Source organism: Nicotiana tomentosiformis, chromosome 9, assembly GCF_000390325.3.
Source record: "Nicotiana tomentosiformis chromosome 9, ASM39032v3, whole genome shotgun sequence".
NCBI classification, from domain to species: domain Eukaryota; kingdom Viridiplantae; phylum Streptophyta; class Magnoliopsida; order Solanales; family Solanaceae; genus Nicotiana; species Nicotiana tomentosiformis.
This window is the reverse complement of record NC_090820.1, coordinates 39,599,144-39,731,305: the sequence shown is the minus strand read 5'-3', so window position 1 is coordinate 39,731,305 and position 132,162 is coordinate 39,599,144. Positions and strand designations below refer to the sequence as shown.

General features: G+C 38.2%; 7 protein-coding genes and 1 non-coding gene across 8 annotated transcripts; 3 read left to right on the top strand and 5 right to left on the bottom strand.

Annotated features, from left to right (window-relative positions):
• Window positions 1-6,004: 6,004 nt before the first annotated feature.
• Window positions 6,005-11,423, top strand: LOC104098271 (E3 ubiquitin-protein ligase RHF1A). Its single transcript, XM_009604962.4, has 9 exons — window positions 6,005-6,167; window positions 6,248-6,383; window positions 7,884-7,930; window positions 8,021-8,083; window positions 8,403-8,493; window positions 8,588-8,895; window positions 9,128-9,223; window positions 9,301-9,661; window positions 11,035-11,423. The coding sequence occupies exons 2-9, from the start codon at window positions 6,264-6,266 to the stop codon at window positions 11,044-11,046; spliced, it is 1,098 nt and encodes a 365-aa protein (XP_009603257.1). The 5' UTR covers window positions 6,005-6,167; window positions 6,248-6,263; the 3' UTR covers window positions 11,047-11,423.
• Window positions 11,424-13,059: 1,636 nt separating this feature from the next.
• Window positions 13,060-13,132, top strand: TRNAE-CUC (transfer RNA glutamic acid (anticodon CUC)). Its single transcript has one exon. It is a non-coding gene; the product is annotated as a tRNA-Glu (tRNA).
• Window positions 13,133-31,017: 17,885 nt separating this feature from the next.
• On the bottom strand, window positions 31,018-34,794 carry LOC104098272 (peroxiredoxin-2F, mitochondrial). The gene is made up of 5 exons (XM_009604963.3): window positions 34,471-34,794; window positions 34,305-34,334; window positions 33,276-33,434; window positions 31,645-31,739; window positions 31,018-31,263 (listed from the first exon to the last, which is right to left on the bottom strand). The coding sequence occupies exons 1-5, from the start codon at window positions 34,660-34,662 to the stop codon at window positions 31,158-31,160; spliced, it is 582 nt and encodes a 193-aa protein (XP_009603258.1). The 5' UTR covers window positions 34,663-34,794; the 3' UTR covers window positions 31,018-31,157.
• Window positions 34,795-57,867: 23,073 nt separating this feature from the next.
• On the bottom strand, window positions 57,868-58,467 carry LOC138898637 (uncharacterized). The gene has a single exon (XM_070184717.1). The coding sequence runs from the start codon at window positions 58,465-58,467 to the stop codon at window positions 57,868-57,870; it is 600 nt and encodes a 199-aa protein (XP_070040818.1).
• Window positions 58,468-68,235: 9,768 nt separating this feature from the next.
• LOC138898636 (uncharacterized) lies at window positions 68,236-69,111 on the bottom strand. Its single transcript, XM_070184716.1, has one exon. It carries the CDS (start codon window positions 69,109-69,111, stop codon window positions 68,236-68,238), a length of 876 nt encoding a protein of 291 aa, XP_070040817.1.
• Window positions 69,112-93,912: 24,801 nt separating this feature from the next.
• Window positions 93,913-94,962, bottom strand: LOC104116766 (putative F-box/kelch-repeat protein At1g15680). Its single transcript, XM_009627703.1, has one exon. It carries the CDS (start codon window positions 94,960-94,962, stop codon window positions 93,913-93,915), a length of 1,050 nt encoding a protein of 349 aa, XP_009625998.1.
• Window positions 94,963-99,790: 4,828 nt separating this feature from the next.
• On the bottom strand, window positions 99,791-102,258 carry LOC104116765 (uncharacterized). Its single transcript, XM_009627702.3, has 2 exons — window positions 102,024-102,258; window positions 99,791-100,279 (listed from the first exon to the last, which is right to left on the bottom strand). The coding sequence occupies exons 1-2, from the start codon at window positions 102,141-102,143 to the stop codon at window positions 100,031-100,033; spliced, it is 369 nt and encodes a 122-aa protein (XP_009625997.1). The 5' UTR covers window positions 102,144-102,258; the 3' UTR covers window positions 99,791-100,030.
• Window positions 102,259-119,826: 17,568 nt separating this feature from the next.
• LOC104116767 (uncharacterized) lies at window positions 119,827-121,059 on the top strand. Its single transcript, XM_009627704.1, has 2 exons — window positions 119,827-120,260; window positions 120,381-121,059. The coding sequence occupies exons 1-2, from the start codon at window positions 119,827-119,829 to the stop codon at window positions 121,057-121,059; spliced, it is 1,113 nt and encodes a 370-aa protein (XP_009625999.1).
• The last annotated feature ends 11,103 nt before the right edge of the window (window positions 121,060-132,162 follow it).

The window sequence follows — 132,162 nt, the reverse complement described above, 5'->3', positions numbered from 1 at the left end:
AAGCATATAACAACACTCCATTTGGATCTTGAATGTTGCTAGAACTTTGAGCAAGACATATCTGACATGTCTTTGATCTCTAATGAATATTCCATGAATTTTTATGGAATTTTGAGATCGTATATGTGATCTCTTTGTGCACTATGAGATTGATGAGATTATCTTTGAAGGACATATGCATCCTTATTTAAAGGCATGGATTAAGGTTTGGGTGGAGTAGCCACCAAGTAACCCTAATCGACTCCTAATATTTCAAGAGTCGCCTTGAATTTAGGATTTATCTTGATCTGTTAAAATTTCAGTGTCTACAAATGCCCCTACTTCAAGGTTTACCGAGGTGTAGGCTTGCTGAAATATGAAGACGAGACTTGAAGTACCCGGCCATCATAACATATAATCTTGAAACTTGTAGTTTTCGATTTGCAGGAGGAAGGGATGAATGGCAAAACTGGTCCCACTGGGAGTTCCAGAATTTGTAGACAATAAATTGCGTCGAGAGAATAAAATCAGGACCGAAAAATATTGCAAAAATATTAGTATTTTATTTCAAATAATATGAGTGTACAATCTCTATGAATCCCCTGATTCTTCTTTCCAATAGTAAATAAATTCAAGGGCCTTTGATCTTGATCTTGAATATGTAGTTGTTGCCACGAACGATGATCTTGTTCTTGAGCTTGAGCTTGATTGCTTGAACTTGACCTTGATTTGTTCTTCGTTCTTGAGCTTGAACTTGATTTGTTCTTCGTTCTTGAACTTGATTGCTTGAAGCTTGAAACTTGTGGAGGAATTTATAGCGTTTGATCCACGAGCTCTTTCTTGCTTCTTGTTATAACTTCTGGTGTGTTTTCTGTGTTATGAGGACTCATATTTATAGTTGTGGGAGGGAAGAGTTATGATAAGAAGAAACTCTTTCTGACTAATCAAAAAGAGTGTGACATGACCGCATTTGATTGGTCAGAACATGTTACTTGCACACGTGGTGCAGTTTCATTAACCTTCTAATGTGACTTGGCATGCCTTATCATTTTGATAAATGGCATGATCCTATTGGATTTTCCGTTTGACTTGGCGTGCCACGTCATTTCACGTGTGACACCAAACTGGGCAAGTAGGAAGATAATATCTTGGGCCTAATGAAATTGACTCATTACTTTTGTAGCCCAATTAAGTGGGTTAGCCTAACGGATCCGGACTTCATTATTTAATTCATATATATTGGACTAATATATTTAATCTAATTATATTGGCCCATAATATTTATTTGGACTAATATATTTAAAATAGTCCAAATTATTTTATTGAATTTAAATTCAATAAATTTTGCATGCCTACAAACTCAACAACAGAAATGACCTCAACGGGTCCCAACAAAATAGGCATATAGCATAAATATGAAGTCTAACATGGATCACAACTCAATTACTCTAACACGTAGAAATTTCATGGATAGAAACAAGATTAGATAACTACACATTACCACAGAATCAACCGAGCCATAGTTACCATGATGCACGCCTATACGCCTGTCACCTAGCATGTGCGTCACCTCAACACCAAGCATATAACACGTAACACAGGGATTCATACCCTCAGTACCAAGTTTAGAAGTGTTACTTACCTTAAAATGCGCAAACCAATACTCCAACAAACCCTTGCCTTGTGAATCGGCCTCCGAACGACTCGAATCTAGTCACAAATAACTTAATATAGTCAATACAAGCTATAGGAATCGATTCCATACGGTAAATCTATGTTCTTTAACCAAATTTAAAAAGTCAATCCAAAATATCAACCCCAGGCCCACGCCTTGGAACCCGTCAAAATTTACAAAATCCAAATACACATTCAATAACAAGTCCAACCATACCAAAATCATCCAACTCTAACCACAAATTGATCCTCAATTTCCCAAATCTTACTCTCTAATACACGGGTCAAAATCCCCAAATTCTAACTTAGATTCATAATAATTAGGTGAAATAATCAATGGGTATTCAATATACATGGACAAAAGCGATCAAAAATTACTTACCTCTTCAATCTAGGTGAAATCCCTCCAAATATCGCCTTAGTCCGCACTCCAAAATTCCCAAAATGATAGAAGAACTCAAACCCTCGATTTTTAAAACACTGCCAGCAAAACTGCACCTGCGGCCCTCAATGCGCACCTACGGGACCGCTTCTGCGGTCCAGGCTTCGCTCCAGCGCATCCGCACTTGCGGAGACAATCCGCTGCTGTGACCCCAGCCTCTCCTACCAAAATTCGCTTCTACGGCCAACAACCTCGCACTTGCGGGCTCGCAGATGTGGAAAGTACCTCACATTTGCGGCCTCTTCCAACCCGGACAAACTCCGCACTTGTAACGAGCCTGTCGCTTTTGCGACTTCTCACCTGTGACCTCAATCTCGCATGTGCGATTACACCAGGCATCAGAAAAACACAGCCAAGATCCTAAGTCCAAAACAAATCCAAAATCACTCTGAATCTCACCCGAGGCCCCCCGGACCCAATCCAAAAATACCAACACATCCTAAAATATGATACGAACTTAGTTGAGGCTTCAAATCACATCCAACAACATCAAAAATACGAATCGCATCCCAATTCAAGCCTAATGAACTTTTGAACTTCCAACTTCTACAATCGATGCCGAAACCTATCAAACCAACTCCGATTGACCTCAAATTTTGCACACAAGTCATAAATGACACAACAGACCGATTCCAACTTCCGGAACCAAAAAATGAGCCTGGTATCAATAAAGTCAACTCTCGGTCAAACTTCTCAACTCTCCAAACCTTCAACTTTCCAACTTTCACCAATTCAAGCCTAAACGACCTCCAAATCAATATCCGGACATACTCCTAAATCCAAAATCACCATACGAAGCTATCGAACCATCAAAACTTCATTCCGGAGTAGTTTACACATAAGTCAATCAAGTCAACTCTTTCAACTTAGGCTTCTAATCTTGGGACTAAGTTTTCCAATTTATTCCGAAACATCTTCCGAACCAAACTAACCACCCTGGCAAGTCAGATAACAACAAACTAACATAGAATAAGCAATAAACGGGGAAACGAGACTACGATACTCAAAATGACCGGTTGGGTCGTTACAGGACGGAACTACCATTTTCAAGCCGAAACAGGAAAATACTCTAAAGCAAATTCATATGTGCGACGCAGGGCACGACGCCCAATGCGCCATGCCGGTGGAGAAGTTCATAAGCCATATTTTCTTGTCAGGCAGCCCACACAACACTGCCGTGCCGCGCCTCGCGGTGCTCCCGTCTGCGTGGCAGTGTAAAATTCTAAGAGTAGGCTTTTTTGTTCACTTTTTGATATCCAGACTTGGTCCTCGACCCCTGAACACGATCCTAGTTTATTTCCTTGGGCTTTTACTCAGACTTCAAAGCTCCACATTGTTCGATTTAGCTCCAATTTATCTTTTTAACTCGGAATCAGTTCGTGCAAGGCATAAATACATAATAAGTGCAAATCACTATCATTTAAGCTCAAACGCAAGTAAAGTGTTGTAATTAGAGTGCAAGATACGACTAAAATACGGGTTTCTAGCCTACCATCACACTACCACACCATGTTAATTATTGATCTTAATTTGTATGATGATTCAATATGAATGATAACAAAATAAGAACAAAAGAAGAGAAAAAACTTGCTGGTGGGTACGGGGGATTGGAGAGGACGGCGGACAGGTGCAATTGCTCTAAGGGTGAGAAGAACAAAGGGTGGGTGGGGGTGTATGGGTGTGGGGTGTAGAAAATAGGTTTTCCTTTTTCTTTTTTACTCATTATTCATTTTTTAATGATTATTTTGGACCCAAATACCTCATGTCCTTATTAAATTCGTTAATTTTCCACATCATTAAACTCTCTTTGTTTTTTTGTTGGTTGTAAAAAAAATGTATAATTGCTACAAATTTGGGCTGGTATTCAATTGGAATATGGCTTAGGTAAGGTGTCCAAGAGAAAAATCCAAACAAGTTTAGTGCGCCGCATATGATTTTTATTATACTATTTTAATTATAAATAGTATGAGTGTTTGCATCTCTTATGCTCACTATGAATGCTTGATTTATTAAGACTTGTTTATCCTATGTTAAGACGAAATTGAAATAGGACAAATGTAGATTTCTTATGGCTTTAATTTTTTCAACATGCTCGCGTTCGATTATTTTCACCTTTGTCATATCCAGATTCTAGAAGTTAGCTACACGTAGTTGATAAAAAGATCAAACCTGAAATTTTTAAAATTAATATAGGTGACTATAACCATTATATTAACCTTGAAAATGTAGATATGCATCCGAAATAACCTCATTTGAAAATTATTTGATAAAGGAGCTAAACGAATAGTGCTAGTTTTGGGTCTTATGTTCTAAAATCTAAAGTCTCTCTTCATATACTAGTGAGACAATAAAATCATTATCAATAAAATATATATATATATATATATATATATATATATATATATATATCCACTTAATAAATCTGTTATTATCTCATTTCCAGAGATAACTTTCCCCAACCACCTCATATAATTTTAGCTATTTTAATAAAGTGAAACATGAATATTATTTTCTTAGCTACACAAATATTAGATTTTAACAAAAAAATGTACTTCAACAATCATAAATAGTTGTGTCAACTTCTCTTGCTACCATATCAACAAATAATTGTAAATACATCAATGCAATAATACTTTAAGGGTAAGTATTTCATCATCAAAAAATTAATTATCGTATTCCATCTGGTGTACTCTTAAGCAACTAAAAGTTGTAACTCAATATTGCATACCACTTACAATATTAAAAACTAAACATGATAAGTAAGGTCGGCACGACCCACTAATAGGAAGACTAGGATTTGCTCTACCCCTCTAACTATTTTTCCTTTAAAGGATTGGTTCAAGTGAAAATTCCAAAACTATAGTATTTTATATTAGTAATAATAATGACAACAATAAGGTGAAATGAAGCCATTCCAAATAATAATAATAATAATAATAATTTCATCAAATAATTAAATAGTTAGAGCACCATACTTACAATCTTTCTGATTCAATTTCATGCATTTTTTAAAATTTAGGACTCCTTTGGCCATAGATTTTGCAAAATATTTTCCAAATTGTTTTTGACAAATACATGTTTGTTTATAAATTTTATCCATCGTTTGGCAAATTCCCAAAACTCAAAACCCAAATCCCAAAAATCAGATCAATAGCTGGTTTTGGCCCAAAATATTACTATTATATTTTTTAAAAATTGTCCCAAACTTTTGTATTTTATAAAAGAGCTCACAATTATTATTTTGTAACAATGGTCATCTGATATGATATTGTATTATGTAGTTTATTATAAAAATAATAATTTTGTACCAAATTTATTTATGTTCAGGATTATAGTTTGTGATAATGATAATGAATGTTATTGATGAAAGTTTTGTTGGGTATTTGTAATAGTTTTTACAACTTGTGGATGTGAGTCATATTTCATGTTATTTCAAAAAAATAAGTGAAATATATTTTGAAAATTGATGTCCAAACACATTTTCATCTTAAAAATCAAATTTTATCCGAATCAAATTTTTTTAAACAAATTTAGTAATCCATAGCAGTACCTTTACGCAAGTCGTGAGCATGAAATAATATTAAAAAATTAGAAAATTAAAGTCCAAAGTAGACTTGACTCTCGTTCTTTAGTAGTACGTCATTGTTGATTTTGAGATGGAGAAAATAATTCAATCAAGTTGTATGGGACAAGAAGAGTCAACAGAGACCCCCTCACCCGCATAGTAAATAATTACTACATTAATTAGTACTAATATTTAGTTATTTTTCAATAAGCAGACAATAAAACCAAGACTGAAAATTTAACTCTTTTTTTTTGGGGGGTAAAAAAAGGTAGAAGAGTTGATTTATTCCAACAACCGTCTGAATAGAGATCGGATTGTTTTCCAGCAATCTCTCATCCATAATTCTTTTCTTTTGACCTTTTTACACGCTTTCTCTCTCTACAGCCTACACTTTTCTAGGATTTCGTTTTTAGTAACTACTATTTCTATTTCTTTCATCTTCCTTCCTTCTTCATCTTTACTTTATTCTCCACATTTTCCCCTTACCTTTCTGCTTTCCCTCTCTCCGTACTCTCTCTCTCTATATATATATATATTATATACATTTGTCTCTATATATCCATATACTTACATTTTGATTGTTACAGTGTTAAGCTGAATTTCATGGCCAACGATTCGTTTAACTCGCCGCCGATGATCGTGTCGCCGGCCGTCGTTGATGATAGCTTTGAGGATGCCTGTAGTATCTGCCTTGAGCCATTTAACTCCGATGATCCTCCTGATGTATGCTTCGCTCCTGTTTTTTTATGCATTTTTGTTTTTATTTGATTTTTGTTGCTAAAAATAGATTATATATATTGCGTAGAAGTTAGGTTTTTTCTGTTTTAGCATTTTCCTTGAGCTGTTTAACTCCGTTGATCCTTCCTGCTGTATGCTATCTCCATTCTTCGCCTCCTGTTTTTGATGCATTTTTTTCTGGCTAAAACTAGATTATATATATTGCGTGGAAGTTAGGGATTTTCTGCCCGTAGCATTTTCATCTTCTCCTGTTTTTTTTTTTTAAATGTATTTTCTGTTATATCCAAAAAGTGCTATATATTGCGTAAAGTTGAGGCTTTTCTGTTTATTAAGGAGATGTTAGATGATTCTAATGTGCGGTGATTTGAATGGCGGAGTACTATTGTGTAATTTTCACGCCTTGGAAGTTCCGACAACTTTTTAATGGAAAGAAAAAAATAGGAAAAAGTTTGGATTTTGTGGTTTAATTATTGAAATTTAGTGTGACATGTTGTTACTCATGTATGTCTTTATTGATCGCGGTTTGATCAGTAGGTTGTCATTGTTACATTGAAGATCTAATACTATGTGGGTTTTTTTCTTTATCAAAATTTTCTTTTGATGGAACATAATTTCGAGAACTTTTTTCCCCCTGTTTTCAGGAGTTGTTATGTGCACCAAAATGTCTATCTTATTCTTCTAATAAGACTGAACCTTTTTCTAATTTCTGGACTCTTTTATTAGCCCCCTGTTATGTTAGGATTTGCATAATGATAATGTAATCTACTGGAGAAGGATATGTAAATGAGTATGCATGAATTCGTGGTATGATTTAGATCTTAGTTATGCATTAGAATTGCTTGTTCTTATAGTAAGCTTGGAGTATGGTGGCCTGGTAATTTTTTTGCTTAGCTTCTCAACAAAAAAAAAGAGTATGGTGCGCGTAGTTTCTCTGCTGATCTTGCTGATATACCCATCTAACATTTGTTTTGTGATTTAGTATGGTCCAATGTTTGGTCAGACCCCAATGGAAAATAATGCTATTAATTGATTTCTTAGGATTTTTCTTATGACCGGAAATTAGTCTGGGATCAACCCTTAGGACCTAGTGACCAACTGATGCCTTTGAAACTCGGGGATAATGGGCCCATCCCTCGGTCCTTCTCCACTTAAATATTAGGCTTAGATCGCATGGCGCAACGCTCAAACCTATGACTTAAGTCACATGTCCCTCAACCTTTGCCACTTGAACTAATTCCTAGGGGCTATAGGATTTTTTTAATTTTTCCGACTATTTGTACTTTGTGAACTAGTTTGAATATCCTTTTTCCAAAAGATTATTAGTCAGTTTTCTTCAGTTTGACGTAAAGGAAGTATGTATCAAAGTGATGTTACAAAGTTTTTGCTGTCTCATGGTGATGTCTTCTTTTGATTCTTGTGGCAATTCTTTCTTATGCTTGATTATGTGCATTCCTCCAAGTTTCTTAATTTCTTGTTTCGTTTCAGGTAACAGATTGTAAGCATGAATATCATTTGCAGTGTATTCTTGAATGGTACATTCGAAATTTGTTATTATGTTGCACATTTTAACCACCATTGTCTTGGTCGATGTGCTCAATGAACATCTTGTAAATTCTGTTCAGGTCTCAGAGAAGCAAGGAGTGCCCAATTTGTTGGAGGGTTCTTGCGCTAAAGGACCCTGCGAGGTATTCAAACTTCTATGGCTAAGAATGCTACTGTATAAGAATCAACCATTGACTTTCTCGTGGAATTGGTGTATTGTTTATGTGGTTTCCTCGTTCTAGTATCCGACATTAAACTTTAGTCTGCGGCCAAGAGCTGCTAGCTGCAGTACGCAATGCAGCCAGAGTTACATACCTTATTCTATTTTTTCTGCAAGGAACTTCATATTGTTTAATTCAGAATTCATATTGTTTAAGAGCCAAGCATTCTGATTGATACCTCATTGCTGCATATTTATTTCCCTCTTTTGTGATGATCTCCATCAAATAAATTTGCCTCCAGCCAAGAGCTACTGGCTGCAGTGGAGATTGAAAGGAACATGAGGTCAAGGATTAATGTGCGTCATACCAACGAGGACGTTGAAGCCAACCATGTGGGTGACATTTCCAAACTTGGAATTGGCTTCTGCATTTCTTTCCATTACATTTAGCTTCATTTATACTGAGTTAGAGCCTTAGTGTCTTCAGGATGCCCCTCAGCAGAATGATTCTGATTTTGAGGAGCGAATTATGCGACATTTTGCTGCTGCGACAAGTAGAGTGCGTCTTGTCAACAGAAGAAGAAGACAGGCGTCTTCAGGAATTGGTCCTACACAGGTTGTCCCTTCTGTGCCGGTAGGAGTTAGGTCAAACCAGACACAGAATAATGAATCCACCGTACAGCCCCAAGGCTTTGGGTTTACTGGGGATGGATCTGTTGCTTCTGCAACTTCATCTAGTATTGGGCCTGCATCATCATCAGTTCCTGCCCATGGAAATATTCCTTTTAAGCTTAGGTATGATTGAAAACTATAAAGCCTGATAAATAAATCGAGAGCTTAATGAAGCTAAGTCACCTAAAGATTAAAATCCATAATATGCGTTATCTCTTAATCCTCGATGTGGTTACTAAGTGCAATGTAATTGTGGCAGCACTACTCCATTTTTACCTTTATTTTCTTTGAGTTTTTCCACAATCGATTCAAATTGTAAGCCTCACTATTTGGTTACTTGTTGGAATTCCTTCAGCCAACCACCGGCTTATGGCCCGCAGGGGTCAAGCTCATCCGAGTTTCTTGCATTTTCTGAATCTATAAAATCGAAATGGTCTGCTGCTTCCGCGAGGTAAGGAACTCTAATTTGTGTTTCCCTTGAAAGCTATTTTTATTTTGCCCCTGAAGCTATTGTTTTTGTTTCAACAGGTATAAAGAATCAATCTCAAAAGGTACTCGTGGTTTTAAGGAAAAATTATTATCACGCAACACCTCTGTCAAGGAACTTGGCAAAGAAGTTCAGCGTGAGATGAGTGCTGGAATAGCTGGCGTTACAAGAATGATTGAACGACTTGATCTTACTTCAAAACGTACTGGAGCTTCTGAACCATTATCTGCATGTACCATGGGTACCTCAAATTTTCCTAGTAGAGGAGTGTGTGAGCAAGGAAATGTGACATTTCAATCGCATGATGGTTGCAGAAAGAATTCTACAATTGAAGTAACTCCTACCACTCCTTCATTGATCTCCAACACCAACACTGGCCAAATGGAAATTTCTCTTAGACAGGTTTGTAGTTGGTTCAACTATATCTCAAATAATTATGAAGCTTTACTTGTTTCCGTGTTCGTCATCCCTGATGTTGCCAATTTGCTCTTCCATTTGTTATCTATAGTTTCTGCTAGATTTTTTATTTCCGTTAAACAGAAAACCAAACTTGGAAGCCTAATCTGCTTGAATTTTTTCTTATTGAACATAAATTACTGGGGTACAACTATGGAATTGGAAATTTGACTCAGAATCTAAAACAATATTTCCTAAACAGAATACATTACAGACGACCTTTTTTTATTATTTTGTTTTTTATAGGCCACGTTATATATTTCCTTTTTGTCTCTCTCGAAAATTAGAAAATGAAGATTACAGTCAGGCAAGTGGAGATATACTTATTATATGCCTTACAAAATATTTCCGTTGCTCCGCCAGGCCATATTTATATGGAAAGGAAGAAGCAATTAAATAAAAGATTTGCGTCAATGCAGTAGGAATGTGGTTTGATTTAGGCAGGGGTGGATCTGCGTATAACTTATGGGTTCATCTGAACCCAGTAGCTTTGGCTCGAACCTTGTGTATGTGTTTAAAAATCCACTAAATAAGTACAAATAATAGATTTTGAATCCAGTAAATCAAATGGGTGGTGATAGATTCTTGAACTTGAACCCATAATATTCAAATCCTAGATCCGCCTCTGGGTTTGTGAAATGATTAAAAGCTACGAAAGGAAGATGAATCTGAGTGTGTTAAGGATGTTCAGTATCTGACACAGTTGTGCATTGATAGGATTTTAGGTGCTCGTGCTTCCTATCAGGGGCGATGTGTTAGAAAGAGTTTCCCATGACATTTCTTATTTCATATGTTCCTATGTGCTCAATAGAAAAAAGAATAATGGATCTGGTCGGATTGTACCACCTCAGTCAGAAACTTGAACTGTTAGAAAAAACATATTTATTTTACTAAAAATGTGTCTGCATTCACGTGCGTGCTGATTCTTATTTCATGATCAAGTTTGTGTAAATACTTTTTGACGAAGGATTGCAATAAGATTTGACCTAAGGCCACCTTTTACTTTGATACCACGTTGAATTGCGTTAATACCTTATATAAAAATTTAAGCTATTGCAGAAACCTTTATTTATTTAATTATGTCATCGACAAGCCTCATTAAAAATTACAAACAAATCAAATTGATTATTTGGAAGTTACAGTTCAGCTTCTTTTCCTTATCTCATCAAACTAGTAAGGATTATCAAGCAACTATAACATGAGGTTAGGATTGGAGATTACCAAAAATTTATTTTAACAATCCATCTCGATGGTTCTCTTTGTTTTTGAAATGAGCTCTTTCCATTGTTTAATCGTTTCTTTCCCTTCTTTTTATTCAGAATGGAAACTGATGCTGCAACCCTGTCGAAATCAGAATAAATGGTGCCTGATTATGGTCCTCTTTGTCTCTGCTATCTACTTATTAGCATAATCTAAAATCTGCAAGTGACGTATGTTCTAAAGGTCAGTTATCGCAGTAGGAGATTGACTTGCGTCCTGCAGTTACTGTGTGAAACATGGAGATTGATATGCTGTTGAAGAAATTACAGTTTGTGCTTAAGCCTTAAGGTCTCATGACCTCTGTTCTCTTTCCTGTAAACCTGTAGGACAGGAAGACTGCGAAGTAGAAGATAAGCTTGTGTAAATTTATAACCGTGTCCATTACCTTAATGGATATTGAAGAGTGGATGTCTTATGGACTATCCTTCATTCTTCTTTTTGGTGGCAATATTTTCTTCTCAATTCTGCTTTTCACTGTTGTAGCTGATATTTACTACCATAATCCAGAAGCTTGATCCGCGTGATTGCAAGTGACTGCTTGAAAATGTAGCAGACGCATTATAGTGAGTGTTAGTTTTTGGTCATCACATTGCTGCCGTGCACCTAACCTTCTAAGTCTCGCCTGTAGGTGTTGTCATGTATGTGAAATATGGAGTACGATAGTTACTTTACAGCAACATGGTCCTCTGATTAATTGATGTCACGGTCATAGCAAAGACATAGATGACTAATAAGGATGTCAACCATAAACAGAATCATTATAAGAAAAATTGAGTTTAGTGTAGGTAAAGGACACCAAAATTCTTATTGATTAGTAGCAAGACCAAATGGGTGGAGAACTTGGCTTGTGAAGTAGGAATGAATCGTGGGCATGCATACATGGTGCAATCGCACTCTTCCATAGTCCATTAACCTTCAATCCGAGAACATGATATCTTTTCTTCTTATGATCATTCAATGTTTTTTTTCATCCCTTCCCATACTAAACCGAGATTAAGGAAACCGGCTCCTCCTGTAATCTCCATTTCCTACACCTCACCTATTTGACAATTTCACAGTTAAGACACTTCACTTTTAGGAGTTTTTATTGCCTTTGCTCATAGCAGACAGACTGCTATACAATATAACTCGTTATTCTGTTCCTCACTCATTTCAAAACTTTAAAGTAATGATTTGAATGGAAAATTTTCATTACCCCATCACTTAAAGAGAGAGAAATTGAAGAAATAAAGAAAAAGAAAAGAATAAACATGAAGAGAAGGTTGAGGGATGGGATTCCACCTTTCACTACTCAACCCACGTTTTCTTTTCTTCTTTTAAATTATACGGAGAAAGGAACAGTAAAAGTAATTTCAAATAGCCGAATGTTGAGTGATAGAAATCTTACACGAAGCTTGTCAGCAGGCCTGTAATGAGGATTGAATGCTTGATGGATTGGGTTCATAAAATGAGGGAACTTGTGATCAGCCTTAGGCTCCACAACTTGTTGTCATTTACAGGTTGAGTTTTTCTTGCGACAGACCAAAGACCTCCACTTGTAATGAAATAGATGCTAGACGTCTTTGAAACTCTAGGTTTAATAGTCCACTCTGCTTCAAATACTCGTATCCATGTGCGAATTGACGTCTAAACGTGTCATAACAGGCAAGCAGCAAATTAAACTTCTCTAACGTAGGACATGTAACACTCATTTCTCTCTTCTTATTGGCAAATGAACTGAAAATCAGCTGAATGCAGTACTTGGTTTCTGTGGTCTTTTTTGCATACAATTCATTATTCATCTCAACGGGATGGAAGTAGTGAGAAGGCTATTGAAACTTGAACTCTTGGACTGCAATTCAAATTTCAATTGTAACCTTCACTATTGGATTGGACTAATTCTTTTACGGGGTTTACGATATAATTGGCATAAGCAAAAAGTAATCTACGGAATGCAACGAATAATTGGGGAAGTTACTGATTAACATTGAATTGAACCTCCTTTCATGTAGTTTTTCGGCAATAAACAAAGATAGTAGTAGTATTATACTAATAGTCAGTACACTAAGGCTTGTTAAAGTGTACTGCGTGGTTATCTCAACAAATCCGTTGTAGTCTAGTTGGTCAGGATACTCGGCTCTCACCCGAGAGACCCGGGTTCAAGTCTCGGCAACGGAAATCTCATTTTTCCTCCCCATAAAGGCTTTTGTACTCCGGGTTACAATTGCATCCTTTTTGTCTTGAGAAATTTTCAGAAAACACTAGTGTTTAGTGTTTTTGTCTTGAGAAATTTTCAGAAAACACTAGTGTTTAGTGACTATTAACATTCTACGCATAGAAGAATCTACAATAGAGAGCAGCAACTGGCATGTAGCCAAAAGAAAACGAAAATTGTACTTCAAAAAGCTATGACTTGATTGCCTACCAACTCAGATTGTAATCTAATGGAAATAGATTAAGTCTTATTTGTATGATAGAAGCAAATACAAAATTCAGCGTGTTTGTGAAGGCAATTGCCTAAGGATCTGATCAAAGAGAATACGCAATTCCAGAAGTACAAATTAAGGGTGCATTTGCATCATTATAACAAGTGTCACTATTGACGTTGTTTCAATGTTTTCGGAAACGAGGGAAAATATTCCCGAAACAGTGTGTTTGCCTCAGAGGTGAATTAAAATGAACAGTGGCATCAATATCGGGTTATATCTTCTTTTATTCATTCTTTAATTTCCTACCCTCAGTGATTTATGATATCTTACTTCTATAAATTTAGGGTAGTTATTTATTATGTGTTGATCTCAGGAATAACATGTATTTGCGGTTAATTTGTTATTCCTTTGACCATATGAAAACTATTAGTAGTTGATATAGAATTTGATAACATGCATAAATTATGTGGAAGATTATTTTCAATGTTGTAAGATATGAATTAGGCTTACATTGATACTTGAAAGTATTTTGAGATCATGAATGTAACATATCTAAAGATGAACATATATATATGTTTGATTAAAGAAAGAGATTAAACTATTTAAAGTGTTGTAATGGTTTAGCTGGAAAACTATGTGGAAAGGGAATTAAAATTCTCGTGATTTTCTATACCCGTTATGGAGAATAAAATCTTCGTGATTTTCTACTCCTGCTTCGAGATCAAAATCTGCGTGATTTTTCACTCGTTCATTGAGATTAAAGTCTTCGTGACTTTCTACTCATTTGTCGGAATAAAGTTTAAGTGACTTTATACTCGTTTTGGAGATTAAAATCTTAGTGATTTTCTACCCCAATTTATTATTCGATTTGAAGATTAAAAACCTCACAGTTTATTAAATTTGATTGTGTCACATATTACTCGGTTTGAAGATTAAAAACTTTATCATTTATTAATTTTGGGTCTATCGTGATACAAACAACAATTCATGTGGTTGGCTCTACAAAGTAATAGTGACGGTAAATGTGAATCTCCTTTTGAAAAATTATGTTTGGAATATAGTATTATTCATCAAACGACAGCCCCTTAGTCACCGCAATCTAATGGAATTGCAGAAACAAAGAATAGAACCTTAAAGGAGATAATAAGTGCATTGTTGATAAGTTCAGTTTACCCCATAACTTGTGGAGGGGAGCTAATTTTACAGCTAACCGAATACTCAATCAAGTTCTCCTTAGCAAAACACAACCCATTCAATATGAAAAATGGAAAGGAAGGAAGCCCAACGTAAAATATTTTAAAGTATGGGGGGTGCTTGGCTAAAGTGCAAGTTCCTAAACCCAAAAGGTTAAAGATTGGACCGGAAAATATTGATTGCTTTTTCATAGGATATGCAACAAATAGTAAGGCATATCATTTTCTAGTTCATAAATCAGAAAATTCCGATATTAATATTAATACGGTAATCGATTCAGATAATGCTTAATTCTGTGAGAGTATTTATCCGTATAAAAAGGAATGTGAGTCGTCTAGTAAAATATCTAAGCGACCTCGGGAAGAAGCAAAGGAAAGTACACCTAATGAGGTGAATCCAAGACGTAGTAAACGTCAAAGGACAACTACTTCCATTGGATCAGATTTTCTGACATTTTTGTTAGAAAATGAGCTTCAAACTTTGAAAGAAGTATATCTTCCTTGAAAAGAAGCGATCAAGAGTGAGATAGAATCCATATTAAATAACCATACTTGGGAGTTAGTTGATCTTACTCTAGGAAACGAACCATTTGGTTCCAAATGGATGGCATTATTGACATGTATAAGGCAAGACTTATTGTCAAAGGATATAGACAACGAGAATACCTCAACTATTTTAACACATACTTATCGGTTATGACGTACATATAGATGTTAGTAGCATTGACTACGGTGTATGGTCTTGGAATCCATAAAATGGATGTGAAGACAACCTTTCTAAATTGAGATTTAGAGGAAGAAATTTACATGGAACAACCTGAAGGGTTCGTGGTTCCTGAAGGGAAAAAAGGTGTACCGACTTGCTAAGTCACTTTACAGACTAAAATAAGCACCCAAACAGTGACATGCGATATTTGATCAAATAATATTGTCAAATCATATAGTCATTATTTGATTATATGTGGATGAAATATTTAAAATATGGGGGCTTTTAGCTTATGCATGACAAAAGCCAATGTTAGACGTAATATCTAAATGATATAATTTTTGAACCCCACAAATTCTTAGTGGATATTGATATGATAGTCGGTGAATTCATTACTTGTTTAGTCTTAATGATGAATAGTGGTGAAACTACAAATTTGAAAGTTGTTTACGTACCTTTCCAGAAATGATTTGTTCTTTATTGAACATTTATAATATTTAGCTCTCTTATGAAAAGGTGTCACTTGGAAGGCTGTGATTTTTTCATGAAAGGTGTGTTAGTATGTTTTGTATAAATATGACCGTTCATGAACGAATGTATTAATACGTTGGTCTAAAATGAGGTGAACCAACCGATGAACATGACCAAAATCCATTGCAAGTTGGATTTGTTTCATGAATGAAGATGTTATAATTTGCATATCATATAGACGTATGAATAAATAACATACAAATGCTTGAAAATGGCGGAGTGATTGCGAAATGTGTTATATATTAAAAGGTTGTGGCCACAACTGATGCTAATCATTCCAGCTATTGTTATAATATATTATTGCTACATTAAGGGTAGTCAATAATCTAATATGCGATATAAAGTCGGGACATATTACTCTATGGCATAAGGAAGTTCGCATTGAACTGTCATGACAATAAAATGATTTGGGATATTTGAAATATATCCATGACTATGCATTGCACTATAATAAGTATCGTGCGGTTATTAAAACGTATAATGATGCAAATTGGATCACCAGATCAACCTAAACTAAATCCACAAGTGGATATACTTTTACATCAGTGGAGAGGCAGTGTCTTGGAAATCGTCCAAACAAACGTGCATTTTTACTCTACAATGGAGGCTGAGGTTATAGCCTTAGACAAGGCCAGCGAAGAAGTGGAATCTTAGCTCAAAATATTATCACCTCTATGCATACATTGCGATGGTCAAACGGTAATAGGAAGGGTTCAGAGCATTATGTATAGCAAAAAAAAACTTATAATATACGACAAGACATAAAACCGTTAGGCAACTACTCTTTAGGAGAATTATCATAATTGACTATGTGAAGTCAAGTGATAATATGTCGGATCCATTTACAAAAGTCCTAACTAGAGAGGTAGTTGAAAGATCATCGATAGGAATGCGATTATGGCCGAGGACAAGTCATTGTGGCGGTAACTCTACCTAGAAGACTGAAGATCCTAAGATCTAGGTTCAAGGAACTCAAACAAAGTCATTAATGACGGTTCAACATTGTCAAATAAAAATTATTTTTGGTCCATTCTCGTGATGAGATAATGTTCAGTACCAAGGATAAAGCATTAAGGCTTTTTAATAGTTTCTAAGTTTGATACGGGGTATATCAAATAGTGTATCTATGGGATAACACATTTAGGAATCACCTATGTAAGTGTGAAGTGCTAGCCGCTTCAAGGAGAGTTTTGTACGGCTAATTATCTATGCACTTATGAAACCATGTGGTGTTCATGGTTGAAACGAACACAACAATGAAAATCAAAGATGGTTAAGGGTTGATTGTGTGACTTATGGCTGTCTAGGTATACACCAAAGCTCGACGGTTCAAAGATATCAAATCTACTAATTGACCGAGTATATCCGACATATGTTCACTACGGAAAGTTCAAAGGGAAACCTACTTATCGAGATGCGATTAATCCTTACTTGCGAATCACATAAGTATTTTGCATGTTTTTTTAAACATATTGCCATTCCCCATTTATGTGGGGGATTGTTAGGTTTCGTGAATGGGCGTGAATGGGAAATGAAAGAGGCACCTTTTGAATTGCACATTTTCATCTCACCCTTTTCATTGTCTATATATTTAGAGGCTAAGCCTCATTTTTCAAAGATGGAAAATATGAGTAGGTTTGGAGTAGGTTTTTGGAGTAATCGAGGTCCGTTTGGAATTTCGATCATGAGAATAGTTCCGTATGGTGATTTAAGATTTTCACGCAAAATTTGGTGTCATTCCGAGTAATTTAAGTATGTTTCGGCACGTTCGAAGTAAGCTTGAAGAACTTGAAGTTTCTAAGTTGAATCAATTTGGTTTGGGGTATGATTCTTGGTTTTGATGTTGTTTTATGCGTTCCGAGGGTTCGAGCGAGTCCGTTTTATGATTTCAAACTTATTGGTATGTTAGGGCGGGGCCTCAGGGTCCTCGGGTGATAATCGAACGAGGCTCGGACCAAGTTTGGACTTAGGAGCAATAGCTGAAGCTTCCAGCTTCTGGTGCAATCGCACCTGCGCTTGGCCAGCCGCAGGTACGAGCTCACAGAAGCGAGCCACAAGCCGCAGAAGCGGACCAGCATAGGGCAGCCTAGTGACCGCACCTGCAAAGGCGCATGAGCGAAGAATGCCATCGCAGAAGCTGCTCAAGCCGCTGGAGCGGCACACTTGCCGCAGAAGCGAAAACCCCGTCCCTAGAAGCGGCCCTCGCTGGGGTTGAGGAACTCTGCAGAAGTGGACATTGCACTGCAGGTGTCGTACCGCAAATGCGGATCTTCCTTTGTAAGTGCGGAAAAACTACTGGGCAGAATGTTTTAAAACGGGGCTCAGCCATTTTTAGCCCATTTTCTTCATTCTTGGGCGACTTTGGAGCTTCTAGAGAGGGGTATTCATCTAGAAACTTGGAGGTAAGTTAATTCTACCTATTGTGAGTTAAATACATAGATTATGGATAGATTTTAATATGTAAATTAGTAAAAATTGTGGGTTTAGATGATAATCTAGGTTTTGATAAAAATGAGATTTTAACCACGAAAATGGTTATTGAATGAGATAAAAATTGTATATTTGAGTTCTTAAGATTATGGGTGACGATTTTCCTCCAAATATTTGCAGAATCCGTTCATGTGGGTCTAGGGGTGAATTTTAGGAATTCTATCAATTTGGGTTAGGTAATTAATCTAATAATTTAATTTTGAATTGTTGAGCATGTATTAATTAAATTATATAATATTTGACTAGTTTTGGATTTTTCGGCACTAAATTGAGGCTTTAGCGCAAAATAGCGATCGAGAAGTGAGCTTTGAGACGATGTAAGTCTTTTGTCTAACCTTATAAGAGGAAATTTACCCCATAGGTATTGTAAATAAATATTTGTTTCCAATTGTGGGGGTTATGTACGTACGAGGTGACGAGAGTCCGTGCGTAGCTACTAGTTATGCTTATGTCCGGGGAGTTTTAGGACCCAATGCATGAACTATTTGGAATTTTTACACCATACTTGTTAAATTAAAATGCCTAAATTATATTAGAACTTGTTAGAGAAATTGTGAAAGGTAGTTGATGAAATTTGTATTACTTTGTGTGTATATATATATATCCTTAATCACGTTAAGTCAAATGCTTATAAAGTATCCTTCTCTTCTTGTGGAGCGAGCCGAATGCCTCGGCAATAGATAGATGCATCTATGGATATTGTCGCACGTCTTTCGGCAGTGTACACATCACTTTGGATCGGGTCGTACGACTTCAGCATAAATCGTGCTTAATAATAATATATTTTGGTATGGCTTGTACGATTACAACCTTTAAAAGGAATGACTTATTTGTAAATTCTATAATCGTGAAAGAATTATTTTCTCCTGCTTGTTGAGAAGATTTAAATTTATTTACACATCTAGTGTTTATTCAAGATTTTATTTGAATAATTATTGAACCATAGTGAGTGTCGAAGTCGACATCTCGTCACTACTTCTTCGAGATTAGACTTGATACTTACTAGGTACACATTGTTTACATACGCATGCTACACTTGCTGTAGTTTTTATGCAGGATCTAAGATAGATGCATCAGGCGGTCCTACCAGCGCACATCCCCGATATCCCGAGGTCTAGTGGTGAGTTGCTTTTCCTGAGCCGTTTCGCAGTACCTAGTGTCTCTCTTCATATTCATATTATGTCTATTTTATGTTCAGACAATATTTAGAATTTTGCATAATCTACTAGATGCTCATACACTTGTGACACCAGGTCTTGGCACACAGACTAGTAGAATTGTTATATTGAATTATTACTTTGGTTTTATTTATTTAAACTTTTTATATTCTTGAGTCTTACAAATAAGAAAAGTTTAATTGCTCGAAAACTTATTAAAAGAGGAATAATATGTCTAATTCACTAGTTAGCTTGTCTAGCGGTGATGTTGGGCGCCATCACGACCTATATGTAAAATTGGGTCGTGACATGGTATTTCTTTGCTAACTCATTTTGGTGCTCCTTTAGCTATTGATACGATTATCATATTACTAATTCATCGAAAGACAACTGCAAAAAATAAAACTTTGGGTATGTTTGGAAAGCCATCAGGTAATTAGAATTAGTGTAATTATTAGGGTAGTAATTACACATCCTAGTAATTACATAGTATTGCAATTACGATGACATGTTTGTTTGTCATAGAGTAATTATAATATAGTTATAAGTGTATTGTTTGGTTTCACAAGTGTAATTATACCGTTAGATTAAATTTTAAATATAACGTTAATTATCAAAAAATAAAAGTTAAGATTTAATAAATATATGCCTTTATAAATAATATTAAATTTGACATTTAAGATAGATATTGTTTCTTAAAAATATATTAATGACTAATCATACATTTGTAACTAATATTGTAAAAATAATTGATATATTTTTAAAATTAATAATATTTTACTTAATCAATTATAAAAATTAAAAGTACATATAAGAACATCATGGACTGGATGCTTGATAAAATGATTAATATTTTGTAAATTAATTCCGTAACATTACTCAAATATTTTACGAAAAATAATCTATCAATTCTAACTGAACAATGAATGGCATGCAATCTGAATTATTAAGTGGATACTACTAAAGTAAATAAAATGGAAGTGAAAATATAACATATATTCAAAATTCAAAAAAATAAAAATTTACAATATATCATAAAATAAATTTCAACATAATTTAAGTAAATATAATTCAAAAGAAAAAGAAAACATAAGTCTATAATCTCATTCAACAATGAGATTCTACTTTAATGACACCACTCATTTTATGCTAAGTTTATTAATGATTTTATTATTTCTAATATTTGGAGTAATAGTTTCAAAACTAGAATAATATCACAATGATGCTAAATGAAGAACATAAAAAATTAAAAATATGAACAACAATACAACAATAACAACAACAACCTAGTGTAATCCCACAAGTGGGGTGTGGGAGGGTAGAATGTATGTAACCTTACCCCTACCCTGCAAGGGCAGAGAGACAATTTCCGATAGACCATCGGCTAAAGAAGATGGAAGAAGCCCTGATGGAAAGCAATAGAAAGACAATATATTTAGAAAACTAAATTGAATATAGCAATAGAGAATATAAAAGAGGTACCGATAGCAAGTAATAGCAAGGCTATATTTTTAAAAAAACTAAATCCAAGATAGCAATAAAGAATATGAAAGAAGTACTGCTAGCAAACTAAGGAAGTACTAATGGCAAGTAGTAACAAAACAAGAAATGTGATAATAGCAAATTAAGGATACATGGGGTACCATACTATCACTAATACTATCGAACTAGTGAAGACAAAGGGAAACGCACGACTACCTACTAACATTGTACCTTAATCTTCAACCTCCAAACACTTCTATCCAGGGTCATGTCCTCAGTTAGCTCAAGATGTGCCATGTCTCGCCTGATCATATCCCCCCAAGACTTCTTTGGCCTACCTCTACCCCTTCTCCTACCCCCCAAAGCCACCCTCTCACACCTCCTGACTGGGGGCATCTGTGCTTCTCCTTTTAATATGCCCGAACCATCTCAACCTTGCCTCACACATCTTTTCCTTCACATGAGCCAATCTTACCTTGTCCCGAATAACTTCATTCCTGATTCTATCCAACCTAGTATGCCTACACATCCATCTCAACATCCTCATTTCAGCTACTTTCATCTCCTGGACATGGGAGTTCTTGACTTGCCAACACTCTGCCCCATACAACATAGTCGGTCTAACCACTACCTTGTAGAACTTACCCTTAAGTCTCAACGGCACATTATTATCGCACAAGACACCGGAAGAGAGCCTCCACTTCATCTACCCTGTTCTGATACGATGTGTCACATCCTCATCAATCTCTCCGTTCTTCTGAATTATAGATCCCAGATACTTGAAACCCTCTCTCCTGGGAATGACTTGCGTATCAAGCCTCACATCTATGTCTTCTTCCTGGGTAACACCGCTGAACTTACACTCCAAGTATTCTGTATTGGTCCTACTCAACTTGAAATCCTTTGACTCAAGAGTATGTCTCTAGACCTCCAGCCTCTCGTTAACACCACCTCGCATCTCATCAATCAGGACTATGCCATCCACAAATAACAGGCACCAAGGCACCTCTTCTTGAATGTGTCGCGTCAATGCATCCATTGCCAATAAAAATAAAAACGGGCTAAGTGATTATCTGTAATGCAACCCCATTTCAATCGACAAGTATTCAGAGTCTCCTCCTGCTATCCTAACCCGTGTCTTAGCTCCATCATATATATCCTGGATCATTCTAATATACGCTACATGCACTCCATTAGCCTCAAAACAACTCTATAGAACCTCTCTCGGAACTTTGTCAGAGGCTTTTTCTAGGTCAATGAACACCATATGTAAGTCCTTCTTCATTGCCTTATGCTGCCCCACCAATCTCCTCACAATGTGAATGGACTCAGTAGTCGATCATCCGGGCATGAAACCAAACTGGTTCTCGTAAATGGACACACTCCTCCTTATCCTCCCTTCGATCACTCTCTCCCATACTTTCATCGTACGGCTTAGCAACTTGATGCACCTATAGTTGTTACAGTTTTGGATATCCCCCTTGTTCTTGTACAACGGAATCATCGTACACCACCTCCACTCTTCAAGCATCTTCTTCGTCCTAAAAATGACGTTAAACAACCTAGAAAGCCATTCTAAGACCGTCTTACCATCTCTCTACCCCTACTCATCCTACGCATAGCCCGTACAACCTTCCCTACTCGTATGCGTCTATAGTACCCAAAATCTTAATGACGCTCCGAGTACTCCATCTCACCCAGCACAATGCTCCCATCACCCTCTTCATTCAAGAGTTTACGGAAGTAAGACTACCATCTCTGCCTAATCTGTGCCCCCTCCAATAAAGCTATACCCTCCTCGTCTTTTATGTACCTCACTTGGTCCAAATCCCGGGCCTTCTGCTCTCTCACCTTCGCCGGCCTATACAATTATTGATCCCTACTTTTATCCCAAATTTCTTTGTATAAATGACCAAATGTCGCGGTTTTAGCCGCAGGAACCGCTAACTTCGCCTCCTTCATAGCCTTCTTGTACTCCTCTTAGTTAGCACTCTTCTGCCCCTCGTCTATGCTCTCTACTAGCTTCAAAAATGCTTCTTTCTTAACTTTCATTTTCCCTTGAACCTCTTAGTTCCACCACCAGTCCCATTTATGGCCACCAAACACGCCCTTCGAGACCCTTAACACCTCTCTCGCTGATTCTCTAAGAATTTGGTATCGTAGACCACATACAATTCGCGTCCCCGCTACTCCTCCAGGCCTCCATAGCCAGCAACTTCTCCTTCAACTCTTGGGCTTTGTCTTTAGTCAATGTACCCCACCTGACCCTAGATAGCCCATACATAGCTCTCTTCCTCCTCGTCCACCTGATCTCTAAGTCTATAACCAAAAGCATATGTTGGGTCGTAAGATTATCACTCGGGATGCCCTTACAATCCGTGCATAGACCTCTATCACATTTTGTTACACCCCATGTGTCACGACCCAAAATTCCACCACATGCATCGTGATTTAACTTGGTCTCTAAGACTAAGTAAGCCGATTATAATTACAATTTAAGCCATTTTTTAAAAAACATATAATTTAATACAACCTCCCAAGACTGGTAATACTGAATCATGAACTCTAATTGAGTTCATGAAATGATCTCAAGTATCAAATACTGAATATTGTTTGATTAATAATTAATAGTACCATAAAATGGAAAGACTCCAAGAGACTACGACGACCAAGAAGCTCTACCTTGAATCCTTGCGATCACACTCTAACTTTGTCCGAGTCTGATATCTCCAATACATGGCTCTGCACAAAAATATGCAAAACTGTAGTATGAGTACACCACAGTTGGTGCCCAGTAAGTATCAAGGCTAACCTCAGTGGAGTAGTGACGTGGTACAGTCAAGACACTCACTAGTCTAATAACTTGTGCAATATAGTATACAAAAATAATAGGAAACAAATAATAATGATGGCAACACTAAACAACAAGTGATGTACACAGTAGGACAACAAGAACACCATTAATATTTCTCAAACAATAATGAGTACAAGTACAACAAATTAATCTAGTCCTTCAAATATAAATCTTTCGCCTATATGCTTTTCAAATAATAATCTTCAGGATATAATACTTTCCAATAAATATACTTCAAATATACTCCCTTCAATAAATATCTTTCAAATATAATTCTTTCAAATACATCTCTTTCAAATATAATTCTTTCAAATAAATATCTTCAAATATAATTCTTTCAAATAAATCTCTATCAAATATAATTTCTTCAAATAAATATCTTTCAAATATAATTTTTTCAAATAAATATCTTTCGAATATAATTCTTTCAAGTAAAAGTCCCCATGTGACACCTTATTTAACTTTTCTGGTGTGAGAAATATATTCAATATATTACATCAAATGGCACGGCAATACCTTCGTGCACTTGTCTCATTCTCACCCAATGTATATATGTAGATCAAATCAATTGGCACGGCAACACCCTTCGTGCATTTATCTCTTTCTCTCTATGCTTACATATAACAGTATTAACTAGGTGGGGGAAAATGTCAATAACAATAAAAAAAATAAAGTGGGAAGCACACAGGAAGCAACCACGACTACAAGTCACACAGAAAACATAAGTGCACAATAACAGCTCAAGATAAAGACATAAATGTATACACAGCAAAAAGATATCACAATATATTGTATGTCTCTCGTCCTCGCCTGCACGGAAATACCCTTCGTGACATGAACATATGATAATATAAAAATAATGGCACGGCATCACCCTTCGTGCTTTTACTCTCATCCTCACATGATAATATAAATAAAATGGCACGGCATCACCCTTCGTGCTTTACACTCTCAATGGCACGGCATCACCCTTCGCGATTTACACTCTCAAATGGCATGACATCACCTTTCGCGATTTACACTCTTCCTTACCAAGCACATGTATATCATTAACAAGCAAGGTAGGAAGCATAAATAACATCAAGGAGAGTGTTTAAACGACAATACAATACAACAATTCATATCACAATTTTTCCACTAACCACAACCATATTTCAAAGATGTAGCAAAATCAATAAATTTCTTAACAAATAGACCAAGGCTCCACATAACGTATATAAGTCTCAAAATGATCAACAGAGATGGAAAATACTCAGTATATGGCAACGCCTTCATTAATCCAAATTCTTAATAATTATATAAACACCTCTTCTTAAGCTTATTTAATTAATTATTTACAGATAAAAAATTCATAATGAAATTAATTTCCAAGAAATATCAAATCATCAATTCACGGAATCCACATAAATATACAAGTAATAATCACATCAAATTATCATATAGAAATAAATTCAACAAACGCGAATTGAGGCATGGCAAATTAGATGATTTAATAAATGCCAACAATTATCCAATTTACTACACAATATGCCTAAAACCTTAACCCAGTATATTTTGCACATATAAGCCCGAGTACGTACTCGTAACCTCACATACACGGCATTTCATATTTCACAAATGGCACATAAGACTCGATGCCTAAGGGGTAATCCCCCCACTCAAAGTAAGGTAAGATACTTACCCTTTTGAAGTTATGCCAATATTCCAAAATCCCCTTCTTGCTTTAATTGACCTCCGGACAGCTCAAATCTATCCAAATTAATTGTACAACTTCATTAAAGTTCATCGAAAATAATTTCGGATAATAAAACGTCGACTTAAAATTTTATTCTAAAAAGTCAACCAAGGTCAATGCGGGGCTTGCCTCTCGGAACCCGACATAATTTTCACAAAATCCGAACACCCATTCCGATACGAGTTCAACCATACCAATTTTATCCAATTCCGATAACAACTCGACCTCCAAATCTTAAATTTCTATTTTTGAAAAGTTTTTACAAAAATATCAATTTCCTCCATTAAACTCGAATTAAGCGATGAATATAACCATAGATTCATGAAATATAATCACTTTAGGATATAGAACACTTACCCCAACCAAGCTTGTGAAAACTCCCTCCAGAATCGCCTAAATTCGAGCTCCAAAAATCCAAAACGATAATGGAAAAAATGACCAAGTTCAATCCTTATGTTTCTGCCCAGTTTCGCACATGCGAACAAATTTGTCGCACCTACGAGCTCACTTTTGCGAGAAAATTTTCGCTTCTGCGACGTCTAGTGGCCACTGCCCTCTCGTACTTGCGGAAGAGCTTCCGCTTTTGCGGTCACGCAGGTGCGAAAAATGCATCGCACCTGAGACCTCTGCCCATTCCAGTCCAGGCCGCATCTGCGACCATGTTGTCACTTTTGCGATCGCGCACCTGCGACCATTTCCATCGCAGGTGCGATTGCACCAGAACTGGAAAAATTTCAGAATTCCTTCAAGCACAATTTTGGTCTGTTTAACTATCTGAAACTCATCGGAGGCCCCCGGGACCTCAACCAAATACACCAACATGTCCCAAAATACAATACGAACTTAGTCGAGGCTTCAAACCACGCCAAAAATGTCGAAATTGCGAATCGCGCCTTGAATCAAATTATGAGTTTTCAAATCTTCCAACTTCTATATTTTGCGCCGAAACGTATCAAATCAATTCGGAATGGCTTCAAATTTTTCACACAAATTTTTCACATAAGTCGTAAATGATATAACGAAGCTAATCCAATTCCCAGAATCGAATTCCAACCTCGTTATCAAAATTTCAACCTTCGGTCGAACTTTCCAAAAACTTTCCATTTCCAACTTTCGCCAAAATGTGTTGAATTGTCCTACAGACTTCCAAATCCAAATCCGGACACACGCCTAAGTCCGAAATCACCACAAAAAGCTATTGACATCATCAAAATTCCATTCCAGGGTCGTTTGCTCAAAGTCAACTCTCCGATCAACTCTTTCCATTTAAGCTTCTAAATAAGAATTGTTCTATCAATTTATTTTTGAATATTCCGAAAATCAAACTTGACCACACCCACGGGTCATAATACATATTATAAAGTTACTCGAGACCTTAAGTCACTGAACATGGCATTAATTCTTAAAATGACAAGTTAGGTCGTTACACCATATTTTCGTACGTAAGAGTACGTCGTAAGTCAATTGATGTAAGCTCAGAAATGAGATCATTTTTGAAAGTATATATGGTAAGTTAATCATGTTACATTGGACTTTACAAATCTTTAAGATCATAGATAACAAGTACCAAGAGGGTTGAAAGACTTAGAAGCTAAGCAAACTGAAGAAAATAAGTTCGTCGAAAGTCGACAAGTTGGGAATATTATAACATACAATCTTGGGATAAGAATAGGGTTATTAACATGATAAGAATATTATTTTATGAGTTTTTTTAGTATTATTATATTCGTGTGTTATGTTTTTAAGTCAAGCGAGTTGTGGAACAAAAGTTAACAAAGGTCATCACAAGTTACATTCATAAATGTGCTGAAAATTAGGTCAAATGTAGCAGAGCTTTTATCCCAATATACTTGGAATTACAGGATGATCCACATATAAAATTGAAGATCTACGAGTTTAGTTTCTAACTCAATAAGCCGTTTTGTTGATTCGACATTAGATTAGATAGATATTTTCGATTTTGTGAGACTGCACAGACTGCATAGGTAACAAATAGGTGTGTCACTGAAGCTTTTTGAGCAAAACATTCCATGTGTTATATGACATGTTTTTGGGACATATTATAAACATTGAAGGTCTTGGAATGTAGTTTCCAATGCTTTTAACCGTTCATTTATACGACGTCCATATAAAAAGATATAAGCATCGGAAGAAGGGTCAATGATAGGGTGCCAAGCTAGCACCTCTTTGACTTTTCAAAAGTTGATATATTAAGGTCTTAGGTCATCTTTATCTTCATTTTTTCATAGCACACGACCAGATAACGCCCATAAACATATCCTTAATCTCTCTTCTAGGGTTTCAAAGAAGATTAACATCCCAGGTACGAAATCAAGAAGCGATAACATTAGAACGATCCCTACGACGTAAGTATCGCTATATCACCTCTTCTTCTTTTTTTGTAGTTTGAGATTTGGAAGGTAATTCATAATTAAGAAAATATCTACTTTCTGTATTTAAGCTTTTATATATCAAGGTTGATAAATTTGTTTTCTAATAATTAGAACTCACGGGACGGTGATCGGAAGCCGTGAGTTCAATTTATTTCACTTTTAGTGGATTATTTTGTCGTCCACTCGTGTTGGACTATTGTGCTGCGGATTTATGAAGTTTGAAAGGATGAAGGGCGTGGATAAACTCCACATGTGGTAGGGTAGTAGGCTGGTCGATCGTCGTTGCAAGTTCAGGCTAATTGATAACTTGTTGATTGGGTGTGTTATGGTAGATTTGAGGTTTTTATTGTATTGAAGGTACTGAGTTGTAGTTGGGTTGTTTTTGAGTTTCTGATTGTATTGTATCTGTATCGTGCCTATAGTAGGCTTGAGGGAGCAGTAAAATCAGGAGAAATGCTATTCGTTTTATTTTAGAATCGAGTTATCGTTTGAGATACGTGATATACTAGCGCCATCTAAGTTGTACATGTATTTCTTTGTTATAGGTTTGGCGCGCTAGTTGTCGTAAGCTTGGTGTTGAGTTGCATTGACGACTTGAGGTATGTTAAGGCTATCCCTTTTTTTTTTTGACATGATCTATATGATACAACGAAATGAGCAAGCACGCAACTTTCATAAATGATTTTATTCTTAGAAGTACTTGGGTTGCCTATGTTCTTGATTCCAAATGTGTTCTACCATCATATTGTTTGTTCATGTGTCTCATGACATTGCGAGAGATCTTATTGACTTACTTCATTATGCATTGCATTCATTTATATATGTATATTGACTCATGACCAGATGGCGTTATATATGCGTATAATATATGTATATGGGGTATGAAAAAAGGTTATAACGTTATATACGCACCACCACCTGATCAGCTGGTATACATTGATGATTTTACCCATAGTGACTGAGATGATATGATGGGATGCCCTTAGAGGCTTGATGATGTTATGTACGCATATACCTATGCATGGTATGATATTTATACGCACATGCATGATATTATAAATTTTTCATGATTCACAGAGCTATTCAGAATTACAGGTTGAGTTCTTTACTCCATGTTCTTTTATGTCTTTTATATACTACTTTCATGCCTTATATACTCGGTACTTTATTTGTACTAACATCCCTTTTGCCTGGGGACGCTGCGTTTCATGCTCGCAGGTCCCGATAGACAGGTTGAGAGTTCTCCTAGTAGGCTATCAGCTCATCGGAATGTGTGTGTGCACTTCACTTGCTCCGAAGTTGCATATTTGGTCAGTAAGATTTGGACATGTATTGATTGGTATGGCGGGGCCTTGTCCCGACCTTTATGATATTTATGTACTCTTAGAGACTTGTAGACAGATGTCATGTATATGGATACTTGTATGGCCTTATCGGCCTATATTTTGAGTATACAAATGATCATGTCGGCCTTATAGGCTCGTATGTCACATGTATTAGTTTCTATATCATGTTGGGTCGTCATATGTCTAGTATTCCGTTATCTTTTATTCCCGTTATCTCATGACATCCCTTTTGGCCCACTTACCCATGACGGTATGATAAGAAAGATATGTTACATTGGTACTCGGTTGTGTAAGGCACCGGGTGCCCGTCACGGCCCTGCGGTTTGGGTCGTGACACATTTTCTGAGAAGTAGATAATCAATTTGGGTCTTGGCCACCATACTCCGAAAGGTTAAATATGAACAATTATATGAATCACAAAAAATAAAAGTTGAAAAATGAGAATATTATTTAAATATTAAAAAATAATCTATCATTTTAACATAGTTAAGTTTGCATATAACCTCATCCAATAACAAAATTTCACTTTAATGACAACACTCATTATAAGTCAAGTTTGTGGATGACTTATTCTTTCTAAGATTACGAGGTATAATTTTTTAGAAAAATTAAAATTATAACTTAGCTAAGTGTAATTAAAAAAATATTAAGAAAGAAATAAAATATAAAAATATTTGTGTAGAAACACGTGGTGTACTTGGGAAATAAGAAATAAGGAAATAAAAAATAATTAATGTAAAAAATAATATTTGAAAAATATAATTTTAAAAGTTTAAAAAATAAATTAAAAAGAAAAAAGAATAAAATTAAAAAGAAAAGAAAAGAGAATAAAAAATAACTTGATAATTACACCATGTAAATTACCAGCAATTCTCAGCTCCCCCTTGAGAATTGCATAGTATAATTATACCCCCTCAATTACACTCAATTACATGCTAACCAAACAATTACTTGATCACACAAACATGTCAAAACTGTGTAATTACACCCAATTACACTCAAATTCAATCACATAGTGGCTTTCCAAAGAGGTTCTTAGTGTGATCAAGATACTGTGAGTTACTTTATGTAATTGCAGTGCTAAAGAAAAAAGGGCAACCCGGTGCACTAAGCTCCTGCTATGTGCGGGGTTCGAGGAAAGGCCGGAACCACAAGGGTCTATTGTACGCAGTCTTACCCTACATTTCTACAAGAGACTGTTTCCACGGCTTGAACCCGTGACCTCCAAGTCCGCTAAAGAAAGTTTATCAATTTTCTTTTTAGTCAAAGTTGTGTTCTCGATAATAAAAAATATGTTTTAAAATATTTTTCAGTAATCTAATAGCATTAAAAAATTATCATTTCATAAATTTAATATGTTTTCCTTGACTACGCTTACAAATTAACTAGTATATTAAATATTCGAAAAAGTTGGCATGCTCTTATTCTGCCTAATCAGTATAAGAGGCTAACGGCTGAAAATTCAAACACGCATTTCTTTTAATGGCTAAAAACTATTAAAGCAGGACAATAAATCCTCTCTTTTGCGTAACCGCCAAATGTTCATGCCTAATCAGTAACCACCTAATCACTTGTGCACATAGCTCAATTCGCCTATTTATTCGTCTACAATAAAACTCAATCCAAAATTCTTGCCATCTTTGAACAGTGAGTTTTATTTTCAAAGTCTTAAGACTGTTCTTTGGTATTGTGGCATCTTATCCCGACATCTGGGACGAATTGAACCCAAGAAAACAAAGCAAAAGAATAGAGAAATAGATATTTTCATGGACTAACAGTGTAGCAGAGGTGGAAACTGAATATAATTAACTTGTTAGGTTAATACATTTTATTAACTGACATGGTTACAACGTGCAAAACTTATTGGCAATGGGCAGAAGCAAGTCTCTAGATCTGTCCCAAGATAACATCTCCGCCAGAAACCTTGAAGTCAGAAGGAGCTTCTTCAACATTCAGAACCTTCACATTTCCATCATCCACATACGCTGACCACCTGTTCGTGCACAAACAACAATGTTAGGATTTAGGATACAATATTTACTTCATATTAAATGACACAGAAATGTCTGGTATTTAATTAACACAGATATATTACACACACACACACATATGTGCTTAATATAAACTTGTGTTAAACCTCAGCACATTTCACACATGCATAAATAAATATTTTTGCGTTTGTACACAGACATGTCCTAATAAAAAGGGCAACGGGTGCAACCACACCTAATTCTGCATGTCACTTCCGGGCTTAAAGTTAAACTTCTGCATATTTGTCTTACATTGGCAAGTCTTGGATGTAGAGTCTTTAGTTATTTAGCCACGGGGAAGTAGTGAAATGACACATGATGATCTTAAAACATTGATTTCTTACCTATGAGATCGAGGTCCAAGCAAAGCAGCAGAGAGATCAATTGTTAAGTCCAAACTCTTGTGGAAGCTTCCATCAAAATCACCATAAAACTCAATCTACATCATAACAATAGTATTCTGTCAACAAGACTCGTCCTCATTGTTAAAGCTAGTATAAGAAGTTAAGAACTATACAAGGTATTATCAACTTTAAGGAACAGCTAAGAGCAGGGGCGGAGGCACCTTAAGCGAACTTCGCCGGAAAGTGTCATTAAAAATATAACTAAATCACGTTTATAAAAATTAAAATGACATCACTTGACAGTCAGTGACTCACAGTCCAACTGGTTCTATAAGTCATTTTACAATCAGCGACTCGCGGGATCGAGTCTCCCTAAACATTACTAAGTAAAGATATTACGAATTTATCTCAAAAAAATAAAAAGTTTGTTGAAGAAAGTTGTATTAATGTACTTAAATTGTTTTCCATTGATATGATTCAGATGTGTTTTCTTAATATGATGTTGTTTCTAATAATTTGTTATGTGACACCGCTTACCAAGAATCCTGCATATGCTACTGGCTAAGAGAACATGAAACCTTCTGACATCTATAGTGTTATCAAATTACTCATAAATTTCAAGCAGTTCAATAAATGCAACATCAACTAATAATCAGAATGGCATTTGAGAAGTAAAAGTCATTAAACAAGGTGACATGTCTAGTAACAGGATCACGAGAATCTTAATCATTCATCTCTCTCACTATCTGCCATATCTTTGTTACTAATTATCACTACCCAAGCTCAGTCAATCTTAGTTAACAATAAAGTCCATAACAATCTACAACATTGGGCTTTGTCTTTTTGATGCTTCATACACTTTATGAATAATGTCATCCTCGATCTGCCCACCTACATAGATTTCCAGCTCCATGGAGCAAATTTAAGTTTCAGTTGGGATATATTAGAATATGGTCAGAGACAAACTTTGAGTTGTTGAAATATATTAGCATATCGTCAGAGTCAATATCATTGAACATGTAGAGGAATGCTAGAATTATTTCCTTCCTTTAGCTGAGGCCGCACTGCTCCTGTCAATCAGATATGCTTAATTTTTTTTATGAGTCAACTGCCCATATTTATGTTGCTTAAAAGCAAGATCTGCTCCACATCCCTCTTTGACCAAACCCCCGCCCTACAAGCCCAAACCCACCCCCTCATAATCGATAAATCCCCGAGGAGCCGGTTGGCACACAATTTGAAAGTCATTGAATATAGGGTCCGTCCTCTACCTTTCTCTACTTAAATACCACACTGTTATAAGTCTAGAGTAGGGGGTCGAACTCATAACAAGCGCCTAACCTATACATCACTCTCTTCTCTCTTACAGCTAAACCAAAGCCCTGAAAAAAAAAAAAAGTCTTTCCATTCCAATTCTTGCCAAAAGGGATAAATTAAACTCCTTCAGCTCCCTACACGAGATACATGATCAATAAGGTTGATTTATCAAAAATTGTTTACTTATGCTGACAACTTAGACATAAGTACTTCAAGTCTTCCAAGGACGGCAGAAAGTTTAAAGTAGTAATTAGTGAAGGTTACATTTGCCTAAAGGAAATGAAAGGATGACAAGGGATAAGGGAGTAACTTACAGCTTCTTTGGCTTGTAGCTTTTCTGCCCAACCATTCATAACATACGGATCATTCACAGCAACACAAATCACAGAGTCGATTCCTTTGGCCTTGAACTTATCAATGTTATTCTTGTAGCTAGGTACATGTTGCATTGAACAAACTCCAGTGTATGCACCCTGGAAATTGTAATATCTTTAGGAAGATATAAAACTAAGAAAACCAGATATTAAACAAATGGCTCGATACAAATGCTTATGCAAGAAGACCTCTTATGAGGCAATGTCCCTACCACAACCATCAAAGAAAACATGAAGCCTTTCTTCCTTTCATCATTTCTTAGAGTCATTTTATTCAACCTTTGATTCATTTCATAGTGTCATTTTATTCAATCTTCTATTGCAGAAACCCTTTTGTACTATAATTCACATCACATAATTGTATTAAATTTGCGTCACGTTTTATCATTCCTCGAGAAGAAAATATGTGCACCAACCAGGTGGCAATATTAATCTAGTTGTATGCAACAATTGGGGTTAACAGGACTAAACTATTTTGAATATGACTTGTATAAGTAGTAGCAGTATTCTCTGCAGTTTAGTCATCGAATACCATCTCGATTTAGGACTTTGTATAGAAAGTACAAAACAACAATCTATTATTTGTACTGAAAGAAAAAAAGAAAAGAAAAATTACCAATTTGATTACTCATTAAGATTAAATGGAGCTACATGGTCAGTGAGGATTCATATACTCTATCCAATTTGTTAGGGATTGAAGCGTAATAGTAATTGTTAATTTCTTATTTGGACCTTTTTACCTATTAAATCCCAATGAATAGGAAGGATTTTTCCCCTTTTGCGTGAATTCTTACATTAGACAAACAAAATTCTCATAATTTGAAAACCCCAAATTCGCTATTCCAATTTGTTAAAAAGAAACAATTTTTTTTTATGTAAGAAAAACTACTAAGCCAAGAAATGAGAATTACTAATTACCATACAACTAATTCAAAATCAATTGCAATATATAAGGGAAATTAAACTTACAGGAAGGCCAAAGATTACAACTTTTTTACCCTGAACACCAAAAATAAATACAACATAGTCAGAAATCAAGAACCCTAAATAAAGTTGAAGAAATAAGAAAAGGGTAATATAAATTAAACAAAAAGATGAAATTTTTAAAAGGGGGTTTGAGTATATTTATCATTACCTTGAAAATATCTTTGACAGGAGTAGTAGAGAATTTAGAGGAGACACCTTCATCCCAAGATCGAGCCTTTTGTAATGAAACATTTGGTGCAGCTACTGTAAGATCAGTACCTACAGAAACAGAAGCATAGGATCTCAGGCTTTGAACCATTGACTTTATCATTGTTGTTCTCTTCAACATTGCTGAGGCCATAGCTGGGAATTCTTCTAGTTTTGGTGAACAGTGTTTTTGGCTTTGATGCACATTTCTTTGTGTTTATATGAGTTTTATGGACAGGGAAAAGTTGGGCCTCATTAGAAGTAATGATACAAATCAATCAAAGGTGGAGAAATGGCGTGCGATAGCCACTTTTTAACATTGATATTTCGTTTTTATCCAGTATTTTTAATGTTGAGCAAAAATAGCCACTACTCTATTAAAATTAATACGAAAGGATATTTTTACCCTTTTTTTATGAGTGTTGTGTAAATATTAAGGATATGGTGTCCTTAACATTTACATTGCACGCATGAAGTTAAGGACGTCATGTCCTTAATATTTGCACTGCACATATGAAGTTAAGGGCATGATGTCGTAAAGTTTAGCAACGGAAGGTACAAATACAACATACTTTGTTCTTAATATTTACACAACATTCATGAAGTTAAGGACACCATGTCCTTAATATTTATACAACACCCATATCTAGCACAAGGGTATTTTCGTCCGGACGGGTAAAAATTTATTAAGCACTGGCTAAAGAGTAAATACATTTTAAATAGTGACTAAACAATAAAGACATCTTTAATTAATGGCTAACTATGCACTTCTTCCATCAAAAGGTAGCCCAATTTTGGTGTCTAACTTTATTTGATCCAAAGGTTCTTGAAAAGAACAGGTAGAAATGACATCTAAATGGTGTATTTAAAAATTAGCCAGTGCGTCCTGAATTTTAGTTTTTCAATTCATTTTTTTAGGACAAAAATGTCATGAGTTGTCCTGAATTTAAGATTTTTAGTTTAAAATTTCAGACAAAAATAAGTATTGACTAATCCATAAATGGTATCCCTGGGAATGACTATTTGTGCACTTGTCCGAGAAAAGTTGGTGGACTAATATAAATTGGCTAAGTTGGAATCGTACCCCAATTTATACAACAAAAGACCAACCAAATTGTGGCAATGAGTTTAAGTTGTATATACTATCTGTATAATATTATATCATTATGTTATATTTATTTATTATAGCAAGTAACATATTTTGTTTTTAATATTACAAATTTCACATTTTAAGAAGGCTTACCTATAGATATTTTTTAGATGACCGGATGGTATAAACAATTCCTAATGGTGTTTATAACTTAAACTAGGAAATTTTTTCACGCTTCGCGCGGTTATAAATAAAATACCAATAAACTTATATATTTAGTTAATATAGAAAAAAACAAAAAAACAATTACATGAATAAACAATTAACTATATATACTGATAAAATGAAATTATAAATATTTTTAGTGAAAATTAGAGCTTAGTAAACTATATTTTATTGTCAAAAATTTTTGAAATGAAAAAAAGAATTTGTAAGAAAAACATTAATGTATTCTATTCGTCAGGGAAGGTTAAAAGGGAAAAAAATAAGTTTTTATATCCGATCCCTTTCCTTTTTTCCTTTATCCCTCTTATTTTATAATCATCTAAACAACCCTTGTTACTACTTCCTCACTGTGTTATTTTTTTTCCTTTTCTCCTTCTTTCCTATTGCTATCTGCTAGTTCCTTTATTACTTCCTCTTCCTTTTTTTCTTCCCTCTATCCTACGGTTACTCCAAAAAAACAAAACAAAAAAATTGCTCTCATCTTTATGCTTACAAATGTCTAATTTCTCTTAATTCCTTAAAAACATACAATACATTTTTCATATATGTCAACATTTCAGTCACTCGTCTTACAAATAGAGAAAGTAACTCTCCAAAAAAAAAAATTTATTTTTGCGCAATAGTTTATCATAATTTTTTTGGTAAATATATTTGAGACCTATTCATTTTTACTTAATAATTTGTTCCAAAAAAGGATGAATAATAATCTCATGGGAGCTTTTGCACGAGAAATAGATTCACGTTGCTTTACTGGATGGGTGCAATGCCATCTGGCAACAAAGAAACTAAGTTTTCATGTTTTTATTTCTATTTGGTGGTTAATTATTCATATTATAATGGTCGCAAGATCTTTCTAGGATATAAATAACCTATGATCAAAGTTTAGAAAAACAAGAAAGTATATGATTAAACCAACAGAAGTCAAGAAAATGGAGTCAGAAAAACTTGTCTGAAGAGATAAAACTAATTTGTAAATAGGAAGGAGATAATTATTCATATACTACAGCCCTTTATTATCCGCGTCCACCACAAATTTTTATTTTATTCACAACTTTACATTTCCTTTTATGTTACAATTATAACAATAGAAAGACAATAGAAAGGAAAAAAGAACCAAGCAAATGGATAAAAAAGCAAAAAAAGTAAATGAAAAAATAACTACTTGGTCTTAGAGGAGTGTCAAATTTATGAACTTAACTCTCATTATAATATAGTATCAAGTTCCGAAGATTGGTACAAGTTTTTCATAATTTGACTCTTTTGAAGAGAGATAGGTTAAAAATCTAGTAAGAGAATGTATAGCTACAAAAATAGAATGATCATTTTCATGTTATCAGCCAAATGCATGTGCAATTGTCCTCATTTCTCAAGGCCAACATACAAGCTAATATAAAAATAAGCATGTTGAGAAATAACTACTTCCGTCATATAATAAATTCATTCTTCAACAAACAAAATAAAAGTCAAGAAATAAAAAAACGCAACACAATACTGCAAAATTGTAATTAGCATCCTTAGCTGATAACATGTGATGTACCAAGAGAGAAGAAATTAAGAAAGACATTTGACAGAAAAGAAGTGAAAATGCAAAATTGAAAAGGAAAAAAATAATAGTCCTGGCATGTTAGTTAAGAGTTGAGAGTGAGAGTTTTCATGTTTTTCACATTATATGAACTATGATCAAGATTCGTAAGGTTTACATAAAACAATGAAAGTGTGAGATTATATATAGAAAGCTACAAGAATTTAGTCACAAGGGAGGTAAAGAGCATGTTATTTAACAGAGAAAACAAACAGATATGGAGGGATATGGAAGGTTTTTTGTAACTCTTCAAACATAATGGGATGTAATTATAATAAATAGAATAATTAATATATATTATTAAACAAATTGAATGAAAATAACGAAAGGACTCGTTGGTGACATATATTTGTTTTCACTAAAATGATGATTATATTTTTAAAAGTTATAATAATGATAGGTTATAAAGAGAGTTATACATTGGATAATTGCTCAAATAGAGTAACGTACATTAACAATTATAATAGGATAAATATTAAGTGTATTAATTAATTATATTAATAGAAAAAGTCCCTTGAAAGGAATATAGATTTTTGGACAAGAAAAATAAAAAAAATAAGAAAAAAGATAAATGACAATCCTAGTTGAAAAGAGGTGCCAAGTTATCTTTTGCCTGCGCTTTCTGCAAACTAATATTAAAAATAAAGAATTAGTTCAAACATTGACATTAAAAAAGTTATTGTTAATCTAAAAACTCAACAAAAAGAAACAAACATGTATGACAAGACATATACATATATAAGATACATAAAAAAAACGGTGAAAAACAAATCCAAATATATTTTATTTTGTTGTCATTTTTGTCAACAATAAAAATAATAATTGTAGACTTACCAATAATTACTTTGCTGGCAAATCAAACTATTTAAGCATCAAATTCTGCATATAATAATGCAAATATTAAAGACTGTAAAACTAAAAGTGTTAGACTGAATTCATCAGGAGATATATACTTGTTCATCAACATCTTCCTTTGATTCTCCTTTCACGTATTAATCGGCGGCATCAAAGAATTCGAAAACATATTTTCGAGTATCACTTCCTCCAATGCCTTTCATGTATGGTTTGAAATTACAGAAGTCAACCCAGATCAATTCGAAATCAAATTGTAAAAGTAAATCTACACTCTTTACTTGATTTATCCAACAAAGAACATTAAAGATAATTAATTCATGATTAGAATACCTGGCCTTCTCTATCGGGCCTTCTTTCTTCCTCTTGAGAGTTAACATGAGCAAGGAAAAGTATATAAAAAACAAATTTAAATAAGAAATTAAGAATTAGAAGGCTCAGATACAATCCTTTAGCAACGTTACGTTTCTTAGCACCCATAAATTTGCAGTGTAGTTGATAACGTCTCATCTGCAACGTTTCGGGTTAAGTAATAAATGCTATTATGCTAATAATTATGAACAACATGAACAAAATATTTTAAATTTTCTACAGGTTTTTTTAGACATCAAGTATGGAAAAATTTGAGAAAATAGATAAATACATTTCCTTGATAAAGAGAGGTGTTACATCAAATTTTTCATTCATATATATATATATATATATATATATATATATATATTCTTTGGCGATTAGTATGGCCTATAGATATATATTGTTTTGGTTCTAGGAATTGCTTATAGATAGAGAATGTCATATTGTGACAACATCCATTTATGTGGTAATTGGTAATATATCCATTTATGTGATTTGCACGAACTATGACAAGCTCAAATGTCGTGCGCGTCGTGTAAACTCGAGATATAAGATATTTTTGTTTGTCTCCTAGATTAATCTTGTTACTGATTAGGTTTATCATAATCAAAGCATTTGCATTTTAATTCTTAAATTTGGAGTTGGAGCTTAGCTTGACCTTGTGCTTTGGTAACTAATCTATATATCTATATATATTGTTAATATTTAATATATAAAAGAGGGACACAAAAAGCTTACGTGACACCTCTTATCTATTAGAATATATATTTTTCTTTTTTCTCAAATTTTTGGCTTTTATCCATATTATTGCTATTTAAATACAAAAGCGCTAAATATCCTTCTTTCTCTTGGATCTTTCCGTCGCCGAAAGTATCTCCTATGACAAATTAAGGTTTTCTCCTATGTCTCTGTTTTTGGAAAATTTTAGGTTTTTTTTCATGTTTCTGATTTTGATGATTTTTAGGTTTTCTTTCATGATTTGTTGCTCTTTTCGTGTATCTATGCATTCGATTTCTGCTTGCTTAACATTAATTGTAGCAATCAAGTTGCCTGTTTTGCTATTCACTTTATGAGATTCAATTAATCTTCAATAGGATATACCTAAACTGCTTTCTTAAACTTGGAGTATTTTACATTTAATTTTCAATTCGAGATTTTTATGCCGTGCGGTTCCGAGAGGATAAAAAATTCAGGTCCATCCATTTGTTCTCTCTGGTTTCGGAATGTTTGGTATTTTTCCATGAATTACATTTTTACTAGAAAGGAAAAATTGAATCAATTTTAGCCGGGAAATGAAAATCGAAAAAGTCTGGTGCTTGTCAATGAATTTCTTTTCAAAACTAAACCTCTATAATCCATCTACTAATAATCCATGCGTGAAAATCGAAAAAATCCCATTCTTTTCGAAGAACCGCTTTTATGATTAGTTTTTGTCACTTCTATTACCGAATTGTGATCGAAATTCCAGTCGACAATGTCGGTTGTTCAAACGCGACAAGCAATATGGTACGCCACCTCTACCATAATCTTTGAATTCTTTTATTTAGTCAATTAATTATGTCTCTGTAAGCTCGTAATTTTTGACCCGTCACGTTTTTGAGCTATTTTTAATGTTTAAAATATTTATTTAACTTAACTTTAATTTTTATGGAGTTTTAGCCAATTCTTACTTCAAATTACAATTTAAAAACACAAAAATATTTTCATCTTTAGTTTAAGGTCAATTAGTATATTTATGTTTATAGTATTTTAATTTTATCATGACTTTGCATATTTTCTCTATTTTTTTACTTTATTATAACACTTGAAAATACAAAAAATATATAGAGTTTCATTTTTAATTTTTAGTTTTATTTCAACCAATTAGGAGTGATTTTAGGTTTTACAAACATTTTATATTAATTTGGAACAAAGTGGGCTTTGTTAATGAATTTTAAGCTTTTCTTGTCCATAATTGAGCCCACGTTCGAATCTTCCACTTGAGCCCAATTCCTTGACCCAACAGCCCTTTTGGAGGAATTAATCCAAGTCATACACTCCATCCCCATCTGATGGCCAAGGTCATTTTTCACAGCCATATAAAAACATCATCTTCTTATTTTCAAGAACCTAGATGAGCCGCAACCCCTCACTCTGAAAGACTCCTAACAACGCCTCCCCCTTCCGATTTTATCTTCTTCTTGTTCTCAACTTAAAAAGAGGCACACATATACGGATATAGGGGGTCACGAAACAGAGGGAGGGAAAACGAGCGAGGAACAGAATAGAAAAAATAGAGTGAGAGGGGAATTGGGGGGAATTAGAGAAACAGACGAAGGGATGGTGAGGAGAACGGATAGAGTTCAAGAGGAGAGAGCGGAAAAACCGAGTATTGGAAATTCCCTAGAGCCGTAGACTCTTATCCTCACCGTAACTAATTACGTTTTCCCTTCTCAATCCAGCTTCTCCATAAAAGCTCATCATTAAATAAACACCATCCAACCACAACTAGTAAAACTCATAAAAACCCAGTAACACCACCTTGAACAAAGATTAGTAACCATTATTTCTCCCACCGCCATGTGAATCACCTACAACACCAGCATCTTTCCCCTTCATTGTTAGCTAGCCAAATCCTTTGAGTTGAAGCTTGGGATATTCAGATCTAAGCAAAAGAAGTCGAGTCAGTTGAAGTCTTTCGTTAGAGGTTCTGGCCGCCGGTTCTACTTGTTTGCCACAAGGCTCAATACATTTGGTTGATTTTCTAAAGAGATTTTCAGCAGCTTCAAAAGGTCTGCTCTCATCTTACTTCTGTTGATTGATATTTTAATAATTTAGTGTTGAAATTGCTTGTTATTAATTCTCTGTTGAGTTTCGTGCTAGATTAAAATGTGAAAATACTTCTGCTTGTTTGTTTTAGTTTTAATATAAGATGAAGAGGGTTAAATTACAGCAACTCATTTGAATTTAAGTGTTTGGATGCTATTCTAAAATAAAGAATATTAGTTAGAGTATATTGGAAATAAAATGACGTAAAGCATTGACGCAAAATTTTGGAGTAACAAGGTGTGTCGTGGGATTCAGGAATTAAAAAGTAAAAATTGATTTAGTAATTTGATCGCTAGGAGCATATTTAGGCCGTAACTCGACTAGGCAAATCTTAGGTTTTCTTTATTTTATTTGTAATCGAGGTGAGAGGTCGTTCCCTTTAGTTCATATTCAGGGGAATGCCCCGTAGACTTTGTATATATTTTTATCCAAGGTATGCTCGTGGTATCATGTATTTGGAGGTTGTGACGAACCTCGTGGAAAAGTATAGTATATATTAGTATTTAGGATTTACTTTTCTTTTTCAATTTTCTTTTATTAGGCAGGGACCACCTCGATCCTTTCTTGTGTTTACTTTCCTTTTTATGTGTTTTAACCTCAATTTGAATATTTTAAAAGCCAACTGGATCATGTATGCAATCGTGATTTTCACGGGACTCGGGGAATGCCTAACACCTTCTCCCCAAGTCAAATGAACCCCATTATCTAGAATCTCTGATGCATATAGTTTTAGAGTCAAACGAGTCTTGAAAGAAAAAATTATTTTTAAACGGTGACCTGACACACTTAAACTAAATGTCAGGTGGCGACTCCGAAAAATCTTTAGAAATACAATCTTTTGTCACTCTTCAAATTGAAACCCTTTTGAGCTTTAAAAATCCTTTTATCTATTTTTAAAGGGTAGTGAAGTAAAAAAGTGGTGTGACAGCTTTGGTGTCTCTGCTGGGGAGTGAGGGAGGAGGATGCCCCCTGATACATTTTTGCCATATGTTGTTTCAACCTTTGCACCACCTCTTTCAATTCAGATTCCGACTCCGAAATCTCCCTCGATGGGTCAACATCTCCTGTGTCCAATTCTTTGCTAGCCATGACTGCCTTACGCTTTGATCTGGTGTTGTATGTATGACTCGCCAGAATGCCAACAAACTAACCACCTTCTTGAAAAATGAAATTTCGATTATCCTTTGATGTTCGAATGTGATACAAACAGCTAGGGGTGTTCATAAAAATCTGAAAAACCGAACCAAACCGAAAACCAAACCAAACCGACCAAAAAATCGATATTTTTAGGTTTGGTTTGGTTTTGGTTTTAAATTTTAAAAACCGATCAAATTTGGTTTGGTTTTGGTTTTAATTAAAAAAATCCGAACCAAACCGACTATAAAAGTAGCTATTTAAATTTATTATTACACTTAAAGTTTCTAAAATTTTATGGAACATATTAGTCATTTGTATTTTTAGTCTAGTTCTTTGCTATTATAATAATCTAATTCTTTGCTTTCTAATTTGATTGGTAGTTTCTTTTACTAAATACACGAATTTATTTCATGTTAAAAAAAATCAATTTTTAATTGACTACTTAAGTTATTCATCACTATTTGAGTCAATTATCATCAATATATCTTGGTGAACGATAGATTTCTCAAAGAGTAAATGTTTTGATAGCGTTACGTTGAAAATGTAGTCGCCGGAATATGCGTTTGGTAGTGTATGTCTCATATTTAAGAAAAAACCGACAAATAACTGAAAAAACCAAAAAACCGAATCGAAAAAAACTGACTTAATTGGTTTGGTTCCAATATTTGAAAAACCGACTTACTTGGTTTTTTTTTTAGGGAAAAACCGACCCAAACCGAAACATGAACACCCCTACAAATAGCAGAAAACTCGGCAACGAGATTCAAAGGAAAATCAGCTAGTGAAATCTGTGGCTTAACAGGAACCGTGTGTGGAAGTCGACACCTCGAACGTCAAATCCGAACCGCAACAGACTCGAACCAACCTCGACTCACTCAAACTCCATCTTCGACACCAAATAAAATTTGAAAAACAGAGACCGAAAAGAAAAGCATTTTTTTTATAGTATATTTGATTTTCTGAAATCTCAACTAAACTAAAAATACGAAATTGAAACCCTAAAAGAAGAACCCTAATTTCCTCTCGTTTTCTTTCTCTTCTAAAGACTGTCCGAAAAATCCCCAAAAACCCTAGCCTTCTTCTTCCTCTTTTTCTATTCGAAAACTTGGATTATATACCCACTCTAGAAGCTTCTCCTTGCCCTCCAAGTCACGCCCAACCCCCACCCCCCCTTCCAAAAATCTAGGAAAATTTCTCACATAGAACAAAAACCGGACAAATGGAAGGCGTGGATGTGATTTCTCGTATCTAACCGCTCCCATTTACCCGAGATTCGTCCACAAAAATCAAACGCGCGTGAGATGAGGTGAAGACGAGAATATTCTATCAGAGGTCGTTATGCCTCGTGGAGAGATGAGGGGAGGGGACCAGTGACTCGTATGGGTGAACTCACCCGATTCCGGCGAGTTGGAGAGGCGACAATGTCGTTGAAAGGAATTGGGGGTGCGCGACTGCCTTTAGGGTTAGGGTTTGGGTGTAAAATATTATAAATGGGTTTTTATATGGCTTGGAGAATTAGTTATGGCCATTGGATTAAGTTGGGATGGAAGGCTAAGATTTAGTAGGGAGATGAGGCGGGTCATGGGATTGGGCTACCCGAATTTGGGTCAAATTCTAACCCAAAATCTTAATCCTTCTTCTACAAATAATGTAAAATCTATACTATAAAAATACAAAACTAATTCTAATTAATTAAAATAAATAATATTATATTGTGAAACTATTTTTGATATTTTCAAATATTACTCTTAAGATAATAGTAGAGGAAAATAGGCTAAAAGCACAACAAATATTAAAATAATATTCCTAAAAAAATACTAATACAAATATGTAATAAGATGAAAAACATCATAAAAGTAAAATTATTTTTTGTATTTTCAAAACTTAATTTAAAAGGAGATAAAAATATAACAATCATGGTAAAATCAAGATAACACTACTATATATGAAAATACTAATGACCTTAATGAAAATGAAAATGTATGATAAGATAAAATAAAAATATTTTTGTGTGTTTTAAATTATAATTTGAAGTAAAAGTTTACTAAAACTCCATAAAAATTAAAGCTAAGTTTAAATAAGTATTTTAAACACTAAAATAACTCAAAAACATGACGGGTTAGAAGTGAGTCGAGGTTTGTTCGAGTTTGTTGCGATTCAGATTTGCCGTTCGAGGTGTTGACTTCCACACGCGGTTCCTGTTAAGCCACGTATTTCAGTAGCTTATTTTCCTTTCAATCTCGTTGCCGAGTTTTTTGCTGTTTGTATCACATTCAAACATCAAAGGATAGTCGGTATCACATTCAATAAGTGTTTACAACTGCCCCTCTTTGCTTGGAAATACAGTATTTTCGAGCAAAGAAATAAGTAAGCAACGTAATTGAGTTCCGACCCGACACTTATTCAAAAGAATGTAGAGATGGATAAAAAGATTGTGACCGAGCCCTGGTATTTGTGGTACTTACATATCCTTGGCTATAAAGGAATCATGCCACGTGTAGTTCAGAAGTGAGAAGAGTGATGAAGTATACCGAGGTGGAGAGCTGATTGAGGTGCCGTCGAGGTTCCAGTTCGCGGTTCCTGCCATTACCTCAAGAATAAAAGGGAAAATTACAGCAAAAAATAAAAGAAAAATACAAGATCCTATCTACTTCTTGTCTCGAATTTTCCTTGAATCTCCATTTGATCCTTCAACATGAAACTGGAAGTTGACCCTGATCTTCAGGCGGGCATCTTGCTGCTTGCACTTGAAATAAACTTGAATTTGGAGTAGATTTGAGCTTTCAAACCTTATCCTTCAGGCGGTTCGTGCTACTTCTAATTTTACTTAAAGAGCGTAGATCGACCCTATTCTTCAGGTGGGTTCCTGTTGCTTCTGACTTAAATGTGAAACTGAAAATTGACCATGTTCTTCAGGCGGGCTCCTGATGCTTCTCTAACTTGAACTTGGAAAGTTGACCCTGTTCTTCAGGCGCGCTCCTGATGCCTCTCTAACTTGAACTTGAAAACTGAAAGTTGACTCTGTTCTTCAGGCGGGCTCCTGATGCCTCTTGATCTTGAAAGTAAAATTGAATGTTGGCCATGTTCTTCATGCGGCCTCTTGATGCTTTTTGAACTTGAAAATTGAAAGTTGACTCTGTTCTTCAGGCGGGCTCCTGATGCCTCTCTAACTTGAACTTAAAAAGTGAAAGTTGACCTTGTTTTTCAGGCGGGCCCCTGATGCTTTTTGAACTTGAAAATTGAAAGTTGACCCTATTCTTCAGGCGGGCTCCTGATGCTTCTTTAACTTAAAAATTAAAAGTTGACCATGTTGTTCAGGCTGGGCTCCGAGATTATATGCCGAGTGGCGACTCGGAAAAAATCCCTTTTAAACAAACGTTCTGTCACTTTCATGATTGAAAACCCTTTCGAGCTTTAAAATCACTTTTTATCGTTATAAAGAGGGTTAAGTGAGGTGAAAAAAGGGGTGTGACACTATCTCGAAATAGTTGAGGTCAATTATAGTTCTTTTGTAGAACGGGTTATACAATAGAAATTACTTAAATTCATTGAATTTATAACTCAGAATATCTGTAAAATTAAACTTAAAACTATTTTGATTAGCACCAATCTCTTTGGTTTTTTTTATGTTGTGATATTGTTCAGATCGATGGTGAAAGAGAACACAAAATGCTTCTGGAAAAGAGTTCAAATTCTCATAGATCTGAAGCTTTCACACATGGAAGCTTACATCTCCTGTGATGGTTGGTGGTTTACGGACGGTGAGCTCAATTCATTGAAAGTTTTGGAGAAATTGTTGCGGAAGCCGAATATATAGAGAATGATTAAATCACAACTATTATATCTAAAGGTAGCTAATAAATAGTAAATGAGACAATAATACAAAGAATACCAGAAATTAACGAGGTTCGGCAAAATTTGATTTTTGCATAGTCCTCGGACACAATCAATTCAAACTTTATTTCACTCCAAAAAATAAAAGTGAAATACTAGAAGAGAGAAAGAAGATTCAAATGCCTTAAGAGATAAGAAGGCAAGCGAGAGATGTTTTCAAATGAACAAAACCCTTGCTATTTATAGAAGGGAAATGACCTTAATAATATCACGCAGGACATCATATTAAGTGTGAACATGCAATGTAAATGCATGAAAAATACATATACCAATTTCTTCCTAAAAGGAGGCTTCAAATGTTCATAGTTCACATTAATCTTGTCAAATTCAACAGAAATTACATTTCTGGAAATGCCATCAGTTACACTGAACATGTATTTATATAGCCATCATTAATTGTGTGTAATGTAGGTTAACTCACTCTATATTGGAAGTTAATGTGTGTGGGAAGGGTGACCTCCATTTCTCATTTTCTAGAAAATTCAAGAACATATATAGCAGTTCGCTTTTCGTGAGTGAATCATCATAATATAAAACTGGTGACATATCTATTTCCTTCATCAGTAGAAAGTATATGTACAAGTCTGCTAGAAAAGTAATTTACTTTATAATCCTTATAAATAGTGGACGATATTTTGCTTTTAGCACTCAATTATTTGGCTCTTTTCCCTTCTCTATAACTTTTTATTTACTATTGTAATTGAGGAAAGCAATGAAGGGTTGTGAGTGCAATGAAGGTTTGCAAAATGAGGAATGAGGATGGCAAAGAGTTGTAGTATAGGAGTCAATAACAATACCGTTCACTTCTGCAAATTGATTGTATTTCCTTAATATTCCTTAAACATCGTGTAGCTCAGGATGATGGTCTAGAAATACAATAGTGCATCTGGATCCATCTGGTGTCAGTGGGATTTGCTTTTCCATTTTATGTCTAGAAAATTTATGTGATGCATTTTTCTTAGAAGTTTCCTGAAAAATTACTAATGGCTAAGCTTACAGATTTATTTATTTTCACAACGATATGATTTTATCACGTATCTATTCTTGTATATTTGATGCACACATCTTTTATACATGGTGTTTAGATTATGAATATATTTGAATGAGTCCTTGGACTAAATTTAAACTCCCTTGCTATTAACAGTCAGTTGGAGCAATTCATTATTCAAGTTCAAAAAACGATAAGGGCTTGACTGCTCTGGAGATAACTGATTGAATTTGGCCTTTTATCTGAGGCTTTTGTCGTGCTACAGAATTATGGTGCAACATTGGATGTGTATTCCCGGAGTTTCAAGACTACATGCTTCCAATGGCTTTTGATCTTTGTGATGACATTAGTCTTTGTCATGGTTGTATTACTTAGTCGACTGACTTAGCAGCCTACCCCTTTGTTAGTGGAGATATGACAAAATGCTTGGTTTATGTTACCTTGTATAGTACCAGAAGATACCTCGTCAGTAAAAATTTATCTGTAATTTTAGTGCATGTTCTAAGGCTAAAAAATTCTTTAAATGCTGAAGGCGAAGTGTGTAAAACACCTGCATTACTCTACTTTTCTAAAAGAGTTATTTTTATTTAAGCTAAACTCAATATGCTTTGTTTGATATAATACTGATTGTTAAGGAGTAAAAAAAAAACCCTGAGTTAACCCACATTTGGAAAGCTACTAGGTACGTGACAAAGAATATACGACTTGAAGCGCATGGCAAAGAATACATGACTTAGAACAGATGACAAAGGATATACCGCATAACAAAGAATAGACTGCTTGAAGCATGCGACGAAGAATATACGATTTGAAGCAAAGAATATATAACTTAAAGAAGAATATACGCCTTGAAGCAAAGAATATATAGTTTGACGCAGAGAATATACGACTTGAAGCAAAGAATATACAGCTTGAAGCAGAGAATATGCGACTTGAAGTATGTGACATAAAGAATAGAAATTGGAGTATTAGAGAACCTGTTGTCCCTCAAGTAATTGATCAAGTCCTCTGTGGCAAAAACCTGAAGTAATCCCCACCAGAATCGCCATGTTGTTACACTTTATTTTGCACAAGTCAAAAATAATGTAGTACTCTACAAGGAATTCATTTCATATGTGAACTCCAAAAAGATCTTAAAATGACATAAATACTGTCTTCTAATAAATTCTAAGAAGTTGATCATGACTAATCAAGCAAGTCCCGAGAGAAGTCCCCCACAGACAACTTATTTAACCTCGCTAGAATATGTAACACTGAAGCCAATACCTTTAACTGATATCATAAAATGCTTCAAAAGTCGGTTGATGCACCAAAACAGAAACTTGTAATGGATATAACGAAGACTCGACCTTACTTTAAGATCGCGACGAATGCGTCCATAATGTTGAAGATATTCTAAACCTAGTCAGAGGGGGATCCAGGATTTAAATTCTATGGGTTCAACTATAAAGTTTTTAGCATTGAACCCATTATATTTTGAAAGTTATGAGTTTATATTTATTATTTGTACAATTTTAAGTAATTTTTACACAGAGTTTTATTCCGCGTCAAAAGTTATGGGTAAATTGAACTTGTTGCTAACCCTAACCCTGTGCATCCGCCCCTGCCTTTAGCACTTCAAAGAAAATTATTGCAATAACTGTTAATTTCTTCAAATCAATCAGGAAGAGCATCCTTCAGAATATAGATACAGGGACCTCCATCCATGTAAGGCACTACAACCCATATATTATGATCACTAACGAAAGATACAAGACCAATAATATCATATAGAAGAACTAAATAAAATACCTGCAAGTTATACAAATATAATGTTGACACAACTTAATCAGGTTGAATACCGAAAATACAAAAAGAAGATCTCATCTGAAGAACTAAAATTTACTAACCGCTTAAGTTTTTTCTTACAGGGATTAAAAGATATAGGAAATACATCACATGCAATCTTAATTTGCTAGAAGATTGAAAGAAAAGCTCCATAGCTTCTCCATTTGGGAAAGCTATATAAAACGCAAGCTACTCTCAAGTTTCAGCTAATGAACCAGAAGAAAATGGGTGAAAGGTTGGTTTTGAGGGGGGAAAATGGCGTATTAATTAGCACCAATTCACTTCACTCTTCTTGGAAGAACACGATTCCTGATTTTTTGTTTATAATAATAGTGAACATAAATGAAAATTTTTGAAAAAGGGAAAAAATACAGGAAAAAAGATAAACGCAATCCTCATCAATGGAGGTGCCATATCAACACTATTATTCCTAGAATATATATATATATATATATATATATATATATATATATATATATATATATATATATATATTATTTCTAATATTAGGAGGAGTTTCAAAACTAGAATAATAGTACAATTATACAAAATGAAGAAAATAAAAAATATGAGCAACTATATGGAATCACAAAAAATAAAGTTTGGAAAATGATAATATTATTTAAATATTAAAAAGTAATCTATTATTTTAACATAGTTAAGTTTGTATATAACTTTATCCAACAACAAAATTTCAACTTTAATGACATCATTCATTATAAGTCAAGTTTGTGGATGATTTATTCTTTCTAAGATTAAGAAGTATAATTTTTGTAGAAAAATTAGAATTATAACATAACTAAGTGTAATATAAAAAATTAAGAAAGAAACAAAATATGAAATTATGTAGAAACACGTGACGTAAAGGTTGGAAAATGAGAAATAAGGAAATAAAAAGTAAATAATGTAAAAAAAATATTTGAAAAAAAAGAATTTTAAAAGTTAAAAAAATAGATTAAAAAGAAAAAAAGAATAGAAATAAAAAGTAAATTAAAAAGAAAAGAAAATAGATTAAAAAAAATAACCTCACAATTCTTTTTGAGAATTGCAGAGGGTAATTACACCGAATTAAATGTTGATCAAATATTACGTGGTACAATAATTACATTCCAAACAGGCCCTAAAATTTGTTTAAATACATATGGGGAATTGGCAAAAGGGAATTGCGTGGGGAGATTTTAAGGCAGAGAATCGAATATTATCTATATTTTAGATACAAATGAATTGAGTGATTTAAATACAATTTTATTATGTATTGGTAGGGCAGTAAAGCAAAATTGGATTAAAGTTGTCACCGCTAATCTACTATATAGTATATACAAGAGAAGGAGAAGCATACCGTTTCTTCTTCTTCTTCTTAGCAAAATTTTTGACAGCAGCTAACTAATACGAGCACAGAGTACAAAGGACCTTTTGTTTACTTCCATTCATCTGCGTCTACTAGTCAACTTTATTTTAATCTTCATGCAATGGGGAGAGGAACTGTAGTTATAAAGCACAAGAAAATATGTTTTTAAAATTGAACGTCTCTTCCTGAAATCCAAGAAAAAATTCAGTTTAAAATAAAAATGAATGCAATTTGAGTTTTTTCAATTTTCATGTCCCGACAATTAAACTAAAAAAACTGAAATTTAAGACAGTGTTTTGATGTTTGAACAAAAAAAAATCTTGAATTTTAGGATACAATGTCTTAAAGTTTGAATCCCCAGTTCAAACTTCAGAACATAATGCTTTGAACTATAGAGTTGGACATTCAAGCTTCAGGATAATGGAGAAGAAGCGCAGAAAAAGCGACTCTGCTGCTTTTTTCGAGTTGTGGCCAAGTTTTCTAGTCATTATAAACACTAGCAATGTTTTGAATGGCAGCCCCAAAAGTAACTTTCTCCCCAATTAATTTGTTAATTGTTCATCCAATCTGCTAGATGAAGTTGGGATTGGGCTGAAGTGTTTCTATTATTATAGAAAAAAATTAATGGCATGGTCAGTTTTCACCATGTTATTTAAGCTATATCCAATTTTTCCAAAATATTTAATTGGTAGCTAATGTTAGGAAAGTTTCAGACAAATGCCACTGTCACGACCCGAAACATAACATGTCGTGATAACGCCTATCATGATATTAGGCAAGCCGACAACTCAAATATACCAACACTTTCAAATTTAAAATATATTAAAACATGGGTAAATAAGCAAAAATAAATCATAAAATCTGGATAAAACCATCACAACTCGATACAGGAGTTTCCCAAAACTAGGGTGTCACTGAGTACATGAGCATCTATACAATACTAAGTCTAATACACTGTCTAAGAAAGTAGAACTGAATAAATAAAACTGAAAGATAGGGGACGGAGAGTCAAGGTCTGCGGACGCCAAAGCAGCTACCACGATGATCTCCGAACAGGTAAGGCTGCACGATCAACAATCACCGTGCCCGAAAATGCCTGGATCTGTACACGAGGTGCAAGGTGTAGTGTGAGTACAACCAACTCAATAAGTATCACAAATAAACAAGGCAAGGCCAGAGAAGCTTAAATTATTGAGGATACAAGTTAATTCAGTGTAATTCTGCCCTTTTTTACCAACACAACACAATATTTAAAGCTAACTCATAATGCTTCGCATCACGACCCAAAAATCGACTGTCGTGATGGAGCCTATCGTGGAACTATGCAAGCTACTACCCAACTATCTTAACACAGTAAGAGCTTTGAAAATATAGACGGACGCAATTAATATTTAAGAAAACCTTTTTGGAACAGAAATAAACCCGCAACATGATACAATCTATCCCACACCGGGGTGTCACCGAGTACATGAGCATCTATGCCAGAATACAGTCTACTACAATGTCTAAGGAGTAAAAACTGAAATACAAATAAAGAGAATAAAGGAGAGTCAAGCCCTGCGACGCCATGCAGCTACCTCGATAGTCTCCGAGATCCTGTCTCCTCAATCAGCAGCCGTTGTCACCGAAAGCATCTGGATCTGCACACGAGGTGCAGGGTGTAGCGTGAGTACAACCAACTCAGTAAGTAACAAATCCAAACTGTGGGCTGAAAGTAGTGACGTACTCAACCGGCACAATATATTATAGAAATAACAGTGCAGAAACATAGGCATGCTTTCAAGTTAATTAGATAACTCAAAACAATAAAATAGATCAAATCTGAATGATATGAAGCATAAAATTTCTCTACTTCTACATGTCAATGCACATGTTGTATGTGATGCACCATGCCGACATCCTTATGTATTCACGCTCTCAAATTCTCAATCACTCGGTACTGTATATGGCCCAAACGGCCTAGGGAAGATCCATCCCGGAATATATACATCACTGACCATCAGTCACCCGGTACCGAGTAGGGCAATTCCAGCCCATGGAGAAGATCTATCTCCAGGTATATATGGTCCTTCGCACAAGATCCATGTCCAGGGAAAATACATCCCTTAATAATATCAACCGCACTCACTGGAGGTGTGTGCAGACTCCAGAGGGGCTCCTTCAGCCCAAGCGCTATCATAAATCAGTATAACCGATGCGTCGTGCAGCTCGATCCCACAACTGACACTCATAATCAGGCTCTCGACCTCACTGAGTCATAAATCTCTCCAGTCTCACTCACGGGCTCACAATATCATGAAAACTAGCCCGAAACAATGATATGATGTATCAATAAATAACAACTGAGAATGATATATGATATGAAATGAATGAAAATGACTGAGTACAAAATATCAATAAAATCAGTAAGATGACAGCAAGATACGACCATTATGGGTCCCAACAGTACCGGCATAAAGCCTAAACATTATATCTAGCATGATAGACAACTCAATTACTTTATCACATGATAAAAATGCGGATATCAACAATATAGAACCACTATACAGTGTCATGGAGTCAATAAGATCACAATTCTCATGGTGCACGCCCGCATGCCTGTCACTTGGCATATGCGTCACCTCAATACCAATCACATAACACAAAATTCGGGGTTTCGAACCCTTAGAACCAAGTTTGAAAATGTTACTTACCTCAATTCGGGCTAAACTCTACTCCAAAATGCCTTTGCCTCTAAAATCGGTCTCCAAACATCCCGAATCTCGCCGCAAACAGTACAATATAATCAATATAGGCTAAAGGAATCAATTCCACAAGAAGAATACGAAATTATAGCCAAAATTCGAAATCGGCCCGAACCCAGCCCGGGGCCCACGTCTCAAAATTCAACAAATGTCACAAAATCCGAAAGCCCGTTCACTCACGAGTCTAACCATACCAAATTTATCAAAATCCGATCTCAAATGGCCTTCCAAAACCCAAAGATTAACTCTCCAAATCCCTAGCCTCAAACCCCCCAATTTCACCTCAAACACTCACCAACTAGGTGTAAAATTAGTGGGGAAACATAATCATTGAAGAAAATGGACACAAGGATCTTACCTCAAGAATTTCCCTTGAAAAGCCCACTCAAAATCTCTAGAATCCGAGCTCAAAAATGTTATAAATGGAGAAAAATCTCGAAGTCTCGCATTAATAGGTTCTGCCGAGGTCTTCCGCATCTGCGACAACTTGGCCGCTTCTGCGGTCTCGCGGGTGCGCCCCAGAGCCCGCTTCTACTTCTAACTCCGCACCTGCATCCCTTTTTCTGCTCCAGCGGACTCGCTTCTACGGAGTTAAGCTTCAAGGCCAAATCCGCTTCTGCGGCCCTTTTACCGCATCTATGGTCACGCAAATGCGGGAAAACCATCGCACCTCTGACCTTCTGCTACTTCACTCCCTTGACCGCTTCTGCGGCTTACCTCCCGCTTTCGCGGGCACAAACCTGCGGTTCCCACTCCGCAGGTGCGATTATACCAGTAGTGAAAAACCTTCAGCAAGCTTACAACTTCAAAACTTGATCCGTTAATCACCTGAATTCAACCAGAGGCCCCCGGGACCTCAACCAAACATACCAACAAGTCTTATATCCCAATACGAACTTTGTAGAACCCTCAAATCACCTTAAACAACATCAAAAATAGGAATTACATACGGATTCAAGCCTAATGAACTTCGAAATTTCCAAATTCTACAAACAACGCCGAAACCTACCAAATAACGCCCGATTGGCCTCAAATTTTGCGCACAAGTCACAAATGACCCCACAAACCTACTGCAACTTCTAGAATCGGAATCCGACCCCGATATCAAAAAGTCCACTACCGGTCAAACTTTTCAAAATTAACAACTTTCGCCATTTCAAGCTTAATTCTACTCCCGATATACTTCTGGAGCATAAAAACATGAAATACTGGATGCACACTCGACAAGATAGGTGGCAAGGCAAGCTTGTAAGCCACCTCCCCAATCCTCTGAAGTACCTCAAAAGGCTCAATGAACTAAGGGCTCAACTTGCCCTTCTTCCCGAACCTCATAACAACCTTCATGGGCGAAACCTTTAGCAGAACCTTCTCCCCAACCATGTAAGCAACATCATAGACCTTCCTATTGGCATAACTCTTCTGTCTTGACGGCGCCGTGCGAAGCCGTTCCTGAATCAATTTAACCTTGTCCAATGCATCCTGAACCAAGTCTGTACCCAAAAACCTAGCCTCACTGGGCTCAAACCAACCCACCGAAGATCTACACCTTCTCCCATACAAAGCCTCATACGGGACCATCTGGATACTCGACTGATAACTGTTGTTGTAAGAAAACGTCGCGAGTGGAAGAAACTGGTCCCATGAACCCCCAAAATCAATGACACACACACGTAGTATATCCTCCAATATCTGAATAGTGCTCTCAGATTACCCGTCCGTCTGAGGGTGAAATGTTGTACTCAACTCCACCCGAGTGCCCAACTCTCGCTGCACGGCTCTCCAGAGCTGCGATGTAAACTACGTGCCTCTATCTGAAATGATGAAAACCGACACACCGTGAAGGCGGACAATCTCTTGGATGTATATCTCAGCCAGATGATCTGAAGAATAAGTAGTACCCACTGTAATGAAGTGCACAGACTTGGTCATCCAATCCACAATCATCCAAATAGCATCGAACTTCCTCGAAGTCCATGGGAGCCTAACTACGAAATCCATGGTGATCCGCTCCTACTTCCACTCTGGAATATCTAACCTCTGAAGCAAGCCACCCAGTCTCTGATGCTCATATTTTACTTGCTGATAGTTAAGGCACCGAGCTACAAACCCCACTATGTCCTTCTTCATTCTCCTCCACCAATAGTGCTGCCTCAAGTCCTGGTACATCTTCACGGCACTCGAATGAATAGAATACCGTGAACTATGGGCCTGCTCAAGAATCAATTCACGTAGCCCATCCACATTGGGCGCACAAATCCGACCATGCATCCTCAACACCCCATCATCTCCAATAGTCACATCTCTGGCATCACCGTGCTGAACCATGTCCTTGAGGACAAGTAAATGAGGATCATCATACTGGCGGTCTCTGATACGATCAAATAAGGAAGACTGATATATCACACAGGCTAGAACCCGACTGGGCTCTAAAACATCCAGTCTCACGAACTAGTTGGCCAAGGCCTGAACATCATCTGCAAGAGGCCTCTCGCCAATGGGAAGAAAAGCAAGACTACCCATATCACTGCCTTCCTACTCAAGGCATCGACCACCACATTGGCCTTCCCTGGATGATACAAAATAGTGATGTCATAGTCCTTTAGCAGCAACAACCATCTCTGCTACCTCAAATTGAGATCCTTCTGTTCTAACAAGTGTTGGAGGCTACGATGATCACTAAATACCTCATAAGACACACCATATAGATAGTGCCTCCAAATCTTCAACGCATGAACAATGGCAGCCAACCCAAATCATGAACATGGTAGTTCTTCTCATGGGGCTTCAACTGGCGCGAAACATAAGCAATCACTCTACCCTCCTGCATCAAAACACACCCAATACCGATCCGAGAGGCATCACAATATACTGTATAAGAGCCTGAAACTGAAGGTAAAACTAGAACTGGAGCTGTGGTTAAGGTAGTCTTGAGCTTTTGAAAGCTCTCCTCACACTCATCCGACCACCTGAAAGGAGCACCCTTTTGGGTCAATTTGGTCAAGGGCTACACAATAGACGAGAAGCCCTCTACGAAGCGACGATAATAACCTGCCAAGCCAAGAAAGCTCCGAATCTCTATAGCTGAGGATGGCCTGGGCCAACTATGAATCGCCTCTATCTTCTTCGGATCCACCTGAATACCCTCACGGGACACCACGTTCCCCAAGAATGCCACTGAACTGAGCCAAACCTCATACTTGGGGAACTTGGAATAAAGCTTCCCCTCCCTCAACCACTGTAACACAATCCACAAATGCCGGGCATGCTCTTCCTGGCTATAAGAGTACACCGGGATATCATCAATGAATACAATAACAAGCGAGTCGAGATAAGGCTGAAACACATTGTTCATCATATGCATGAATGTTGCTGGGCATTGGTCAGCCCAAAAGATATCACAAGAAACTCATAACGACCATAATGGGTCCTGAAAGCTATCTTAAGAATATCTCAGTCCCAAATTTTCAATAGGTGATACCCATACCTCAAATCAATCTTGGAGAACACCCTCGATCCCTGAAGCTGGTCAAATAGGTCATCAATGCGTGGAAAAGGATACTTGTTCTTGATTGTGACCTTGTTCAACTGCCTATAATCAATACACATTCTCATAGTACCATCCTTCTTCTTCACAAACAGAACTGGTGCACCCCAAGGTGACACACTAGACCTAATAAACCCCTTATCAAGGAGTTTTTGAAGCTGCTCCTTCAGCTCCTTCAACTCAGCTGGTGCCATACGGTACAGAGGAATATAAATGGGCTGAGTGCCTGGCACCAAGTCAATGCTAAAGTCAATGTCCCTGTCAGGCGGCATGCCCGACAGGTCTGCAGGAAACATATCCGGGAAGTATCGCACCACCGGAACAGAATCAATAGTAGGGTCTCTGCACTAACATCCCTTACAAAGGCCAAATAAGATAGACAACCCTTCTCAACCATTTGCTGAGCCTTCAAGTATGAAATCACTTTACTAGGAACATAATCTAGAGAACCTCGCCACTCAATCTGTGGAAACCCTAGCATCGCCAATGTCACGATCTTAGCGTGTCAATCCAGAACAGCATGACATGGAGACAACCAATCCATACCCAAGATCACATCAAAATCAACCATGCTAAGCAACAAGAGATCAACTCTAGTATCCAGACTCCCAATGGTCACTACACATGATCGATATACACGGTCTACAATAATAGTATCGCCCACCGGCATAGAGACATGAACGGATGAAACTAAGGACTCACGGGGCATATCCAAAAAATGAGCAAAATATGATGAGACATACGAATAAGTTGAACCAGGGTCACAGAGGCCTCCCTGTGGCAAACTGAGATAATACCTCTGATCACTGCGTCTGAAGCAATAACATCTAGTCTGGCAGGAATAGCATAGAATTGGTCCTGACCACCATCTGATCGACCTCCCCCTCTAGGGCGACCCCTAACTGACTGAGCTCCACCCCGAGCTGGCTGGGCAGGTGGTGAAGTAACGGGTGTTGAAGTCGTAGGCTAACTCCTCTGCTGAGTTGAACCTCCCGTAAGGCGGGGACAATACCTATTGATGTGACCCATATCTCCACACTCAAAATAACCCCTCCCAGTGAATGGCGGTGGGGACTTGAGGGTGTCCCGAGCACCAGAATACCCTCTAGAAGAACTCGGTGCCGATGAGCCCTGAACTGAAGGTGCATGGGGTGAACTCTGAGCTGGAAGGGCACTGAGAGATGACTGGCCCTGATGTGTACTGTATGAACCATGGCCGGATGATGCACTATGGACGGATGATGCACCATGGTGAACTGTATGAGCCATCTGAGCATGCCTATAAGGATGGCCCCTGCCGTAGTAGAACTGACCTCCAGGAGGAACACCGCCAAAACCTCCTGACCCATGAGGCCTTTTGGCCTCCCTCTCAACCTGCTCCTGACTGCGGGCCATCTCTATCTGTCGAGCAATGGAAACAACCTCATCAAAAGTGGCACCAGATACCCTCTCCCTAGTCATAAGCAATCGCAACTGATATGTGAGGCCATCGATGAACCTCTGAATCCTCTCCCTATCAGTGGGAACCGGCCAAACTGCGTGACGTGCCAACTCAGAAAACCTCATCTCGTACTACGTCACAGACACGCCATCCTGACGAAGCTGTTCAAACTGTATGCGCAGCTCCTCTCTGCGAAACTACCACACGAACTTCTCCAAGAAGAGAACGGAGAACTCCTGCCACGTAAGTGGTGTTGCACCGACTGAAAAGTAGTGAACGAGACCCCACTGGTCTCCAGAATATCCGTTGTCCGAAGCATTTTCTTGCACCTATCTATAAAGCCATGAGCATCCTCTAACTCAGCACCACTAAATGATGGAGCTCGAAGCCTCCCAAATCTCTCAAGTCTCCTCTGCTCATCGTCTACCATAATGGGGACTACCGGGGCCTGAGCAGCTGCAGCCGGCTGGGCTGGTAATACCCTCGGTATCTAAAGTCCCTGCACTACCTGATCTGGAGTACTGGCAACAGGGGTATGAGTACCTCCCTCGGCCTGAGAAGTGGCAGGTGTGGTCTCATCCGAAACCACTTGAGCAAGGCCACTGCAGTGGGCACAGTTGGTTCCTGAGCTGGCCCCACAGGCTCAACTGTATCGGGTACCTGCTCCTAAGCTGGAGCGACTAGTGGATCTGCAGGTGCTGTCCTAGCTACTGTACAAGCTGCACCTATACCCCTACCGCGACCTTGGCCTCTCGCAGCCCTAGCTGGTGGTACTGGTGGCTGTCCATCCTGCCCAGTAATATGTGTTCTCATCATCTGTGAGAGAGTAGAATAACATAAGTTTAGTTACCAGAATCAACAATCTGCACGACAAGAATACAAGAATGTGTAATTTCCTAAGGGTTCGGCTGCCTCTCGAAGATAAGTACAGACGTCTCCGTACCGATCCGCAAGACTCTACTAAACCTGCTCATGACTCGTGAAGCCTATGTAACCTAGGCTTTGATACCAACTTATCACGATCCAAAAATCGACCGTCGTGATGGCGCTTATCGTGAAACTAGGCAATCCACTACCTAACTATCTTAACACAGTAAGAGCTTTGAAAATATAGACGGAAGAAATTACTATTTAAGAAATCCCTTTTGGAAATAAAATAAACCCGCAACACGATACAATCTATCCCAAAACCGGGGTGTTACCGAGTACATGAGCATCTATGCCAGAATACAGTTTACTACAATGTCTAAGGAGTAAAAATTGAAATACAGAAAAAGAGAATGAATGAGAGTCAAGGCCTACGAACACCATGCAGCTACCTCGATAGTCTCCGAGATCCTGTCTCCTCAATCAGCAGCCGCCGTCACCGAAAGCACCTGGAACTGCACACGAGGTGCAGGGTGTAGCGTGAGTACAACTAACCAACTCAATAAGTAACAAATCCAAACTGTGGGCTGAAAGTAGTGACGTAGTCAACCGACACAGTATAATATAGAAATAATAGTGCAGAAACATAGGCATGCTTTCAAGTTAATTAGATAACTCAAAACAGTAAAATAGATCAAATCTGAATGATATGAAGCATAAAGTTCCTCCACTTCTACATGTCAATGCACATGCTGTATGTGATGCACCATGCCGACAACCTCATGTACTCATGCTCTTAAATGCTCAATCAGTCTATACTGTATGTGGCCCAAACAACCCAGGAAAGATCCATCCCGGAATATATAAATCACTGATCATCAGTCACCGAGTACCGAGTAGGGCAATTCCAGCCCGTGGAGAAGATCCATCTCTAGGTATATATGGTACTTCGGACAAGATCCATGTCCAGAGAAGATACATCCCTCAATAATATCAACCGCGCTCACTGGGGTGTGTGTAGACTCCGGAGGGGCTCCTTCAGCCCAAGCGCTATCATAAACCAGTATAACTGCTGCGGCGTGCAAACCGATCCCACAACTGACACTCATAATTAGGCTCTCGGCCTCACTCAGTCATAAATCTCTCCAGTCTCACTCACAGGCTCACAATATCATGAAAACTAGCCCGAAACAATGATATGATGTATCAATAAATAACAACTGAGAATGAGATATGATATGAAATGAATGAATATGATTGAGTACGAAATATCAATGAAATCAGTAAGATGACAGCAAGAAACGACCACAATGGGTCCCAACAGTATCGGCATAAAGCGTAAATATTATATCTAGCATGATCGACAACTCAATTACTTTATCACATGATGAAAATGCGGATATCAACAATATAGAACCACTATACAGTGTCATGGAGTCAACCAGGTCATAATTCTCATAGTGCACGCCCGCACGCCCGTCACTTGGCATGTGTGTCACCTTATTACCAAACATTTAACACAAAATTCGAGGTTTCGAACCCTCATAACCAAGTTTGAAAATGTTACTTACCTCAATCCGGGTTAAACTCTACTCCAAAATGCCCTTGCCTCTCAAATCGGTCTCCAAACATCCCGTATGTAGCCACAAGTAGTACAATACAATCAATATAGTCTAAAGAAATCAATTCTACAAGAAAAATATGAAATTATAGCCAAAATCCGAAATCGGCCCAAATTCGGCCCCCGGGCCCGCGTCTCAAAATCTAACAAAAGTCACAAAATCCGAAAGCCCATTCCCTCATGAGTCTAACTATACCAAATTTATCAAACTCCGGCCTCTAATGGCCATTCAAAACCCAAAAATTAACTCTCCAAATCCCCAGCCTCAAACCCCCAAATTTCACCTCAAAAAAACTCACCAACTAGGTGTAAAATCAGTGGGAAAATATAATCATTGAGGAAAATGGACACAAGGATCTTACCACAAGAATTCCCCTTGAAAAGCCCTCTCAAAATCTCTAGAATCAGAGCTCAAAATCTTATAAATGGTGAAAAATCTCGAAGTCTCGCATTTATAGGTTCTGCCCAGGTCTCCGCACCTGCAACAACTTGCCCGTTTCAGCATCTAACTCCGCACCTGCATCCCTTTTTCCGCTCCAGCGGACTCGTTTCTGCGAGAAAAATCTCTGCTTCTGTAGAGTCAAGCTTCAAAGCCAAATTCGCTTCTGCGGCTTACCTCCCGCTTCCGCGGGCATGCACCTGCGGTTCCCACTCCGCAGGTGCGATTACACCAGCAGTGAAAACCCTTCAGCAAGCTAACAACTTCAAAACTTGATCCGTTAATCACAAGAAATCAACCCGAGGCCCCCGGGACTTTAACCAAACATACCAACAAGTCTTATATCCCAGTACGAAGTTAGTTGAACCCTCAAATCACTCAAACAACGTCAAAACACGAATTACACACGGATTCAAGCTTAATGAACTTCGAAATTTCCAAATTCTACAAACGACGCCGAAACCTATCAAATCACGTCCGATTGGCCTCAAATTTTGCACACAAGTCAAAAATGACCCCACGACCCTACTACAACTTTTGGAATCAGAATCCGACTTGATATCAAAAAGTTCACTTCCGGTCAAACTTTTCAAAATTCTAACTTTCGCCATTTCAACCCTAATTCTACTCCCGACCTCCAAATCATAATTCGGACACGCTCGTAAGTCCAGAATCATCCAACGGTGCAAACAGAACCATCAAAATTTCAATCCGAGGTCGTTTACATATTAGTCGACATCTGGTCGACTTTTCCAACTTAAGCTTTCAATTAAAAGACTAAGTGTCTCAATTCACTCTGAATTCTCTCCGGACCCGAACCAAATAACCCGATAAGTCATAAAGCAACAGTGAAGTACAAAAATGAGCAGGATAGGGGGAACATGGCTACAACTCTCGAAACGACCGGCCGAGTTATTACACTTCGCGAAAAGAATATCCGTGTGTGCATATGCACTATTTCTCAAATACCTTGCTCAAATAGTATTATGGCATGTAGAGGAAGGAAACAAGGAAATCAGATAAATGATGAAGGAAATACAAGTTCCACATGCTGCACAGACAATTCACGTGTTGCACGGATGACTCACGTGCTAACAATAGATCCTGCACGGACAACTCACGTGCGACACAGACAACGCATGTGTCAATAATATCAATATATGGATCCGCACGGACAACTCACATGCTGCACGGATAACTTATGTGCCGATAATATCAATATATGGATCCACATAGACAAATTCGTGTTGTACGGACAACTCATGTGCCAAATAATATAATCCGTCTGGCATAGCCGCAGGCCCCGGTCCAAAAATATCATACAGAAGAAATAAAGCAAGTATGCATCTATATGATGAATGAAATATGATTTCTCATGTCCCTGCACTGTTGTAAATAACATGCTATAGTGTAGGCATATGCAAAGTGTGTTATTGTAGCTTAAACCGGAAATTTCATCAATGAAAAGTATTTATTAAGTTCGTTTAGGAGTTTAACCTCTAAGTAGCCTCATCATGGCCCAATTAGATCACATAAACTGTTACAACATATGAGATATCAAAGCTTAAAGCATAACAGTCATTTCTAGGCTTATAATGGCCCGAGCACAACCCAAACATGAATATATATAATCTCGGTGCTCGCACATGGGCTCATCCCCATGCCCGTGTGCACACAATAGTACATGGCTATCACAACAATTCAGGCAACCGGTACCTTAACCGAGTTTAAATACGATACTTACTTCAAGAAAATTGAATCACTCCGCTAGCAAGCCCTTGCCTCGCGAATCGGCTTCCGAACGCCTCAAAGCTAGCCACAAACAATTCGATACAATCAACTCAAGCTATAGGAATCAATTCCATGTACAAATGCTAAGTTCTTAATCAAAAGTCAAAAGTCAACCCTCAGGCCCACGTCTCGGAATTCGATAAAAATTATAAAATCTGAACACACATTCAACCACGAGTTCAACCATCCTAAATTACTCAAATCCAATACCAAAACCTCGCTCAAATCCCCAAAATACGGCCTAAGAAGTTTCCTTCATTTTCCCCCAATTTTCAACCCAAATCACTAATTAAATGATAAAATAAAAGATATAATCATGGAATAAAACCAAAAATAAGTAAGAATCACTTACCCCAATCACCCCCTTGAAAATCTCTCCAAGAATCGCCTCAATCCGAGCTCCCAAAATCATTTTTTGTAAAATGACTCAAACCCTCGTTTTTGAAATATTTAAGTTCTGCCCAGATGTCCTTAATCGCGATCGCGGAAAATGTTTCGCGATCGTGAAGCACAACTATGCTGCCCCACGGACTAACCATACGCGAACGCGAAAACATCCTCACAAACGTGATGCACTAGCGCTCAAACTTACATGATCGCGAACGACTTCACGCGTTCACGATGAACAAATGCGCGTGACCCAGCTTCTGCCTCTTTTATTCTACTTGATCATGACCTTAGCCACACGTTCGCGATTCACTGATTCACTTAACTACGCGATCACAACCCTCAACTCGCGAATGCGTAGAACAAAAACATCAGCTTCCTAATTAAGCCTACGCGATCGTGGACCTGTCCACGTGATCGCGTATAAGGAAACCAAACTTGCGCACCAGAAAAACTTAAGCAATCTCCCAAGTCCAAAATTTGATCCGTTAACCATCCGAAATCCACCCCTCAACTAAATATACCAATAAGTCCTAAAATACGATATGAACTGAGTCGAGGCCTCAAATCACATCAAACAACATCAAATATATGAATCGTACCTCAATTCAAGCCTAATGAAAACTAGGAAATTCCAACTTCTACAATTGATGTCGAAACCTACCAAATCACGTCCGGTTGACCTCAAACTTTGCACACAAGTCATAATTGACACCACGAACCTACTCTAACTCCCAGAACAAAGATCCAAGTCCGATAACTACAAAGTCAACTCTTAGTCAAACTTCTTAATTTCCAAAACTTCTAATTTTCCAACTTTCGCTATTTCAAGCCAAATTCCAATACGGACCTCCAAATCAGTATCCGGACACACTCCTAATCCCAAAATCACCCTACAGAGCTATCGGAACCATCAAAACTCCATTCCTGAGCCATTTACACATAGGTCAACATCCGGTCAACCTTTTCAACTTAAACTTCCAACCTTAAGACTAAGTGTCTCAACTCATTCTGAAATATCCTCGGAACCGAACCAACTACCCCGGCAAGTTACATATCAACCATTAAGCATGAAATGAGCCGTAAATGGGGGAACGAGGCTACAACACTCAAAATGACCGGCCGGGTCGTTACATCCTCTCCCTCTTAAACAAACGTTCGTCCTCGAACGAGTCTATAAACATACCCGGAGTCTCAAATACGCATTGATATCTGCTCCACATCTCCCACTCGGTCTTTCAAATATCCTCCTGAACTGGCTGATCTCTCTACTACACTTTCACTGAAGCTATGTCTTTTGACCTTAACTTTCGAACCTACCGATCCAAAATGGCCACCCCTTCACATCATAAGTCAAATCACCATCCAACTGAACTATACTAAAATCCAAAATATAAAACGGATCGCTAACATACTTCTGGAGCATAGAAACATGAAATACTGGATGAACACCCGATGGACTAGGCGGCAAGGCAAGCTTGTAATCCACCTCTCCAATCCTCTGAAGCACCTCAAATGGCCCAATATTCTGAAGGCGCAACTTGACCTTCTTCCCGAACCTCATAACACCCTTCATGGGTGAAACCTTGATCATTACCTTCTCCCTCAAAATGTACCATGTAAGAAACATCACGAACCTTCCGATCGGCGTAACTCTTCTGTCTAAACTGTTCCGTGCGAAGTCGATCCTGAATCAATTTAACCTTGTCCAAAGCATCCTGAACCAAGTCAGTACCCAGTAGCCTAGCCTCACCCGGCTCAAACCATCCCATCAAAGACCGACGTCATCTCTCATACAACGCCACATACAGGGCCATCTGATTGCTCGATTGGTAGCTGTTGTTGAAGGAAAACTCTGCGAGCAGCAAAAATTGATCCCATAAACCCCCAAAATCTATGACACAGGCGCGTAGTATATCCTCCAATATATGAATAATGGGCTCGAGCTGTTTGTCCGTCTGAGGGTGAAATGTTGTACTCAACTCAACTTGTGTTCCCAACTCTCGTTGCACTACTCTCCAAAATTGTGATGTAAACTGCATGCCCCGATCTGAAATTATGAACACCGACACACAGTGAAGGCGAACAATCTCGCTGATGTAAAATTCAGCCAACCGCTCCGAAGAATAAGTAGTCCCAACTGGAATGAAATGCGTGGACTTGGTCAACCGATCCACAATCACCCAAATAGCATCAAACTTTCTCGATGTCCGTGGGAGCCTAACTACCAAATCTATGGTGATACACTCCTATTTCCACTCAGGAATCTTAAGCCTCTAAAGCAATCTGCCCGATCTTTGATGCTCATACTTCACCTGCTGACAGTTTAGACACCGAGATACAAACCCTACTATATCCTTCTTCATCTCCCTCCACCAATAGTACTGCCTCAAGTTCTGGTACATCTTCGCAACACCCGGATGAATGGAAAACCGCAAACTGTGGGCCTCCTTAAGAATCAACTCACATAATCCATCTACATTAGGCATACAAATACGACCCTACATCATCAACACCCCATCATCCCTAATAGTAACATCCTTGGCATCACCTTGTTGAACCGTTTCCTTAAGGATAAGCAAATATGGATCATCATATTGGCGCTCTCTGATGCGATCATATAAGGAAGACCGAGAAACTACACAAGCTAGAACCCGACTGGGCTACGAAACATCTAATCTCATGAACTGGTTGGCCAAGGCCTAAATATCGACTGCAATTGGTCTATCACCAACAGGAATAAATGCAAGGCTACCTATACTCACCGCCTTTCTAATCAAGGCATCGGCCACCACATTGGCCTTCCTGGGATGATACAGAATGGTAATATCATAGTCTTGTAGAAACTCCAACCATCTTCGTTGTCTCAGATTTAGATCCTTTAGTTTGAACAAGTGATGGAGACTCCGATAATCCTAAATACCTTGCAAGACACACCATAGAGATAATGCCTCCAAATCTTCAATGCATGAACGATGGTTGCCAACTCCAAATCATGAAAAGGGTAGTTCTTCTCATAGGGCTTCTACTGGCGCGAAGCATAAGCAATCACTCTACCCTCCTGCATCAAGACACGCCCAATAACAATATGAGAAGCATCACAATACACTGTATAAGAGCTAGAAACTGATGGCAAAGCTAGAACTGGAGGTGTGGTCAAGGCATTCTTGAGCTTCTGAAAGTTCTCCTCACTCTCATCCGACCACCTGAATGGAGCACCCTTCTGGGTCAATTTGATCAAAGGCTCTGCAATCGAAAAGAAACCCTCCATGAAACGACTATAATAACCGACCAAGATGAGAAAGCTCTGACTATCAGTAGTTGAGGACGGTCTGGGCCAACTCTGAACCACCTATATATTCTTTAGATCCACCTTAATCCCATGACTGGACACCACGTATTGCAAGAACGCCACCGAACTAAGCTAAAACTCACACTTGGCGAACTTGGCATAAAGCTTCTCTTCCCTCAGCCACTCTAGTACAATCCTCAAATGCTGGGCTTGCACCTCCTGGCTATGTGAGTACACAGGATATCATCAATGAATACTATGACAAACAAGTCGAGATATGGCTGAAATACATGTTCATCATATGCATAAATGTTGCTGCAGCGTTGGTCAGCCCAAAAGAGATCGCAAGGAACTCATAATGACCATAACGGGTCCTGAATGTCGTCTTTAGAATATCCGAGTCCCGAATCTTCAACTGGTGATACCCAGGCCTCAAATCGATCTTAGATAACACCCTCACTCCCTGAAGTTAGTCAAATAGATCATCAATGCACGGCAAAGGATACTTGTTCTTGCTTGTAACTTTGTTCAACTGCCTATAGTCGATGCACATCCGCATAGTACCATCATTCTTCTTCACAAACAGAACCGGTGCACCCCAAGGAGACACCCTAGGCTTAATAAACCCTTTATTAAGAAGTTCCTAAACCTGCTCTTTCAATTCCTTCAATTCAACTAGTGACATACGATACGGAGGAATAAAAATGGGATGAGTGCCCGGCACCAAGTCAATACCAAATTCAATATTCCTGTCGAGCGGCATGCCCGACAAGTCTGCAGAAACATATCCAAAAAGTCTCACACCACCATAACAGAATCAATAGTAGGGGTATCAGCACCAACATCCCTCACAAAGGCCAAATATAACAAACACCTCTTCCCAACCATCCGTTTGGCTTTCAAATATGAAATCACCCTTCTGGGAACATAATCTAGAGAACATCTCCACTCGATCCTTGGCAACCCTGGCATCGCCAACGTCACGTTCTTGGCGTGACAATCAAGAATAGCATGACCTGAAGACAACCAATCCATACCCAATATCACATCGAAATCGACCATACTAAGCAATAAGTGATCAACTCTAGTCTCTAATCCCTAATAGTCACCACACACGACCGATATACACGATCTACAATAATAGGATCGCCCACCTGCGTAGATACATGAATAGGTGAAACTAAAGACTCACGGGGCGGATCCAAATAACGAGTAAAATAGGATGACACATAGGAATAAGTGGAACTGAGTCAAATAATGTGGAAGCATCTCTGTGACATACTAAAACAATACTTGTGATCACTGCATCTGAAGCAACGGCCTCTGGCCTGGCAGGGAATAGCATAAAATCGAGCATGACCACCACCTGATCGACCTCCCCTCTAGGGCGACATCTAGCTGCCTAGGCCCCATCCCGAGCTAGATGAGCGGGTGGTATAACTGCTGGTGCTGGTATTATCGACTGAGAACTCTACTGTGAAACCCCACTCAACAATCTAGGGCAATCCCTCTTGAGGTGACACAAGTCTCCGCACTCGAAATAACCCCTCCTCTGACGGAGCTGCTACTCCTAATAATCCGAGGAACTGCGGGTAGAAACTTGAGTAGACGAGGCATGGTGAGAATTTGCACTGGTAATGCACTGAATGAAGACTGGCCCGAGCAAGCACTATAAGATTGTGGCTAACTGATGCACCACGATGAGCTGGACGAGCCGTCTGAGCGGGCCTATAAGGACTACCCCTGTTGTGGTGGGACTGACCCCCCAAAGATATACCGCTGAAACCACCCAAACCACGAGGCCTCTTGTACTCCCTCTCCTCACACTCCTGACTACGGACCATCTCTAGCTGCCGAGCAATATCAACCACCTCATCGAACGTAGCACCTGGTACAGTCTCTCGAGTCATAACAAAATGCAACTGATAGGTAAGGCCATCGATGAAACTCCTAATCATCTCCTTCTCAGTGGGAACCAACCAAACTGCATGATGAGCCAACTCTAAAAAATTTGTCTCACACTGGGTCACATACATGCCCTCCTGAAGCAGCTGCTCGAACTGCATGTGCAGCTTCTCTCTGTGGTTCTGTGGCACAAACTTCTCCAAGACGATAACGGAGAACTCATGCCATGAAAGTGGAGCTTCACCGATTGGCATGCGCCTCTCATAGGCCTCCCACCATCTGAAGGCAACCCCTGATAGCTGAAAAGTAGTAAAGGAGACTCCACTAGTCTCCAGAATACCCGCCGTGCGAAGAATCTGGTGGCACCTATCCAAAAAGTCTTGGGCATCTTCTGACTCAGCCCCACTGAATGATGGAGGCTGGAGTCTCCCAAATCTCTCTAGTCTCTTCTGCTCATCATCACTCATAACGAGAACCACCTGGACCTGAGCTGTGGCGACCGGCTGGGCTGGTAGTAGGGGTGGGTATCAGTCGGTTCAGTTCGGTTGTGAATGTTATCGGTCCGGCATATCGGTTATCGGTTTATAAATATGCTAAACCGATAACCGAACTGATAAGATATCAGTTATCGGGTATCAGTTAGTCGGGTATAGATCCTTATCGGTTCAGTTATCGGTTTACCCGATAAGAATAAAACATATCCAAAAATTTCATGTTTTTATTATAGAAATAGTGTCATGCTGTTAAAAGAAAGGAACTGTATTTTTGTTCTTAAGAAAAGAGGGATTAAACTTCAACTTTAGAAAAGAAAATTTTCTTTGCATTTGAAAATCTCAATGAATGATCTCAATTTTCAAAGTTATAATTTAGTAGGAGTAAGGAATAAAACATTCAACAATCTAATCTTACTAACTATCTCACTAAGGGCAGGCATAATTCACAGAAAAATAATAAAATTCTAATTTTGTGAAAACTAAAGAATCAGTACAACAAAATAAACAAATAGAAAAACTAAATATCTGGTCAATTAGTTCTTTAAAATTTAAAACTAAATATCTTAACAACATAACTGAAGAATTAAGATGAAAAATCTAAAAAAGTTTAAAACTTACTCTAAAGATTAAGGTCTGAAGATGAAGAGTAATTGCCGAGAGAATTGAGAGAATGAAGCCATAAAGTGGCTTTATATACTTACTGGGTATAATTATAATTTTGTAAAAGCTTATTGGTCTATCGGTTAAACCGTTAATAAAATTGGACAAGCCGAGACCCGAACTGATAACCCAATAGTCAAATAGCATTAAACCGTTATCGAACTATTTACCCAATAACCCGATATCGATAATCCAATAGTATTTTATCGGTTCGGGCTATCAGTTACACCCGATATATGCCCAGCCCTAGCTGGTAGTACCCCCGGTGTCAGAAGTCCCGAAACCACCTGCTTTGGAGTATGGGTGACGAGAGTCTGAGTACTTCCCCCGGCCTGAGAAGTGGCTGGCGCGGTCTGAACAGAAACCGCCTGAGCAAGGCTAGTGCAAACATTTAAGAGACAAAGCTCTTGAAGGCCTAGAATCACAATGGGCACAGCTGGTGCCTGAGCTGGCCCCATTGGCTCAACCACATCTAGAACCTGCTCCTGAGCTGGAGCAACTGATGGATCTGCAGGTGCTACTCTAGCTGCTGTACGAGCTGCACATCGGCCCCTACTACGGCCCCGACCTTTCGTGGCCCTAACTAGTGGTACTGGCGACTGTCCGTCCGGTCCGGTAGCACGTGTCCTCACCATCTGTTAGAGAATAGAATAATAGAAGTTTAGTTCTCGGAACAAACAAGTTCGCATGACAAGAATATAAGAATGTGAAGTTTTCCTAAGGATTCAGCAGCCTCTCGAAGATAGGTACGGACATCTCCGTACCGATCTACAAGACTCTACTAAACCTGCTTATGACTAGTGAGACCTATGTAACCTAGGCTCTGATACCAACTTGTCACGATCCAAAATGCAACATGTCGTGATGGCGCCTATCATGATACTAGGCAAGCTGACAACTCATACATCCCAGCACTTTCAAATTTAAAATATACTAAAACAGGGGAAAATAAGCAAAAACAACACATAAAAACTGGATAAAACCATCACAACTCGATACAGGAGTTTCCCAAAACCAGGGTGTCAATGAGTACATGAGCATCTATACAATATTAAGTCCGATACACTGTCCAAGAAAGAAGAACTGAATAAATAAAACTGAAAGATAGGGGAAGGAGAGTCAAGGTCTGCGAATGCCAAAGCAGCTTACCTCGATGATCTTCGAACAGGTAAGGATGCACGATCAACAATCACCGTATCCGAAAATGCCTGGATCTGAACACGAGGTGCAAGGTGTAGTGTGAGTACAACCAACTCAATAAGTATCGCAAATAAATAAGGCAAGGTAAGAGAAGCTTAAATTATTGAGGATACTAGTTAATTTAGTGTAATTCTGCCCTTTTTGACCAACACAACACAATATTTAAAGCTAACTCATAAGACTTCGTAAAAAGAATATCCGTATATGCATGTGCACTGTTTCTCAAATACCCTACTCAAACAGTATTATGTCATGTAGAGGAAGTAAACAAGTAAATCAGATAAATGATCAAGGAAATACAAGTTTCACACACGGCACAGAGGCTTATAAGGGCCCGAGCACAACCCAAACATGAATATATATAATCCCGGTGCTCGCACATGGGCTCATCACCATGCCCGTGCGCACATAATAGTATGTGGTTATCATAACAATTCAGGCAATTGGTGCCTTAACTGAGTTTAAATACGATACTTACCTCAAGCAAATCGAATCACTCTGCTAGCAAGCCATTTCCTCGCGAATCGGCCTCCGAACACCTCGAATTTATCCACAAATAATTCGATACAATCGACTCAAGCTATAGGAATCAATTCCATATAAAAGTTCTTAACCAATAGTCAAAAGGTTATCTCAAAACTCAACCCACGGGCCAACGTCTCAGAATCTGATAAAAGTTACAAAATTTGAACACCCATTCAGCCACAAGTCCAACATACCAAAATTACTCAAATCAGATAAGTTTCCTCCATTTTTTTTCCAATTGTTGAACCCAAATCACTAATTAAATGATGAAATCAAAAATTTAATCATGGAATTTAATCAAAACTAAGTAAGAATCACTTACCCCAATCACTCCCTTGAAAATCTCTCCAAGAATCGCCTCAATCCAAGCTCCCAAAATCAAATTTTGTAAAATGACTCAAACCCTCGTTTTTAAAATATTTACGTTCTGCCCAGGTGTCCTTACTCGCGATCGCGGAAAATGCTTCGCGATCGCGAAGCACAACTATGCTTCCCTACAAATGTACCTTACGCGAACGCAAAAATCTCTACGCGAACGCGATGCACTGTCCCTCAAACATACGCAGTCGCGAACGACTTCACGCGTTCGCGATGAACAAATGCGTGTGATCGAGCTTCCACCACATTAACTCTACGCGATCGCGACCTTAACCACGTGTTCGTGATTCATTGTTTCACTCAACTACACGATCACAGTCCTCAACTCGTGAACACGTAGAACAAAAACCCAGCTACCACGCGATCGCGTATAAGGAAACCAGACATGTGCACTAGAAAAATTTCAGCAATCTCCTAAGTCTAAAATTTGATCCGTTAACCATCTGAAATCCACCCGAGACCCCCGGGACCTCAACCAAATATACCAACAAATCCTAAAATACGATACGAATTTAGTCGAGGCCTCAAATCACATCAAACAATATCAAAAATACGAATCGCACCTTAATTCAAGTCTAATGAAAAGTAAGAAATTCCAACTTCTACAATCAATGCCGAAACCTATCAAATCACGTTCGGTTGACCTCAAATTTTGCACACAAGTCATAATTGACACAACGGACCTACTCCAACTCCCGGAACCAAAATCCGAGCCTGACAACCACAAAGTCAACTTTCGGTTAAACTTCTCAATTTCCAAAACTTTTAATTTTTTAACTTTCGTCATTTCAAGCCAATTTCCACTACGGACCTCCAAACCACTATCCGGACATATTCCTAAGTCCAAAATCACTCTATGGAGCTATCGGACCCATCAAAACTCAATTTCGGAACTATTTATACATAGGTCAACATCCGGTCAACCTTTTCAATTTAAGCTTCCAACCTTAAGACTAAGTGTCTCAACTCATTCCGAAACATCCCCTGAACCGAACCAACTACCCCGACAAGTCACATAACAACCATTAAGCATGAAATAAATGGTAAATAAGAGAACGGGGCTACAACACTCAAAATGACCGACCGGATCATTACAACCTCTCATATTTTGCTGCTTGTTCTGTTGCTCGCCAAACTTATTTGCTGCCACTATTCGTTCACTATGCTTATCTTTCATAACTAATCTATCTAGAATTGAGGCTCATTAAAATTCAGTCATCAAATGTTTTAGAGTTAAAAAGAGAGAGAAAAATTGCGGGCCTGAACTGATTTTGAAGCAACTAAACTTGAAAAAATCTATGGAATTTGACTATGTCTTAAATAGGGGTAAAAAAGTCGACTATATATGCACTTCCCCTCTATTATATGGCTTGTAAAATATATTACAACAAAGCATATTTATGCTTATGATTTTAAAGTAATTAATCATACGTGACAAATTAAACATAAATGTCAATGTCTTATACATCTCACTAACTTTACGATTCAACTTGTTATATTAAGACGATTCTAGCTATCCAACTATTTTAATATTAAAAACAATTTGTGAAACTCACCAGCACTACAACTTGGATAGAAACCATGATATGTGATGCGGATATTTTAAGAAAAAGGGATTGGACTAAGTCTAATCCAATGTAGTTAATCTAGTTATGGAAAATTTTGTTTCACTTTGTTTTGTAAAAATCTTTTCGTTCTTACTCATGATTTTGTTCATTTAAGAAAATTAAAGTCATATGATTCCATTTTATCTTGAGCATACTAGCCATACTACTGAAAGGGGAGAAAACAAAGAAATTCAACAAAATTATTGACATTGAAGTACATGGCTCTTGCTAAGCATGTCGTTGGAAATCCAACAGGAGTTGAAGTGGGAGGGAAAGACAATGGAAAAGTGGGATTGGGGAATGCGTTAGATGGATGGGAGGGCGTTGGGCTTCCACAAGTACCTGTGAATCAAGATATAATTATCGCTACAATTAATCTTGTTGGATGCGTTAGATTCACCTCATCCACAACACGAGTTAAGATGAGTCATCCTTCGGGGAAGATGCACTTGATGATTGGGTGACATATATCTTATGGCCATGGAGGGGATATAGAATGAAATATCTGGCATAGAACGATCAAGTTTTTAATTTACTGAAAACCATATGAATTCAATTCTTGCACCGAATCAACATGATAATGGTAACCAAAGAAGATAACAAGATATAATTTGACCTCATACTGCTTAGGAGATACAAAGTTGATTCTCGGTCATTTGCCCTATCCCTTCAATACGCATAGATGGCATGGACGACAAGACTAAAGAATCATTCTCTTTCTATCAACTTGAGGAGGCATGTATTGCTTGTCACCACCACATCCGCTATTTTGACATGACATCAACCTAGCCTAGCATATGTCGTGTAACTACTATTGGTTTTACGAAATTTGAGTACTTTTTTTTTGTTATCTAGGTGTGTGCTCATTGCTAATATTGCAAGAAGAGGCTGTCATGTCTTGTTATCAATGTAGTCTTAATTCAAATTGGTGCAATAGTTTTTTGCAGTAAGAATTTCAATAGCTTACCTATCAGTTGCATTTGCTATTAACAATACCCCTAAAATATGATGTGTCAGGAAGCATTTAATTAGTGTACATGCATAATTCTTGTTTCAGATTTTTTATGATTTTCTTATATGATGCATCTCAACTAAGGTCCTTAACCGAAGGCTAGGCCACTAATCTATATCAAGTATAAAGTAGGAACTGAAAAAGGCGATTTGGCATTTCTCAGAGACTAAGAAAGTCTTTTATCTTTCTTTCTTTTTTTCATTTTTTATTTGATTTTACCCCCCCCCCCCCCACACACCCCACACCAAATTGTTTGATGCCCGGAAGATATGCAGAAAATTACATACATCCTACTTATGTCAAACCTTATTATTATTATTATTATTATTATTATTATTATTATTTATTTATTTATTTCTTTTGCACCCACTTCCCTTCTTTATCAAGGTTATTTTTCTATTCATCCAACTTTTATAATTCTTAATTTCGGTTTTCAATTGTGCACTGAGTATTACATACAGTAAAGAAGAATAGTAATATGATGACCCAAAATATCATTTTTAAATCTAATAATTAATTATGCGTTCTAAGACCTCGAAAAGTACTATTTGTCACTCCCCGACTTGCGTGTGAAGTTTTTCCATAATGTTTTTATATGAAAAATGGATTAAAATGTGAACTAGTGTCTTAAAACTCAACTGAGTTGACTTTGTTCAATATTTTGAGCAAACGGACCAAGATCAGTATTTTGACAGTTCCGGTAGCTCCGTATTGTGATTTGGGACTTGGGCGTATGCCAGAAATTTAATTTGGAGGTCCCTAGCTCAAGTTATGACCATTTAACGGAAACTAGTAATTTAAAGGCTAAAGATTTTCAAGTTTTACCACGGGGTTGACTTTTTGATATCAGAGTCGGAATCCAGTTCCGAAATTTTTTATAGCTCAGTTATGTCATTTATGACTTGTGTGAAAAATTTGAGGTCAATCGGACTTGATTCACTATATTTCGGCATCGAATGTAGAAATTAAAATTTTCATAAGACTAAGATTTCAAGTGAGTTCGCACAAGATCTAATTTAAAACGAGAATACATCTCTTGATATGAAGAGTTATATGGTGTATTACCTATCAAAAGAAATTTCTATGTGTCTAATTTCCAACACTTCAAACCGTTCGTCATTTGGACATTCGTACAAGAAGTTATGACTAAATTACCAAAGGCTGTCAGAATGTGATTCTGCGAGCAATTATGCGATCACTATGCGACCATTATGCGATCGCGAAATGGTTATGCGACCGCAAACTGGTCGCAAAATGGTCCAGAACAGCCCAGTTCTTGGCACCGATTTGTGCGATCATTGTGCGACCCGCACACCAATTGTGCGATCCATTGTGCGACCGCATAACTGAGTTCAGAGGGTTAATTTTTCTATTTTCATAACTCGACCCCATTTTGATAAATAGGTTTTGGGGTTTATTTTGGAGCAATTATCTGAGCTTTTTTAGAGAGAAGTGAGAGTATTCTAGAGAGAGGAAGTAGATGAAGTGTTTTGTTCATCAAATTCTTGTTCAAGCCTTCAAATCCAACAAGAAATCACTTAAGTTCTTCATCAAAGAGGTAAGGTTCTAACCCCTAATCTTCAATTTCGAGTTTGGGTAATGATGGGTGATTAAGAGTATGATTCTTGGGGTAAGTATTCCTTATCCTATATTGATTATATTTCATACTCATTTACATCATGAATCCGTGAATTTAGGGAAGAAAAATCAGTTTTTTATAAAATCTTCCAAAAACGAAAATTTAAGATTTGAAGGTCCATTTGATATCGGAATTTGATAAATTTTGTATGGTTGGACTCATATCAGAACGGGTGTTCAGATTTCGTAAGTTTTTCCTAGATTTGAGACGTGGGTTCCACTGTCAAATATTTTAATAAATTTCGGATTTTTATCCGAAAAATTAGTAAATTCATATGGAATTACTTCCTATAATTTGTATTGAGTATATCAAATTGTTTGTGAATAGATTTGAAGCTTTTGGAGACAAATGTAAAAGGAAAAGTTGTGGTCGATTAATTGATTGGAATTTACAAAGTGAGATAAGTGTCGTGGTTAACCTTGACTTGAGGGAATAGAACCCTTAAACTATTTGTTATGTGAAATGCATGTGAACGACGTATAGGCGAGGTGACGAGTGTCTATACGTCGTCAAATTAATTATTTGCATAATTACTTGAAAAATCATAAATCGTTTTGAATTATAAATTAATTATTATAATAATTGTTTCTCTCCTATTCTTTGTCAAATATTAATTCTTGAATTCCTGCATTAATTGTTACATGTTATTTGAATTATGTGTCTTAATTGTTATTTGACATATAGCATATTAAATATTAAACTGACTATTTTCACCCTGATTTCCATAATAATTTGTTATTTATCATTGTTTGTTTCATAATTAAATCATAATTATTGTATGCTTGTTGTCTTATAATTTTATATTAATTGTTGTATTTATTGGAAAAATTTCTTCTATAAGAATTGGTAAATGGATATATTGGAGGATCGGGTTGCACGCCGCAACAAACTTATTAAAAAGTCCATATTGGAGGATCGGGTTTCACGCCGCAACAGACTTATTAAAAGTCAATATTTGGGGGATCGGATTGCACGCCGCAATAGACTTATTTAAAAGTCAATATATATACTTGATTAAATAATTATATGAGAGGATTGAAAATGAATATATTTTGAGAGCGGGTTTTTGAATGTGAATATATTGTGAGAGCGGGTTGCACGCTGCAACAGAAAATGATGGAAATAATAATTGGTTATGATTGTTGAGTTGACTTCAATTATTATAAATGAGTTACCTGATTTATTTCTATAATTTGTTGTTGTTACTAATATAGTGTACAGGTTAATGTAAGTGACCCGCCTTAGCCTCGTCACTACTTCGTCGAGGTTAGATTCAGCACTTACCAGTACATGGGATCGGTTGTACTGATACTACACTCTGCACTTCTTGTGCAGATTTCGGAGTCGGTCCCAACGGCGTACTATAGACTTGCTCGTATTTCAGTTACTCGGAGGAGACTTGAGGTATAACTGCACATCGTCCGCAGTTCTGAAGTCACCGTATATTTTACTTTAGCTGTGTGTTTGTTTCCAGATAGCTTTATTTTATTCAGACCTTTATTTGTATTTATACTAGAAGCTCGTGCACTTGTGACATCAATTCTGGGGTGGTATTTAGACACCGTTATTTTTATGGATTATTCACTATATTTCAGAATTTACTTCCGCAATTGTTCTTTGTTATTAATAAATTTAAAAATCATTTTAAAAATGGATAATATTATTCTAACGTTGGCTTGCCTAGCAAGTGAAATGTTAGGCACTATCGCGGTCCGAAGGTGGGAATTTTGGATCGTGACAGTTGGTATCAGAGCACTAGGTTGCATAGGTCTCACGAGTCATGAACAAGCTTAGTAGAGTCTGAAGGATCGGTACGGAGACGTCTGTACTTATCTCTCAGAGGTTATGAAGTTTAGGAACAACATCACTTCTTTCTTATTCTATAGTAGGATTTTATTCTATCATCGATTATTGAATCATTCTACTCTTATTCTCTCGCAGATGGTGAGAACACGTAATACCTATACCGATGGACAAGGACCAGAACCCCCAGTGGCAACTATGGCCAGGGGTAGAGGTCAAGGCCGAGGTCGTGCTAGAGGCCGAGGCAGAGGCCGAGGTAGAGCTCAGTTCAGAGCTCGAGCACCTGCACCTGTTGTAGGACCTCAGGTGGACCTTCAAGAGGAAGTTCTAGTTCAAAATGTACCAGTTGGACCAGTTCAGGTCCCAGAAGGATTCATAGCCACTCTAGTACTTCAAAACACTCTAGTCCGTTTGGTAAGTCTTATGGAGGGCGTAGCCCATAATGGTACATTTCCAGTGGCACCAGCCGTCTCACAGGCTGGGGGAGGAGCACAAACTCCCACTACTCCCGCTCGGGAGCAGATGGCTCCCCAGAATCAGGCTCCAGCAGCCCCGCTAGTTGGGCTAGTTCAGCCAGTTGTTGCAGCACAGACCGGTGATAGGCTCGCCATGTCTTTTGAGGCCTTATTGAGAATGGATAAGTTTACTAAGCTCTTTCCAGTTCACTTCAGTGGCACACATTCTGAGGACCCACAGGATTATCTTGAACACTGCCACGAGGTGCTGCGGAACATGGGTATAGTTGAGACCAATGGGGTTGATTTTGCTGTATTTTAGATGACGGGTCCGCCAAGAGATGGTGGAGAGATTATACATTGACCAGACAAGTTGGATCACCTGCACTTACCTGGGAACAGTTCTCTCAGCTATTTCTTGAGAAGTTCCTTCCTATCATACTGAGAGAGGAATTCCGCAAGCAATTTGAGCGTCTACAGCATGGCAGTATGACTGTTACTCAGTATGAGTCCCGTTTTGTGGATTTGGCCCATCATGCTCTCCTTTTACTACCTATTGAGGGAGAGAGAGTGAGGAGGTTTATTGAGGGACTCACTCACCCTATCAGGCTTCAGATGGCCAAGGAGACCGGAAGTGAGATTTCTTTTCAGGCGGCTGCTAATGTCGTGAGAAGGATCGAGATGGTTCTTACACAAGAGAGAGGGCATAGGTTTGATAAGAGGCCTCATCAGTTCGGTGGTTTCAGTGGTGCCTCGTCTGGAGGCAGGGGTAATTTTAGTAGGGGTTATCCTCCCAGACCATTTCATTCAGCACTTCATGCATCTCCCGGTGCTTCAGAGAGTAACGGTCCTATTATGCCTTACTCTGGGCAGCCAACATTCAGTGCACATTCAGCTCTTATCAGTGCATCACCACTCCAGAGTCACTACAGCGGTTATCCGGCCCATTTGGGTCAGCTTCAGCTTCAGCAGCCACATCATCAGGATGGGTGTTATGAATGTGGAAACATTGGTCACATCAGGAGGTATTGCCCTTGATTGGCGAGTAACAGATTTCGGAAAGATTCTCGTGCCATCATACCGACACCGGTTGCTTCACCGCCTAATCAGCCAGCTAGAGGTATGGGTCAAGCAGCTAGAGGTGGAGGTCAGGCCATTAGAGGTGGAGGTCAGACCGTTAGAGGTGGAGGCCAGCTAGTTAGAGGCTGTCCCAGGGACGCAGTTCAGAGTAGTGGGACCCAGCCCCGATTTTATGTTTTTCCAGCTAGGCCTGAGGCCGAGTCATCTGATGCCGTGACCACAGGTATTATTCCAGTTTTCCATAGAGATGCTTCAGTTCTATTTGATCCAGGATCTACTTATTCCTATGTGTCCTCATATTTTGCTTCGTATTTGGTTGTGCCTTGTGATTCTCTGAGTGCTTCTGTGTGTGTATCTACACCGGTGGGAGACTCTGTTATAGTAGATCATGTCTACCATTCATGTGTGGTTACTATTGGTAATCTTGAGACTAGTGTGGATCTTCTACTTCTTGATATGGTAGATTTTGATGTCATCTTGGGTATGGATTGGATGTCCCCTTATCATGCTATATTGGATTGTCATGCCAAGACAGTGACCCTAGCTATGTCGGGGTTACCTCGGTTAGAGTGGAAAGAAACTCCTGGTCATTCTGCCAGCAGGGTTATTTCTTATATGAAAGCTCGGCGTATGATAGAGAAAGAGTGTCTAGCCTATTTGGCTTATATTCGTGATCCCAGTGCGGATGTTCCTTCTATGGACTCAGTACCAGTTGTTCGTAAATTTTCAGAAGTATTTCTTGTAGATTTGTCGGGGATGCCACCCGACAGAGATATTGACTTCTGTATTGATTTGGCTTCGGGCACTTAGCCCATTTCTTTTCCACCATACCGTATGGCCCTGCCAGAGTTGAAGGAATTGAAAGAGCAGTTACAAGACTTGCTTGATCAGGGATTCATTAGACCCAGTGTCTCACCCTGGGGTGTAACAGTATTATTTGTAAAGAAGAAAGATGGCTCTATGCAGATGTGTATAGATTATCGGTAGCTGAACAAGGCCACTATCAAAAATAAATATCCGCTGCCAAGAATTGATGACTTATTTGATCAGCTTCAGGGTTCCAAGGTATTTTTGAAGATTGATTTGAGGTCTGGTTACCATCAGTTGAAGATTAGAGCATCTGATGTCCCTAAAATAGCTTTTCGGACTCGGTATGGGCATTACGAATTCCTAGTGATGTCATTTGGGTTGACAAATGCCCTAGTAACATTTATGGATTTGATGAATCGGGTGTTCAAGCCTTATTTGGATTCTTTTGTGGTTGTATTCATTGATGATACCTTGATTTACTCCAGCAGTCGAGAGGAGAATGAGCAGCATCTTCGAAGTGTGCTTCACACTTTGAAGAAAAATCAGTTATATGCCAAGTTTTCAAAATGTGAGTTTTGGTTAGACTTAGTTGCCTTTTTGGGGCATGTATCGGCAGAAGGCATAAAGGTGGATCCTAAGAAGATTGAGGCTGTTCAGAATTGGCCTAGACCTACTTCAGTTACAGAGATCCGGAGTTTCCTGGGTTTAGCAGGTTATTATCGTCGGTTCGTGGAAGGGGTTTCATCTATAGCAAGCCCATTGACCAGACTGACCCAGAAAGGTGTCCCATTCAGATGGTCAGACAAGTGTGAGTTAAGTTTTCAGAAACTCAAGACTGCTTTGACTACGGTGCCAGTGTTGGTATTACCCACAGGTTTAGGATCGTATACAGTATATTGTGATGCATCTCACATTGGGCTTGGTACAGTATTAATGCAAAATGGCAGGGTGATTGCATATGCGTCGCGGTAGTTTAAGGTTCACGAGAAGAATTATCCTTTTCATGACTTAGAACTGGCAGCCATTGTTCTTGCGCTGAAGATTTGGAGGCATTACCTCTACGGTGTCTCGTGTGAGGTATTTACTGATCATCGTAGCCTTCAGTACCTGTTCAAACAAAAAGATCTTAATTCGAAGCAGAGAAGATGGTTGGAGTTGTTGAAAGACTATGACATCACCATTTTGTATCACCCCGGAAAGGCCAATATGGTGGCCGATGCTTTGAGTAGAAAGGCTGTGAGTATGGGATGTCTTGTGTATATTCTGATTGGTGAGAGGCCATTAGCTGCAGATGTTCAGACTTTGGCTAATTAGTTCGTGAGGTTAGATGTTTTAGAACCCAGCCAGGTTCTAGCTTGCACAGTCGCTCAGTCTTCTTTATATAAGTGCATCAGAGAGAAGCAGTATGATGATACTCATTTACTTATCCTTAAGGACACGGTGCGGCACGGTGATGCCAAACATGTTGTTGTGGGGGAAGATGGAGTTCTGCGAATGCAGGGTCGTATTTGTGTGCCTAATGTAGATGGGCTTCGTGAATTAATTCTTGAAGAGGCACATAGTTCTAGGTATTCTATTCATCCAGATACCGCCAAAATGTATCAAGATTTGCGGCAACATTATTGGTGGAGGAGAATGAAAAAGGATATAATTACATATGTAGCTCGGTGTTTGAATTGTCAGCAAGTTAAGTACAAGCATCAGAGACCTGGTGGTTTGCTTCAGAAGTTAGAAATTCCTGAATAGAAATGGGAGTGTATCACTATGGATTTTGTTGTTGGACTCCAACCAGAGAAAATTTGTCGCAGTTTGGGTCATTGTGGACAGGTTAACCAAATTAGCATATTTCATTCAAGTGGCAGTTACCTATTCTTCAGAAAGGTTGGCTGCAATTTACATTCGTGAGATTGTCCGCCTTCACGGTGTGCCCGTGTCTAGTATTTCAGATCGAGGTACGCAGTTTACCTCACATTTATGGAGGGATGTACAGCGTGAGTTAGGCACGCGGGTGGAGTTGAGTATAACATTTCATCCACAGACAGACGGACAGTCAGAGCGCACTATTCAAATATTGGAAGATATGCTTCGCGCTTGTGTTATAGACTTTAGAGGTTCTTGGGATCATTTCTTGCCACTTGTGGAGTTTGCTTATAATAATAGCTACCAGTCGAGCATTCAAATGGCTCCATATGAGGCATTATACAAAAGGCGATGTCGTTCGCCAGTTGGCTAGTTTGAACCGGGAGAGGCTCGGTTATTGGGTACCGATTTGGTACAAGTTGCCTTGGATAAGGTCAAGATTATTCAAGATCGACTTCGCATAGCTCAGTCTAGGCAAAAGAGTTATGCCGACCGCAAAATTCGTGATATTGCATTCATGGTTGGAGAAAGAATATTACTCCGGGTTTCACCTATGAAAGGTGTAATGAGGCTTGGAAAGAAGGGCAAGTTGAGCCCTGGGTATATTGGACCCTTTGAAATTCTTAAAAGGGTGGGTGAAGTAGCCTACAGGCTTGCATTACCACCTAGTTTATCAGCGGTTCATCCGGTGTTCCATGTGTCTATGCTCCGAAAATATCATGGTGATCCGTCCCATGTGTTAGATTTCAGCTCAGTCTAATTGAACAAAGATTTGACTTACGGGGAGGAGCCGGCGGCTATTCTAACCTGGCAGGTCCGACAGTTGAGATCTAAGAGTTATCCTTCAGTTCGAGTGCACTGGAGAGGTCAGCCGGTAGAGGCATCTACCTAGGAGTCCGAGTCGGACATGCTGAGTAAATATCCATACCTTTTTTCCAACATAGGTACTTTTTCTAACTCCGTTCGAGGACGAATGTTTGTTTTAGAGGTGGAGAATGTAATGACCCAAAATGTCATCTTTAAATCTAATAATTAATTTTGTGTTCTAATACCTCAAAAAAATTATTTGTCACTCCCCGACTTACGTGAGAAGTCCGTAAAATTTTTCGGAATGTGTTTATGTGAAAAATGGATTAAAATTTAAACTACAGGCTTAACACTCAATTGATATGACTTTGGTCAACATTTTGAGCAAACAGACCCGGATCGATGTTTTGACAGTTTCGGTAGCTCCATATTGTGATTTGGGACTTGGGCGTATGCCCGAAATTTAATTTGGAGGTCCCTAGCTCAAGTTATGACCAATTAACGGAAACTAATAATTTAAATGCTAAAGATTTTTAAGTTTGACCACGGGGTTGACTTTTTGATATCGGAGTCAGAATCCAGTTCTGAAAATTTTTATAGCTCCGTTATGTCATTTATGACTTGTGTGCAAAATTTGAGGTCAATCAGACTTGATTCGGTAGGTTTCGGTATCGAATGTAGAAGTTGAAAATTTCATAAGATTAAGGTTTCAAGCGAGTTCGCACAAGACCTAAATTCAAACAAGTATACCTATCTTGATATGAAGAGTTATATGGTGTATTACCTATCAAAAGAAATGTCTATGTGTCTAGTTTCCAACAATTCAAACCGTTAGTAATTTGGACATTCCTACAAGAAGGTATGACCAAATTACCAAAGGCTTTCAGAATGCGATTCTGCGACCAATTATGCGACCATTTTGCGATCGCTAAATGGTTATGCGACCGCAAAATGGTCGCACAATGGTCCAGAACAGCCCAGTTCTGGGCACCGATTTGTGCGATCATTGTGCGACCCGCACACCAATTGTGCCGTCCATTGTGTGACCGCATAACTGAGTTCGGAGGGTTAATTTTTTTTATTTTCATAACCCGACCCCATTTTGATAAATAGGCTTTGGGGTTTATTTTGGAACAATTATTTGAGGTTTGTTAGAGAGAAGTGAGAGTGTTCTAGAGAGAGGAAGTAGATGAAGTGTTTTGTTCATCAAATTCTTGTTCAAGCCTTGAAATCCAACAAGAAATCCCTCAAGTTCTTCATCAAAGAGGTAAGGTTCTAACCACTAATCTTCAATTTTGAGTTTGGGTAATGATGGGCGATTAAGAGTATGATTCTTGGGGTAAGTGTTCCTTATCCTATATTGATTATATTTCATGATTCCATACTCATTTACATCATGAATCCGTGAATTTAGGGAAGAAAAATCAGATTTTTATAAAATCTTCTAAAAACGAAAATTTAAGATTTGAAGGTCCATTTGATATCGGAATTTGATAAATTTTGTATGGTTGGACTCGTATCGGAGCGGGTGTTCGGATTTCGTAAGTTTTTTCGAGATTTGAAATGTGGGTCCCACTTTCAAATATTTTAATGAATTTCAAAATTTTAACCGGAAAATTAGTAAATTCATATGGAATTAATTCCTATGATTCGTATTAAGTATATCAAATTGTTTGTGAATAGATTTGAAGCTTTTGGAGACAAATTTAAAAGGAAAAACTGTGGTCAAGTAATTGATTGGAATTTGCAAATCGAGGTAAGTGTCGTGGTTAACCTTGACTTGAGGGAATAGAATCCTTAAACTATTTGTTATGTGAAATGCATGTGAACGACGTATAGGCGAGGTGGCGAATGTCTATACGTCGTCAAATTAATTGTTTGCATAATTACTTGAAAAAATATAAATCGTTTTAAATCGTGAATTAATTATTATAATAATTATTTCTCTCACATTCTTGTCACGACCCAAAATCTCACCACAGGCGTCGTGATGGCACCTAGTCTCTAAGACTAGGTAAGCCGATTTAGATTACCTTTTGAAGCCAATTATTTTTTGAAACTAACAGCGGAAATAATTACAATACACAACCTCCCAAGACTGGTAGTACTGAGTCACGAACTCTAACTGAATACCTGGAATGATCACGAGGACCGAATATACAATACTGTTTGATTACAAATTAACAGTACAATGAAATGAAAAGACTCCAAGGGACTGTGACGGCCAAGCAACTCTACCTTGAATCCTTACGATCGCGCTTTAACTCCGCTCAAGTCCGTTATCTTCAATACCTGGCTCTGCACCCAAAATGTGCAGAAGTGTAGTATGAGTACGCCACGGTCGGTACCCAGTAAGTATCAAGACTAACCTCAATGGAGTAGAAACGAGGTACAGTCAAGACACTCACTAGCCTAATAATCTGTGCAATATAATATACAAAGTAATAGGAAACAAATAATAATAAAGACAGGATAAAGCAACCAGTTATATGCACAACCGATAACAAGAATACCATTAATATCACTCAACAATTAATAAACACAATTACACCCAATTAAATCTCCTTCAAATAAATGTCTTTCACATATAATTCTTCCAGATAACTCTTTTCAAATATAATTTTCTCAAATAATTATTTTTCAAATATAATTCTTTTAATAAATCTTTTCAAATATAATTTCCTCAAATAAATATCTTTCAAATATAATTCTTTCATATAATACTTTCTAAGTAAAAATCCTTCCAAATAAATATTTTGAATATAATTCTTTCAATTAAAAAGTCACCATGTGACACCTCATTTCAATATCATAAAAATACAGGTCTCAGTCCATCTTCATATTTTTTGTAAACACGGGTCTCAACCCATTTTCATGCTTTCACGGCACCTCGTGCCCATAATTAAATCATCATATTTTCCCGGCACCCCGTGCCCTCATTTCATATCACAACTGCATAGACAATTCATGTGCCAATTATCATTATCATTTCATCACAGCACCTCGTGCCCACATTTCATATCACAACTGCACGGACAATTCATGTGCCAAATATCATCATTATTTACTCACGACATCTCGTGCCCACATTTTAATTTATAATCCACCTGGCAATAGCCACAGGTTCTCAATTTCAACATAAAACGGATCGTTATCAATGTACTTATCAACAAGACCAATTGCACAAGGCATAAAAATAAATACAAGAAAAATCACAGAGCATCACATAAAAATCATCAACACCACAATCCCACATCATCACATATCGTCCCTGACAATAGCCACCCTTATCGCTCCTATTGCCACCCTTATCACTCCTATAGCCTCCCTTATCGCTCTGCCCATACAATATCAATAGCCACCCTTATTGCTCTTATTGCTACCATTATCGCTCCTATAGCCACCCTTATCGCTCTGCCCAGACAATATTCCAACAAACACAACAACAGTGAAATGCTACCCTTATCTCCCCAAAATAACAACTCACACAATACAACAATTTACACGGGAAATTATCACAGCAACATAACAAAAATCAATTCATATCACAATTTGTCCAATGGCCATAACCAAATTTCAAAGTTACAACCAAGTCAATTAATTTCACAACAAATAGCCAAAAGCTCCACACAATGTGTACAATACCCAAAAACAATCAATAGAGATAGAAATTACTCAACATAAAGCAAAGTCTTCATAAAAATCAAATTTTCAATAATTATATAAACACCTCTTCTTAAGCTCATTTCAATAATTATCAAACCAGCAAATTCACGAAATTTCATAAATAATCAAATAACAATCACATCACATTGTCATATAACAACAAAGTCAACAACAAGGATTTAGGCACGACAAGTAGATGGTTAAATATATGCCAATAATTATCCAATTTACTACACAATATGCTCAAGACTTTAACTCAATAAAATTTGCACATATAAACTAAGTACGTACTTGTCACCTCGCGTACATGGTTTTCAATTACACAAATTGCACATAAGACTCAATGCCTATGGAAAAATCCCCCCACTCGAGGTTAAGCAAGACACTTACCTTTTTGAAGTTAGGCCGATATTCCAAAATAGCCTTATTGATTGAACTGACCTCCGGACAGCTCAAATCTATCCAAATTAATTGTATAACTTCATTAAAATTTATCGAAAACAATTCCGGATAATAATACGCCGATTTGAAAATTAATTCCTAAAAGTCAAAAAACGTCAACGCGGAACCCGCCTCTCGGAATCCAACAAAATTTTAATGAAATCTGAACACCTATTCCGATACGAGTTCAACCATATCAATTTTATCGAATTCCAATAACAACTCGATTTCCAAATCTTAAATTTTTGTTTTTGGAAGATTTTACAAAAAAACTTGATTTTTCCTCCATTAAATCCGAATTAAATGATGGATTCAAAGACATAATCATAAAAATTAATCAAAATTGGATAAGAATCGCTTACACCAAACACCCACGCAAGAATCTCTCCAAAAATCGACTTCTACCGAGCTCCGAATTAGATTTTGAGTTATGAACTCAAACCCCCGTTTTTGGGACTTTTAATCCTGCCTAGATAGGCCTTCTTCGCGTTCGCGACCTCTGTCTCGCGTTCGCGAAGGCCAAAAACTCACTGCCTCAAATTCTTCTTCGCGTTAGCATTACCAGCGTCGCGTTCGCGAAGGCTGATAACTCCAGGCCCAGTCCCCTCCTTCCTTCTATGCGACCGCGACTGGCCCCTCGCGTTCGCGTAGGTTCTTCATGCATACCTTCGCGTTCACGAGCCCTCCTTCGCGTTCGCGAAGGCCAAATCCCAGCAGCCTCAAAACTCCTTTTCACGTTTGCGTGACACTCTTCGCGTTCGCGAAGAAGGAAGTCAGATACCAGATACAAAAGATTCTGAAACAGCCCGAAATGATCCGAAACCACCCCGAAACACACCTGAGGCCCCCGGGACCTCAACGAAATACACCAACAAGTCCTAAAACATCATACGAACTTAGTCGAATTCTCAAATCACCTCAAACAACATCAAAATGACGAATCACACTCCAAATCAAAATCTATGAACTTTGAACTTTCAATTTCTATAACTTGTGCCAAAACACATCAAATCAATCCGGAATGACTTCAAATTTTGCACACAAGTCATAATTGACACTATGGACCTACTCCAACTTCCGAAATCAGATTCCGACCCCGATATCAAAAAGTTCACTTCCGGTCCAATTCTCCAAAAATTCGACTTTCGCTATTTCAAACCTAAATTGGCTACAGACCTCAGATTCACAGTCCAGACACGCTTCTGAGTCCAAAATCACCCAACGGAGCTAACAGAACTGACGGAACTCCATTCTGGAGTCGTCTTCATACAGTTCCGACTACGGTCAAAATCCTAAGACTTAAGCTTCCGTCTTAGGGACTAAGTATCCCAAATCACTCTGAATCATCCGTAAATCAAGCTCGACCACACACGCGGGTCATAATACATATTGCGAGGCTGCTCAAGACCTTAAGTCACTGAACGGGGCGTAAATTCTTAAAATAACAAGTCGGGTCGTTACATTCTCCACCTCTTAAACAAACGTTCGTCCTCGAACGTACTAAGAATTATTATGCGGTTACCAAATTGATGATTTTACTTTTACACATATACTCACGGTTGATTCCACGCTACCGCATTTGAGATAAGCGTGACAACATCATCTCATTTGAGATTATTTCTTTTATCCATACTTGAAAATTTTAAGTCTATTTTCTTACGCTACAATATTTTCAAAAGACCTAATTTCTCACAACAACGCACAGTATTAGTCTCAACTGGCTATAGCAACTCGTGCATATGCACACATCATTTTTTCTTGATAGTGTTGAAGTAATTCAAAACTTTCTCTGGGGTGCTACATTATTCCCCGCTTAGGATCATTCGCCCTCAAACACATAACATATTTATCTCTTCTTTTGCAATTCTCAATCCTTCAAATTTTACTAACTCCCAAATTGTTCAGGAATTTCGGCAGAGTCTCCCCTGTAATTGGGCCTATCCACCTGCCAGAGTAACACCAAAACAACTCCTAAAAACAGATCCACAACCCAACACAATACCACAAGGTATATATCAATAACATCAATCTCAGCATTACAAGCACTGCATTATCATAATGATATCAGAACATGAAGCACATCATATGTATGCTCATCACCACATCTCTGGTCTTAAAAGTTGTTCATAATTAATTCCAGCATCATCAATTAATCGCATATTAACCACCACCTCATTTTGAATTTTCAAAACACTTATAACAGAATGTAAGGCATGATGACCTCATGATTGCTTACTCGGATTAATGAGTCACATTTAACGCCACCTGGGCACTCATCTCATAGGTTAAAACTCAATGTTTACAACACTAAAAATGGCTGAATATGCATAGAAAAATATACAAGAATTATCAAATAAGCCTAAAAGGCATGACTCCCTATTAATACTATTGTACAATTAAATTTCACAAAGGGAAAATTTTTAAACTCATAAATATTTCACCACAAGGAACTCGTCCTTACATAACTTCCATCGCGGCTTGTAGCCCGGTTTAAATATTTCACATCATATATAAAAATACGAGGATCTCATCCTCAACTCCGAATCACAAGTATGTTGCACATTGTGCCACCTGAAATTTTTAATTTCCTTTTTTTCTTCTTTTCAATATATTTCATAACAATTTTCACAACATATAATGAACCCTCCTACCGGTAGGGCATATAATTCATAAAAATTGGAATCAATTATTCCGAAATACATTAAACCCACTGTAACAAATAATAAAAATTACTTTTGGGCTTATAGCCCTCAATGACTCCAGGCCCAGTCCCCTCCTTCCTTCTACGCGTTCGCGACTGGCCCCTCGCGTTCGCGTATGTTCTTCAAGCATACCTTCGCATTCGCGAGCCCTCCTTCGCGTTCGCGAAGGCCAAATCCCAGCAGACTCAAAACTTCTCTTCGCGTTCGCGAAGAAGGAAGTCAGATACCAAATACAGCAGTAGCCCGAAATGATCCGAAACCACCCCGAAACACAGTTGAGGCCCCCGGGACCTCAACCAAATACACCAACAAGTCCTAAAACATCATACGAACTTAATTGAATTCTCAAATCACCTCAAACAACATCAAAACGACGAATCGCACCCCAAATCAAAATCTATGAACTTTGAACTTTTAATTTATATAACTTGTGCCGAAACACATCAAATCAATCCGGAATGACTTCAAATTTTGCACACAAGTCATAATTGACATTATGGACCTACTCCAACTTTCGAAATCAGATTCCGACCCCGATATCAAAAAGTTCACTTCCGGTCCAATTCTCCAAAAATTCGACTTTCGCCATTTCAAACCTAAATTGGCTACAGACCTCAGATTCACAGTCCGGACACGCTTCTGAGTCCAAAATCACCCAACGGAGCTAACAGAACCGACGGAACTCCATTCCGGAGTCGTCTTCATATAGTTCCGACTACGGTCAAAATCCTAAGACTTAAGCTTCCGTCTTAGGGACTAAGTATCCCAAATCACTCTGAATCATCCGTAAATCAAGCTCGACCACACACGCGGGTCATAATACATATTGCGAGGCTGCTCAAGACCTTAAGTCACTGAACGAGGCGTAAATTCTTAAAACGACAAGTCGGGTCGTTACAATTCTTTGTCAAATATTAGTTCTTTAATTCCTGCATTAATTGTTACATGTTATTTGAATTTGAATTATGTGTCTTAATTGTTATTTGAAATTTAACATATTAAATATTAAACTGCCTATTTTCTTCGTGATTTCTATAATAATTTGTTATTTGTCATTTTTTATTTCATAATTAAATCATAATTATTGTATGCTTGTTGTCTTATAATTTTATATTAATTATTGCATTTATTGGGGAAATTTCTTCTATAGGAATTGGTAAATGGATATATTAGAGGATCGGGTTGTACGCCGCAACAGAATTGATTGAAATGGATATATTGGAGGATTGAGTTGCATGCCACAACAAACTTATTAAAAAGTCCATATTGGAAGATCGGGTTGCACGCCGTAACACACTTATTAAAAGTCAATATTTGGGAGATCAGATTGCACGCCGCAATAGACTTATTTAAAAGTCAATATATATACTTGATTAAATAATTATATGAGAGGATTGAAAATGAATATATTGTGAGAGCGGGTTGCACGCTGCAATATAATTGAATGTGAATATATTGTGAGAGCGGGCTACACGCTGCAACGGAAATTGATGGAAATGATAATTGGTTATGACTGCTGAGTTGACTTCAATTATTATAAATGAGTTACCTGATTTATTTCTATTATTTGTTGTTGTTACTAGTATTGCGTACAGGTTAATGTAAGTGACTCGCCTTAGCCTCGTCACTACTTCGTCGAGGTTAGACTCAGCACTTACCGGTACATGGGGTCGGTTGTACTGATACTACACTCTGCACTTCTTGTGCAGATTTCGGAGTTGGTCCCAGCGGCGTACTATAGACTTGCTCGGATTTCAGCTACTCGGAGGAGACTTGAGGTATAACTGCACAGTGCCCGTAGTTCTGAAGTCCCCGTCTATTTTACTTTAGCTGTGTGTTTGTTTTCAGACAGCTTTATTTTATTCAGACCTTTATTTGTATTTATTCTAGAAGTTCGTACACTTGTGACACCAATTCTGGGATGGTATTTAGACACCGTTGTTTTTATGGATTGTTCACTATATTTCAGAATTTACTTCCGTAATTGTTCTTTGTTATTAATAAATTTAAAAATTATTTTAAAAATAAATAATATTATTCTAACGTTGGTTTGCCTAGCAAGTGAAATGTTAGGTGTCATCACGGTCCGAAGGTGGAAATTTCGGATCGTGACAAGCAATAAAAGTACTAGAAAAATAGAAATGGGGAGAGCCCCTTGCTGTGATAGACTAATGTGCAAAAATGGTTGCGTATGAATTGTGTGGGGTATTTGTGTTCTATATAGTATTGCCAAATGTTGCCAAGAATGAAGATTCACGATACGTGCATACACGGCAGCAGATAACACTGTTTTTGAAATTGCATTTTACTTTCTTAATTTGGGCAGATTTTAACAAGTTGTGTCCGGCAAATGTATCAGCCTTAAGCGGTTTTAGATCTCTCTTTGTCTGTGCATAGAAATAGTATGAGAAAACTTGAGAATGCCAGTACATAGTAGATTTAATTCTAAGAATAAAATACTTGAGTAAATCTGGCTGAATTAGCAAAGTAAGTTCTAATACTTTCTTTTTTATTATTATTTAGATTTTGATGGATGTTTTATTGAAGTTAAACTTGTAACTCAAAGTGAAAGAACAAATAAAAGAGTAATTCAAGTTAATAAAAGACTGGCCGAGGTTACATATAGAAGATGGAGGGAGTTGTGACTAAACCATATGCATTACCAATGAGTGAAAACCTTCTTTTCAGGAATAGTTTCTAGACTAATACTTTAGGCCTTTTATTGTTAGGCTGTCGTGGCTAATTAAGTTTTAGTCTACTTATTTGTTTAAAACAAACTAAACTGTTGTTTTTCTTTTTTCTTAATTTTGTTTTACTTTTTGAAAATCTAATTGTTGAAAAATACATTTGGATTGAAGTTAGAAATTGGTATTTTCAGATTACTTGGCGAGAAAAAAAATAAAAATTATCTTTAGGTTTTGCAAGGATCTACCTTTTGGTTATGTATGAAAATTTATGTTTCTTCTATTTCAATTCAAATTTCTAAATTTCATTAGTTATTTTAATCACTTTGCTAACGGTAGGGTAAATTTAGACGGAAAGTATAACAAAGGGTAAATATAGATTATGGACTATTTCCAATAGTACATTGGTAAATTTGGCCTTTTTCCCTAATGAATATATTAGTTCCTTTTAAGAACAGACAAGTTCAATGTGACCAGAGGGTCAACACAAGCAATCAGTTCCTAAATTATCAAACGGCAGAGAAGTATTCATAACTCAATGGTTTGATAGGTAAGGCAAATTGAGCAGGGTGGAAGCAGAGAACCATATTCAAGGCTCATATTAGTCATTGGGAGTTGGAATCAGCTCTTGCCATTGAAGGGTAGTGATCTTAATTTTAGAGCAAATACTTGCTATATTTGTGTCTTAGGCTACTCTAGCCGAGGTGGTGATTGTGGTTCTATTTGTTAATTGTTGGCATCGTTTTTATGCATTAGTACATGTGTTATAGACTTCAACCTCAATAAGTCTAGTACATTGCCTTTTCTTGAATCATTGGAGCAACAAAATGAAGCTAACAAGCAATAAAATAGTGCAGACGAGGCATATATATATAAAAGCGCATCATGAGAAACTGCAATGCAACAAAAGAATCAAAACATAAATACTTTGATCATAATTAATCTAACCAGTAAGACTAACTTAGGAGTTAAGTCAGTACTGCAAAACATCCATGAAGATAAATGCACAGCTAAATTAGAAAGAGATATTTCAGAGTATGAAATCTATGAAAAAAGAATGCATTTACTATGATTACTGTTTCAAGTCATACATCAAAAGGATGATGCCAAACAAAAAAGAAGAAAAACCATAACAACAACAAACCCAGTGTAATCCCACAAGTGTAATATGGGGAGGATAGTGTATACGACCTTACCACGATAAATAGCCATATCTGATACCAAGATGCCACTTTAAATAAATGAAGAGGACAATTTACTTTCGCATGTCGGGCTCTGACCGTAGAGGTGTTGGTCTGGATCGATTGACAACAAGTTGAAAAGAAGGCAGCACAGTGAAAATAGAGACAGTGGAGTCTTTTTCCTTAGTGCAATCCAAGATTACTTCCTTTTTCATGTCGCAACGGACAGTATAACACCCAATTGTTAAATAAAGAATATTCCCATCAGCTGGATGGAAAGCTAATATTCTGATATGGCAATTTAGGGATCGAATTTGGCAATAAAAGATCTCTAGTGGAGTCCCTATAAAGGAAAGCTGTCTGAGATATATCTTGTGACTGACGCAAACACCAACGACCCATGTTGTACTTCTCAAGTTCCCATACACTTACTGAAGCGTTTTTTCTTCTGTCAGGATCACGTTTACCTGTTAATCGTGCTACGCAAAGGTGGCCTTGGGATGCTCTATAACAATCTGTGCCACTTAATTTAGCCGGGAGATCAATTACACGAGAGAATCTTAGGGGATCACAGAACGGATCATACACGAATATATGTCTAAATCCACAATGTTTCAACATCAAGGGTAATGAAACATTGAACCACTTCCATTCACCTTTCTCGGAAGAAAACACCTGAATCTTGATCTCAGAGCTGGGTATTTTGCTATAATCGTCAGGAATCCGTACTATCCTGAACCTAAAATTTGTATTAGTATTTTGATAATGGGGTTTACATATAAAGCCAGTGACTGTCGAATCCACTAACAGGCCAGGAGGGGCAGGGGGAAGATCAATCCACTGCTCTGTTAGTAGATTGACAACATAGAAATTAATGGAACAAGAGAGGTCTTTATTGTCTTGACAACACAGCATTAAATCAGCAGACGTTGCGAGCAGGCGCACGTCTGGTTTGGGAAACGGCAAAAAGCTTAAGCCACGGGATTGTTGGCGTGGGAAACAATATTCAATGTTGATGCACCAATGACGACGTTTGAAAACAAGATGGTGATGGTTCAAAATACTGACTGAGATTAGAGAACACCAGCGCTTACAAACAGTTTTACATCGAATAGCAGCTTTACTTGATAGCCTTACAACAATTTCAATCAACAATTCCTCAACCAGATTGTCCAAATTATTGAGTGATAATACATGGGGAGTCAATAATACATTTGTTTCAGTTTGCTCGTTGCTGTGGCAAGGGATTAGAAATTCTGAAGCTTTGCGTTTCAGATCGAGGCCATGACAGGGCAGTGTCAAATTTGACAACATCATACTAGGGCTTTTCTCTTTCCTCGTATCACTGCTTCAAAGGGGGAAGTGAGTTGCGTCAACTACATATCTAGATACTGGACTTGGACCCGTTTGGTCATAATAAACAAAATCAATTTTCACTTTTTCTGAAATTAGTATTTTGCCAATTGAATTTCGGATTTTTTCAGAAATTTGAAAAATTCCAAAAAACTTATTTTTAAAATATTCACTTCAAATTACGCACAAAAATTCAAAAACAATACTATTTTCACTTGATTTTTTTTTTTACTTTTCCGAAATTTTACAATTCTTATGTTCAAACCCCCACTTAAAATCACAAAACCTTTTTTGGTCACACTAAAATAACTGAAGTTTATCTTATATAATAGTTAAGTCACGAAAGTTTACATTATAACAGCAAAATAAATTAAAAAATTTAGTGATTCTACTATTATACGAGTAAAATTAAGTTATTTCAATGCGATAGAAAGAACCAATATTCACACAACTGGTTCCTTCTACGCTCCATGACTATTTTTCTTATTTTCCATTTCTGTCCCCTTTATCTAAATTGCGTGAAAAATCTAAAGTGCAATTAAGTACATCATTACCAACTTCACTCTACAACAGTCAAGATCGCCTTATCTAATTATTATTGTCACGGCTCAATTTCACCTATAAATCGTGATGGCGCCCAACACTACGGCTAGGCAAGCCAACTAACAAATTAAGCATACATTGATAAAATTTAAAATCAAGAAAATATAATAAAACCCAAACTCTACCAATGTGTGTGCCAAGACCTGGTGTCACAAGTGTATGAGCATCTAATAGATTACACAAAACCTCAAATGTTGTCCGAAATTAAAATAGACAGTATTAAAATACAAAGAGAGACACTCGTAGCTGCAGAACGGATCAGAGAAACAGCTCACCACTAAGTCCTTGGATAACGTGGGTGTAAGACGATAGGTCCCCCAACTAGTACTTGCCTCAGTTCCTGCACAAAAAGTGCAACAAGTGTAGTATGAGTACATAAACAACATGTACCCAATAAGTATCAAGCCTAATCTTGAAGTGGTAGAGACGAGATGACCGACTTTGACACTCACTATGGGGCAATAATAATAATTTAAATACAACTAGGATATTTAAATCAGCATGATTTGCAGAATTTACAACAATTTATTTAATCAACGAAAATAATCAAAATTCTTCAAATGCAACAATTCTTAATATATTAATTAAATTTCTTCAATTCGAATAATTTCCAATTTATCAATTAAATATCATTTTCAGGAATAACAATTAATTCTTTAACAAGCAAATATAATAATTCATTATATTCCAAGGATTTTTCAATTTATCAATTAGCTTTGCAAGCTGAAATAAGGTATTAAAGTATCGTGTAATTATTATTATTATTAAGTACGATTTCTGCCGAGTACGTGCGGTCCGATCCAGAGTGTCGTGTACACCGCCGAGGGACGTGCGGCGCGATCCATAAATGTATCTATCCTGCCGAGGCATTCGGCCCGCTCCACAAGAAATGAGGACATTTTCTTATGTACCTCCGGAAGGAGAGTATATTTATTATGAGATAAATTCGGGAGGAAGAATAATTTCTTTTAACAATTAATTAATTTAAACAGATAATCAAACATATAAATTTTTCCATCCTTTAATATTTTGATCTAAGCATTCACAATATATATATAAATTAAATAATATTAATTAAGCAAGGAATACAATTTACACAAGTAATTCATGCTTTGAGTCTTAAACTACCCGGACTTTAGCATTAATAGTAGCTACACACGGACTCTCGCCACCTCGTGCGTACTTAGCCCCCGCAATTATCAATAATTATTCAATTTAATCCTTATGGGGTAATTTCCCCCTTACAAGATTAGACAGGAGACTTACCTCATCTCAAAGTCCACTTTTCGATTATCGCATCGCGTAAAAATTCTCGATTCAATGCCGAAATATCCGAAACTATCCAAAAGATATAAAATAATTAATATATGTTCAATAATTTGAAATTCAACTATTAATAAATTACCCTATCCAAAATGATAAAATTTCTAAAATTTACCCCGGGCCCACGTGCCTGGATTCTGGAAATTTTCGGATGGAAACGTTACCCATAATCTCAAGAACTCATATATATAATTTCTACCCAATTCCATAACTATTTTCGTGGTTAAAATCTCATTTTTATAAAAATCTAGGTTTTTCACCTAAACCTTTGATTTCTAAGATTTACTAGTTATAATCTACTTATAATCTATGTATTTAACTCAAAGGGTGTAGAATTAACTTACCTCCAAATTGTTAGTTGAAAACTCCTCACAAAGAGCTCCAAAATCGCCCAAGTATGGAAGAAAATGGGCAAAAATGGTGAGTTCCCGTTCTTTTAAGCTTTCTGTCAAACAGGTCTTTCGCACCTGCGGAAGTTGGAACGCACCTGCGGAAAAATCCTCGCAGGTGTGAGTTTCACTTGCCTGGCCAATTATCGCATTTGCGCACAAAGCTTCGCACATGCGCGTTCGCAGGTGCGCAAATCGTCCGCATATGCGGTGGATTGCCCCTTCCCTTTTCCGCTTCTGCGCTCTAAATATCACATATGCGAGTGCCGCGCCTGCGAGCTTCTGTCGCATCTGCGAATGTCGCACCTGCGACTAGCCAAGCGCAGGTGTGATTCTGACAGTAGTTGGGAGCTTCACTTTTGACTCCTACCTTCCAACTTGGTCCGAGCCTCATCTGATTAACACTCGGGGTCCCCTGGACCCCGCCCGAACATACCAACAGGTTTGAAATCATAAAACGGACTTGCTCGAACTCACAGAACGTGTAAAACAACATCAAATCTAATAATCATACCCCAAACCAAATTGAATCAAACTTAAGAATTTCAAGTTCTTCAATTTACTTCCAATACGCCGAAACGTACTTAAACTACTCAGAATGATACGAAATTTTGCGTGCAAGACTTAAATCACTATACGGAACTATTCTCAAACTCAAAATTCCAAACGGACTTCAATTTCTCAAAAGCCTACTCCAAACCAAATTTAAGAATTTTAAACATTCAAATAGTTGATTTTCACTATTAGGCGTCAAAATACTCCCGAGTGATCCAAAACCCGATTCGAACATACGCCCAAGTCCGAAATCATCATACGAACCTATTGGAACCGTCAAATCCCGATTCCGGGGTCGTTTTCTCTAAATGTTAACCGAAGTCAAACTTGTCCATTTAAAGCTAACTTAAGGAACCAAGTGTTCCAATTTCAACCCAAACGCTTCCAAATCCCGTACCAACAATCCCCGCAAGTTAGGGAACGAGGTTCTAAAAATTAAAATGACCGGTTGGGTCATTACGTTCTCCACCTATTAAACAAATGTTCGTACTCGAACGGGTTTAGAATAATACCTGAAGTGCTGAATAAGTGTGGATATTTGTTCCGCATGTGTTTCTCGGCCTCCCAAGTCGCTTTCTCAACTGGTTGGCCCCTCCACTGGACCTTTACTGCAGAAATCTTCTTGGACCTCAACTGGCGAACTTGTTTATCAAGAATGGCAAATGGCTCTTTTTTATAACCCAAACTCTTATCTAGCTGAACTGTGCTGAAGTCCAACACATGTGATAGGTCAGCATGATACTTTCAGAACATAGATACATGGAAAACCGAATGAACTCCCGATAGACTGGGAGGCAATGCAAGCTCATAAGCAACCTCCCCAACTCGTCTCAACACCTCAAATGGGCCTATAAACCTTGGTCTCAACTTGCCCTTCTTTCCGAATCTCATAATTCCCTTCATCGGCGAAACCTTCAAGAGAACTTTTTCACCTACCATAAATGATAAATCACGCGCTTTCTAATCCGCGTAACTCTTCTGACTGGACTGTGCTGTACGAAGTCGCTCCTGAATCAACTTTACCTTTTTCAAGGCATCTTTTACCAAATCAGTACCATATAACTTAGCCTCACCGGGCTCAAACCATCCGATAGGTGAACGGCATCGGCGGCCATATAAAGCCTCAAATGGAGCCATCTCGATGCTGGATTGGTAACTGTTATTATAAGCAAACTCGGCCAAAGGCAGGAAACGATCCCACTGACCTCCAAAGTCAATCACACATGCCCTGAGCATATCCTCCAAAATTTGAATTGTCCGCTCTGACTGCCCGTCGGTCTACGGATGAAAGGCTGTGATGAGCTCTACACGGGTCCCCAACTCACTCTGCACTGCTCTCCAGAAATGTGAAGTAAACTGAGGGCCTCTATTTGATATGATGGAAATTGGCACACCGTGAAACCGAACTATCTCCTGAATATAAATCTGGTCCAACCCCTCTGAAGTATACGTAGTCACAACAAGAATAAAGTGTGCCGACTTGGTCAACTTGTCAATAATCACCCAAACTGCATCAAACTTCCTCAAGGTCCGCGGCAACCCAACTACAAAGTCCATGGTAATTCGCTCCCATTTCCACTCTGGTATAGTCATCTGCTGAAGTAGGCCACCTGGCCTTTAGTGCTCATATTTAACGGGGTTCTAAAAGTTAAAATGACTGGTTGGGTCATTACAATTATTTTACAAAAAAAAGTTATAAGGGAAGCTAAACCTAACCTTTCTATATAACTATGGACCTAACTGTTGAAGCCCTGACAATAGGTTTGGACGGGGGGGGGGGAGAATAAAGAAAGAACCAAAATAGAAGACAATACTCATCTTGATCTCAATTTTTCGAATAAAAAAGTTTACATGCACACGCTTTTAAGAAATGTTATTATTGCTTGAACATAACATACAGAGTCATACTCTAAAGTAAATGAGCAAAATAAAAGAAACAATTGTATTTAATACCATGATCAAGCTTACACAATATCAAACATAGAAACAATAATCAACTTCCACCAACAAAGAGAGGCACTTTTGCCTTGGGCTGAACCTCTCTAAAACATACTACTACAAATTAAAAGAAGGATATCCCTCTGTACACAATAAACCAAAAAAAAAAAAAATTTAGCTAACTTATTTAGTTGTGTAAATTCTTGAATCTTAAACATGATTTAAGAAAATTTTCTAGGATTTAGTGAATTATAATAAGGTAGGTTATTGTTATAAGTGACTTGATTCAGTTCTGTTTCAGTATGTCCTTGGATCTTGGTGTTGGACGAAAAATGTCTGCCTTGTCTGTTTTTTCTTCTTGGATGTGAAGAACGAGGGATAAAAACTCCAGTTCCTTTGCTTTCTCTTCTACTATTCTGTTCATTTACATATGGTGTTCTTATAGCTGGATGGATTACTTGTGAAAATACCTGAAAGTTTTCAAAGACAGAGAAAACTCACAAGTTTAATAGAGCTGACATTTGAGATATAAGGATAATTTCACTATGGTCATTGACTTCATTCATTATAACAATAGAATAGAGTTACTAAGTCGGAAGGTCAAATTATGGGTCAACATATCATCTGCCAATCTCCATGTCAGCACTTTGTCACGTTATAAATTCTATTTTAAAAAATAAAAAAGATTCACGGTGTAAAATTTATCACTACCCATATTTTAAACAAAAGACATTTAACAAAAATATATTAACGAAACAAAAGAGATGATTATAGTACTTATAGAAGTATAAAAGTTGTTTATCCAACAAATTGTTGGTGTGTATTCTCTCTCAAAATGGATTTCCCTAATTTTGTCTTTTTTTTAAATATATTTTTATATCTCCCTTTGATAATTTTTTGGTCTATTGTCAGTTCCACCCCAACCCCCTTCTACAAAGAAAAAAGGGAAAAAGAATATTATCATGCTTCCATGAAATTTATTACTCCCATCATTTAATTTAGACAAGTGAAGCTTGCTCGGTTGGTCCTCCACTCGTGACCATTAGGTCTTGGATTCGAGTCACCTTGGAGGAGAAGTGTGTAAACACCATAGATCCTCCTATTTGGGAGAAATTTTTTTAAAAAAATTATTTAATATATAACTTTTTAAGATAATAAAAAATACTCCATCCGTTTCAATATGTTTGAATCTTTTTAGAATACAAGGGTCACATTGACTAATTTTTCATGTGAATTAGGATATATATTCTTAATATTTTTTGAAATAAAATTTATATACTTAGAAACCACATAAAAATATTAGTTAACACTCTAAAATATTCCCTCCGTTTTAATTTATGTGAACTCATTTGACTGGGCACAGAATTTACGAAAAGATAGAAGACTTTTGAATTTGTGGTGTAAAATAAGACATATATTTTGTGTGTGACTATAAATCATTGTATAAAAGTAAATTGTTTCCAAATAAGGAAATGAGTCATTCTTTTTTACACGGACTAAAAAGTAAATAGTTTCACATAAATTAAAATGAAGAGAGTATGTAAAAACTATTTACAAAAAATATGGTTTAAAAAAATCTTGTTTCACCACCAAAATAGTAAAAGGTTCATTCTTTTTTAAAGAAAGGGAGAGTACTGGTATTCATTTTTTAGGGATCTCTTCACCTAAACCCATGCCCCACGAAGAATTAAAAAGAAAAGGGAGAACTATGGGATGGAAAAATGGACAAGAAAGAAAAAATGTTTTAACTTATATACTCTAGTGTAAAGAAATTATATTTAAATATAATCCTTAATAAAAAGTGAGATTTGCAAATTAAATAGGGTTACTTATTATAACATGTAAAGTTGACTTAACAGTAAAAAAATAATATTGTCAATAGATATTAGTTAAATTTGTAAGAAAAATTGAAGGGGAACATAAGTTACTATGTTTACCATTGTATCATAACATAAAATTCTTGAGAATGTTATAGCACTGTTAAATTAAATAAGAATATTCTGATCAACCCGATTCATGAATTAGATAAGGATAAACAACAATACTACCAGTTAAGCTTCAGTCACAAACAAGTTGAGAGTCCAAAATACCTCCTATGAATTAGACAAAGATAACTAAAATAATTGTAGGGGAAAAAAAGAAGACAGAGACTTGAACAAGAAAAAAGACTTGTAGTTTGAGAATTGAAAGAGAGGGGAAACATATATATGGTACCTGAAGAGAGTCAGTAGAAGGGCGATAAGCTGAAGCGTTTTCATCTTCATCATCATCCATTATTAAAAGAGAGATTTGCTTGCTCAAATCTGCAAAAAACAAATCATCTTCTACTTCCATTAATAAGTAATAACTTCTTTTACAACAGAAGAATACAACTCCAAAAAAAGTTCAGTTCTCTCTATCTCTCTCTTGTATTAATTCTCTTTTTTTTCCCTCTTTTGTTGCTTTAAGTAGGAGGGATATAGTGATATAAATAGGAGGGGGAAATAAAGCAAAAAATGGGCTAAAAAAAGGAGTATACATGTGGGATGGTGGGGTCAAGAATGACAGCTAAGTCAATCTGTGCAAGACCCACAAAAGGATATCAACAAAGTGTAATGCAGTAGATTTTAACTTTGTTTCCGTAGAATAACTTTTACACTAGATTCATTTAAAAAATAATATGAATATTTGTTCATAATAAATAAAATTAGTGATTTTTAAAATATGACAAATCACATGTTACAATAAGTTTAAGTACATTGATAATATAAGAACTCTTTTAAATTATTACTATCTCTGTTTCAATTTATGTGAACCTATTTGACTGAACACAGAATTTAAGAAAAGAGAAAAGACTTTTGAACTTGTGGTGTAAAATAAGGCACATATATTTTGTGTGGTTATAAATTATTGCATAAAAGAAAATTATTTCCAAATAAAGAAAGGAGATCATTATTTTTGGCACGAACTAAAAAGTAAATTAGTTCATAAATTGAAACAAAGTGAATAGTATACAACAATAATATACTAGTGTGATCTTGCAAGTGGGCGGGTCTGGGTATGGTGGGGGTGTACGACAGACCTTACCCTACCTCGTGTGAGGTAGAGAGATTGTTTCTGGTAGACCACCCGGTTAAAAAAAGTATTATCAAAACAAGTATGGAAAAATACAAGAGTAAAAAAATTATGATAAAAATATAGAAGAAAATAAAAAATATTGACAACAAAAATAGTGAAGATAACCAACATAAAAGAAAAAATGATAGTAATTAAATTAAATTGTTATGATATTATCCAGATGAGAAAGAGAGTGACAAAAGGAAAAAAAGAGATGAGGATTGAAAAATCTGCACAACAGCAACGGCCCACGCTTTAATAGATCAGATATCTCATCCAAAGATAGACTACATGATCCTTGGTCATTAATCACTATTATACTTACAAGGACTGGTTGTGAACCCCCTCCTGGGCCTCTAAAGTCGAATCAATATTTTTGACACAAAATATAAATACATATATAAAAATTAAATAATTAAAATTTTAATAAATATTAAAAATTTTAATACATAATTTCTAAAGTGTAATAAAATTAGTGATAAAAATCTAAAGAATGAAGAGTTATTAAATTTAAATTTTAAATTCGCTTTTCCCGTCCACTACCCTCAAAGGCTCAAACTGACTCTCACTATCCTATCTTTTCATCCACTAGTTATGGTTCACTTCATTTTACACTAGTAAAGCCCCAACTTGCATCAAATTCCTATTGTTGCAAGTGTATGTATGTCACTAGAAGATGGAAATAGCTGCAGTCATTTGGCTTTGTCACACTAGACAATGAAGAAAGTTAAATTGTTGCCACTTATACAAATGACCTGCTGGAGTGCTGGTTGAAAAAATAATAATAATTTTATAATTTCTCAGCTGACGATGAAAAATATATTAAAGTTTTTTCTAAAAAACGGATAACAATTAAATTTGTAAGTGGCTTAAGGATACGCAGATTAATTCGATACAAACAATAAATTGTGTTAGATAAAACAAATAAAGATATAGTAAATTCAAACCACGTGAGGAGGATAATTCCAGCCTTGATGAAATATCCACTCTCGATCCGAACTCACAATGGCCAGCACTGATGAACGAGAATAAGAGCTTTCAATAACAGTGAAAATAATAGCATATTGCCTTGGTATGCATATGCTACCATGTGTTTAATGAATAATCAGACTCTACTTTATATAGTATGAGAGTTTTACCCTAAGTACAATTCTATAAAAGGTAAAAAAATCTTTTGTTTAACTGATCATCGGTTCTCCATCGATACGTGTCGAGATCCACGCTGTGATATTTGGCCGGTCGCGGATATTATGGCCTTTTGTTGGTCGTGTTTGGTTGCCTGACAACGTTCTCCGAAGTCCTTTGGGATTTGGACCGATCCCGAGTCATGGACCCGATATTCTCAAGGGTGGGCATCATGCCCCCGAGCTTTGACTCAATGAGACCCTTGCCTCGATTCCGGTCCCTTGTCATCATTTTTCTAGCTCGATTTATCTAATCGGAAGCCGGGGTGTACCATGAACTCGGTTTTACCCGTATACAGATAGTTTCCTCGTTTCTGGGAGAGTAAGTTGACTAGAAACGACACGAGCTCCCCGATTCCTTCTTAAATACGCCGTGACAGAAATGAAAAAAAAACTGAAACGTCTCGTCAGTCATGTCATTATGACCTCAAATGCGTGTCAGTTGTCGGTTGGTTGTCCCTGGACGCGAAACGTCATGGAGCCCCTATAAATATCCTCTCCTTGGTTAATTATTTACTTTACGTCCAAACTTCTACCCTCGTGCCTTCAGGATTTCATTACCCTTTTTTATACTCTAGCATTTTTACCTTTGTTACTCAAGATTTCTCAGTACGTTGCAAAAATTTTACTCATTCTATACTCAAGCCAACATATCTGAGCTTTTAACTTTCAACCTTTCTCTATCTTTTTCAAGTTTTTCCATATAACAATAGCCAAAACCTCCAAATTTGTTCCCCAAAAGGTCACTTCTATCGCCCAGCTGACTGCCGAAATTAACGAAACCACTCCCGATGTGGTCGACCTCGAGAGGTCCGCCGCTAACGCGGCTACCGATGAACTGACTGTTGAACCTCCCTTGAAGATGTTCATTCCCGGGGGTTGTTCGGTTGCTGACTACTTCAAGGTTGAGAAGCCCTCTTCGGTGCAAGGTCGGCGTAAGGAGGCATCGAGATATATTTGCTCAATCACCGAAGATGACCTCCCCATGGTCCGAAAGGACTGCAACTGGGCCGACAAGGACATAGTGGTCCCCGACTCCGTGGAGGCCATTACTACCCATATTGAGGGATACCTAAGTGTTTACACTTATTCCTTCACACTAGGCCCGGTGGACCCGGTCATTATAGACTTCTGTAGGAGGTACAAGGTATGACTACTCCGAGCGCTCGTGGCGCAAACTCTCGAAGGAGGCCCGTTCACAGATGCCCTACTCCGAGCGCTCGTGGCGCAAACTCTCGAAGGGTCGTTAAGAGGCCCGTTCCCATGGTAAGATTTATTTCCCGAATAAATTGTGTTAGCCTTCTTCTTCTAGCATCACATTTTTATTTCCTTTATTTCCTTTTTGTAGGTTTGCTTAAGATCGTCGAGCTTAGGCCTTTAGTCGGGCACGAGGACTTTCCCGTTGATTCTTCTGCTTCGGGGTAGCCCGGAGCCATAGAAGGAGAGAAGAAAAGGAGGAGGACCCCGAGTTCCCCGAGATCGGAGAAAAAACACCAAGGAGAAGGTTGGTTAGTAAGCCAAAGGAAAGCTCCATCTCCCGAGAGCCTGACTCAGACTCACTCTTCCGGCTCAGGGACGAGCCTGAGGAGGACGAGCTCTTTGTGTCCCACAAGTCATATGTACCCAAGGAACGGATGGCAGCCGGGGGGGAAACGACGGAGGCTAATCCCTCTCAAGTTCATGAGGTTGGTGCCAAAGTGAGGGTCGAGATCTCTTGAGATGCTGGTTCCGCCCCGCCCGGTGGTATAGATATTTCGGGATCGCCCTAGTTCACAGAGTCCATGTTCGATGAAGTCCGAACGACGAAGGATCGATCCAATGAAGGGATTCATGGAGCAGATGATCCCCTCCAATGCTTCTTTGATGGTGTAGACTCAATCTCCCTAGAAGACTTTCCGGGTTGGGTGACTTAGAGGTGATGAGGAAAAGTCTATCCTCAGAGGTCGGTGGGCCAAACTCTAGCCCGGGGTTGCTCAATCGGTTCCCTGCTCTGAGCACGGATCCTGACTGGAAGCGATCAGTTATTATCACCGTCCCGGAGGATGCCCGGGTTCTTTCTGCCCCTGTCGAGGTAGCTAGCTACCTCCAGTGCCTGGTAACTAAAGAAGACCAGGAAACAATGACCGAGGTGGATGCGCCATGCTTGTTCAACGAAGCACCACAGGCGGTGAACCAAGTAAAGTGTTATCACTCTTTTGTCTTCGAATTCAGGTTTTTGATGACTCTAATGCCTTCTCTTTTCACATTTTGCAGGCATTAATGCTCCATCACAAAACCTTTCTCCGTTACCGGGATGAGCTTAGCCAACTTGAGGCCGAGATCAAATAGCTTGCTAAGAATAATGATATATATAAGCTTCTCAGCAAGCAACGTGAAGGGGAAGTCAAGAATCTCCAAGATGAGTTGAACGCAGCTCAGAAAGAACATACCGACCTGGTGGAATAGGTAAAGATCTTTGAAGTTAGTAAACCTGCAGGTCCAGCAGAAGGTCGATCGGGTCGACCAGCTTCGAGCCGAGATGGACGAGGTCAAGGCCATGGCCGAGGAGTGGAAGGAAAAAATGGACCGATTGGTTTCGGAAAAAAGACTGCCCGGGAGTAGCTGGCCTCGGCGGAAGTCCAACTTCGAGCGGCGAGGGAGAAAACTGAGGCCTAGTCCCAAAATATTGAAGACCTCCAGTCTCAACTAGGCTCGGTCGTTGCTGAACGGGATGCCCTTACCGAGGATCTTAAAGCAGCCAAGTCAGTGGAGGAAATAACCAGGGCCGATGCTGAAGAGATGGTGGCCCAGTACAAAGCTGACACTGAGGTAGCCCAGGACCGCCTGAAAGTTATTGTCGATTACATGAAGTGGCAGTCCTGAAAGGAGGCTCTCCAGGAAGTTCATGCCCGGGGTTTTGACTTATCGGCCGAGATTGAAAATGTTAAGAGGATGGAGGCCGAGGCCAAGAAGCTGGCATATCTCGAGGACAAGGAAGGCTCTGAGGGTTCCAGCGGATCCGAGGGCGGAGGAGACCCCGATGGTCCCGGTGACGAGGCGGGCTCCGACGAAGATCATGCTTAGGTGCCTTGTAGATTTTTCTTTGTTTTTGTATTTTTGTATATTTTGTTGAGGCCGTTTGGCCTTTGTAAAGATATTTCTATATATATATATATATATATATATATATATATATATACAATGCTTTTATTTTTTCCCTTTGGAAATTTTCAAGTTTGTTTCTTTTGGCTTTTTCTTTACAATTGCAAAGATTTCAAAAGCCTTAGCACGTAGTAATAAGGTCTTGTTCGGAGGTTCGAACAAGGCTTATTCTCGATGTGATTTTGTTTAGAACTCGTGGGGGCTTGGTATGATCGGAAGCTTTCCCCAAAGTGCTTAGTTAGAAGTTTTTAGATTATTATTTTGCCTAGGGTAGCCTTTGAACCAGTTTGGAAATTTTGAGGGCCTTATGTTTTGGTTACGGGTTTCGGACGTCTCCGAGCCATTTCTAGGATGGTCGTAGCCTTTTAATTTTGGGTATTTCCCAATAGGATTATTACCCCGGGCTTCGATACCCGATCCATCCGGGCTTGCCCTGGACGACAGTCCCTGAATGGGGGTGGCCGTAGCCTTTAAAGTTCGGGTACTACCTAATAGGTTTTTGTGCCTCCGGGCTTCGACAGCCCGAGTCGTCCGAGTTTTACTTGGACGACAGTCCCCGAGTGGGGTGATCTCTTAGATCCTGATAGAGGTGGCCCTTGAGCCCGATGTCCTTAAGGAACAAAATGTAGTAGTTTTTAAGAGACAAAATATGTATCTGCAAGGTTGAAACTTTCTTTTATTTTTGTGCGTAACATACAAGATTGCAAATGTACAAGCTTCGTGTTATGTCTTAAGTGGTCTATGTGGGCATGGTTCATTTGACCGTTTGTCCCTTACAATAAATCTTATCCATCGAGCCCAGACTGTTCGAGCACAAAATTTCCTTCCTTGCTAAAATCATTATCAAGGGTAATGGCCCCCCAACATTTGAGGCCGATCGTAGAGGGGGCTCGGATACTGTTGATGTGACCCTCGACTCCGGTTCATAACCGGTCTTCAATTCTAAGTTAGCACGTTCTATTGTTGCCTCGTTAAAAACCTTGCCGGAAAACCCATTTGGGATAAAAACAGTTCAAGAGAAAAAGAGTGCAACGCGTGCTTTCAGGCCTAATAACTGCATCATTCTTTGGTTGTTTCCTGCAAATGTTACTTTAATTCGTAATATATGTAAATAAAAGAATTAATAGGGTCGTACTTTAGTAGTAGTACTGTTTTAAATGGGTCACATTTCAATTGTTCGGTAGTCGCTCACCGTTACCCACTTCGAGTTTGTATGATCCTTTGTCGGTGATCTAGATAATTCGATATGGACCTTCCCAATTCTGACCCAGCTTACCTTCGTTCGGGTTCCGAGTGTCTAGTGTCACTTTTCTTAACACCAAGTCCCCGATATTGAAGTGTCGGAGGTTGACTCTCCAGTTGTAATTCCTTTTGATCCGTTGTTTTTGGGCGGCCAGCCGGACAAGGGCGGCCCCGCGCCTCTCGTACAACAGTTCCAGGATCGTGTTCATGGCCTCATCGTTTGACTCTTCGATTTCTTATCGGAACCGGAGACTCGATTCTCTTACTTTTATCGGTATTAGCGCTTCGGCACTATAGACCAACGAGAATGGGGTGGCCGCGGTACTAGATCTTGAGGTCGTTCGATATGCTCATAGGACTTCGAGAAAATTTCCTGCCATTTACCTTTGGTGTCGGTCAACCTCTTGTTAAGATTTTGGAGTATGGTTTTATTCGTAGACTCCCCCTGCTCGTTCCCACTAGGGTGATAGGGTGTTGATAGGATCCTTTTGATATTATGGTCCTCAAAAAATTTACTCACCTTACTGCCGATGAATCGTTTCCCATTGTCTCACACGGTCTCGCCTAGCATTCCGAACCGGCATATTATGTGGTCCCAAATGAAATCAATAAATTCGTTCTCCCTGACTTTCTCAGATGCCTGGGCTTCCACCCATTTTAAAAAATAGTCAGTCATAAATAATATAAATTAAGCCTTACTGGGTGCCCAAGGCAGGGGACCGACGATGTCCATTCCCCATTTCTTGAATGGCCACGGTGACAAAACCGAGTGTAGTAGCTCCCTGGGCTGATGAATCATCAGTGCATGCCTCTGACACCCATCGCATTTTGCACCAACTCCTTTGCATCTTTCTCCATGTCGATCCAGTAGTAACCGGCTCTGATTATCTTACGGACCAAAGATTCAGCACCCGAATGGTTCCCGCAGGTGCCTTCGTGAACTTCCTTCAAAATATATTCGGTATCTCCCGGTCCTAGACATATGGCGAGTGGACCATCGAACGTTCTCCTAAATAGGGTGTTGTCTTCGGACAAGCTGAACCTAGATGCCTTTATGGGCAGACCCCTTGATTCTTTAGGATCCGAGGGCAATTTTCCGGTCTTCATGTAATCTATATACTTTTTTTCTCCAATCCCAGGTTAAGCTTGTCGAGGTTATCTCGGCGTGGCCTCCTTCCACTACCGATTTCATAAGTTGTACGATCGTTCCCGAGTTGAATTCATCGTCATCCACCGACGATCCAAAGTTAGCAAGAGCATCGGCTTCGCTGTTTTTATCTCGAGGAACATGTTGCAAAGTCCATTTCTTGAACCGATGTAACGTCACCTGCAGCTTATCCAGGTACCTTCGCATTCGTTCCTCTTTGACTTTGAACGTCATATTGACTAGGTTCACCACAAGGAGGGAATCACACTTAGATTCGATCACCTCGGCCCCTAGGCTTCTAGCCAGTTCGAGACATACAATCATGACCTCATATTCGGCCTCATTGTTAATCAATTTTATAGTTCTAATAGATTTCATAACTATATTACTCGTTGGTGGCTTCAACACGATGCCAAGTACCGACCCTTTTGCGTTCGAGGCACCATCTGTAAAGAGGATCCAGATTCTGGAGGAGGTCTCCGAGTTCAGCAACAACTCCTTCTCGACCTCGGGTATCAGGTCCGACGTGAAGTCGGCCACGAAGTCCGCCAAAATTTGAGATTTGATGGCGGTTCGGGGTCGATATTCGATATTGTACCCACTGATTTCCACGACCCATTTGGCCAATAGTCCTAAGAGCTTGGGCTTATGCATTATGTTCCTCAATGGGTAAGTAGTCACGACACATATGAGATGGCATTGAAAATATAGTTTTAACTTCCTAGAGGCGCTTAGCAAAGTGAGCGCCAATTTTTCCAGGTGAGGATACCTAGTTTCAGCCTCGCCTAGAGTCCTGCTAACATAGTAGATAGGAAATTTCTTACCTTCCTCTTCCCGGACTAGGACTCCACTTACCTCTATCTCGGATACCGCTAACATAAGTATAGGTACAACTGTTCATCTGCCTTCTGAGTATGAAGCAAAGGCTGGCTCAAAAGGTACCGCTTGAAATCTTCCAAGGCTTGTTGACACTCCGGTGTCCATGAGAAATTATTCTTCTTCTTCAATAACGAAAAAAACTGGTGGCTTTTTTCGGAAGACATTGAAATGAATCGGCCCAACGCGGTTATGCGCTCGGTTAACCTTTGAATGGCCTTTACTTTGTCCACCACGGTAATGTTCTTTATGGCCTTGATTTTATCGAGATTGATTTCGATTCCTCGGTTAGACACGATGAATTCGAGAAATTTCCCAGACCCGACTCTGAATGCGTATTTCTCCGAGTTTAGCTTCATATTGTATTTCTTCAATATGTTGAAGGTTTCCTACGAATGTTTCAAATGGTCCTCTGCTCGCAGGGACTTAACTAGCATATCGTCAATGTAAACCTCCATTGATTTTCCTATTTGTTCTTTGAACATTCAATTTACTAGGCGTTGGTAAGTGGCACTGGCATTTTTTAGTCCGAATGTCATTACGTTATAGCAGTAGATACCATACTTAGTGATGAAGGATGTTTTTTTTGGTCGTCCGGGTCCATCCAAATTTGGTTGTACCCGGTATAGGCACCGAGAAATTTGATGATCTCGTGGTCGGTTGTCGTATCGATCATGCGATCGAAGTTGGGCAGAGGGAAAGAGTCCTTGGGGCATCCTTATTCAAGTCTTTGTAATCTACACACATTCTTAATTTATTCCCTTTTTTAGGAACTACTATGTTTACTAACCAATCCGGGTATTTAACCTCCCGGATGGACCCTATTTTAAGGAGTTTAGATACCTCGTCTTTGATGAATGCATGCTTGACTTCGTACTGGGGCCTTCTTTTCTATTTGACTTGGTGTAACTTCAGATCCAGGCTCAGCTTATGGGTAATTATCTCCAGTGAGATCCAAGTCATGTCGAGGTGGGACCAAGCGAAATAATCTATGTTAGCCATAAGGAATTTAATGAGTTTTTTCCTGAGTTCGGGATTTAACCCTGTGCCCAGGTATACCTTATGATCGGGCAGGTGCTCAATCAATATGACTTGCTCCAGTTCTTCGACCATTGATTTGGTGGCGTCGGAATCGTCGGGGACTATGAAAGATTTGGGAACTCTGTAGTCGTCGTCCTCATCTGTCCCCTGCTTCTCCGGTTCGGTCGGGGCCGGTGTTGGTGATTGCTATTTGGTTCCTTCCTTGACGACCGAACTCGGATCCTTTGGTATAGAAAGTGTGGATATCGGTACCACCACGTCGGCCGCAAACATCTCTTTTGCGGCCGGTTGTTCTTCGTAAATTGTTTTAATCCCTCCTGGCATTGGGAATTTCAACACCTGGTGAAGTGTCGAGGGCACTTCCCTCATGTTGTGAATCCACGGCCTCCTGGACAGATCGTTGTATCACATATCTCCTTCAATCATGTAGAACTCTACTTCCTAAATGGTTTCGTCGGTGTTTATCGGTAGTGTTATCTCCTCTTTAGTGGTTTCACATTCCATGTTGAATCAGTTAAGAACTCAGACTGTAGGCACAATTTGGTCTTGTAGACCCAGCTGCTCTACGACTCTCGATCTGATGATATTGGCCGAGCTACCTGGATCAATTAACACTCGCTTAACTAGAGATTTATTTATGAGTACAGATATTACCAGTGCATCATTGTGTGGCTGCACGATCCCTTCAATGTCCTCATTATTGAAAGATAAGCTTCCTTTTGGCACGTAATCTCGAGTCTGTTTTTCTCTAGTGATGGACACTTTGGTGTGCTTTAACATCGGCCCTTGGGGGATGTCGACCCCACCGATGATCATGTTAATGACGTGCTGAGGTTCCTCCTGCTCGATTTTCTTATTAGAGCCCCTATTCCTGAAATAGTTTTTGGCTCGATCGCTCAGGAACTCTCGGAGATGTCCATTGTTGAATAACCAGGCTACTTCCTCTCTCAATTGTCGACAATCTTCGGTTCTGTGGCCGTGAGTGTTGTGATACTTACACATTAGGTTGGGGTCCCTTTGGTCTGGATCAAACTGTAAAGGTCAAGGCCACTTGGTGTCTTTGATTCGTCTGATGGCAGATACGATGACAGCAACATCGGCGTTGAAGTTGTACTCCGATAACTTTGGCACTTCCTTAGGCCCGATGGGCCTGTCGAAACCGCTTTTGCTCATGAGTCCCCAGTTATTTTGACCTCGATCGCTTCTCCTTTCACTTCTCACAGGGTTTCGTCCAGACTCATTACCTCTTCGGTCCCCGTTGTATGGTTGATACCGATCCCTATTTGATCTCGGGTCATGATCAATGTCTCTCTTGGGTCTGTCGATAGCTCTGACAGGATAAACAGACCCGGAAAGGGCCCCAAGCTGATCATCTTCGACCCTAATGTTTTATTGATACCGGTTATGTACGTCATACCAAGTTACAGTGGGATATTCTATCAGATTTTGCTTCAACTGTTGTGAAGCCAATGAACTTCGAGTATTGAGTCCTTGGGTGAAGGAATGAACGGCCCAATCATCCGCGACCGGATGCAGGTCCATTCGTTCCATTTGAAATCGGGACATGAATTCCTTAAGCATCTCATTATCTCTCTATTTCACTTTGAAAAGGTCTGACTTCGTGGTCTCGTCCTTGATGGCCCCGGTGTGTGCTTTCACAAAGGAGTCTGCAAGCATAGCAAACGAGTCATTAGAATTAGGGGGTAAGTTGTGATACCATATCATAGCTTCCTTCGACAAAGTTTTCCCGAATATTTTCAGCAGGACGGACTCGATCTCATCATCCTCTAAGTTGTTCCCTTTGATGACGCACGTATAAGAGATGTCATACTCATTTGGGTCGGTTGTTCTGTAGTACTTAGGAATATCGGTCATGCAAACTTCTTCAGGATTGGAGGAAAAGGTTTTTGAATAAATTTCTTGGAATACAGGCCCTTCAAGATCGGTGGTGCTCCTAGGATTTGGTCGACCCTGAAATTGTTGGTTTCCACCTTTTGTCATTGGCTTCGATTTTCTTTTCTCCCGATTCTACCCGTTTTGTCAGTTTCTCGAGCATTTTTATGATCTCGGGGTTAGACCCAGGTTTTGCATCACTTGGCCTCTCCGTGGCTGGTTCGTTTCTGCGAGCGATTTCCCGGGACGGCTCGGGCTCAACCCTGCTGGGGGCGTGGCTCTAGTTCTGCAGCTGGGCTATCGCTGCATGTTGAGTTTGTAGCATTTTGAAGATCACTCGCAAGTTGATCCCATCTCCTTCACCGTCGTATGTATTTTGGGCTACCAATCGAACTTCCCCGCGGACGCTGTTCTCAAGATCGGTAGGCAAATTCGCATTGAGGGCCACATGTGAGTTAGCATCGATTAGTTCCGCGAACGGAACTCCGTTGGGATTGACATGGGGCACCTCGTTACTGGGTACCATATTGGTGTTCTCGCCATGATGATCGGACTCAGCATTCACATTTAGAAGGGCAAATTGGGAGTTCGACATTTTAAACTTTGACCTGAAATTAAAGATACTTCAAAGAATAGGTGTAAAATAGGGCATGTTATGGAAATTTATATCAAATTGCCACTATTATCCTTAGCCCCACGGTCGGCGCCAAACTGTTTACCCTAAAAAATGGATAACAATTAAATTTGTAAGTAGTTTTAAGGATACGCGGATTAATTCAATACAAACGATAAATTGTGTTAGGATAATTCCATCCTTAATGAAATATCCACCCTCGATCCAGACTCACAATGGCTAGCACTGATGAACGAGAATAAGAGCTTTCAATAATAGTATATTGCCTTGATATGCGTGTGCTACCATGTGTTTAATGAATAATCAGACTCCCCTTTATATAGTATGGGAGTTTTACCCTAAGTACAATTGTATTAAAGGTAAAAAAATCTTCGGTTTAACTGATCACCGGTTCTCCATCGATACGTGCTGAGATCCACGCCATGATATCTAGCCGGTCGCGGATATTACGGCCTTCTGTTGGTCGTTCTTGGTTGCGTGACAACGTTCTCCGAAGTCCTTTGGGATTTGGACCGATCCTGGATCATGGCCCCGATATTTTAAAGGATGGGCATCATGCCCCCGGGCTCTGACTCGATGAGACCCTTGCCTCGATTCCGGTCCCTTGTCATCATATCTCTAGCTCGGTTTATCTTATCGGAAGGTGGGTGTATCATGAGCTCGATTTTACCCGTATACAATTAACATAATTAAAGAGCTAATTATCTTGTTTAGTCGCAATTGGCAATCTCTTCTTTATTTACTTCACATATATCTTTTTCTCTTCGATATCTAAAGTTCTCCAAAAGTATGAGAAGCTGAACAATTTTGTAGCATTTCAAACTATAATTGGACTATGTTCAACAACTCAAGAATTTAGAGTATTTTTTTTTTGGTTTCTTTCCACTGTTATGTTTATGTAAAAAAACGATAAATCTTACAATTATATGATTACATAAAAGTCAAAACTGTGAAGGATGCTCATTCCAACGTAAGCATCAAAATTCCATAAAAGTGATCCGGAAAACAATTTGACCAAAAGTATAATTTGGAAAATAGAATAAGTGACATCTTATAGCTAATCAAATTAATGACATCATTTTGTAATTAACCCCGTACTAGAACTAACTAGCAAAAATGAACTTGGTGAACTGATCTTTCGTATACTGGGTTCCTTCCATTATATAACAAAGTTTTTCTAGATAAAAATTCTTATTACTTTTTTTGCTATTTATTACTATAACATTTCACCACTTAAAAACTACCCTAAATTATACGAAAATAGTAATGACAAGTGCATTCGATATAAAAAGTTTTTTCGTACATTTACATGATTCTCTAGTCTCTACTACTAGTGGTTGCTATTTCTATATAGTAACTTTTAAAATACGTAAAGAAACTAAGTTAGAAAACTAAAAAGGGTTAGCTAAGCTTTAATTTGGAAAAGTAGAGGCAGCACTCTATATGTCGAAATCTGCCCTAGAGTATTTAGGGCAAGGTAGCGTTGAGTAAAAAGTCAGTCGAGGGCGACCAGGAAGCAGCGAGACTCGTGGTCGAGATGTCAACAATGGTCGACGTCGAACACCGCAGATAGAGCTGTAACGATTAGTTTTTAGAATATGATATTAGTGAATATTCTTTGCACTTGTACTATTAGAGTTTGTTAGGGATATGTCCCATATAAATAGGGAAAAAGACAATGAGTGAGGGCATGTGACATTCATTTGATAAGAACAGACTTTTGATAAAAGATTCTCTCTCTTATAAAGATACAAACACTACATTTTCATTAAGATTCTTGTTCATATTATTCCACACTTTTCCATCAGATCCGAGAATAATTCGAACATTCTAGGATTTGTCAGTCATTCATCATTGTCATGAGGGACAATCATCTAGTTCATCCTTTATTGGGTGAACCATTTCTCCTATTTACTTAAATGTCATTTATTGTAATTTATTGTTAGTTCTTCCTCCATTATTGCTCATACCTTTTGGAACAGTTAATGCATGTTGTTGTCAACCCACTACCAGATCGGTCTAATGTTATTCACGTTTTCGGAACTCACATCTATACATATTATTATTAACTAAGTTTAACCCATTATTATATAAATTTAACTGTTTTAGCCGAAAGTTATATTTTTTTGTCAAACAAGCACAACATAAACCGGGTATATATACCTATCACAATCTTAGCTTTAACAAAAAAAAGTTTAAGAACTATATATACGCTAATGGTGTAAAAATTATATGGACAACCAAATTATTTAGAAGATACTCCTTGCTAATAGCTTTATTTTATAAATATTTATTGATAACCTATAATAAATGATAAGCAATCTACTATATATAATTGATAAAATTACACTAATTGTGTAAAAAAATTTCACAAAGGAAATTATATTTGGATTAGATATTCTAACGTTCAACACATGCCTTTGAGTGTGCGGTCCATGTTGCTGATTCCTTAAAAGGAAGGAGAATAACTGACTGGACTCGTTGCCATACAAAAATCAATTGTATCATATATGCCAACTTTAGTTAGAATAAAATGCACTAGTATTGAAAATCAAATAATTGATCGAGCCAGCTTGGAACCTGAATTTTGCTGAGGAATAAAAGAAAAGAAAAGAACTCCCATGGAACTGCTTTTCACATAGTATTTCAAAGCGAAAGGAAATATGAAAGAAACCAATCGAAAAAAATGGTTAGTACGAATTGTCGAGATACGTGCAAGTTAATCTAGACACTACTGATTATAATAAATTATATGTAATTATATAATATTTGTTAAGTAACCGTAACCAAAAATACATTTAAAGAAACACTTTCGAGTTGCTTCAAAAGTTACATACATTAATCTCAAGAACATAGTATACAATCTTCAAATTGGTAAAGAAAATGGAAAAAAAAAAAATCAAATGTCGAAATCCTATGTTGACTCTTCATTTCGCAACGACAGTTCAATTTGATTGAGAAATCAAGATATTAAAAACGTATGTCTTATAAATCGCACCCTCTATGATTATAGTAATTTTAAATTTTGAATCCTTCTTTACTTGACGAGATCCCTCTCTCAACCTACACTAAGTTTATGTACTAAGCTTACTAAAGTGTATCAAAATGCTAGTTACGTTGGAGATATTATTAACTTTCAGAGTAGCTATCAACTATTAGATTTAGAATTCAATGAAAAGCACCAAGTAACATCATGATTTCTATCATAGTCCAGCTAGTTCAGTCCTACGGTCTCTCACATGTAATGTATACTATAATAATACATCCAGAGATGCCAGAAACTCTTTTTGCAGAAGGCTCCATTCAGACTGTTCAGATCTATTAATTATTAAACCAAAACAAATGTTGGAATTGGTACTTCATAATGCTGCACGCTTAAGACTGATAATGATATATATGTATGGGGGAAAAACATCATGTTACATGTTGACTAGGTCAACATGAATGAAGCCTTCGGAGGTTGCCACGTGTCGTCAATAGAATACGATAACTTGATTTTAAAGGGTCGACGTCACAAGAAGATAGCAGGTCGTCGACAAGGTCGAAGTGACTCGATAGAATACGAGGATGAGGATGAGCACTCCTCTTCGGAGAGCGGTAACGCCTAGTTTTAGGATTACTATTCCCTAGATAATACTCCAGTAAATATTCCTCCCAGTTGTACTATCTAGGATTTCGTGGCCAATATACCCTTATAAATAGGAAGATATGTAGTTATAGGAGGGGATTGGACACCTTTTGTAAAGAATAATACATTGATATTCTCTAAAGATTCTCTCTTTATCATACGCATACAAAGTTTACCTTTTTACATCTTTATCTATCTTTTCTTCCCCGATCCAAGAAAAATCGAAATATTCAAAGGCTTATCATTATCCATCATAGTCAGAAGAATCAGTAGGAAACCTCACCTTTGTCGGGTGACCCATATTCATTTATTGCTTCCTTTCATACTCTTGAATCGTTTATTACTCCATTATTACTCAAAAATAGTGTTACCTAACAACACACATGCGGTATTCTCCATAAATATACTAGATCTATCATTTGGATATTAATATTGACTTAGATTAACCCTTTTCACAGTAAATCTAATTGTATAACAACCTAGATCATAATTTTAGGTCATACAGTTTGGCGCCGTCTGTGGGGATTTTTGAGTCAAGTTTTTAGTTTTCATTGGATCTATAACTCACGTGACTTGCAAATCTAACAAACCACAAAGATTATCTTTTTTCTCTGTGTATGCAAAAAAATAACTCCATGGCAGGTAACCAAGGAAATAGAATGAAGGCTACGGAAAACGTACCGCTCAACCTCATGAGTGTCATCGACGAAGGGTATGACACCCAAGATGAGAAGGTGACTCCCACAACCTCCCCCAAACTAGGGAAGTCGCCTACACCTTTCTGCAGCACAACCAAACCAAATGGGAAGAGGGTCTCTACATCCACGGGAGATGGGGCACCAACCACTGTAAAAAGGTTTCTCGAAGCATGGTTGACTGACACTCTAGTCAAGGTGATCAGTAAACAAGCCTCATGCACGACCATAGAAACCACGAGGATCCATGCAGTACACCGCAGGAATGAACAGGACGACCAACCGAACCCTCCAACTTCAGGTAACACTCATACCATTGTTGACAGTGCAGGTGACAGCGTCCTAGCCGTCTGTTGAAAAGAATGAAAGAAATGAAAAATGATAATAAAGTATTCAAGGAACAAATGAAGGAGCACCAGGAGCGGGTAGTAAAAATACCAGGTGCCCCCAAATTGCTACCGAAAAGACACGCCGATAGGTTTGTGGAACAGCCATATCTGGAAAAAGCGACCCCTCGTGCCATACCAAAAACCTTCGAGATGCCCCCATATCTTAGAATCTATGACAGAACAACTGATCCCCAAGATCATGTAACTCATTACGTCACCTCCATATAAGGGTGGCAAGTGGGTCGGTCCAGGACCGGGACCGGCCCGGGACCACGGGCCAAACGGGCTAAACGGGCCAGAACCGTTTGGCCCATTTTTAGAGGGCCTGGGCCGGTCTCGTGGGTCAGTCCTATGATTTGGGCCCGCCAGGCCCAGGACCGTTTAGCCCGCCAGGGATCGGATCGGTTCCTTAGCGGGCCAAACAGTCCTAACGGCTATATTTAAATATATAAATAAAAAATTATAGCCATTGGGCTGTCAAAAATAGTCGTTGGCTATTTATAAAATAGCCATTTAATCCCCCAACTATGCTTTAACCTCAAACTTTTTATAATTACACTTTTTTTCTATTTTCCCTTTTCATAATTACACTTTTCCCCAAACTAAATGTATAATATATAAGCTTATATATATATATATATATATATATATATATATAAAAGCTATATTCGATAAGCAATATAGTATAGTATAGTATATATACTAATTGTATAATATATAAGCTATATATATATATAAACAATATAGCATAGTATAGTATATATACTAAATGTATAATATACAAACTATATATATATATACTAAATGTAGCCTGCGAGCCTGGACCGTTTAGCCCGTTTAATTTGGGACCGGGACCGTTTGGACCGGCCCACTTGGCCCGTTTAGGCCTGGGACGGGCCCACTTGCCACCTTTACCTCCATAAAAGGCAACGACCTTACTAAAGAGCAGGTGTCTTCCATCCTGCTAAAAACATTTGATGAAACTCTCACTGGAGGAGCGTTGACGTAGTATTCGTTGTTGCCATCCTATTTCATAGAAATATTCGAAGACATGGCCGAGAAGTTCGTAACGGCGCACACCGTGGCCAAAAAAGCTGAAACAAGGGTGAATGACATCTTCGCCATCAAGCAATCCCCAGGAGAGGGACTGGGGAACTTCCTCGCACGATTCAACGGGGTGAGGATGACCTTACCAAACGTCTCCGAGGGGATAGTCGTGGCAGCCTGTCAGAACGGGTTGAGTAGAGAAGGTTCGAGGGAGACCATAAAACTACTGAGTCGGTTAATGAAGTACCCACCGGCCACTTACGATGAAATTCACAATGCCTACTATGTCGAGGTCAGGGAAAACGATGACGATCTCAACGAGCCAACTCGACGACTCATCTCGGTACAATCCAAGCCCAGAAACGAACCAGGGAAAACACAAAAGGAGACCATCCAGTATCGTGGCCAGGCAGGGAACGACATCAACCATATGTCAGGGTGCATGTTCCCTCCTTCCGTTACGAGGACGGCACCTCTAGGCCTAGATCAAGCACTCACAGGAATGATCGATGTATGACCCCTTACTATCTGCTCACAACTTTTGTGTGTCACCTACAGAGGTGCCCTTGAGAAACTCGGAACGAAGGTGAAGTGTCCACCAAAGATGAGGTTGGACCCGAGCACCAGAAAGTCCGACACCCTCTGCGAGTTCCACCAAGAACGTGGACATAAAGCAAAAGATTCCCAGGCTCTGAGGCTATCAGTAGCAAACTTGGTGCAGCAAGAACATCTCAAACAATTACTCAGTGACAAAGGCAGGAACACTTTAGCAATGGGCCGAGAATGCCCAGGCCCACCCAAGCTGCCTTCACCAATTCACACCATCAACATGATTATTGGTGGCAGTGACGATGTATCCATCAACGGCATCAAATTCACCGCCACTCACAAACTCAAAAGATCAATCACCCATGAACGATATGACGAACTCGAAGAAAGTATCATCTTTGATGAGTCAGATGCTGACAGTTTGACTTTCCCTCATAATGATGCACTTGTTATTACTTTACGAATTTTAGATACTGATATTAGGAGAATTATGGTAGATGAAAAAAGCGGAGCGTGCATCATCCATCCTCGAGTCCTCGCACATATAAGACTTGAGGATAAGATAGTGTCGCGCTGCATTACACTAACCGATTTTAACAATGCAGTTGAATGGACTTCGGGAGATATCACACTCCCCGTCCTTGCTGGTGGGGTGACTCTGGAAACAACATTCCATATCATGGACTAGGACACTGCATATAACGCCATCGTGGGACGACCATGGATACATCCCATGAAAGCAGTCCCCTCCAGCTTGTACAAGGTGATCAAATTCCCAACCCTCTAGGGAATATTCAGCATACGAGGGGAACAACACACATCTTGGGAATGTTATTGGATCACCATGGATGGTATGACAACTCAACAAAAGAAAGAAAAGGAAAAAGAAGCATAGCAATCAACAGTGTCGAGGAAGCCAAAGATACCATTGTGGACCCAAAATGGTCAAAGCTGCAGGATCAACGATAAAGGACCTTGATCCTGTCCAGCTAGATTATAGTGACCCCAGCAAAAAATCCCACATCGGCTACAAACTCCAAGACCTAGGTAAATTTAATCAATTCTTAAAAACTAACACGAATTTATTTGCCTTTAGCCATGCAGATATGCCCTGCATCCCCAAGGAGATAGCCACGCACAGGCTGAACGTTGATCCCTACTACCCCTAGTAAGGTAGGTCCAACGGAAGTTCAACCCCACAATCAACGAGACCGTCCACGAAGAAGTAGAAAAGTTATTGACCAACAGCTTTATCAAAGAGTCAAAGTACCCTAAATGGGTCGCCAATGTGGTAATGGTCAAAAAGAATAACAAAGCATGCCCAAATGATTCATTCCTGCTACCACACATCGATCAACTCATCGAAGCGACAGCAGGACATGAGCTGCTAAGTTTTCTAGACGCCTACTCAACCTACAACTAAATACTCATGGAGGAAGATGACCAAGATAATACTATGTTCATCACTCACGGGGGAACTTAATGTTACCGTCATGCCATTTGGGTTGAAGAACGCAGGGTCTACTTATCAAAAGTTGGTCACGAAAACGTTTAAAAACCAGCTCGGCAAAACTATGGAGGTATACATCGATGACATGTTGGTCAAATATGTAAGGGCATAGGATCACATCGACCACTTAAAATAAGCATTCAACATACTGAGGAAATACGAGATGAAACTTAACCCTGAGAAATGCGCGTTCGGCGTAACCTCGGGAAAGTGTTTGGGCTTCCTGGTATCACAGCGAGGAATCGAGGTCAACCCAAATCAGATTAAGTCCATCGACGGGATACCATAACATCTAACCACTAAGAAGCAAATCCAGAGACTGATGGGTCGAATAGCCGCCCTGTCCAGATTCATCTCGCGGTCATCTGATAGGTGTCACAAGTTTTTTAACGTACTCAAAAAGGATAACGACCTCGAGTGGATGCCTGAATGCATACAAGCATTGAGGGAACTTAAGAATACCTATCGTCAGCACTTTTGCTCTCAAAGCCCGAGCCCGGGAAGCGTCTCCTCCTTTACCTAACCATTTCAGAAGTAGCAGTAAGTGTAGTCTTAGTTCGAGAAGATAAAGGTACAGAATCTCCAATTTATTATATCAGTAAAACACTTGTCGACATCGAGACGAGGTACCCTCACCTCAAGAAACTGGACATGTCCCTTGTCATAGCTTCACAAAAACTTAGGCCATACTTTCAGTGTCATTCAATATCGGTCGTCACCATTTTTCCTTTAAGAAGCATATTACACAAATCCGAGTTGTCGAGGAGGCTGGCCAAGTGGGCGATCGAATTAAGTGAACAAGACATCAATTATCAGCCTCGTATGGAAAAAACAATCACAAGTGCTAGCTGACTTTATCGCAGACTTTAGTGGCAAGGTGATACATGAGGCTGAGAAAGAAGCGATTCAAGCTTCTCACCAAACACATGACCTTTGGGTCCTGCACACCGACTCGTTCTCGAGGTTCCCACCGGTGAAGTCGTCTGCCAATCTATAAGATACCCAGATATGACTAACAACGATGCCGAGTATAAGGCTGTAATTGCAGGATTGATACTAGCACTCGAATATGGGGCGAGGTGATTAAAGTTAGGTTGTGATTCTCAGCTCGTCGTCAACCAAGTCATTGGGACTTTCCAAATCAAAGAAGAAAGATTGCAGAATTACTAGACCGAGATATGCAAGTTGCTACCCACTTTCGACGAATTCCAGCTCGACCAAATTCCTCGAACTCATAACGTCGAAGCAGATGGCCTCTCCAAATTGGCCGCCGCCACCAAGAGCATAACTCATGGGGATAGGAGCATAGTACATCTCCTCAGCTCGGCGCTAGACCACATCGAAGTAAAATCTGTAAACTTAACATGGGACTGAAGAAATTGTATTATACACTATTTGCAGGATGACACCCTCCCAAACGACAAAAAAGAAGCCAAGAAACTAAGAATGCAAGACGCTAGGTACAACATCCTTCACAGCGACATGTATAGGAGAACGTACGGAGGCCCCTTAGCAAAATTCTTAGGCCCGAACCAAACCCAACGCATTCTTGAAGAAGTCCGCGAAGGTCATTGCGGCAGTCACTCCGATGACCGGGCACTTGTCAAGTGCCTTATACGGGCTGGATATTATTGGTCCACCATGAAGAAAGACGCCCTAGAATTTTGAAGAAATGCGAGCGGTGTCAAAAATACGCCCCAATAATCCATCAAGGAGGAGAACACCTTCACTTTGTCACCTCTCCATGGCCATTTATTAAATAGGGAATGGACATCGTGGGACCACTTCCGCCAGGATGAGGTAATGTAAAATTCTTTTTAGTTTTAACTGACTATTTCTCTAAGTGGGTGGAAGCAGGAGCATTCACCCAAGTTCGCGAGCAAGAGGTAATCGATTTCATATGGAAAAACATCATCTGCCAATTCGACCTACCTAAAGAGATAAGTTGTGACAACGGCCCCTAATTCACGGGAAGAAGAACCGCGTAGTTTCTCGAAAAATGGCACATCAAAAGGATACTTTCAACTCCTTACAACCCAGTTGGCAAATGGGCAGGCAGAGTCCTCCAACAAATCTATCTTAAACATCATAAAGAAGAAACTCGAGGAGGCCAAGGGACTGTGGCCAGAAATACTCCCAGAAGTACTAAAGGTGCACAGAACAACCCAAAAAACAAGCATAGGAGAAACACCTTACTCTCTAGTCTACAAAATGGAAGCGATCATACCAGTCGAAGTTGGAGAACCCAGCCTAAGGTACTCCCATGAAAGCGGCACCAGCAATGACGAGAATAGGAGAAAAGACCTTGCCAAGGTCGAAAAGGGACGAGATATGGCATACATAAAAATGGTCGCACATAAACGGCAAAAATAATGCTACTACAATAAAAAGGCAAAGGTACGATTACTCAAGATCGGGGACTACGTTCTCAAAACCAAGACCCAAGCAGGCAGAGCTCCGCGAGAGGTCAAATTAGGAACCAACTAGGACGGACCATACAAAATCATAGGCAAAACGGACAAGGGTTCATTCCAACTGGAAACTATGGAAGGGAAGCTCCTACCAAACAATTGGAACATCAGCCACCTCAAATACTCAACTTCTGATAAACAAGAAATGCCTAGTAAGTCGTACTCTTTTTTCCCTCACTTGAGTTTTGTCCAAATAGGATTTTCTCAAGGAGGTTTCTAACGAGGCGGCAAATGGGACACTTCGAGTTGGAGTACGCGAGAGCAGACATGTTTTTCATTGCTCGACTCCTCAAAGAATCTCCAAGTCGAACAATGAAGAGACTAAATATATAGGTACTGTGACGGGGACATGGACGCCATCCAGCACCCGAAAAGGAACGTTCGAGTAAATCCTATCAGCCCTCGGCCATGAACGAAAAGATGTATTCGACCATCTCGAACAACTCATATCGTCCCACGGCCATAACTTAATGAAAAGGTATGTTCGGCCAGCTCGAACAACTCCTATAGGCCCATGGCCATAACTTAATGAAAGGTACATTCGACCAGTTCGAACAACTCATATCGGCCCTCGACCATGACTTAAACGAAAAGGTACGTTCGACCTGCTCGAAGATCTCCTATCGGCCCACGACCATAACTCAACGAAAAGGTACGTTTGACCAGATCGAACAAATCCTATCGGCCCATGGCCATAACTTAATGACAGGTGCGTTCGACCAGTTCGAACAACTCTTATCGGCCCTTGACCTTGACTTAACTAAAAGGTGTGTTCGACTAACTCGAACAATACTTATCGTCCATTGGCCATGACTTATTGAAATAGTACGTTCGAACAACTCATATTGGCCCTCGGCCTCACAAAAAAGGTGCGTTTAACCAGTTCGAACAATTCCTATCGGCCCTCGGCATCAAGCTAACTCGAAGGCAAGTTAGATCAACTCGAACAACACTTAACGGCCCTTGGCCGCATCTCGACTAGAAGATAACAATGAAAAAAGCACAGAAGCAAAACACATGTACAAAAACAAGAACGCACAAGGGAAAAAAGGTACATACGAAACCAAAACAAACTCTTATATTCATAGAAAAGTCTTTACAATGGCGTTCAAAGACACCAAAAAAAGTACAGTACAAAAGTGAAGCAAATCAAAAAGTTAAATATTCAGTGTCCATCACTATCCTGATCTCCACTGTCCTTTTGTTCCTCGCATCGACCATAAGCAGAATCATACCAAGCACTATCTGTGAGTTGGTCCACACCTCCCTCACCGTCTTCCTCGGTATCGGTCTGAGGTGTGGTGGGATTATAGCCGCAGGCCAGTCGGGCCTCACGAGCTTTAACGCGAGCCTCCTCAATGGCAATCTCAAAGAAAAATCCAGTCTGATTCAACTCGCGAATCATGTCTACCCGGGCTTCGGCAATGATCCAATCCTCTACTTTTCTCGGGAGACAGCAGGAAACTCAGAGGCGTGAGACTTAGATGGTTGTTCGAGCAATCTGGCATTCTCGGCCTCAACAGCAAAAACTCGTTCGAGCAATCAGGCATTCTCGGCCTCAACAACAGAAACTCGCTCGAGCATCTCAGAGTTCTCCTTATCCAACTCTCCAATTCTCTCCTCAAGCCTGGCCTTCTTATCTTCAGCCATTGACATAATGTTATCCCGTTCAGAATGAAGGGTTCTATTCGACAACTCTAAAATTGTAGCCCTCATTCGAGTCTCTATTCGGGAGGACTCCGCCTCCTCGAGCATTTGTTGTTTCTCAGCGACTTCCTCCCCCCCCCCCCCCCGAGAGCGTATATCTCAAACTGGTACCCGTCCAACTGACTTTGCAGTTGGACCACCTGGCACTGAAGGTCGTTGCATTGGGCCTCTATGCCCTTACTCAATTCGAGCTCCTCTTCTTTCCCCTTCAGCGCTCCCTCGAGAATGTTGAATCGCTCTGTAGACACAAGCAACTCCTTATCTTTCTTCTTCATCTAATCTCTCAAGAAAGGCATGTCGCCCTCCTCGCGAATCCGCCTCTGAGCATCATCAGGAGAAGCCCTAGCCGGTCTAGAAGAAGAGGCTTCCTCGCGCTCGGGGAGCGTAGAGTCATCACCAGACGCACCCTCTGCGATCTCCTCCTCTTGGGTACGGGAAGATACACCTGCATTGATCTCCTCTAAACTGGGCACCTCAAAGGCCGCTCCAACGTCCTCCTCGATGGACATAGTCGCGGTCTCTCGTATCGTGATCTCGCCCTTCTATAAGTCGACGTTCGCATATACACCCTCTCCCATGTCCACGGCTCTCCTCTAACGAGGTCTCAAGTCCGCGTCATGCAAATAAACCTCCTAATCCTCAGCGTGGAAAAAACTGAGGAGGGATCATGCGCAAAAGTTAAGATAGAGGGGGGGACAGAAGACGTAGCGACTCTTCTCCTCCTAAAAGAAGGTGTAGGTGCCCTATTTCTTCTTGCAGTCCCCTTGACAGAACCTAGTGGAAGCATCAAAAGATAAGCACGATAAGCGAATGACCAGAAGAATAAAGTACTTGTCGAGGGTAGGGCCGATTTGAACTTCTGCCAGAAGCTCGTCCAGTCACGGATCCCTACGGTGCAAAGGAGGACTTGTCTGACCGAGTCAGCGAGGTGCGCCACCAAGTGAAGAGGTCGATCAGTAGCTGCAAAACAAGAAGGATTATTCCACAAACTCGAAATGAACGACTGTTTTAAAAAAAGGTAAAAGCGAGAATACAAATACTTACGGGTGCGGTTCTAGGCCTCACGGCCTCGGTCTTGACAAAGAAGAAGTCCAGTCAATATTGTCAACTACCTTTGTCATCCATTTTAACCACCAAACACTTGCCTCCACGATGTCGTAGGTTCGGCATCGTGCCACGGTAAAAGCTGGAGGTGAACAGATGAATTAAATGGCGTACCGTGATCTCAACGCCAGCCAGCTCGGCGGACTTCGATAACATTTTAATAACCTTGAATACATATGGGACGAGATGGTCCGGGAATACCTGGTAGTAACAACAGAATTCCTCCACTAGAGGTGGGAGAGGAAGAAAGTAACCAACTGTGAAGGGATAGGCGTAGAGATAGCAATATCCTGGGCGATGGGTATCCACTTCGCCTAGCCTGCAAGTCTAAGTTCTACTTGATTGGGGATGTCATATTTGAATTTGAATTCCGCTAAGTGTTCAGCCGTCAAAGAGGGTTAGAAAACCTCAGTCACTACCTCCGGCGGCCGCTGCAAATCGGGTTTTGCATTAGGGTTGCGGGGGATAATCTCCTCCGCTGAAGGGAGAACCTCATCTTCAACGGTGGAGGTGGCGTCTCCCCCACGAATAGGAACCACAACAGCCAGTGGGACAGGCTGAGTCTCTTCATTAATACCATAAGCTAAATTTAACATGGCTTTGGAGTTTAAGGAAGATTAGTGAAAAAAGCTGAGAAGATAAGAAGAAAACTCGGGGATGGTAATCTAGAGAAACAAGAGAAAGAAAAACTGGTTCTAAGGGAGGTAAAACTTGAACGGAAAAGGGTCAAAAATGCCCTTGAACGATCTGAAATAGCTCAAAAATGCCCACCGTTTGTTTTTAGTACCAAAAATATCTTTGCCGTCTATTTTTTGGACCACAAATGCCCTTAAATTGTTAGTCTTCTCATTGAATGTGACATGGCAGTCCAACTAGGTTAGATTTGCTTACATGGCCATCCACCTAAGCAATCCAACATAGCAAAATTATTTTTTGGGAAAAAATTATTTTTCCGAAAATTGTATTTAAATACAAAATCAACACTTATTCCGAAAAAATTAAAAAAACAAAAATCTAGAAAAATTATTTTTTGAAAAAATAATTTTCCGGAAAAAATATTTTTCTGGAATGTTTTTAAAAATACAAAATCAACACTTATTCCGAAAAAGGTAAAAACAAAATTCGAAAAAATAATTTTTCGGAAAAATATTTACTTTTTTCGTAATAAGTGTTGATTTTGTATTTTAATAAAACTTTCAGAAATAAATAATTTTCTGGAAAGTGTTGATTTTGTGGTCCAAGTTCCATTAAATCGTTATTTTTCCAGAAATAATTTTTCTGGAATTGTTTTTACTTTATTCGGAATAAGTGTTGATTTTATTTTTATTTTTTTAAATCGGAAAATTTATTTTTTCTAGATTTATTTTTACTTTTTTCAGAATAAATGTTAATTTTGTATTTTTAAAAAACATCTGAAAAAATATTTTTTCACAAAAAATAATTTTGCCATGTTGGATTGCTTAGGTGGATGGCCATGTAAGCAAATCTAACCTAGTTGGACTGTCATATCGCCTTCAATGACAAGACTAACAGTTTAAGGGCATTTGTGGTCCAAAAGATAGGCAAGGATATTTTTGGTACCAAAAACAAACAGAGGGTATTTTCAAGCTATTTAAGCTAGTTCCAGGGCACTTTTGACCCATTTCCGTAAATAAATTAGTAAGATCCGAGACTGAGATATCGAGACAGTTGTCCTTTTGTTGTCTCGAAGACACAAAAATACTCATATGAGTGGTGCTAATTCCCATGTTCTTTCTAGTCTAGTTTGGTTTTGAGAGCCTCCCTCTCCCCGTCCCTTATTCGTCTTTTGAAAGTCGTCGTCCTCGATTTTCTTTCGTATGCCGGGAAAAGTAAATATAAGTTAAGTTACACGCTACAAGATGTTAAAATATACGAAAAAGGCTCAAAAATGCCCTTGAACTATCTAAAATAGCTCAAAAATGCCCTTCGTTTATTTTTGGTACCAAAAATATCCTTGCCGTCTATTTTTTAGACCACAAATGCCCTTAAACTGTTAGTCTTGTCATTAAAGGTGATATGGCAGTCCAACTAGGTTAGATTTGCTTACATGGCCATCCACATAAGAAATCCAACATGGCAAAATTAATTTTTGTGAAAACATTATTTTTCCCGATTTTGTTTTATAAATACAAAATCAACACTTATTCCGAAAAAAGTAAAAACAAAATCTAGAAAAATTATTTTTCGAAAGAATAATTTTTCGATTTTTTTTAAAATACAAAATCAACACTTATTCCGAAAAAAGTAAAAACAATTCCAGAAAAATTATTTTCGAAAAAATTATTTCTGGAAAAATAACGGTTTAATGGCATTTGGACAACAAAATCAACACTTTCCGGAAAATTATTTGTTTCAAAAAATTTTATTAAAATACAAAATCAACACTTATTACGAAAAAAAGTAAAATATTTTCGGAAAAAATATTTTTCCATAGAATTACTTTTCCGGATTTTTTTTTACTTTTTTCGGAATAAGTGTTGATTTTGTATTTTTTTAAAATTCCAGAAAAATATTTTTTCCTGAAAATTATTTTTTCGAAAAATAATTTTTCTAGATTTTATTTTTTACTTTTTTCGGAATAAGTGTTGATTTTGTATTTTATTTAAAATCCGAAAAAATAATTTTTTTCCAAAAAATAATTTTGCCATGTTGGATTGCTTAGGTTGATGGCCATGTAAACAAATCTAACCTAGTTGGACTGTCATGTCACCTTCAATGACAAGACTAACAGTTTAAGGGCATTTGTGGTCCAAAAAATAGACGGCAAGGAAATTTTCGTACCAAAAACAAACTGAGGGTATTTTTGAGCTATTTCAGATAGTTCAAGGGCATTTTTGACCCTTTTCTGAAACTTGAATAATGGTGAAACACTCGCTATTTATAGAGAAAAGCACTAAATCTGAAACGGCTCATCATGATTGCAACCAAAATCGAAACATCAGAACCAATCAAAGGTCACGCTTACACAACGTATTGGGAACAGGCGTCATCATGACGAATGATGTCATGACATCACATCTTTTCCGTAACAGGATAGTTCCATTAAATCACCCAGGAAGATTTAGATTTTGAAATATGTGATCCTCGAAGTGCCACGTCCCTCGCTTTTCACAACGATCACGACCACTGTTATCCGCTTATTGAACTCGCCTATGAAGACGACCTCAACAAGCAGAGGGACTAATTGTATGGACGAAAAATATTATGTTACATTTTGACTAGGTCAACATGAATGAAGCCTTCGGAGGCTGCCACGTGTCGTTAATAGGATACAATAACCTGATTTCAAAGGGTCGACATCACAAGAAGATAGCAGGTCGTCGACAAAGTCGAAGTGACTCAATAGAAGACGAGGACGAGAGCGAGTACTCCTCTTCGGAGAGCAGTAACGACTAGTTCTAGGATTACTATTCCCTAGAGAATATTCTAGTGAATATTCTTCCTAGTTGTACTATCTAAGGTTTTGTGGTTCATGTACCCTTATAAATAGGAAGATATGTAGATAGGAGGGGATTGGATTGACATTCTCTGAAGATTCTCTCTTTATCATATACATACAAAGTTTACCTTTTTACATCTTTATCTATCTTTTCTTCCCCGATCCAAGAAGAATCGGAATATTCAAAATGCTTATCATTATCAATCATAGTCAGAAGAATCAGTGGAAAATCTCACCTTTGTCGGGTGACCCATATTCATTTATTTACTTAAATGCCATTTATTATCATTTATTGTTTCTTTCATACTCTTGAATCATTATTACTCAAAAATAGTGTTACCTAACGACATACATGCGGTATTCTCCATAAATGTACCAGATCTATCATTTGGATATTAATAATGACTTAGATTAACCCTTTTCGCTATAAATTTAATTGTATAACAACCTAGATCTAAATTTTGGGTCATACAATCTCGAGCGTAGATAACATAACATGGATAAGACTGACCTTGGCTCTACCGCCATGAAAAGAAGATGAACTTTGAATTTGATTCAACTCCAAAAGCGGTAATAAGGAAACAACACAGTCTCTCAACTACTGTGAGATACTCTAATGGTAATAAACGCACCTCCTCGAGCGCTCAAAACCTTGAAAAGCAGGGTCCTTGGTGGAGTGGAAGCTGATCTTCCACTTACATATGGATTGCAAACTATAAAGTAGAACTATATGTATATCTTAATCTTAACAGATTAATTAACTGTCTGATCTGAATCTTCTTCATGATTTTCAATAATGTGACAGATAACTCGTTTCTTTAAGGTTCGTCATATTGCAGTGGACACATTTATGCATACAACTAAAAAAACTAGTGAATTATGAGTGTATGTGACCACCATACCGCAAGTTTCGCTGGCTAAAGAGCAATAAGGACCCCACCCTATTGTGAGAGCAAGAAGCAATTGCATAAGTGATTGGTTCTGAGAGGTTTTAGTATCACTGTCTGGTGTATCTGCAAAACCATGTGTTGTCTTTATGACAAGTAACATTGCAAGAAAGAAACATTAAAATAGAACAGATCTCGAAATCCATTTTTAGATCTATTTCTTTTCCAGATTTGTCGGATTAGAATGTTCGACTGGAGACAATTGCAAGATCACATACTTATCACCACCACCCTTCCAAATGTCCCCTTCCTTTTCGAGGTGGGGTGGGGTTTTTTTTTGGGGGGGGGGGGGGAGGAGAGGACCTATCGGAATTGAATTTTGGATAAGTTAGTTGAGTGGTGGATAAAGTATTACTTGGCAATATTTCTACCAAGATTGAAAAAATGCCCATTCTCTGCATCTGCGACTGCTATAATTCATTAATGTCCAATTATACCTGTCCAAGGTCAACAGCTTCGTCTTCTCCCTTTTATAACAAATCATTTACTCTTTCATTTAACACTTCTTCTATGAATCGATAAGATAGAAGTCGAGCAGCTCATTATCATCATTACTAGTACGGAGTACTATTTTTTAAAGCCGAGGCTGTCA

Bases quoted from the DNA above. Each gene is read 5' to 3' on its own strand.
- LOC104098271 (XM_009604962.4), top strand. From the start codon at position 6,264: ATGGCCAACGATTCGTTTAACTCGCCGCCGATGATCGTGTCGCCGGCC. The intron at 8,494-8,587 runs GTGGGTGACATT...TAGTGTCTTCAG, and splicing joins AGGACGTTGAAGCCAACCAT to GATGCCCCTCAGCAGAATGA. The intron at 9,224-9,300 runs GTAAGGAACTCT...TTGTTTCAACAG, and splicing joins TGGTCTGCTGCTTCCGCGAG to GTATAAAGAATCAATCTCAA.
- LOC104098272 (XM_009604963.3), bottom strand. From the start codon at position 34,662: ATGGCCTCAGCAATGTTGAAGAGAACAACAATGATAAAGTCAATGGTT. The intron at 33,435-34,304 runs GTAAGTTTAATT...TACAATTTCCAG, and splicing joins TTGTAATCTTTGGCCTTCCT to GGTGCATACACTGGAGTTTG. The intron at 31,264-31,644 runs GTAAGAAATCAA...GTGCACGAACAG, and splicing joins CTTGGACCTCGATCTCATAG to GTGGTCAGCGTATGTGGATG.
- LOC138898637 (XM_070184717.1), bottom strand. From the start codon at position 58,467: ATGAGGTTTTCTGAGTTGGCACGTCACGCAGTTTGGCCGGTTCCCACT.
- LOC138898636 (XM_070184716.1), bottom strand. From the start codon at position 69,111: ATGAGTGATGATGAGCAGAAGAGACTAGAGAGATTTGGGAGACTCCAG.
- LOC104116766 (XM_009627703.1), bottom strand. From the start codon at position 94,962: ATGTTGTCAAATTTGACACTGCCCTGTCATGGCCTCGATCTGAAACGC.
- LOC104116765 (XM_009627702.3), bottom strand. From the start codon at position 102,143: ATGGAAGTAGAAGATGATTTGTTTTTTGCAGATTTGAGCAAGCAAATC. The intron at 100,280-102,023 runs GTACCATATATA...GAAAACTTTCAG, and splicing joins CTTCTACTGACTCTCTTCAG to GTATTTTCACAAGTAATCCA.
- LOC104116767 (XM_009627704.1), top strand. From the start codon at position 119,827: ATGGCCGAGAAGTTCGTAACGGCGCACACCGTGGCCAAAAAAGCTGAA. The intron at 120,261-120,380 runs GTGCATGTTCCC...TGTCACCTACAG, and splicing joins GACATCAACCATATGTCAGG to AGGTGCCCTTGAGAAACTCG.